The 143382-nt window shown below is 43.8% G+C and overlaps 4 protein-coding genes and 2 pseudogenes across 12 annotated transcripts; 2 read left to right on the top strand and 4 right to left on the bottom strand.

Moving 5' to 3' along the window:
* Window positions 1–5414: 5414 nt before the first annotated feature.
* Window positions 5415–15786, bottom strand: TMEM230 (transmembrane protein 230). 6 transcript variants are annotated; one of them, XM_074317424.1, is made up of 5 exons: window positions 15650–15786; window positions 13400–13517; window positions 12951–13029; window positions 11442–11564; window positions 5415–6513 (listed from the first exon to the last, which is right to left on the bottom strand). In XM_074317424.1, exons 2-5 carry the CDS (start codon window positions 13420–13422, stop codon window positions 6373–6375), a joined length of 366 nt encoding a protein of 121 aa, XP_074173525.1. In that variant the 5' UTR covers window positions 13423–13517; window positions 15650–15786; the 3' UTR covers window positions 5415–6372. The 6 variants fall into 6 exon arrangements, with proteins under 6 accessions (XP_074173525.1, XP_074173526.1, XP_074173527.1 ...); XM_074317425.1 differs by having other exon boundaries at window positions 15599–15738; XM_074317426.1 differs by lacking the exon at window positions 15650–15786 and adding an exon at window positions 15459–15577.
* A 1595-nt stretch (window positions 15787–17381) lies between these two features.
* On the bottom strand, window positions 17382–25954 carry PCNA (proliferating cell nuclear antigen). Of its 3 annotated transcripts, none has more exons than XM_019733840.2 (7): window positions 25843–25954; window positions 21974–22225; window positions 21086–21183; window positions 20863–20930; window positions 20041–20235; window positions 17941–18064; window positions 17382–17856 (listed from the first exon to the last, which is right to left on the bottom strand). In XM_019733840.2, exons 2-7 carry the CDS (start codon window positions 22192–22194, stop codon window positions 17777–17779), a joined length of 786 nt encoding a protein of 261 aa, XP_019589399.1. In that variant the 5' UTR covers window positions 22195–22225; window positions 25843–25954; the 3' UTR covers window positions 17382–17776. The 3 variants fall into 3 exon arrangements, with proteins under 3 accessions (XP_019589399.1, XP_019589398.1, XP_019589397.1); XM_019733839.2 differs by having other exon boundaries at window positions 25752–25932; XM_019733838.2 differs by lacking the exon at window positions 25843–25954 and having other exon boundaries at window positions 21974–22375.
* A 112-nt stretch (window positions 25955–26066) lies between these two features.
* Window positions 26067–75885, top strand: CDS2 (CDP-diacylglycerol synthase 2). The gene is made up of 13 exons (XM_019733760.2): window positions 26067–26410; window positions 55149–55285; window positions 56498–56594; window positions 57327–57424; window positions 58710–58849; window positions 60308–60366; window positions 61030–61112; window positions 64681–64768; window positions 65264–65332; window positions 66282–66434; window positions 68186–68305; window positions 68744–68847; window positions 69109–75885. The coding sequence occupies exons 1-13, from the start codon at window positions 26354–26356 to the stop codon at window positions 69236–69238; spliced, it is 1335 nt and encodes a 444-aa protein (XP_019589319.1). The 5' UTR covers window positions 26067–26353; the 3' UTR covers window positions 69239–75885.
* Window positions 75886–89469: 13584 nt separating this feature from the next.
* On the bottom strand, window positions 89470–93297 carry LOC141568070 (large ribosomal subunit protein eL28 pseudogene; annotated as a pseudogene).
* A 3302-nt stretch (window positions 93298–96599) lies between these two features.
* On the top strand, window positions 96600–97977 carry LOC109448429 (elongation factor 1-alpha 1; annotated as a pseudogene).
* Window positions 97978–125172: 27195 nt separating this feature from the next.
* PROKR2 (prokineticin receptor 2) lies at window positions 125173–136111 on the bottom strand. 2 transcript variants are annotated; one of them, XM_019733714.2, is made up of 3 exons: window positions 135746–136111; window positions 133076–133679; window positions 125173–128851 (listed from the first exon to the last, which is right to left on the bottom strand). In XM_019733714.2, exons 2-3 carry the CDS (start codon window positions 133531–133533, stop codon window positions 128155–128157), a joined length of 1155 nt encoding a protein of 384 aa, XP_019589273.1. In that variant the 5' UTR covers window positions 133534–133679; window positions 135746–136111; the 3' UTR covers window positions 125173–128154. The 2 variants fall into 2 exon arrangements, with proteins under 2 accessions (XP_019589273.1, XP_019589274.1); XM_019733715.2 differs by having other exon boundaries at window positions 135734–136111.
* Window positions 136112–143382: the final 7271 nt, after the last annotated feature.

Consider the following 143382-nt stretch of genomic DNA (forward strand, 5'->3'; position numbering starts at 1 on the left):
CTGAGGAAATCTTCCATAAAGATCAAAAAGACAAAATGTGGAAAATAGGAAAGAAAAGATAAGGACTAACACCTACAAAAAAGCAAGTTCAGATGCAGAAAACAGACATTTGAGTGAAGGAAATTATCAGATTAATTTCAGAAAATTCCCTAATACTAAAAGACATTTCCAGACTGAAAGGGCCCAGAACACCTGGCAAAATGGATAATGGGCACTGGATCAAAACAGACCGAGACATGTCATTGTGAAATTTCAGGACACTGGAGACAATCCTACAAACATCTGGAGAAAAATAACAGCAAAATTAAAAATCTAGACTCAGTGGCACCAGACATCTTCACAGATGTCACACGGGAAGCCTAAAAGTCACATCGTCACTGCTGAGGAACAAGGAACAGACAGAGAACAGGACAGCAGGCCCCAGAGTGTTCAAGATGAAATGGATGGACTACTGGGAGACACATACAAATGGCGGCAGCTTGAATTAGCGATAGGTACATAGAAAATCATGTCAACACACAAAAGATTGTTAACTTCAGGGAAAGCAAAGTTGTGCCAGAAGGGAGAAGTAAGTCATAATATATGTCCTGGCTTAGCTGTAAATAGGGTTTATATAAGTTCTTAGTAATGTGAACATTTAACATTGACCCAACTAAAATGACAAAATTATACCAAGAAAATGGAGGGGCTGCAAGTATGTGAGTATGATGGGGACGAGAAGGAACAGAGCGAAATCTACATCTTCCAGTGGATAAAGTCAACTGACTAGGCCTAATACTGAAAATTGTGAAGTGGTGATAGAAATACTTCATGTGGAGGTACCAAAGTCACTACAAAGATTCAGCTGGAAGAATTGGTTGTTATCTCTTGGGGAGCGAGGGCGGAGGGGTTGCAGAGAACTACTGGTTTTCATAACGAGTTTGGCAGAACTATTTGACTTTTTAGAAGTATGTGCGTTGATAATTTTGAGAAAAATACAACACAATTTTTAAAACTACTTAAGTTCCTCATTTCTTAGTTGGTGACAGCCTAGAACTGTCACCTAGGCAACCTTAATCCCCACCTGTCTCAAGGCCCAGCCCAGGGGCCCCAGACCACAGCACTCATTACCAGTTTGGGGCCAGCCCAAGTTGCCTGCCACCAGCCCTTGGTCTAGCTTGAGCCCTGTCTCAGCCAGACCTTTCCATAGCTTCTTGAGCCTCTTTTCCTCTCCAATCCACTCAGCAGAGCAGTCATTTTCTAAATTACTTATTTATTAGTATTACTTATTACATCTGTTTAACTAGTTCGGATATAGATCTTTCTCCTAAATAAGTTGCAAACTTCTGAAGTGGAAGATTCTGTTTTGATGTCTAGTGAAGTGTTAATGTCTACAGTAGTTGCCCTAAAAATGTTTCATGGATGAACTTAAAAGTAGAATGCAAGGTGAATAGGCAAATTAAGTCTGGAGAGACCAAGGTTAGATTAAAACTGAGACTGATAACAGTTAATACATGTGGAGGACCTAATTGTATCAAGATCTGCTTTTCAAAGCTCAGTGGTCGACTTTTTTGGTTAATGTTTAAGTTGACTTGCTTATTTAATAGAGATATTTTGACCCCACAGTACTCTCAAGTATCAAGTTTCAATGACCTTGTTCTTGGTCAGTAAACGTGGGTCCACCCTGCCAACACCCTACGTGACTTTACAGACTTTGTGCCTGCCTTATTTTTCTAGATTGCAAAATCCTAACCTCTGTGCCTTGACCGATTAACTTCTCTTACTGTCAGTGGATAAGACCAGAGGAGAAAGAAGACTCCCTGGTCCTTGGCAGAGGCGGGATGCGAACACCTGGGAGAGCAACACAGTGGAAGATCATCCCGAGTCAATGTTCAGAATGAGCAGGAGGCCTTCCTCTTGCGCCAGCATCATTCCATGGCTCTTTGGGTCTGTGGTTTCACTCTCCATTACAGGGGGGAAACACCTGGTATTTTTTGACATCCCAAGGGGATAGGAATTTAATGAGCAAGGTAACTAAGGTGGCTTGATTTGGTTTATGACCCTTGGGAGGTCAGCAGAAAGTCAAGGCTGTGATTGCTCCTCTACCAACTTCCCTCACCGCATCAGTAACAGGAGGTTCTTCTGTGCCAGCTAGCAGGGGCTTTGCGTGACCAAGGAGGGGATTTGCAGGTGGTTGTGAGGTGGGGCTCACTGACCTGAGCAGACGGTACCAGGCATAGACTTGACTGGGTAGCACCAATTCTGGAGTAGCTGGCCTTCCAGGCAGCTTATGGAGAATCATTTTGGAAAGTCTGAATCAAATGGTACCAGCCCATCTGTCCATAGCCCAAAGGAACAGTGTCCTGGGATGGAAATGCACTATTGGCTTTGGATCTTCATTCAATAAACCTAAGTGACCACACGCACTGTGCTAGACTTCGAGGGACCACCAGACACTCTTGGCCCTTAACGAAGAAAATAAGCAGGTAGAGTACAAAAATAACCAAGCAGTGGTGGGGACTGCAATGAACTGGAGAATTCTGCTCAGTTAAAGCTGCTTCACTATCTTGCTCCAGATGGTTGTAGCCTCTCAGTAACAAAGAAAAATCTATTCATTTTTCAAGAAAAACCAAAAATCAAGATCATGAGAACCTTTCCATTTGTAAAAACAAAATGCAGGCCAATATGTAGCCACTAGTTTGCAAACTCTGCCCCTTGCTAACCAAACCCTATCTTTTTCTGTTGTACCTTCAGCACCTGACAATTCCTGGCAAAGGAAGCAGTCAATAGGTTTCCGGCACATTAACCAGGTGAAACTCATCCAGAGGCAATGACCTGGAATCATTATCATATGCAAAACAGCTGATGCAACTGGGAGGATTTTTTAGCCTTGGAAATGACTGAGGGGCATAACAGTTGTCACAAATAAAAAACCCTTCTAAAGCTAGGACACATGGTTTGGCCAACACTTCAAGGTTGGGGAAAGAGGTGGGGAGAAGGCTGCTTTTAGGTAAAATACTGTCGTGCGGGAGACCCTGCTCGCTGCGCCATTTGTCGTGCGCGGAGGCCTGCTCGCCGCGCCATTTTTCAGGCGGGGCGGCCTGCGGGGTCTCTGCTCCCGCTCCCCACACAAGAACGCAGGATATGGTGAGGCCAAAAAGGAACACCCACGGAGCCATAGGTAGGGGTCATACCACTATGGTCTCACTGGAGGCTGGGCCCACTGGACGTGCGACCTGCTGTCCGCCTTTCTGCCAACCGACCGACAGACGACTCTCCTCCACTCTCTCGACTCTGTTCCTCTTCTCTTCGGCTCTGCTCAGCTCCTCGGCAGTCCTCAGCAGTCCTCGGCTCTCCTCCGAAGCCGCAGCAGTTATACCAGCGGCCTATCGGCTAACCGGCCACAGCTGACGGCCAATCAGCCACAGCCGAGCCAGCACCTTTCCACGTGAGGCCGAGAGCCTGTATCTCTGGGGCTCTGTCCCCACAAATACACTTTTGGCAACTGACTTTCATCCCCACTACTACTATCCATACCTCTGTCCCGTTTCCGTCAAGCACCTAAAGGCATTTGGCTTTCATACTTAGTAAGGGGAACTCAGGCTTTGCCTAATTTGAGTTGCAAATATCCAATCTATTACCTAAGAATCTTACCCAACTCGGGGTTTTCCCAAGGTTAAAATGAAATAGAATATGTAATGGAAGTGCTTAGCACAACATTGGACAAAGGGTTCAAGAAACATTCATCATTATGGTGGTTTAGACGTTTTCTAAAAAGCACCATAATATACAATTACTGTCAATGCATCATTGCAGGGAATCCAATTTTGGCTTAATAAACAATACTCCTGTAACATTCCAACTTGGAATGAGATTATGGGCCTGAATGTTCAAGTAGAACAGCAAGGGCCATTCCTCACGAGAGGCGATTCTTGCTCTAGGAATCTGACTTTTGTGGTCTCTGCTCTGAGGACCCTATGATTACACACACAGCGCGGAAAGCTACACTTATAATGTACATTAAAAAGAATGTGGGGCCGGCCCGGTGGCTCAGGCAATTAGAGGTCCATGCTCCTAACTCCAAAGGCTGCCGGTTTGATTCCCACATGGGACAGTGGGCTCTCAACCACAAGGTTGCCAGTTCAATTCCTCGAGTCCCGCAAGGGATGGTGGGTAGCGCCCCCTGCAACTAAGATTGAACACGGCACCTTGAGCTGAGCTGCCACTGAGCTCCCGGATGGCTCAGTTGGTTGGAGCGTGTCCTCCCAACCACAAGGTTGCCGGTTCGACATGGTGGGCTGCACCCCCTGCAACTAGCAAGGGCAACTGGACCTGGAGCTGAGCTGCACCCTCCACAACTGAGACTGAAAGGACAACAACATGACTTGGAAAAAAGTCCTGGAAGTACACACTGTTTCCCAATCAAGTCCTGTTCCCCTTCCCCAACAAAATCTTTAAAAAAAAGAATGTGGCTGATCTTCGTGGATATGGAATGATATACAAAATAGAGTAAGTGGGGGGAAAATTATAGAAGTATACAATGAAAGCCTAAGTTTTAAAAATATATGTGTATGTACATGTGTATATATACATATGTATGTATGTATATGTGTGTGTATATATGTGTGTATATATGTGCTTAGAACATTTCTGGACCAGTATGTAAGAAACTTAATTAGACAACCTTGGGGACTGGGCTAGGGGAGCCAAATGTTTACTCCCCCCAACCAAATGCTTACTTTTTACTTTATATCCTTGTGTTCCATTTTTTTCCTCTCCTCTTATCAGTAGCATAATCACTGTAAAAAGACCCAAGTAATTTGGTTTGCCCAAAACCTTCTCCCTGAGCTTTGCTTTGCAAACACTGCCCAGGAAAAAGCTTTATATGTGTATATTTCCTCACATCTTCGCTGCCAAGGCCCAAGAACTTTAATTAGACTGCTGGATTTCCCCAGCCCACCCTCCCATTAACAAATGTACGTAACCTTGGAGGATGCTCAGGTCACCCTTTCTTTGTCCCTCATTTCCTGAGACCCAGTGTTTTTTTTTCCATGTGCACACACTCTGTGGGTGATCTCATCCAGCCCCATGGTTCTTAGATATTATCCCAACAATGACTCCCAAATCTCTGCCTCCTGCCTAGACGCCCTTCCAACTCCAAACCTGCACACTGCAATTGCCTAGGCAACAACTCCACTGGGATGTCGAGTAACCATCTAAAACTTAACACATCGAAGTTGAACTCATCTTCTCTAGCAAACTCGTTCTACCCACAGGCCTCCAAATCTCAGCTGATAGCACTTCCAGGAAGTCACCCAAGTCCACAACTTCAGAGGAAAAGAACGGCTGGAAAGCAGTATGACCTACAATGCCAATTATCTAAAAATGAAAGTTGTCCTGGGTACTGGGATCAAAGATACCACATAATCATTAAATGTTTTTTGAGATTTGTTTAAAGTTAACTTAAGTCTAGGATTTAGATTTTGACAATTTAATTTCTTTTGAACATAAGTCACTTGCTGCAAGCTAGGAAACAGAATCAAACTAAGGCAGTCTAGTCCTGCAGGGATCCAAGCCAAATCTGCACTCTTCAGCAGAATAACACAGTACAAGGTGCTAACAACGGGGTTATTACCTCTAAATAACAACCTCTCATCTACATTTTTCCTTAGGAAACAACCAAAAGTCCAGTCCTTAAAGGCATGATGCACAGAACATCTTGACCCAAATTACATGCTGGCCAACTTATTGGTGAACCAGATCAGAGCTGGCCAAGGAGTGGTGAACAGAGAGAGTGTTTACATTTTGAAAACTTGCTCTGAGGTTTAAAAAATTCCTGGTTGCTGTTAATAAGAAAGCAAGTAAAAAATATTACAGATGCACCCACACTGATATTTGATTTTGCCAAGGTGTTCCATTAGAACACAAAGTTAGAGATGAGTATGGGGATAAGATAGATATTTTCAAAATAAATTATTTAGTAATAAGGAATTTGACATACTGCATTCTTCCATTTGCCACAAGAACTGACACTGAAGCCTATATAAAAGAAACACTCATCTCTAAAAAGGGTGGTGATAACAACCCTTCCCACTACAGAATAACCTCCCACTTTTCCATACAATTAACATTGCTATTCTTCCATGGTAGAGGTTCATGTGGAAAAACTTGTCAGGAGTTTTGCCAAGGCCAGGAGGTGAAAAATAAAACCTGCTCTAATTAGCTAATTGTAAGCTCAGTTAATAGCTGTAAGACCGGACTCATAAAACCTGGCCATTGTTTTGCTAAACATATGCAAGTTGCAGAATTCCTTAGCCCTTAACCACAGTTTCTGAGCAATGTCTTAAAGCTGGGCTTGGTTCCATCTGACTCCTCTTAGGGGTGCGGTGGGTGCTAGTCATCAAAGTCTGGAATGTCATCATAGGAGTAACCCCGGTAGCCTTTGGATGCGTAGTAGGCGATGCGCAGGTGGTAAAACCCTGGCAGGAACACCAGGATTCCAATGATCAGGACAGGAACGGCCCGGTCTGCCCCCTGGTGGCAGAAAGAGGCAAACACATTAGTACCATACAAGTTACAATTTTTAAAATAAAGCCATGGATCCAATCCATAGATCAAGTATCTTATACTTTTCAGAGTATTCTCTTTGGGTAGTACACTACCTAGGGAAAAGGCTTATATCTATTTTCCTACTGATTATCAATTGTAGAAAAACTGCAAAGTACTACAAATTATAAAGAAAGTAAATTATCCACGTTCATCCATATTTTGGCTTATCTCCTTCTGCTCCTTCAACGTTTTTAGTTGTGAACACATTCTGTGCCTTGTTTTTGTCTCTTATTATAACAAGCTATTGCCAAATTATCACTGAAAGCTTTCACTGAGGGGTAGGGGGGTGGGAGAAATGGGTGAAGGTCAAACGGTACAAAATTCCAGTTAAAAAATAAGTCCTGGGGATGTAATATGCAGTACGGTGATAGTTAATGCTGTACTGTATATTTGAAAGCTGATGAGAGATCTTAAAAGTTCTCATCACACACACAAAAAATGTCTAACTATGTGTGGTGATGGATGCTAGACTTACTGTGATCATTTTGAAATTATATACGAATATTGAATCATTATGTTGTACACCTGTATGTGAATGCCACTGTAGTGTCATGCCACTATAATGGACGTACCACAATTTTACTTAACCACCCCTTTGTCCCTGACTGTTGGATACTTTGGTTGTCTCACTTTTTTGACTGTAGAGAATACCACAATAAATTTCAATGTTTTTCTTGGCCTTTCAGATTATTTCCTTAGTGTATATTTCCATGAACACGATTCATAGGTCAAAGAGGGAGTAATGGTGTTTAGTCTCTTTATCAGTAGGGCTTTGATTTTGGGGGGAATTCCTTCAGGGCAGGGATTTTGTTCATCTATTTCCAGCTGTGCCCAACATATAACAGAGGCTTGATACAGGTGAATGAATGAATTCACCTTTACAAAATTTCTTTATCTTGGTTTTTTAGGTGCAGTTTTAAATGTTTACACAGTTAAATTTATCCTCCTTTTCTTTTGATTTTTCCCACTGTTTTTAAGCTTAGGAAGATTTCCCTCATCCAAAGATTTAAACCCAATCTAAAAATCTCCTTTTCCCTCTCATCTCTTAGAGGGGTGGAAGGGGACAGGCATGCTTCAGGGGCCTTCCCAGCACGGGAAGAGGCCCCAGACCCAGGGTGTCCCTGGTCAAGGACAGACACAAAGGTGAGGACTGTCATAACCCCCCCATATATGTCCTCTACCCTGGAGGCTGTTAGAATCTGACAGGTGTGCAGATGGTCTGCCTTTGCCCAATAAGCTTGATGAGCAGTCTTTAGTTCCTAATTCATAGGACTGAGAGGCCAACCACCTTTGTCCACCTCTGCCAGCCTATGGCTGCACGGCCAGGTCCTGCCTCATGGCACGGCTACCAGAACTTGGCCAAGGGCTCATGTCATCTTTGGCTCCTTGATGGGCTGGATGCAACTTGTGTTTTCTGGCGGCCTCTTAAGGAGCCCAGGTGTTATAAGGAATGAACTGGTCACTGCATACTGCATCCTGTATTCATTATGGTTCCAAGATATGTGTGTGTGTGTGTGTGTGTGTGTGTGTATTCATTTTAACAGGGCTAGTTATACAATGTATATTGATGGGTTGTCTCATTTTGGCTGCTTCATTCACAAACAGGAACAGAAGTATTTATCTCTTACGGTTATAATGAAAACTAAATGATGTAATACATGTAAAGCAAGTGGCTCGTGCTGGCACACAATGACTCAATGAACATGAGCTTAAACCCAAGGAAAGAGAACCTGAAGGAACTCTTTCAGGCCAAAGATGAACTATTTAACATCAAAAAAAAAATGGAGTCTCACAATCGGACATACTTGGTGCTATTTCTGTTACCTTATTTTACATTTTCTACTTCTTTTACCTTTTGCAGGATTTTGACTATACATACATAATGGGATATATCCTAAGGATTTAAAAAATTGCAAAGAAAACATCCAGTGTATCCAGCCTTCCTATACTTAGCTTCAAAATAACAGTAGTAGTATTAATGCTATTATATGTATAAAATAGAATAAGGCAAGTAAATTATACCAATATCACTAGGATAGACATACATACACAAAATCAAAGAAATTAAGTTCAAACTCTAATGTTAAATTTGCATTGGAGGGGGTGGGGGTGAGAGATGAGGGTAAGGGGGATCAAATATATGGTGATGGAAAGAGAACTGACTCTGGGTGGTGAACACACAATGGGATTTATAGATGATGTAATACAGAATTGTACACCTGAAATCTATGTAATTTTACTAACAATTGTCACCCCAATACATTTAAAAAATTAAAAAAAGAAAAAAAATTTGCATTGGAAATATCTAGAGTATATAATATCTCTTTCTATACTTATATATACAGAGGGTGCCAAAAAAATGTATACACGTTTTAAGAAAGGAAAAAAACTATTAAAATTGTAATACTCAATATATACCAATAACAAAGATGAAAACAAGTCACGTCTGACGTCTGCAATTACAAGAGGTGTTCAAAGTGGTTACCATCAGCGTCCAGACACTTCTGATTACGGCGAACTACTGCTTGAGCAACGTTGACGTAAGTGTCCACTTGTGTACATTTTTTTGGCACCCCCGGTATATAATTTTCCCTCGTTTTCTCAAAGATACCTATTTCCTGATTCTGTCACTGAAAAGACCTAGAAACGATGAAAACCAATAGCAATGAGCACCACTAATGCCCAGTTTATGGTCTCTAAGTCTACTTCCCATAAAGAAACCAGGGCTCCTTAGAGATATGGTTGTTGACAAATTGGGGGGCAGGAAATGTGTAACTAGGATAACTTGCACCAGAAAGATATCAACGGTTTCCTGGGTCAGGTTTAAAAGACACAGGAGGAAAGTCACAAAATTTGAGACAATTTAATATGTTAAAAAGCACAGACTATAACTAATTGACACACAGATATGTAAAAATTAAGAGTTTCTAATGATACTAATAATTCTCCGGTCATCTATTGAGGTTGCGAGGTGTACTTTTACACCTAATAATAAGAGAAACAATCAAATATTTTCCCTACCTTCACTATACACACTATATTTCAGGGTAACCAAATAGCAGATTTGAGAAAGTTCTTTATAGATGAATTTCAGCTAATAAATACAGAAAATGATAAAACTGGATTGCTAAGGGCAAACGGTGATGGAGAAGTTTATAATAAATGAATAAGGCTGAAGACACTTGAACCCAGTAATCAATCTTAACATCGACTAAAACTTAGGACAACTATCATATGCCTCTTACTGTAATGCGATAGCAATGTTCTCAAAATGTGGTCCTTGTGACCACCAGCACTACCTGCAAACTTGTTAGAAATGCAAATTCTCATGCCCCACCCTAGACCTAGGAATTGGAATCTCTGGGAGTGGGGCCCAGGAATCTCTGTGTTAACAAGTCTACCAGGCAATTTTGATTGACATTCAAGTTTGAGAAGCAATGTGTTATAGCAAATACGTAGCAACCTTAGGAAATATTCTTTCTAAAATAAAACTAAACTAATCCAAATCTAAGCAAGTGCCTAAATCTAACCGTTTGCAAGAAATATGTGGAATAGAACAAGGTGAGTGATACTGAGCTAGCACCCCTAGATTTATGCAAAAACTGTTAGAGATCATACTGAAGATGCACACTTAACAATTTACCAGTAAAATGTAAATCTGGTATTTGCTTTAATACACGGGAAAGCAAGTTGGGGGATATGAAACAAAATGTTTATAAATGTCGATGCTGGACACATGGGCATTCTTTAAATTATTCCATTTACTTCTGTTTTGTTTGAAATGTCTGTAATAAAAAGTGAAAAAACCCCAAACCACAAAACAAACCTACTAGTGATTTTCTTAATTAACATCTTTATCCTCATTTATAGTCTTATAAAACACACAAGGTGAAGGACATTTGTTGCATGTGGATCTCACTTCCACTCCCAATTTTCTTATCATTAACAGACTCCTTTCCATACCTCTCAGATTTATAGCGCATTCTGCAATGGAAGTTCACCGAAGGCACAGTCCTTAAGCTAGGTGTTCAGTATTAGACTGCACACCAAGTAAGCGTCCGATGGCTACGTAATAGCTTTAAATAGCTAAGGACCTAAGGTAAATTAGATACACTCCTTATAAGCTGTCTGTATGATTTTATTTGACGTGCTACTGGTACTACCGCCAATTCCAATGATAACGCCCCCAGTTTCAGTTCCTGGCTGGTCCTTCCGCAAAGCAACAGGACCATCATCCCTCGGCCTTGTGTGTGTTGAAGAATGGACATGAGTTATGGTCCATACTAGCTCAAAACAACTTAGACACTGTGTGTAAATGTCTGTATTCAGCCCAAGAACCACTAAACACCACTTTAGGTTTCTAAGGTATCTTTTTGAACCTTAGTAGGAACTGCAACCAAACCCAATATAAAAAGGATCTGATTCATGAGCCAGAAGTCCAGTCTTGGTCAGTGACTCCAAAACTTCACAAGCCTCACTGCTTCTCCCCAAACACTGACAATAACAACACTGTACTCCAGTTACAGCCTTTAGCAGTCAGCAGTCTTGGATGCCAGGCTCAGCTTTGTTGTTCCAAATGATGACAGTGGGAAAACTCTCTACCATCTCAGAGGGAAAATTTGACGCCCTGCCAGCACCCACCTCAGAGGAACTGGGAGAGAAGTTTGTTGTTGCTCAAAGGAAGAAACCATATCTTTTGATATCAAAAAACAAAATCTTAAAAAAAACTAAAAACAAACAAACCCTTTTCTCCATGTTGGAATCTGCTGTACTAGATGTGAATATAAAACAATAGAGCCCTCGCTCACATTTTAAAGACCTCATGGCACATTCCCACAGACCCTTGAGCTTACCCCTTTGCTGATATAGCCCGCCAGCAGGAGGGAGCCTATGACAATGAGAAAGGCGCCAATCAAGAACAGCACTGTAGCAAGCGTAATGGCCTTGTACGGGATCTTAGGAGGACTTTTCTTAAACTGGAAGAGAAACAAACAAAAAAAGACAAGGAAGAGCATTATGAAAATATCAGGGCTCAGACACTTTAAAGCAGGGAGGATAATAAGAACCAATCTGAATGCTTCATGTGGCTTGAACTACCATATTTTGCCGTGTATAATTCGCTCCAGTGTTTAATGCGCACTACGTTTTTGGCCCAAACTTTCAGGGGAAAAAAAATCTTTTGTTTTAATTTTCCAAGGGATTTTCCAATAATTTTTGTAAAAATATCAGATAGATTGCTAGGTCCCGCCTAATGTGTACAAAGAGAAATGTCACGCTATTCACCCTGTGGTAAGAAAGTCGGCATCGCCTGTCTTATCAAGGCAGAGTCACTTACTCTGTGGACAACAACATGTGGCATTTTGTTTTATTTAGTTGAATCATTGGCCAAAATTACTTTCATTGCAAGTCTGTCATAAGTTCAACAAAACCAATTATTGTATTCCAGGGTATTATTTTGCATACAGATATCATTGTTGATTTTTAGAGTTACACTTTTAACTCAGAAGCATAAATAAAAGAATTAAAAACATTCATATTAATACGGAATTAGTACCCATGTATAATGCACATCCTCATTTTTCCCTCACAAATTTGGGCAAAAGTGTGCATCATACATGGCAAAATATGGTAAGTCTTACAACCCAGGGCAGCCCTGGGAGAGAAAGGAAAGAGACAGGCAGGAGATGAAGCTCTAGGTATTGCTATGCCAGTCACTCAAAGGAGTCCCTGCAGAATGTTAATTCTTTCTAGTTCTAGTCTCATTCCACAGCCCATAAGAAGCTATTTTCTTAAAAGATAAAAGACACTTTATGGTCATTCATTGCTTAGATGTATACTTATTAAATGCCTGGTATATGGAAGGCTATACTAATCTACAGGGATTCAAGAGTGAACATTATGCTCTGGAGAAGTAAAGTAAGTAAGTGATTTTTGGCTTTCAAAGTTAAGTCAGCATGTAGTCAAAGATTTTGGAAACAGCTTTTTCTAAAGTATTAGTTGCCTGATCCACGGAGCAAGTAACCTCCCTTATTAAGAAGCTCAATATTCAGAGAGAAAGTTTTGTAGGTTAAGCTCAAGGTTGTACCTGACCTAACTGGCTGGAAAGTTCTCAGATGTACGTAAAAAAAAAATCTCTCTCCTTCAAGTGCAGGTCCAAAATGTACAAAGAATAATTGATTTGTTTATATTTAAAGGATGGCTTCCTGTTACATCTTTCTTGGCCCTGGTTTCACCTATTCTATTCTAAGGAAACGTGGGCAAAAGGAGATGCTACGCCATTAAGTATTTTATAAAAAATGATCAGGCTAGGATACAAACTTAATAAATATTCTGTTTTACTTACTGTTTGCCACAAAGAATACCTTTAATAAATTGGATCTCATGACATCAGGAAAGAAGGAAGATTTCCACAAGCTGCTGGCTTTAGCAGTAAGTTTCTCCCTTAAAAGATGAACTGGCTTTGACTAAAGTGTAAACAAACCGATGACACAGTCCTTAAAAAAATTCTACTTAACAAAACACAATCTGATTATTTTCCAGATAAACTAAATAAAGCTTGCAAGTACTGGGCTCTCGCATTACAACAAAAAATTCTTAGAAAAGGACAATATTTATATTGGCTAAAAACTGCTCCGCCAAGGTCCCTCCTTCTGCACGCGATGGCTGAAGGGGTCTTAGAGCTGAGTTCTTTGTTGCTGCTCCCTCTAATACCCAGGGACAGTTAGTTAGCAAAACCTCTACCTGGAAGGTCTTCCTGCTAACTCATCAGAAATAGAGCCAGACAGTCTCATCAGCTCCCTTCCGCATTTACCTGAAGGTCAATGTAGCCATCATCTGTGGAGAGCCTTGAATATTTCACTTTACTACTGGGGATTCCAGTAGCCAGGTTGGTACGAGATGGCATCATAACACACTGACACAGCTACAGTCTAAAAACAAAGAAAACTATTATTGTCTGCAAGCAACACGGTGTTTTTTAGCCAGTGAATTCAGGCCTCTCAGATGCAACGTATTAGAGTTTTGGGCTGTGATGATATGCTAGAAAATGGCAATGTATGCTCCACTGCTCTTAGAACCTGATATTCTTTTGACAACGTGAAAATATTCTCATTATATATACACTCTGGTTTGTCCTGGTAGAATGAAAGTCAAGACATGGGCCAAGAACCAGAACTCACGCTGATCTTACCAACAACGTTCCTGTTTCCTAATTTTTCCAAAGTCACACAGGGTGGGAGAATGGTGACTTAAATCCCATTCCCAGACATCAAAGTCCACATTTTCAACCATTCTGCTATATTATGTTTTGCTTCCTGTCCCTGCTTCAGGAAAAAACAAGAGGAGCATATACTCATATGATTCTCTTAGATGCCATTGCCAGGGAGGGAGAAGGTAGAGGGTGGGGAATAGGATACACTCAATCAACATTTTGGCTATTTCCCTCTGATGAACATCATTCTTTTAGTGCAAAGATTTGCAAAGCTTCTTGTAAATTCGGATAAGGTACTGGCTATCAGCACTGTACCAGTGCCTTATGATTTGCCTGCCTCTCTGCCCCACCCCAGCAGTGAAAGAAATGATTTCATTTCCACATTACTTATATAACTACATTAAAAAAAAAATCACCAGTTTACCACGTTTAAGAGAGAGTAGATAAGATTAAAAAATGATATTTAAATAAAAAAAACGTGTACTTTTCCTCCACAAAATCAGTTACATAAATAGAAGAAGTAAAATCTATTTTGATCGTGAAGATTTTTGATTTCTAAAAGTGAAACATATCTTTTAAAAGAGAAAATTAAGTATTTCAATAAGGGCAACATAAATAAAACATAAAGACTGGCCTTCCTCTGGTATGATATTTTATAAATAATCATCATTATAATAACAGCAGTTAATAATTACCTAGTGTTGGTTAGGTGCTAGGTGCTTTATATGTACTTAATCCTGAATATCAATGAGTTATTTTTAAGTGGCCTGCATTCAAACCAAAATAACTAGCGTCATAAATGAATTGGTCCTAAATGCTCATGTTCTTTTTTGGTAATTTCATACTGGTGCAGAAATCAAGTATTGAAAAAAACGCATATGCTAACTTACATGCTTTCCTAAAAAGTGTTAAAGAATAAAATTCAACCAAGTAAATCTGAAGATCTAATTGGCTTTATTATGCAATTCATGAAACAGGCCTAGGAAGCATCTCACCTAACAGCTAAAAGGCAGCTCTGTTAAGTTGTAGGAAGATTTTACAGGCAGAAAAGGGAGCAGAAACTGCAATTAGGTTAGTTATTAAGTTCTGGTTTGGAGACATGGCTTAGGAAAAGTGACTCCATTTTGGCCTGTTGTTTCTTCTTTTAACAAAGGTGAGATCAAACAGCATCAAATACTAGGTTTATAAGTGTTGCGATCACAATTACGTGATAACCTAAATTTAATTCTATGAAACTTAACTACCTATATGTGGGGGTTTTGAGGGCATTTAATTACCTCTGATTTGTATTAGTCTTTTTTAAGTTTACTGTACTCTGCCATTAATTATTCACACACCCGCATAAGATAAAAAAGGCGCAGGGTGTAAGGAAGAGGGGGAGACGAACGCTTATTGGTAGCAAAGAGTAAGAATTCCGAGAGGGAAAAGGAAAAACGTACATCCATGTTTTCAAAGTACCAGTCCAAGTTCCCAACAGGCTCTACTGCAAGCTCCCAATTCCCTCAGCATCTGAATGTTGCAAAACATTTTAAAGCATCAGCATCACTTAGCACAGTGCCTGACACTAAGCGCCTGCACACACACTACTTTCCTGCTGGTCAGACCTCACCAGGAAGAGAAATAAGAACCCACGCGAATTTAGACGGAAAAAAACCCAAACCCGTTTCTGCAAAGAGGCCAGCCATGCCGGGGCGGGCGAACGCTCCACACCGAGGACCCCGGGCTTGATTTTGGCGGGGAGCCCGCTCCCCACCACGCCGTAAGTCTGGGGCGCTTCTGCACCCGCCCCGACGTACGCACTTGTTACCGACACGCCGCGCGAGGCCGCCCGCGCACCGACGGCTCGCTCACCGTTGGCCGCAGACTCCCGAGCCTTCAAAGCACCGCGCACCCAACTGCCACCCCGCCCCGACCAGCTCAACGCCGGAAATGGCTTATCGGAGGCGGGGCACCGGAAGTGGCGTCACGGGAGCGACGTTGTCTCGTCCAGCTCTCCCGAAACTCCTTTTCTGCTCTAAGCTACTGTGGACGGCCTTCGGGAGAAATCGGAGCGGTTGGGAGGTGCCGATGGAGCGGTGACCCGTGGGGTTTCCGGAGGCGCCACGGCCGGGGCTTGCTGCCGGCACCTCCACCGGGGCGGGCGCGTCCCGAAGGTGCTGCCCGCCTAGGTCAGCCAGCCCAGGGAAAGCCGGCTGCGTTTCTTTCCGAGGTCCCTCAGGAGTGTAGGATCTCAGTGGCGCCCGCAGGCGGAAACCGAACCCGAAGCCGTTGGAGCTCCCGCATCTCAGCGGTACGCGCCCCGGTCTCTGCTGGTTATTACTCAACCGCCACTCTTCAGTAGTCCCGCATTCTTGTGATTGTTTCCCTCTCCTTGTAATTAGGCCTTGCCCAGGTAAGAGGCCCGCCCACAAAGGACATTTTGCCACACGTGCTTTTGAAAATGAGATTGAGGTAATTTACAAAGTACAATTGAGTTTTGACAAATGCATAATCTTGGAACCATCACTAATCTAGGTAAAATATTTTCATTGCCCCAAAAAGTTCTGTCAGGTCCCTTTGCTGCCAATCTCTTCCCACCCCCAGGCACACAGAAGGTAATAAATAAATACTAACGGATACAATGAGTTCTCAAGTCCAATAACTAGAACTCAGTCCAGGTACTACAACAAAGAAACCAGTTATTTAATCCACCAAACAAAATACCCTGGTAAAAGGGACTATAATAAAGCAATTCTAACTACTAGCATCCCAGTTTGTGACCTTATAGCACAATTACTGGAATCGTTTACAAGAGTTTTGTTTCACAACTGCGGGGCCTTTTCACTTTCTTGGTTGAATCCAATCCAACATCCATGGAGTTTAAGTCATCTTCAGGCTTTAAGAGAGTTAAGTCTCAAATAAGAGTACTCATACTGGAGAAATTATTTTTGCACAAACCACACGGGCTCTACCACAGATATAAAACTTCCAAGATTCTTGTGTTGACTGAATAATATCGACCAGGTATTTCATCACCAGAAAGGTTTATTCGGAGGAGAAAAGGCTGCAACTCAGTACCAGCACATGCAGACCCAGTATGTGCACATTCTGGCTAAGATGGAGGGTATTTACAACAGGGAAACAGAAGTTAACACCATAGTTTTATGAAAAGGAAGTTAGGACCATAGAGTTTGACTCGGTGTTCTCACTTGTACAAGGTTCTCTAGGCTAAAGAAACACTGCCCTTTAACAATGCTAGTCTTACAAAACCCACAAAACTTTGAGCACATTAAAAGCTTCTAAAAAAAATGTTAGTTTTTGCTAACAAAAATGACAAAAGAATGAAATACGTAGGATTTGTTCTCCCCTGTTCATTTATTGAGCTCAAGTTAGAATACCAAATTAAGTTTGGCAAATGAATCCCCCAAAGCATTTCATCACCTGTAGTATCTGTAGTTACTTTTTATGGCTGTATCTAATGTATTTATATCTGACTGCTCTAGACTAAAAAAGTAAACATTTACACGTAAAGGTAGCACTAGCTGTGAATTCCCTATAATACTTGCAACAGTCATGGTCCAAATGAAGGCACTGTCCTACAATGTTTAAAATTCAAATAACTTTTATTTAAATTGAAAACAATTCTTAAAACTGCATTAATAGTCAAAACTCTTTGTTATATAAAAATCCTAAGGAGTATTTCTATATAAGCCAGAAGTAATTCTAGGTTAACAAGACCAGATTTGACTTAGGACTTTATCCTTTTAACAAACTGTCAAGAATGGACCAAAAAAAAAGATTATTTACAGAAAACATTATCTACACATGTACTCAAAGAAGTACAGATATGGTGACAGAAGAGACTTAAGGACATAGTGGAATTATCTACATATGTACGCAGAGGTACAAATTTGGTGACAGGAGACTTAAGGACATGTTGGAATCTCTGAAGCAGTTCTCAAAGAGCTTAGTTTTATTTTCTTGGATTTTTAAGACCGCCTAAGATCCTTCTTCATCCTCGATCTTGGGAGCCAGATAGTACTTTAAATGTCCCATATCAGCAATTTTATATTCTACAACTGAAAGACAGGAACATAGTTAATTACTGATAAGTATCACATATACTACCTACAAAACAAAATGCTATGAATTTATTATCTTACCAAGGGGTACATCTGCAGACATACTGAGTGTTACTGTAGGAGAGAGTGGAGTGGCTTTTGTAAAGAAGTTCAGGTATCTCAGTGCAAAAGTTAGCTGAACTGGCTCATTCATCTCTATGGTAACCTAAGGGAGAAAACAAAAGATTCATCATATTGAAAAACATCAAGAGAATTGCAACCCATTGGTTCCTAATATAAATTTAAAAAACAAAACAAAAAATTCTTTACTTTGGAGGGTGCTATGAAACTAACTTTCTGAAGACAGGTTAGTAAAACAAAAGAATCAAGCCTTTAGCCAGCCTTTCCCTATATGAACTGAATCCCAGATAACCAAATTATATGGTAAGAGAGCTTCTCTTTATGGAAATATTTCTAATAAACCAGCTAATAAATGAAATATATTACAACTCTGCAAACCCTAATGACTTAATGAATCTAGACAATGATTACTATGGGTGCTAAAATCACAAAAAGGCATCCAGACATCTCATCACTCCTACTAGAGGTACACACCACCATCTAGTAAGTATTCTTGCTTTCCCACCCAAAAAACAAAACCCACTGAGTATCATCAAACCTCTAGAGCTGTAACTACCAGTTTATAGGAAACACAGGGTAAAGGAACATATTAATCGATGTAAGCAATACAATTTGCAAATTACAGACTCCGGGAAAGTCAATGACAAATGACCTAGTTTCTTCAACAAATTATAATGGAGGGGCAATCAAGAAACTGGAAAGAGAACCAATGGATTGAAAGAAATTTTAAGGTATATCAACCAACTGCAATGCAATGTATAGACCTTCTTAAAATTTTGATTCAAACAGTTCTGAAGTGACCAAGGAAATAGGAACACCGAAAAATTCCTTAATATTGAATAATTTTCTTTGATGTGATAAAGTTTAATGTTTATATGAATGAGGTTTTTTTTAAAAATCAAAGTTGGAAAGGGGAGTGAAATATAATTTAGGAGACAGATAAAAGTTAGAATTCGCCCCTAGGCTTTTGTTGTTAATATCATTTTTTAAGTCTTTATTTAAATGGAGTTTTACTTTCATTTAAACTGAAAGTTGACTACTCATGCAAGGGACAAGAAAATATCTACTATTTACTGTAAACTTACAATATGCCAGATACTGTGTTAGGCACTTTGAGTGTTACCATATTTAATCCTAATCACCCTGTGAGATTAGGCCCTTTAATTGTCCTTGTTTTAGTGTTCACAGGCTAGTAAGTGAAGTTTTATTTTAGTACAATTACCAAATATTAGTTTGTACTCAGGATCTAAAAAGAACACTTGATTAAGGAAAACCTTAATTTAAGGAGGGTTCTCTAGGCCCTCTTAGAGGCCTACCACACAGAAAAGTTAATATGAGGATTATATAAAAGCTCATAACAGCTGGATTTTTACCAGCTATTGAGTTGCTATCCTATGCTCAATTATTTGGTAAAAGCAAATACCTCCAGAAAGCTAAAGGTTAGCCACCTAGCTTGGGTTTGATACACAAACTTATTGTTCTGTGGTTTATAAAGGAAGCACTGAATTTGCATTCCCTTCTCACAAATTGGAAAGTAGATGGCACTTATAAATCACTTGCAGATTTCAACAGTATCTTTCACTTCTCACAAATTTCTTGGAAATGCCATTTTGTCTAGTATTCTTTAGAGTTTTCTTTAATTTTAGCAATTACCTTGCTATAGACTGCATGTTTGTGTTGTCGTGTCTCCCCCACCATTCCTGTTAAAACCAAATCCCCAATGTGATCGCATTTGGAGGTGGAGCCTTTGGGAGGTGCTTAGGGTCATGAGAATAGAGCCTTCATGAATAGGATTAGTGTCCTTATAAAGGAGACCCCAAAGAGCTCCCTTGCCCCTTCTACCAGGTGACAAGGCTGCTATCTATGAACTAAGAAGTAGGTCCTCACTAGACACAGAATCTGCCAGCTTCCCAGCCTCCAGAACTATGAAATAAATTCCCATTGCTTATAAGCCACTCGTCTAAGGCATTTTGTTATAGCAGCCCAAACAGACTAAGACAACCTAATATTAAGCAGTATTACAATTCTCTTCAAAGTATTTTCTACTTAAGAATTACTTACAGCTTCCTCTTCTTTATCGACATTACTTGTTTGTGACAACTTAATATTTCCATTTCCAAGTTCCCCACTTGCAGAAAATTTCACTCCATCCTTTGCACAGGAAATTACAATAGCATCTCCAATATGACTGAGATCTCGGCATATACGTGCAAATTCACCAGAAGGCATCTTTACTACACAGCTATATTCTTGTTCCTAGAAAACAAACAAACAAAAACACTTAAAGGTCAATTTCTGGAAATGAAAGAATTGGCAATCTCACTTTCTGAAGAATCAGCACCTAATCAAGAACTCAGAATTTAAGATTTTTTTGATTACGTTGAAATGTCACTCATTGTGTGTTTCTTAACACACTCCAACTACTCCAAGCCCCTCTGAATCACCCTCCAGGGCTAAATCAAGAGGGCATAGGAATGATGATGGTGCAAGAAGGCCCATCTGCTTTCCAAAAAAAAGAGAATATGGTACTAGGGATTATAAACATTCCAACACTTCTTTAATGTTTCTAAACCTAACCTTAATAAATGTCTGCCACCATAGTTTAAAATCTACTCTTAAATAAAAATCAAGCATTCTAGGAACAAAAAGATGCATGGAGGTGAATAAAAATACAAATATGCACTTGGCAACAATGAATTCAACCAATGATCTATTTTAGAGTACTGTAGTTTAATAAAAGACAAATATGTCAGTCTAAACACTAAAACCCCACTCTACACCATGCACCAGCAGATATATAATTGTTAGGAAGCAGGCTTTAAATTAATGATCTTAACATATGTAACTCATGTACAGTATACTCAATCAGAAACTGATACTCACTGGAATCCCAAGTTGTTCAACATCTAAATCCATTAACTTCATTTCATAGTCTGAAACCTTTTCTTGATCTACCAAAAGAAAGCCAATGTTGAAGGAAAGCATGTAAGTTTATGTCAATTTTACAAGCTCACAAACATTATCTTAAACTTCTCCCAGCTTTGAGAAATACTGACAATGCATTTTAATTTTCTTCAGCCTAACTCAGTAGGAAAATATGACCTACTTGGAGCTTCAAAAACTAGTGCCAACGTGTCTGCATTATCTTCAGCCCTTAGTGTAATGATGTCTTCGTTGCCGGCACACTTTAGTATTTTGGACATGCTATAACAGAGAAGACACAGGGTTTAAAATCGACACCATCGTTTCAAGATCGTTATATTTCTAAGCAATTAAAACAAGGAGTTGCCATTTTGACCCATTAGGTTGTCTGATGAATTGGCAAGTTAGGTAAACGTACTACAGGAGGTTGTGTAAACCGGTCCAGCCATTTTGGAATGCAATCTGCCAGTATTTATAAACTACAAAGCTACCACCAGCAATTTCACTTCCGGATAGAAATAAAAGGACAGTATTTTCTGAATTCAAATCCGTTTAGTGGGTGAATAAATCATTGGGCCTCGACGATCATTAAAAACTACCTAAAATTGAAAGCCACTGTCCTGGAGAGATTTTCCAAGTCCAAGAGGGTGCTCACTACTACTTTATAAAAGACTGGAAATAACCTATTGTCCCTAAGTAAGGGGATACAACTAGGGGGCGTTATAAATCGGTTAAAGTCAACCATAATCGGTTTCTCATTCAAGGCCGCCGGCACCTAATGACCAAAGAGCTCTGGAACAGTGTTTTCCTGGCTGGGCAGCGAAACCCGTCATTTTCCCGCCACCGCCCGCTTTGTGACTTTGGCGCGGAAAAAGCCGGTTCGCGCCGCTGTCAGCGCGGGCTTTTGGAACCGCGCGCTCCATGGGCCCCGCCTCCCGTATAGCAGGCCAATGAGAAGGCGCCGATGGCCCACTCCAGCAGCTAGAGGGCCCGGCTCAGAGGCGCTCCCGCCAAGAGCCAGAATTGGGGGTGAGGGGAAGAGTGCACCGCTCCCCACTGCCCCCAAGCTTACCTAGTGAGGTTCACACCCATGGCCAGGTTGCGGTCGCAGCGGTACGTGTCGAAGCCCTCGGAGCGCAGGGTGAGCTGCACTAAGGAGACATGGGACGAGTCCATGCTCTGCAAGTTCACGCCGCTGGAGCTGATGTCCCAGCAAGCTTCGTTGATGAGGTCCTTAAGCGCCTCCAGCACCTTCTTCAGGATGGAGCCCTGGACCAGGCGTGCCTCGAACATGGTGGCGGTGTCGCAACGACGCGGCTACAGGCTAAGGGAAAGAGGAAGGTGTAGCGGGTTTAGGCTTCACGGGATGAGAGCAAGCGGGCGAACACAGCAGCAAGAGCCGGCGACCGAGGAAGTTCACAGCAAGCTCGCTGCGCCAGCAACCGTTTTAATACCGCCGCGTCTGCTAGCGCGCGCTCTCTGTCCCTGCGCCCCGTGGAGACGTCACCACGCTGACCCGCCCGCTGCCTGGGCGGAGAGACTCTACGGCCAATCGTGTGCCTGCTCTGCGCGAAGCCCGCCCCCAAACATCCATTGGAAAATGTAGGGGCGGGGCGGGGCACGGACGCTGCACCTCCTGAGCATGTCAAGACGGAGTGGGGGTAGGACTCCCCGCCTTTTTGCCAGGCTCTAGCGGCTGAACGCTGGACATGCCCGGGCATCAGTGAGGTCCAGGCTGGGAGTCGTCGAGTCCCAGCTTTTTGGTACTTCCTTAACCTCCCGCTTTGAGGATAGAAAGTTTCCAGCCGTGGAAGTGAAACACAAGTGCAACCTATGCGGGGGACGGGGGTGGAAAAACCGCCTGTAGCCTGAAGAGAACTGCTGCTTTAAATGTGCACTTCATTTTTGCTGTTATAGAAGTGACGCGCTCCTAAAAGTCCAAAGATGAAGGGTTGTATAGTTACAAAAAATTATCTCAGCTTCCCACCACCAGCTATTAAGACCCACTCCCACACACGCAAGGCTCACATCACTCAATAGTTTCCTCTACACAGCTTTCTAGCACAAATACACAGTTTGAAAAAAACAAAAACAGGTTCATACCGTTAACACTTTTGCAATATACTTAAAGTACCTGTATATATAATTTCGTGTCACATAAATGTTTTCTAGATAAGTACCTTTCAAAAAGGCATAATATAGGCATACCTCGGACATATTGCAGGTTTTGTTCCAGACCACAGCGATAGAGCGAGTATAGCAGTAGAGAATCATGGTATTTTTCCCGGTGGAGGGTTTTGCCTTTAATTTGTAACACTTGTGAAGCACAATAAAGCCACAAGCAATAAAACGAGGTATGCCTGTATTTTACGTTTGTAACCTAATTTACCAATTTCTTGTATGTGTTTACAAACACCTTTGGGCACTTAGGTGATTTTGTGAGATCAACACCTTGAAGTATTATTTGCATACACATTAAGTATTTGATTAATGTTACTAAATTGACCTCTAAAGGATTGCAATTTATATTCTAGCCAAGACTATGAGTATGTTCATTTCCCTCAATTTTCCTAACGATAGATATTAGCAATCTTGACTTTAATCTGTGCTCATTTATGTGAAAATTCACTTTGCATATTGAGTATTACAGATTGAACATCTTTCATATATTTCTTGACCATTGCATTGTTTGTATATTTTTTATTAAACTGTCTTTTTCTTATTGATTAAAATAAGCACTTTATATGTTACAGTAATCATTTCCCTATTACATGTATTCTCTTCCTGCTTTATTTTTCTTTCACTTTGATTACAGCATTTCCCTTTAGTTGCATTTGATATCTTATTATGGTTTGTAGAATTCTTTAGTTTTTCTACCACGTATTTGGGTGTGGATTTAGTTTTATTTATTGTGTTCAGGGAATTTTGTGTTCTTTAATCAGAAGGTTCATGTATTTCATCAAGTCTAGAATATTCTCAACCATTATGTCTTCAAATATCGCCTTTCCCTGGCATTTCTCTATGTCATTGGCATTTATCTATGTCATTGAATTTAAGATACCGTCAATTGTAAGATACGACATTACTTTATGTAGCACAAGAAAGAAAACATTGTCAGACTATCACACAGTGTTTATCATTTAGAATTTCTATTTTGTAATTATTGAAATAACAGATTTTTAAAAATATTTGCATCACATATTACTCTTGTGCATACGTTAAAAAAATATATAAAAACAAAATTAACTGGCTAAGGCATTCTTAATATTTCTCCACACTAAGTTTCCCACTTAGTTGCTGGTACTGTTGTTTTTCCATATAATATTATACTCTATTGTATAGGGTGATGATGAGTGCTACTTTACTGTCTCTGGAATTTCTTCCAAGTCTCTGCCACCCATTTGTAAACATTTTTATTAAAAATGCTATATTCAATTTATTTAAATTAAAAAAATAAAAAACAAAACAGTACACCTACTTCAGGAATATATTTGGTCTGAGTTTAGTTAGGCTGGCAGGGCCGAATGTAATGGATGAGAAGTTTGTTGAGGCCAAACTGTAGTGGGTTATCTACCCTAGTAAGCATACTGTGCATTCTGAAACTGATCTACATGCACTGGTTTTCCAACCTCTTTTATATTAGGCTGGATTTGAAAGAAACAGCTGAGTGTTTGGAAGGATTGATGTGATGCTTCCTCAGATGTGAACTTCCACAGTTATGTACCCTACAGGTGAGGATCTGAATACTAACACCTCCACCTGTCTCAGAGGATGGCCTTGTGGCTCTCTCTGTGTTGATGTCCTTCTAGGTCCTTTAGATCATAAACTTTGCTTAATTTACCCAAGATGTGTCTGGTCTTTAGATCAAGAAGTGACCACTGACAGTCAAGATGGTTATCACAACAGTCCTTAACAGACTAAAAGAGTTTTTAAATTACCATCAGCATGTTACTTACTTTTATAAATAACATTAAAACAAAACACAAAAGCAAAGTTTTCTTTAAATAAATTATGGCCTGAAGGGAGTGGTCTGTTTCTCAAAACAAAACAAAAATACAAGTATTTGCGCAATGTTAATAGGAAACAAAGCATACTGAGTTGTGTTCCTCCACATCTATTTTACTGTCACTTTGAAGCACTATTACTGTAACTTGGGAATACACTCTTATAGAAATCAAGAATTCTCACTAGTTTCCCGAAAACCCACAGTTCAGTTCAAAATTGATTATACGAAACTGCAACTCATTATGTGTGCAAGTTTTTCTCCTTGTTAAATTAGAATATGCTTAAGGGAAGGGACCTCATTTCATACTTGTTTTACACCACTTACAAGGCAGCGAATAGGAACAGCTGATGGCAATGCTTGAGAAACAGGTTAGCGTGGAATTTGGTAAGAAACAGATCAGTGTTCCGATTCTTAGTGGGCTTTTTCTAGCTGTGAGGCCGCGGTTAAATCATTTTCCTTTACGAGAAGATTTAAATCCATTCAAGTACTTAGGATGTGTCTGATACATAGGGGAATCTGGCTGTGAACAAAGTAGCTGCATTCCTGTCCAAAAACAAGGTCTTTCAACAGTCCAGAAGGAAGAACAGAAATGTGAAAAACCGCGGAAGATCTTATCTATAAAATGAAAATCATATTCACTGCCAAACGTTGTGCAGACTGAATGGCATAAATTAAAGCGATTACTTGGTTCAGTACCTAACACATAATTTACGCTCAGTAAGTACTAGAGACAACTTGGCAAAGCAACGCAGGCTGAAGTTTGGGTTTCACATCCCTTACCACGTGACGACACAGTTGGGATCCCCAGGCCTTTCCACTCAGGGCCTAACGAGCGTCTACTTACATGCGTGAGGGAAGAGGCCTGGCTATCCACGACACAAAGCACAGACCAGGAAGCCAACCACTAACCCAGCCTCCGGGTTGCCTCCTCTCACCTCCAGCAACCCGTTAATTCTAGGATCTAGGTACCAGCGCCGGCCATCCGCGGTCGCCGGAGCTCCTATTGGCTAGTATCCCTCGGAAGCGCACGCCTTTTCCCGCCCCGTCACGTTTCTGTCCAATGAAGGCCTAGCCACTCCGCTCCGCCCTGCCCCCACTGCCCCGCCTCCCTGGCGGATTCGCGCCATTGGTGGATCTCCGGGGCCGTGATGGTGACGGTGCGCGTGCGCGTTCGCTCTGGGGCCATCCGGAGAGAAGGAGCTAGCGGGCTGGGGCTGGAGAGGCAGTTGTGCTCCGCCCTAGTGAAAGGGCGGCGACGGTGCTGGGTCGGGCCGAGGTCCAGGGCTGGCCGCCGGGCTGCGGTGGGGCCCGTGAGCCGCTGCGGAGCTGTGAGCTGCTCAGGCGGGGCGGGGCCGGCCGAGTAGAGTCCGCGCGCGCCCGCGCTGAGCTGCCCGCTCCGGCGGCTGCGCTGCTCGCCCGCGGGGACATCGCGCCAGAGTCTCCAGCATGAACGAGCTGAGGCTTAGGGCGGTCCGCGAACCGGACGCACCTCCTGAGTACAAGGTAGCGGCGGCATCGGGGTGGGCGCGGTCAGGGCAGCGGCGCCCCCCGGAGATTCGCGGGGTCACACGCAGAGGGGTCGTCTGGCTCTTTGACCCTTTGTCGCGGCCGACGGCGGCACCGGGCCTGGACAGCTTGGAGGGTCCTCGGGTGCAGGGCCCCCGCGGAGGGCGCGTCAGGGGTCAGCAAGAGGGAACCCCGGGGACACGGCTCTGGGGTCCGGGTGGAGGTGGTATCTCCGCGGCGCAGAAAGGAGCGCGCGGGGGGTTACGTACGCTGCCTGCCTCGCAGTGCTAGTCGGGGGTCCCCCTCCGGTCCCTCACCTCCCGAGGGAGGCCTTCCTGGGTGTGAAGACGTCGAGACCTGAAAGCCTTCTCTGGCCGGTGACTCCTCTGAGCCGGACGTAGACTCTCCGCACACCACTAAAATGTTGTTGTTGTTGTTGTTGTTTTTTCGGGGGCGGGGAGGTTATCTAGACAAGGCCCTGGGATTTGCCTCCTAGGACATTTAAATCCCTTCTGGAAAATGAAATCCGTTGGCTTTAAGCAGAGACGTCTCTAGGCTCACGCAGTCAGCAAGTGTTGGAAGGTATACTCCCAGTGGATGGGCTTGTTTCTTGCTTCAAGTGTGGGCATTGATGGGGTAAAAACAGAGGCCATCTTGGCGGGGATGCGGCTGGTTGGAGGGTGAGGGATGAGGGGCAGTAGACTCCTTTCGTTGAAGTGAAAGGCTTGTGTGGGAAAGTTGAGGAAGATGGAGAGTGGTTGTGATACTGTGGACTTTGAACGACAGCATAGTTATTTGTGTGTGTGTGTGTACTTTTGTTTTTACCAATAAGTACGTCTAGTCATTACAAATAGTTTGCTTTTCAAAAATACAGCTGACTAGCTATCATGCCCTTTTTCTCCCTCTTCTCAAACCTTTTAGGCCCACAAAGTTTCATTAACATCAAGTCTGACCTGTCACCTTAAACAGGACTACGTAGCCTCTAGACCTTTGAATACGCACCGACTAGTGTATATAAGGCGGGGACAGTTCTTTCAGGCCCAACCAGGGTATTTAATGGGAAGATGAGAGATTTCAAAAATACCTTGCCTCTGCAGGCAACTCCTAAACTTGAGCTAAATCCCTAAATTTTCTCCAAAATTTATTCTAAAAATCAATATGGAGAGTTCTACTTGAATGATCCACTGTCAATAGCAACACCAAAAGCGTTGTTCAAAACCCCATTATCAATCACCCAAAACATTCCTCCTAGTGTAACAAAGTTGCTCCCCTACCCACCCACTTCTTGGATCCATCTCCCAGAGAAAAAAATGCCAGCTGACTCTTAAATACTTTCTCATCCTGTTTTAGGTAGGGAGGACGTGAGGAGCTGTCCAGCTGAAGATGCCTTAATTTTTTATTACAACTGCGCTTAAACCACTTATACAATGACAATGCCTGGGGTGTGAGGTTCACTAAGTGCATGTCACTCCCTGAATCACAGCAGCTACTGTATTCTGTTAAAAGCCCGATGTAGTCCATTAGCCTAGAACAAGGCAATCAGCTCCCTCACTCTGTATTTCTGAATTACCATGTATGGGACTTTTACTAATAAAGATATATTTTAAGAACTGTGGAAGTGCTTTATTTGCCTTTGGTGAATGTATATATAGTAGAGTTTTTAAAAATCTTGATTCTATGCCATACTTTGAAAAACCTACTTCTGTGATTCTGGCTTTGCCAAATATTCTTGTTAGAACTTAAGAAAATCAGGAACAATAAAACAAGGATATCTTTTTAGGGAAATGAATTGTGAAATGGGAATTTTCTTCTTTCATAGTAGAAGAATTCAGAAAACAATATCAGATCAATTCATTAAAAGCACGAATGAATTTGAAAGAGTCTTTAAAATGTTACAGTTGCTTAACTGCTGTGGCAAAATTGTCTTGTAAATAAGCAGACAATCATTAGTTTCAAGATAATCTGGAGAATGTGTTTATTATAAAAGTCAGAAGGTATTTTGTTATATTTAGCATCCTAGAATGGAATTTTCAAAGCCAGTTTCTAATAAAGGAAATGTTTTCCTCTGCGAGCCGTGCTTATAATTTTAAAGTCCCCAAAGCATAGTATTGTTGCCAAACTAAAACACTTGGAATTTAAGCTTTGGGAATGATCCTCTTCCTGCCCAACCATGTTTTTACAATGTAGTTTAGGAAAAAGAAGATGAAGCATGGGCCAAAAGATTGGCATCTTAAAATTTATGATTGGGTTGGCTGAATCAGGGGGCTCTGTTTTGGAGGTTAGAGTGAAGGATCTTGGGTTTTCTGCTGTACTTAGATGCTGGAGTGCTATTTAAATTAGAGTTTTACTCCTTCCAAGACTTCCTTTCTAGATTGATGAAAGCAGTATTGAGAGGAAATTGTGACATTTAGAAAGGGGAGTTTAAATTTTAACCAAAGACAATGGTTACCAGCACAGGTTTAAGAGTCAGCTGGATTCATCTTGAGCCTGGGCTCTGTCTCTTGAGTTGTGTAACTGAGCAAATCACAACTTGTATAAAAGCTTCAGTTTGTCCATCTCTAAAATTGGGGTGGTAAAATAGTATATGCATCAGAGTATATTCATGTGGATTAAATGAGTATGCATGTTACACAAGTAGTGCAGATGTTGTAACAATGTGTTATTGTTTCTGGTTGAAATATAATGTTACAGGAAAAAAAATTTAATATTCACCTTCCGCTCTTGGAAGATGATTAAATCTTCAAGTTATAAGTGTTTGGAGTACTCTTTTCCTATTTTAAAGAAAGTATATGGACAGGGCTTGGCCTTCTGTGATCTATCTTTTCAGTTCATTTTCTTGCTGAACTTTTCAGAGCTCAGAATCACAGTGAAGCTTTCACCATAGAAGAAGCATCGCTGTATACACGAGTATCTTCCCTTCCTGGCACTAGCTAGCTGGAATATATTTCAGGACAGTGGTGAATAATTAAAAACTGGTTTTTCTGATAGAATTTTAAGAGTGAACTACTGAAACAAAATCTTATTTTAAGATCTCTAAGTACTTCAGATGTAGAAGAAATGCTTTATGCCTGTCAAAAACAGTTTTTTACATTGAGAAGTACTTTGGATATTGAAAAATTAGTGAGCCTGAACTATGGTTCTTAGACTTAGAGAGAGAATGTGAAAGATTGATTTGTCATACGATAACCCACCATTTTAAGTTTCTTATTTATGTTGATCAAACAAGTAAACTTTTATTTTAAAAACTCAGTTACTCCCCAATTTATGAGTAAAGTTAATCCCCCCACCTTCTTCTGCCTCCTCCTCCCATCTCTGGTTCAGGCCGTTGTTTCTCAGTCTAGTTGTGTAGGACACAGCTCCCTGGCCCATGCTGGTATTAGGAGCCTTGCGCTCCCCCCGGCTGAGGCAGTCGGTTGCCAGTTGTTAGTCAGCTGCTCACAGCAGCTCTCGCCAGCTGCCGGCCACTCACGCTGCCCACCGGCCACTCATGGCAGCACACAGCAGCCCACAGCAGCACTCAGCAGCCCCTGGCAGCCCACGGCTCCAGGGACAGCCGTTGTTCACAATCTTAGCTGTAGAGGCGCAGCTCACTGGCCCATGTGGGAATCGACAGCACTCCAACCACCTGGGCGATCAGGCAGTCCCAAAGTTAATTTTTTAAAAAAGCAAATTTTGTTTAGAATGTTTGGTGTTTGCACAAATTTGTGATTTTTAATTAGAAGAATTTGTGTGTGTATATATATATATATAATATATATATATTATATATATATGTTTTCCTTTTTAATTAAAGTTTATTGGGTGACGATCGTTAGTAGTTACATAGGTTTCAGGTGTACAATTCTGTAATACATCGTTTATCTATCACATTGTGTGTTCACCACCCAGAGTCAGTTCTCGTTTATCACCATATACAGGATAATTTATATTTTTTAAAAATGTTAAATAGCTCTCATCAGATGTTAGAGGAGGGATCCTAGAGGTCATTATTTTATAGAAGTGGATACCATAGCCCAGAGAGTTTACTTGCTTAAGGTCACACAGCTGGTTAGATGCAGAATGGTTAATAGTATGAAGCTTTTCTAATTCTTGTTTTTTTCTCATGTTACATAATGCTGCCTTCAATATACGGAATTAATTTACAGACTTTAAAAGCTTCTGCATTGATTGACTTTGGTAGAAAAATGCCCAAATATCACCTATTTTTCTTATGTGGCTACAAAAATAAATCTTTCAAAATGCCAAATATATAAATAAAAGTAAATTCTTAGGTAGTAAATATGGAGATTCTGAGCCAATTTTTTTTTGGTAGAAAAAGTTGATTAGGTCCAGTTTTCCTGGTTATTGGATGACTGGTGATTATATAGTTTGAAGCCCAGCCCTGGGCGCAGCCACTAGGGAAAGGAACTCCCTGTGCGGTGCAGGCTCCTTGCTCCGAGCTGTTGTGTGAGGCTGCTCAGAATATACTATGCTTTCTGGTTGATGACTCTTCGAATCAGAACTGTTTGTTTTAGCAATACCATGTTTCCCCGAAAATAAGATCGGGTCTTGTATTAATTATTGCTCCAAAAGATACATTAGGGCTTCTGAATAGGGGATGTCCTCCTGAAAAATCATGCTGGGGCTTATTTTCTGGTAGGGTCTTATTTTCGGGGAAACAAACGGTAGTCAGTCATTCAGTGTTACACACCTTCTCCTTAGGACATTCACGGAATCCAGGGTCTGTCGTATACAATCTCTGTTAGTTCTGAGGAAGGAGGGCTGGTGTCTTCTCATTCATGAGGAAAATATCCAGGATTTTATGCCAATTTTGGCTCCAAATCTATTCTTCACTGTTTTGAAGAAATCTTATAGCTGATTGCATCTGGGAACTTACGAAATGACTCGTAACTAATTTCACAGTGCAAATAATTGTCCCTTAAACCATTTGAAAATATGTGTCAATATTTCAGATCTGCACACTCTTCTGCCTTTTCTAGGATCCACACAGGGGGAGTGTATTGAACTTGTTAGCGTTCCAGTCGGTAGGCTTGCAGAGTGACTTGCCTGCACACAGCTTAACCCGTTCCCTGTGCTGTGACAGCCTGCCCGGCCTCCCTCACTGGCACGGGAGGCTGCTGGGGGTGAGAGCACAGCCTTTCGTGTGTCATACTGCCTCTGGTATGGAAAAGGGACAGAGACACCCTGACTCTTGATTATTAATTTTGCCAGGGTCTGTTTGGAAGAATACTAATTCGTTCCTGGCATTGGGCAGAATTCTTGCCTTCCAAACCTTGTCACATGATGGTTGCCTGGTTAGGGTGGTGGTGCGGTGCCTGCGAGGGCAGACCTGGTCCCCATTAGGCAGCTTACCCTGCCAGTCCCTGATCTTTGTTCTTATGCTGTTTCCCCCAACACTGGGGATGGCATAGGGCCCACTAAGTTGAGTGACCTTTTAAAGAAAGTTAAACTTTATTATGTTATTTTGACTAGGTAATGCATGGTTCAGAATCTGACAGGTGCAAAGGGTACCCTGTGAGCGCCTCCTTCCCTCCTATCCAGTTCTCCGGCCCAGACGCAGCCCCTGGTCCAGGTCGTCGTGCTCATGAGCGCTGCTGTCCATGCATAAGGACCTGACTGTTCCTTCCAAATTCAGATGTCCTTTTGATTTGTTGCCCTTTGTATTAGAGTCACCACAGGGCCAGCTGGAGCTTCGCTGAAGATCTGGCTGTTTTTTGGACGAGCCCTTGAGACCTGAGATTTACTGGCAACACTCTGCTCCTGGGTCTCTGATGTTATGAGGACATCTGTCATTGACCCTGGATCCCTCAGTGAGTGACTGTCAGGGCCTCCTCCCCACAGTCTGTGTCCTGCTAGTCCTGTGGCTTCAGGGTCTGCAGGACATTTCTAGGTGCATGTCCCTCAGTCAGCGCACACTTACTTTGTCTCAAGTCTGACTTCTGTCTTTTTAGATATTGACCCTCCCTTCTCCTGTCTCCTCTGCAAGTAGAATCAGATCTCTGAGTTGCTGCTGCAGCTTGAAATCCATTAGTCCCTGTGTCTCTCTGCTCTCACCCAGTCTTGGTCACAGGTTCTAACCAGGTGTTACCTGGATTCTTTACCTTTTGCCTTGTGTATTTTCCATCGTTCAGGAATTGACACCTGCACTGCTGTAAACCCTTCTACTAGAACGCTCTCCCTCCAGGATTTGTTCTCCCGTCCTTCCAGTCCATCTCTCCTTTGTATGTTCTAGCAGCTCTGAAACCACCCTGTGAAGTACGGGTGTGTGTGTGGGGGGAAGCATTCTGACCCTTCCTCAGATCTCTTAAACTTGATTATTTCTAGCCTTCTCAAGCAGCTCCTTCCTCCTGCTTGGGTTTCCCTGTGACATGGATCTCGGCCCTTGCTGGGCCCCAAATGTTCTCTTTCTTTGTCACTCCTCTCCCAGCTCTACCTACTTAAGTCTTATTTTCTCTAAGTCCATTTTAAACCTTCCCCATCTCAACACTTCATCAGGCTAGTATTTATTGTAGAAATCACAGAAATGTGTACATATGAGAATGAAATCCATTTACAGTCCCATCATTCAAAGGAACAACCATTGTTCAAATAGGTATCTCTCCCATGCATATTGCTATATGTGGCTTAATAGTGGCTACCATGAATGATCTGGTAGTTTGATTGGGCAAACGCCTTTTCATGCTGTCAGAAGCATTTCTCCAAACTGTTAAGGTTCATTAAGTTCTTTATAAACATTATTTCAAACTGTTTTTAATTATAAAAGAAACAGATGAAAATAAAAGATACTCATTGTAGAAGCACCAAAAAGGAAAGAAATCACCTTAATCCTGCCACTCAGAGATAACCACTATTAGTGTTTGGTGTGTATTCTTTCTTTTTATACATACTGCACATTCCTGTACTATGTGTACTACTGTTTTAAAACTTTTTTTTTTTTAACTTATGGATATGCCCTAAACATTAAGTAAGATCTTTAAAAATTTTAACCCAGCATCATTTTTAATGGCTGTATGTCATTTTGTTGTGTGGCTGTATCTTATTGAAGTATTTAAGTTTTTTGCTATTGTAAGCAGAGTGCAGGAAATACCCTTGTAAAAAAAAAAAAGGAAAAACTTTCTGTACGAGCATGCTATCCTTAGATAAGTTCTGTGTTTAGAACTGCGGTCTGTAAAAGGGATATACATTTTTCAACTTTTGATACAAATAATATATTTCCTTTCCTCAGTAACTTTGTAGCCACCATAACTGTAAGAGGGTCTATCTGTGTGGTCTCTTCTCCCCCACAAATACTCACTAGTTTCTTGATCTTAGGAGAGGTATTATGGCCTAGTACAGACTTAGAGTTGGACTGCTTGGTTTATAACCTTGCTAATTTGCCTCAGGTTTTTCATTTGAAAAATGGGACTTAGAAGAGGGTTGTCCTGAGGCATTATCATGCCTTTCCTGTACAAACTGTACCTTAGCATTCCCAAATAGTTGATTAGGAGAAGTTTCTCTTTATAGAATAAATGAAAAAGGAGTGATAAAATTATTAATAGAATATTAGTATTTTCAGCCTCCATTGAATTAATAGAACGAGGCAGTAGCCATCAGCGCTGCTGCCGTTACAGAGACAGCCAGATACTGTGTATCTCTTGATGGACATGTGCGATACTACTGAATCTTGTCCAAAAATCATATCTGAGCCTGATCAAGACTAGTCCTAAATACTAGTTTTCAGAAAATTCAAGGAACAGAAGAACACATTGAAAACCACCACTGGACAAATAACCTGGTTGCTTTAGAAAATAAATGGCAAGGAAATACCAGTCTCCCCGACTTAAAAAAAAAAGATTGTGTGTGTGTGTGTGTGTGTGTGTGTGTGTGTGTGTGTGTGAAGGGGATGAGAGGGGAGTGGAGGGGATGACATGGAGGATAAAACCTATACAGATTAAAAGACTTAAGGCATATTAATGATTTCTGGGCTTTATTTGGATCCCGATTCAATCAAATTTAGAAAGAAAATTATTGGGTAAATTTGAATACTTAATATAAAAGCATTGTTAACTTTTAAGGTGTGATAATGGTATAGTGATGTTTAGAAGTTCCTATTTTAAAAAGCAGTAACTATAAAGGAAACAATTGATAAACTGAGCTACATTAAAATTAAGACCTTTTATTTCTTAAGCTATTAAGAGCGTGAAAAGGAAGGCCACAGGCAGTGAGAAGATATTGATAAAAAATATATCTGACACAGGACTCATATCCAGAATCTATAAAGAATTCCTACAGAATGAATTTATAAAAAAGACAGCTTTATAGAAAAATAGGTACTTCAGATGGTCAATAAATACGTGAAAATGTGCCCAACAACATTAGTCATCAGGGAAATGCAAATTAAAACCCACAATAAGATATCACTACATACCCACCAGAATGACTAAAATTAAAAAGACTGAAAATACTAAGGGTTGACAAATACGTGGAGCAAATGTAGCTTTCACTTACTGCTTGTGGGAGTATAAATTTGGTACAGCACTCTGGAAAACTGCTTGGCAATATTTACTAAAGCTAAAAATACACAAACCTTAGGATCTAATAGTTCCATTCGTAGGTGATTACCCAGTAGTAATCTGTACATGTGTTCACTAAAACACAAGTTCTAGAATATTGAAAACTGTTTTTTGTAGTAGCCCCAAACTGCAAACAACCCAAAGTGTGAATAATGCTGCTATGAACATGGGTGTACAAATATCTGTTGGAATTTCCGTTTTCAATTATTTGGGGCTTATACCCTGAAGTGGAATTGCTGGATCACATGGTAATTCCATGTTTATTTTTTTTTGAGGAACTACTATACTTGTGTATTCTTGTATTTTAGAGATTTCTCAAGTTTTATTTTCTAATAATGGCAAGTATCGATAAATAGAACTTTCGTAAATAAGAATTGAGGTCCTCAGTAAATTAAGAGTGTAAAACGGCCCTGAGATAAAAATTCAAGAACTGCTGCCATAATGAACTGTATTACGCACTAAGGAAGAGAAGGGTTGAAGCAGTCATTGGTAATGGGTGTGGACTCGATGGATGATGAGTAGGGTGACATTTTTGCTCTTTAGTGTCCCAGTTTGGAGGTTACATTATGCAGTCACCCTAATGATGGCGTCCATATCAGGGGGATTGTCAGACTCGGTAACTGAGTCACCTTTGTTTGGGTGGTGATGTAGAGCTTCCTGAGCGGGCAAGGTTTCCTCTGCCTCAGGACCATGGAGGACCATGTTTTAGAATGAAAGAAAACCACTTCATTCTGAATGTAACCAAATGGTTACCTTAAAAAGTTCTTTGTGTGGTGGTATAAGACATCAGGCCATTTTTTTTGTTTAAAGAAAGCTTCTTATATCGTCACAAACTGGATGTTGCCAACATGACTCAAAATACCATCCCTTTGGAGACCATACATCCCTTTGGAAATTTGACCAATGATTTGAAATTTGTTTAATGATTTTGACCTTCTCCCAGTGTTACTTGAAGTGTAACTCAAAAATTTTCCCATGAATTGTTTTAATAAAAATGTGGGATTTTTGAGACGTAAATACACATTTTTTCCTATGTAAACATTGAAAACATGTTGAGGACCCTGTGCACTCTGTGAAGTTCGTGTGTTAACAATCATGTATATGTTCCCAGGGAAACCTTAGCCCAGGAGGGTGTGCAGGGTGTGCTTGCTTAATCCAGTTTCCTCCTCGTCCAGCCGGCAGGATGCATCACGTGCTGCAAGGCAGGCTGCACAAAAGCCCGCCTCGGCCATCACACTGCCTGCAGCTCAGAGTTCCACCTCCCAGTTTGAGGTCCAGGAGTCGCCTCACTGGGTCTGGTGACCTGTCTTCCCTCTCCCCTTCAAGTACAATGGTGGAAGACGGACACAACGAAGGGGGTGGGGGTGGGGGCAAGGTGATCCAAATACACTTTCCCCTTCAGACAGGAAAGAATGGGGGAGACACGCAGCAGTGTCTTGGCTCACCTCTCTCCTGAATGTGCCTACCGTAAACAAAACGTCGACTAGGTATTTCATCAGCAAAAATGATTTTTTTCAGGAAAATTAAAAGGATTGCGATCTGGTACCTGCAGCCATGGTGAGTCATATGCAAGTTCCTCAGACCAAGAGGACGGAAGTTCTTTACAGAGGGAAGAGGAAGTTAAGGGGAGGGGCTGTTATAACCCTAGAGCTGTTAGACCCATAGAGTTCTGTCTATAGGGCTTTCTTGACCAACATAGGGTGTGAGAGCGCCTCCTACCCGTCCTTCCGATTCCTGTCTTGTTCAGGTATCATGCATTTTGACACTGGGGATTAGACTGAGACTTCTGTGTGCTTAGATGAGGTTTGCCTGATAGGTTTGCTCTGTTCCCTGACTGGTTTCATTTTACGTTGAGGTGGGGAGCAGAACCCCTTACATCTCATCTACCATCACATATGTCAGATCTCAGTCCACAGCTTCTCCAGGGTTTCAGAGAGCCGAGGGCTCCTACTTTCCCTGGAGCCTTCCTGAAGTATATACTCTTGGCTGCATTCTCTGTTTTATTTCATCCTTCTTAGTTCAGAACTTTGTCATCCAGGGATTTGTTGAACTCGCCTATCTGCTGATGGTTCCTGCCCCCTACGATTTCTGTCTAAGGCCATGGTTTCGTTCCTTACTGTACTCATTGACATTCATTTCAGTGGGATATTGAGGTCAAAAGGCATGAGCTCTGTCTGCCATCGTCAACAGGAAGTTTTGAGTTTTGAGAGACGGATCTGGTCTTACAACATTAGAAGCAGGTAGTTGCTACACTTTTGTTGTTTTGTGTGTGTGTGTGGGGCAGATGAAAATGGTTCCTCTTGATTGATAACGTGAATTCTGGGCTTCTGCTCTTGCTGTTAAGAAGGATGAGTTGACGTCAGATCCTGGAAAGTGACTGTGTTTGGTTTGAGTTGGCTGGTGGAGGAGAGGAGAGGGTAGGAGACCAGTGAAAGAGTCAGGAGAGTGAGGTGTGCTATCTAAGCCTGAAAGAACATGTTTTTGAGAAGAAAGAAAAGGTCAGTGTCAAATACCACAGAGATGTCAAGTAGAATGAGGAGTAGATGTGGTTTTATCTTGTCCACAAAAACTATTTCATGGAAGGTGATATCTCAGAAGGTGATGAGAACCTAAACTTTTTTTTTTAACAGTAAACTTTTATACATAGATCTGCAATTTTGTGGATTTTGCTAAGCTCTCACTTGTGATATTTTTTAGCCTCTATTACCTCACAGAATAACTAGTGCTGTGTATTTATAATCTATTTCTTTAAATATTGCAGCAAAGTCTCAGGCTACTATACTAAAAAGTAGTCCCCACCCCTTTTAACTGGAAGTGACTGAAATGATAGTTGACTTAAACAAGATGGAAGTATATCTCCCTCACATAAAAGAAGTCTGGAGGTCAGCATTCCAGCAACTTCACAGTGTCACGGCTTTAGGTCCCTTCTATTTTGCCGTTCTGCCACCATCCAGACGTCATCAGACGTCAACTTATCCTTCTTAATGAGTTGAAAGAAGCTACCCTGAGTATGTGATTTCTACCACCAGCACAGGATGGCTGCTGGAATTCCACCCATCATATCCATATTTCAGAAAGCAAGCAGAAGGCAAGGGGAAAGAAGAGGCCTGCTCATTTCCTGTAAAGACACTTCCTAAAAAATGCACTCACCATTTCTGCCTCCATCCCATTGGCCAGAACTCTGCCACATGTCCTCACCTGGCTGCAAGGGATGCTAGGAAATGCCCCTTTTAGATGGCCATGTGCTTGGCTAAGCATTGGGGTTACAATGGAGGAAAAGAAGAATGGATGTTGGGGTAACCAGGGGTTTCTGAGCACTTCCAAAAGCCTGAAGAAGCCTATTAGAAATTAGCAGCAGATCTACAAAACAGGAAAAGCTAGATAGAAGAAGATGAAGGCAGAGAATAAAGGAGACCAGTTGTGGTGGTCAAGGGTCTCCTCCAGTGGTGGCAGGTGGCTGATTCACTGCGAGCAAGGCAAAAGGAAAAGGGGGACCCTTCTGCACGATTGGGGATGGGGATTGAACACAAGCAGCTGCCTCCTCAGTCGGAGAACCCTGAAGGACAGGCTTTGAGGATCTTTTGGTGTGTGGTACATAAGTGTTCGGCAAACAAAGAAATAAAATGTAGGAAACTCCCTGCAACCCTGTAGCTATGACTATGTCCAGCGCCACTTTCATAAAAGTAGAGGAAAAACGAGGCCCTCAGCACCATGTCCGTCTTCATCAAATTCATATCTTTTGCTCTCAGTAGGACAGAACAGTAATTGTTACCTAAAATGAGAATCTTGAATTCTTACAAAATCGTGCGGAAATTACGTGTTGAAGATAACCAGAAATGATGCTGCTTTTAATAGGATGACTGGATAAATGCGTTCATTGCACATGTGTCTTCTTCCCACCGATGCAGCAGAAATGTATGTTACCCAGCCGTCGGAGCGGTAACCAGCTGGAGGTGTGGCACAGACACTGGCATGGAACCAGGGGTCCTGCTGCCTGAAGGGCCGGATGAGGATGCCAGGGTTAGGCTCTGACTAGTGCAGCGGGGCAGTTCTCTCTGGAGAAACAAATCAGTTATTAATAAATGCAGTCTTCAAAATAATAGTAGTCTTCAAAACAAGAGGTACTTGATGGGAAAGTAACTATAGGATAAGGTTGGGAAATGGCCCCATTATGCAGCATGTGAGAAGAGGCTCAGGGAGGCAGGCTGGCCAGCCGGAGTTCTGATTGCCCTGGGCCAGTATTTTCCACGGGCTCAACTCCCACGGCATAAATGTTCTCTATTCCCTCCACTGTAGGTTTATAATGTCCCACTCCGCTTTGAGTGTGAGCGTGCTCCCAGGGAGTCCCTTCATTGCTAATCTTTGGCTACTTTTAATAGAATCTCCCACTACAATTGTTGTGTACTGTTTGGACTGATGTTTGTTCCCTCCTATAGTTTCGGGAGACCAAGGGCCACGTGAGCTTTGTGTTCTCACAGGAATGTCAGCCAAACTCCCAGTTTTCTCTTGAACAGTTGCCATTGCTATCTCCTCTCTGTTCCACAGAATTCTCTGTACAGAGACTTTTCAATTTGCACGTAGTGGTCTGTTGAAAGGTACCACTGGGGAGTAGCTATTTTGAGAACTTTTAAGCGAGAATCATTTCTTCCGAAGATATCAGCCTCTCCTAGGGACTTATCACCAGACACGTGACATCATTGCGGAGGGTCCCACTTGGGTCCCGGTAGCTGTGGTAGACATCTTATTTCCTAGGTCTCAGGAAGAATTGTCTCGTTATTGGGTTTGGTGTTCTAAAACAGGACGCACCTTTCTCCTTGGTCAGAAAATATCCAAAACACTAGAATGAGCCACCATTTGAAGTTGAGAAAACAAAGACTTTTAGTGTCCAGGGGGGTCGAAAAGCGATGGAAAACTAGGATGATTTGAGATTTTACACAATCCTTTCTTTTCAGGGAAATTTGGCCCAGGATTTCCAGCCTTCATTGACCAATAATCTTAGTTTCAGTGAGTTCAGTACAGGCATATCTTGAAGATATTGTGGGGTCGATGCCAGATCACCACAGTAAAGCGAGTATCCTAGTAAAGTGAGTAGCTATCTTTTTGCTGGTGGAGTGGGTCTTGCCTTCAGTTCGTAAAAAACACAACACCTGTGAAGTGCAATAAAGCGAGGTGCAGTAAAATAAGCCAGTACGTATGGGTAATGTGGTTGTGGAAGCTGAACTTGGGGGCTGGTTCTGCTGGCTGCTTTGAAGGATGTAATATTGTCTCATGTATTCATCTGCGTGACTCCAGGGCTCGCTCCTTAGTCCGAGGTATTTAGCACTGCCTGGGCAGGGATGGAGGAAGGGTCTTAGTGGGGGTGGACATTTGAGCTGGAGGAGCAGGAATGTGCCTGGAAAGCTGAATAGAGAATGAGTCAGCAGTGGTCCCAAACTGCAATGGGAAGGCATTGAGGGCAGTGCCAGAGAGCTTCGGGGGAAGCCAGTAAAGGTGTCTGTTTTGTTCTGGGAGGCAGCAAAAGTTATGCTCAGAGACTGAGTTGTCTTTGCTATGTAGCAATTTATTTAACATGGGTTCCCTGTGGCAATTACAACAATTTCACAAGCCAGCAGCATACAGGTTATCTCTTAATAAGCAAAATAAAGAAATAACATACTTCAAACAAATGACAGAATAATCACACTGTTGTTCCAGGCAAGGGGAGGTGAGAGGAATAAAGTCCAAATTTAATGTGAGGTGTACCTTTTTATATGAGTTAAAATCTGTAGGAGAGTTGGGGTCCAACCTAGAGCTGATTTTGAACACTTTGCTAGGGAACAAAGATGCCAGTGCTGTTAGGCAGGCTGACCGCTGTCACAGCGCCAGCTGTGGGCTTATCACCGCTGTCTCCTGGGAACCCCTCGCCAAGACCAGTGCCAACACCCCAAGGGTCTTTGGAGAGTTTTTAGGTTAGGGAGAGTCACCTAAAAGCTCAGTGGTGCTCACAAACTCTGAGTATTTACAGTCTAAATATCCCCCTGCCATAGTTGCTTCTCCACACATTCTTATGGATAAGCACGCTCTGGGCTGCTGGGCTGCTGACTGCTTCTCAATGACAATAGATATAGAATGATGACATCCTGACATTCTTATATCAAAACAATTTTACTTCTAAAACAACTTTTCTTTTTATCTTTGTCATTGTCATAAATAAGTGGATTAAAACAACTTCACTTAAGTCATAAACCAGTGTATTTGAAATCATATGAAACCTACCATGTTTCCCCGAAAATAAGACCTAACCAGAAAATAAGCCCTCGATGATTTTTCAGGATGACATCCCCTGAACAGAAGCCATAATGTGTCTTTTGGAACAAAAATTAATATAAGACCCGGTCTTATTTTCGGGGATACATGGAATATACAACAGGATTGGCACAGAGGAGTGAGGGGCTTAGATATATTCATTTTGTACTTTCTTCAATTATGGAAGCAATACTTGTTTTGTGGAAAATGTGGAGGTGACATGAAAGTATAAAAAATTTATCTTAATTTCACTACCCGGAATATAACTGTTGTTAACATTGTCATCATATTCCACTAAATCTTATTCCCAAAGTTTTAAAATGCATTTTGGTATTCCTCCCTATCTTTGTTAAATAGATCATGGCAGAATCTTTTTTTGTTGGACATATAGTTTGTTTCTTCTTATAAATAATGCTAATGAACATCCTCACATAATGTGTTTCTCTACATATTTACTTAGAGCATTTTCTCAACATGGAATGACTAGATCAGAGAAGATGTGAACCATCTTCTTAATGTGTATTTCCAAATGGCCTTTCAGAAAGGTGGTACTAATTTACGTTTCCATGAGTACCCTCCAAGTGTACTGGTGTTCTCCAGGCCCAGTCCACAGTGAATATGCTTTTCATCTACTCATTCAGTCTGATGTGAGAAAAATGGTTTCTCATGACCGTTTTATTTTTTATGTCATTGATTATTAGTGAGGTTAAATAAGTACACAGGTTATCTGTATTTGGCAAATTGTCTTTCTCTTTTGCTAGTCTATTGGCATGTTCACAATTTTCTTACTGAGTTTTAAGAGGCTTTTGTTGTTTTTTAATGGTTAAAGAAGTTGAGAGGTCTAAACTATGGTATTGTTCTGAAAGGATTTTTTTAAATGATTATTCATTTTTCACAGACACGTCACTGTGATAGCCTAGAGGGGACTTGGGGCCTGGGGGCTGCTCAGCAGGGCTGTGATGTTATTACAGGGCCTGTCCATGCAGTGACCAGCTGGCCACTCGCGTACATTTCTAGAAGAGGGCTGGCTGGGTTATCAGAAGTATTGGCTCCTATTTATAGGGATGAGGGAAAGGACCTGAAATTCAAGTTAGAATTTGAACTCAGCTGCGCTGATTCTGTGTTCGTGCTCTTTGCCATAGCCATTCCGCCTTCCTGGCCTCCTGGTCTCCCAGTCATTTCTTCTGTGGTTTGGCCAAAGAGCCCTTAACACAGAAGGAACTGTGAGCATCTCGGGGTTAGCCAGCAGGGCCCCGGGGGGTGGGAGAGCCCTTGCCTCATTCTGCACCCGTTCTGGAGACAAGAGGTGGTGACAGGGGCCTCTGAGTTCCTTGGGGCTGCAAGCTGGCAGAAGGGACATCTCAGCGCAGGCCCTGCAGTCTGCCGCGGTGTGAGGCCTGCGAGGCCCAGCTCAGCCCCAGCTCCTCTGTGGAACCCTCTCGACTCCTGCCGCCCGCCACACATTCTTCATCTCCCTCCCTTCTCCAGGTTCTGGGGAAATCGACTGTCCAAATCCTGGTTAGGTCCTGTCTCTTGCTGTTTCCTCAGCAGGTGCAGTCTCTGGAGTCAGGCTCCTTATCTTGGATTTCTGTAGCTTCTGTGTAATTCCGTACAGGCGTGTTGATCCATCCTGGGGGTTCCTGGCAGAGTGGCAAAACTGACTGTCCCAGGGGCACACAGTAGGCAGATCTCACAGGCACAGCTCTCTTGCTTACTTGGCCGGAGACTCCTGGCCTCTTTCAGTCTTGGCTGTTCCCAGCACGTGAGGTTGTCAGGAGATTGAGTGGTGCTAAGTCATCTGTGAAGATTGGCAACTGGGGGAGCATGAGAACCAGGCCTCTCTGGTTTCAGGAAGAATTTGTTGAGCAGAGTTGTGACCAGAGTTGAGGAGCAAAGAGAAAATATTGGCATGTCAGTGTTTATTTTTAGTATTGAAGTACCATGCTACATTAACATATGATGTGCTTAGACTCAGTCCCAATATTTTGTTTAAAAGTGTTTAGACTGTATGAAATTAACGACAGTAAAACTAAGTGAATCAGATGCACAAATTTTGGACACACTACAGAATGTCAAGTAGAAACTTAAATTCATAAAAATTTAAATGCTAAACATAAAAATTACTATTCCTATGTAGATTTGTAGATAAGTAAAATTTAAATTTTATTCAAAATTAAAACTTACTGAAATGTCCTAAATAAATTACATTTACTGAATTCAAAATTAAAACTTACTGAAATTTAAAATGTAAATATACATCAATAGTGACCTTGATTTCAGCACATTTTTGTTTAACTTACTCCCTGTGCTAAAAATTAACTCCGGGAGTAGGGGAGTGACAAGACCACTGAACTGCAACTCTTTCCTTTCAGTCTTTCATCTCCAAATCCCACCTGTTTGATAACTTTGAGGGAAAACATTTTTTTTGTGTGTGGTGGGGAGCACAGACTATAGTAGCTTTATAATTGCTCATGTGCTGTGGTTTTGGGTTTAAAGACAGCGTTTCTGGTTTGTGTTAGTGTTCTTTAGTTACATCACTAGGTTTGAAATCAGTTTCATCATTTAGTTTCATCATTAGTTTCTTTGGACTGGAGTAAGAATTAGTTTTCAGGCAGAAGTTTTGCTTTATTGGTTGATTTTTTTTTTCCCTCCTCCTGAGGATTATGGAATGAAAAAAGGCTTCTAAATGAGGAAACTAGGTGTGGGTAAGTCTCAAATATAAATAGAATAATGGGAGAAGCACGTCATTTCGAATGCCTTTTGTGCCACACAGGCGCTATGTTTTTATGTTCTAGTTTTTCGTCTGTAAACGGTCAATAATGCCATGTCTCCGCCTTATTCCTGCCGTCTCCCCCCCACCCAACATTTGTATGGTGACTTAGTTTACAACATATTTCTCTGCATTGCCTCAGGCCTTTCAGGCTTTTTTGGTGCACAGGAATAAATGCATTTTACACTGTGTCCCAATACAAGGTTGTATGTATAAATTACTTTGAAACAAAAGTTTCATGAAGCAGTACTTTTACTATCTATGATACATTCAAAAGTTTTCTGTTTTGATTCTTATTCTACCTATTATGTAAACTTTTATTGAAGTGTTACACTTTTATTGAAGTATAACAGAAATGTGTCTATGTCATAATTATACAGTGGGATGTTTCATAAAGTAAGCACATCTCTGCAGCCTGCCCCCAGATTAGACAAAGCATTACCAGTACCTGGGAAGGCTCCCCTGTCATCTCTTCTAATCACTTCCTTCTCTCAGAGGTATCCCCTAACCTGACTTCTGGCACCATGTTTTATTTTAGTTTTTGCCGGTTGTGATCCACTGAAGTGATTTCAAGACCCAGTAGGTCTCGACCCACAGCTTGAACAACAGCCTTACTTTATCTCCCCAATACCCTTGAGATGGGAATTGTTTCTGTTTTATAGATGGAAAAGCCAAGGTCCAGAGGTGACATGGTTTCTTAAACGATCACACAGCTAGTAATGGTTTCCCCTTTCCCCATGCTTTTGGGACACTGTTCTCCCAGAGATAAAGTGACTTGCTTTTTTGGAAAGTCAGTGGCAGCCTTTTTGGTTTTATGTCTAGTTTTTTACTCCCTCTTGTGTTGACAGGATTGATACTCATTATTAAAGTAGCTTTAGCGAATTTCAATAAGACCATTCTTAAGTACCGAGAATATTTTTTGTTTGTGTTTTGTGAACATGAGTTGTGTACATCTGCTCATTGCTCTGGAGGTTGTATGGTTTGGAGGCTTTCATGGCATTCATCCTCTTCACCCCCTGCCCCCACCCCCAATTAAACTGCAGTGGCATAGATGGCAGGCAGGCATGACAGGTGGCCTGGACTGGGTGTGCACAGCTCCCCTCCCTCGTTGTGCAGCACGGTGCTGTGCTACTTGCATCTTCTTCCCAACCTGTAGAAGCCTCTGGATAGATTTCTCCCCCCCCACGTCCCCCTCAGGCTCCAGAACACCCGCCTGCAGGGCGTAAGTGCTCAGCTGGCTCACCGTCCTCAAGCCTTTCTGGTTGTGAGGTCATTGCTCCCAGCCAGAATGCTCAGGGTAAATGCTGTGAGAACCACTGGGGCTGACGTCCCATGGTCTCTGCCCAGGGTCCCTGATTGGGCACTGGGCCCGAGGACAGTCTCAGGCTGTGAACTTATGGCCCGTTCTGGCTCTGTCCATTCTTAGCTGAGGCCTCGTTCTAAGAGCCTCGGCCTGCTGAGCTCTTCCTTGACAGGGTTCTCTGGGAGAGAGACAGATGGGAAACGCTCTCACGGCAGGTATGCCAGTGTCTTGATAGTAAAGGAGGATAAACTCCAAGATTCCAACCTGAGCACTAACGCACAGGGTCTGTATTACTGGGCCAGACAGCCTCCTTAGTCATTAGCTCCTGCACAGGATGAAAAGCAGTGGAGATTCAAGATGTTAACAAGACAACAGGTACAAAATGCATCACTTATACTAAGGCCCACATCACCAAACTGAGACTTGACTTAGAATTTGTGCTCTCCCAGAAGCAAAGTCTTAAGTCAGTCAGGAATCACTTGATCAGCAATACTGTGTTTCCCCGAAAATAAGACCTAGCCGGACCATCAGTTCTAATGCGTCTTTTGGAGCAAAAATTAATGTAAGATCTGGTCTTATGTTATACTGTATTATATTATATTATACCGGGTCTTATATTAAAATAATACCGGGTCTTATATTAATTTTTGCTCCAAAAGACACATTAGAGCTGATGGTCCGGCTAGGTCTTATTTTCGGGGAAACACGGTAATTAGGTGGTTTGCCCGATAGATCCCGCCATCCCCTAAGGGAAAGTGACCTTGTGATAACCAGAGTAACTTAGTGATTCTTTTTTTTGCCTGATATTAATATAACATATTTGTACCCCTCTGTTCTACCGATTAAAGTCTTTCATTTTGTACAGCTCCTCGGTGCTTCTTTCTGTCTGCTAGATTAGATGCTGCCTGATTCATAAATCATTTCGTAAAGCCAATAAGATCTTTAAAATGTACTCATCTGAATTTTGTTTGTTTGTTTTCTCCCTCCTTCTTCCACCTCCCCCCACACTCCAGTTCAAGCCATTGTTTCTCAGTCTAGTTGTGTAGGACACAGCTCCCTGGCCCGTGGTGGTATTAGGAGCCTTGCGCTTCCCCTGGCTGAGGCAGTTGGTGGCCGGTTGGTTCACGGCAGCTCTCACCGGCTGCCGGCTGCTCATGGCAGCACACGGTAGCCCACAGCAGCACACACAGCAGCCCACGGCCACTCACGCTGGCTGCTGGTCACTCACGCCGGCACACGGCAGCTGGGGTCAGCTCACATCAGCTCACGCCAACCTCCAGCTGCTCACAGCAGCCCAGCTCCAGGGAGAGCTGTTGTTCACAATCTAGCTGTAGGGGGCACAGCTAACGGGCCTATGTGGGAATCGCACCAGCGACCTTGGAGATAGGAGCAGGCATTAGTAGAACGGCGCTCCAACCACCTGAGCCACTGGTTGTCCCCCTGAATTTTGTTTTTTTAACAAAGGAAATGTAGGACAGTATCCTGTTAAAGTGTCCTTGTTGCAGAGCTGCACAATAATCTTTGGATAGAAGATTTGCTACCCCAGACATTTAAAAGAAGGCTATTTTTCATTGATGAAGCAGCTGAGTTCGGCTTTGTAGAAATTTTACTATGAATTAGCAGATTTTTCTTTATTACCCCACAACTGAGTTGTTATAGTTTATTCCGTTCATTGACCTCAATCCTCCACTGAGATGGAGTTGGGTAGAGCCTGTTCACAGTGTGAAGTTTGAGTGGCTGTTACTGTTGCATTTGTTACTAAGTAAGTGAGTAATTTCTCTTTTGGTCTGTGCATCTGGCTGTTTTTGCTTGGATAGAAACCACCTTGGCAGGGAACTCAGCTTGTAGGAGCCCAAGCTGCAGGAGGCAATGCATAGGCACACCTTGCTTTATTGTGGTACTATATTGCGGTGGTTTGGGCCCAAATCTGCACTGTCTCTGAGGTATGCCTGTATTTCCTTTTTGCAAGAACGCTGGGGGTGAGGGGGTGACGGGGAAAGCAGTCAGCAGCTCTTGAGATATTGGAGATCTTCTTTCCATTCTTTTACCCACCTCTATTCTGCATGTTTGATGGCTCATCCTTACGGCTTTCTTAAGACTTTCACATTCCTTCCACTTACGGAACCTACAAATCTGTGTAAACATGGTAAGGTGGATATTTTGTGCAAAGTGGCTGGCTATTGTGTGATAGTTATGCCTACAATTTTAATCTAAGTGGAGGCTCCAAAGTGGAGCATTCCTTAGTTATTCCTTAACCTGGCATCTTCTCTCCCTTTCCTCCCTTTGTGAAGAAACATTTATTGAGGACCTCCTATGTGCCAGGCAGTGGTGTAGGCCATGGGGACATAGCAGTGAAAAGTAAAAGTCCCTCCCTCTTGGAGTTTATGTTCCAGTGGGGGAGACGGACAAACGCGTCGTGTAATAATTTTAGGTAATAGTGATGGTAGGAAGAAGAACACAGGTGTTTCTTAGTATGAGTGCAGCGTGAAGTGTTAGCGTGAAGGGGCCTTGCTGTGTGCAGTCTGATCGGCTCCAAGGACAGAGGTGTTCTGACTGCCTGGAGCATCTCCCATTATTCAAGGGAAAAGAGTGGCAATGTGCACAGACCTATGCATTTTGTAGGGTAGGACTGAACCATTTAGGGCTCTAAAAGGTTTCACTATGCCTCCTTCCTCATTATTCCTGGCAACACATTAGTTGCTGTCTGGAAATGCGGCTCATCACCACCTTGGGTTTTATGGGTGCCCCCTGGGGGCTGCCCTCCCCTCAATCATTTTTACCTTTGGGAAGGGCTGAAATCAGAGGCTTTTAGTCATTAGTCGCATTTGTGTAACTGTAGCTCAGGGGTTGTCTTCCGCTGGCTAATTCTGGCACTCATTGTTCCAGGCCTCGTAGATAAAGTTAATGAATTTCATTAAAACTCAGTGAGTTTGGTAGAACACTCAGCTTTTTTACCAGATTCAAGGCAAGGATTCAAGGTAAACAAAGATGAATAAGGCAGTCCTTACATTTAATGAGTTTGAAGCCTAAATTAGATTATGGAAAGTGCCTTATTGTCTGGAAGTGAAATGGTTCATAGCCAGAGTTAGGTTTTAAAAAGCCAGATCTGCCACACACGTCATTTCCTGTCCTTTTTCTGGAGCTTTTTGATGTAGAGTGCAGTTATCTGTGGAGGTACTTGAAGTGCAGCAGTCCATCTGGGGTAGCTGAGCGCATTTTCTGTAGATCACATTATTGGTATGAGCCTGTTGGAGGACCATCACCTGGGGATGAGTCTAAATAGGAGCAGATTCGGGCTCCTCCTATTTGATGCTTTGTTCTGACAATGGAGCTTGTCAAGTGGAGCTAGCATTAGAAAAAGCTAGAAATAGTTTCTTTGCTCTTCCTAACACCACACACACACACACACACACACACACACACACACACACACTCTCATATACCTATACGTACTTGGCTTTTTCAGTGAGAGGGACACATAGGTCCCTGACACTCTTACTAAGGATGAACCTGCCTCTGGTAATTTCTCTCCCTGGGACATGCCTGTAAGTGGGCGTGAATTGCCCTGGCAGCTGCCACAAGGCTTAAGATGCAAGCAGATATTTAGCAGAAAGGTTAGGCTCTGCCTGATGACTTTCCTCCAGGAAGAGGTTTGTAATTTGCATTTAAAGCAATGCAACCACCCCACCCCCCAAACAGTTTGTATAAGTTACAGCCACTCAGTAAATGAAACTTACAAATTTGAATGCCATGCCTGTGCAACGGACAGAGTTGTTGGCAGCATCAGCAGCCCGGGCATTGGGTAGAGCCAGTCCTCGGGTAGCGTTGTTTTGTTCAGCCTGGTTTCCTCATGACGGTAATGAGATGCTGTAGGAACTTCACTCTTGTTTATATCAAGTAGCCTGTGGTAACATTGGTTTCGTTATGTGTCACTTCACTGCAGTTCCAAGAACCTATCGATGACGTTAAATGAGGACTTACTGTACTACCTTTTAATGAAGTTGCCTTGAAAAAGAAGAAAAAGCCTAGTGGGTGATACCACTTATTTTCTTTCCCTACTTTTTAGCTCCCTTTAGGCAAACAGGAGCAGACTATCAATATGTTTTCCTTATCAAGGTAGACTACTGAGTTGGCAACTGGTAAAGAAACGGGGTATGGAGTGGGGTCAGTCCCATCTGCCTGCAGCCGCTTGACACAATGCCCAGGGCTCCTGTCCAGCCCGGCCACAGCCACGCTTTTTTGGTCAAGCTCTGACCATGGCCACTTGTGGGTGTCACTGTGGAGTCTTGAGAAATATTGAGGTTGGAGTGTGGGCCCCTGAGACCAACTGGTGACGAAAAGGGAGCCTGAAAGGGACACTGCCCAGCAAGCTTTTGTGAGCCCAAGGCCTTCAGCAGAGCCTGAGAATTGGGAGGGCTGGGAAGAGGTAGGGTTTCCACCTCGAGAATGACAGTAAAAATGAGTTCTCCAAACGCTTGCTTTTCCGGACTGAGCCAGGCCGCTCCCCAGGCCAGGAAAAGCCAGACCTTGACCCCAAGGAACTTCCCCTCCCTCCCCCTGTTGCCTCTGGCCCTCCCTGGCTGCCTTCTCTTGCCTCTGTTGAAGGAAGGCTTCTGTGCTGTTGTAAAAGCCAGGTCGGTGCTGGTGTTGGCTTCTGGGCAGCCGTGGCGGGGCGAGGGGTCCTGGAAGGTGGTGGTGGGGCCTTTGGAGCATGAGTTTCTCCTGAGCCTTGGTACCCCGGAGATTCCGTGTCACCCTCAGTCCTTCTGCCTTTTCTCTGAAGGGTCTAAGTGAGCCAAAAGGAAGGAGGCCTCTGAGAAAGCTTTTTTCCTTCCATTTAAACCACTACTTTTGCTTCCTGTTTACACCAACACCACAACCCCCTTGGGAAATGGCTAAAGGAGTGAAGGAGGATGGGTGATGATTGAGACAGAATCTGAGAGACAGGGTCTACTCCACTTGGCTTCTGATCTGGGCCCTTGGGTTGAAAAGGAGGGAAGAAGGGAGGGGATGCCTGGGAGCTGTGCTGAGACAACTTGATGCAGCCGCTCCCTGCTGTCCTGTGCTGGTCCCAGGGCGACTGAGCTGGGTCCTCAGACCCACTGCACAGCGGGGAGCGGGGCGGGAATGGGTACTGGCCTGGTCCTGCTGCGAGGGCCACCGTGGAGGCTGCTGCATGGGTCCTGGCATGGGAGCTGTAAATCAGAGTGGGTGCCGTCATACTCAGTGCAGTCTGGACACTCTGGTCCATGGTAGGTCAAGTAGGATTTCTTGTCTCAGTAGTTCAACAAATCTTTGGGTACCTGCTATGTTCCAGATGCTGCTCAGTGCAATGGGAAACAAGGCACCTATGGCTGCTGACACACCACCGTGTCTGACATTATGTGATGTTTTTACCCTGTGCCCCAGATTGCACAAATTTCCTAAGTTATATACATGTACCGATCGGCCCATTATAAAGCACACACAGGAAAGAAAATACAAACGAGATAAACAGAAATAAGTTCTAACGTTTCTTTCTACACTTCAGTGGTTTGCGTTGCGCATGTCCCCCTTCAGAGAGCAGTAATCCGTGCTGCCGCTTTTGCGCTTCAGGCCTCCGCCACTATGGTAGCTCTGGGAAGCAGATCAGTTTTGAGTTGGGGCTGCCAGTTGGATGAATGGAAGGTGTGAAAGAGGAGGCAAGGCCGGCAGATGGTGGAGCTCACATAATTGGTTAGCACATGGGCCCCAGCAAGGTCTGATGGCTGCCAGGCTTTCCTTGCTCCTTCGGGGGTGCCCGGGGTGCCTGGGTGAGTGTTGAAGGTTCTTGTGCTCTTGTCCCGTGCTCCGTGCTGGCGCTGCAGCCGCTGAGGGATGGGGGGGTGTCTCTTCAGTCCCTGTATAGTGTCCATAGACTTTCATGGATGTTGCATTTGATCATCCCCACAACTGTCTGAGAGGAGGGCTCCTTTCTCCACCGGGAAGACCGGAGAATGGAGGCCTGTGCTGGGTGCAGTGAGCATTAGAGCGGGCCCTGGGCCCTGCTCTCCCTGATTGGCTGCTGCCTCCTGCAGACAGCCTTCCTTCCCACCTGCCTGTCTTGCCTTCCCCCTGGAGGAGCAAACCAGGGAACATGCTCAGCTCCTCTGACGCTTGGTCCAGCCTGTGACAGATTTTTTCTGGGCAGGGACTTGGGCCCCAGGTCCCTGGAGCCTCCCGGGCCCACTCTGGAAGCTGCACCAGCACTCGGAGTCCTTTGCTCAGGCATAAGCGGCCCATGTGCAAGGCCCAAGTGCAAGGCCTAAGTGCAAGGCCTGTGCCCATGAGGTCGGGAGGAGCTGGAACCCTGTAGGCCTCCAGGTTCTCTTAAGTTTTTGTTTCCTTGGCCTGCTGTGCTGTGACACCTGGTGGTGGTGGTTGGGGGCAGGGTCAGGAGCCTATAGTGCAGTCTGATTTGCTTCCTCCCTGTCCATGAGTTCCTGGGCTGTGCCCTTCCCTTGAGCAGGGATTTGCGCTTCCATCAGCGGGAGAATGGTTGTCTGTGTAGGTGTTGGTCTCCTGCTCAGAGGGAGTTTCCATCTAAGGGCTGTGGGGACGCTTTTTCAGTGATCTGGGGTGAGGCCCACGACCCTGCTTGTAGGCAGATAAAACCTAGGAAGTTAATCTCCTTCAGGCTTGTGCCTTCAGGGCATTTACTTAATTTCCTAGTAGTTGTTCATCCCAGGCCCCCTGACCTCTTGGAAATAACAGCAGTCACAGTAGCTTTGTATCAGTTCTCTGTCTCCTGCTGCTTTCTGCCTCAGGAGACCTGTCTGCATTTCACCCATCCTGGCTCAGAAGGAGAGGAGTCACAAATGGCGGTGCTGCAGGAAACAGTGCTGGGCTAATGTGCATAAAAAGGGCCTGGAAGGTCCAGGGTGCTCAGCACAGAGCCAGAGCTCCCTGCCCCTCCCATGCAGGGGCTTTGCCTCGCTCCTTCCTGCCCTCCCTCGCCTTGGGAACCGGCAGCCTTTGTGAGTCTCCTTGACAACAGGATGGATAAGTTAAAAATAACCTTCTGTGTGTGTGTGTTTGTGCACGCATGCACACAGGCACGTGGCCTCGCCTGCTGTGTTCAAGCTCAGTCCCTGTGGCGTCTAGATACTCCCGAGAGCATCTGCCGGGAGGCCTCTGTGGTGCCAGGTCCTTGTGTGTCGAAGGCCCTTGGTTTAGGGGTCAGATCTAGATAATCACGCAGCAGCATCCTTACCTCCCAGTCCAGATGGTTGCCGGTGGGTGTGGGTGTTAGTGTTAACAACGTGAAGGCTGGAAAGCTGTTCGGAATGCCTCAGTCGTCCTGCAGGCTCACCGGAGAGGGATGGTTCTGGAGGCCTTGCTGGGTTTCAGAACTTTTCGGGGTGGTAGAATGGGACACCGCCCTGGGTGGGAGTTTGGTTGTATCTCTTCAGTGACCCCCCACAGGTAAGGAGGGCCCTTTCTGGGCCCCTTTTATAAGGTGAGGACACTGATGTCACTTACGTGACTTGTCTAGAGCCACCTGGTTCAGTTGTGGCAAAGAGCAGCAACTCCATCATCAGAAGCTGTAGCTCTTTCCCTCAGGTCCTATAGGTCCTTTACCAAAGCCAGCTAGCTGTCCCTTTTGTATCAGCAGTTTCGTGCTACTTAGGCCTTCTGTTTTGCGGTGTCATCACTGTTGTAATTTAATTTAGAAATAGCTGTTTCCACAAGGGCAGGAGCTTGATATCTCTTTACCATCCCTGGAATTAACTCCTGGCTCCCTCCCGCCATTCTTCCATCCATTAGTATTTTGCCGTGTGCCAGGCTTTGGGATGTCATGAGAACAAGGTGTCTTGGGTCCCGTCTTTAGGGAGCAATAGACAATTACAAACATCTCCCTCTAAGTCCCCATTGTGGCCAGTGCCCAGAGAGAGGAGTCTGAGTGTTAGAGGGAACGAATGACTCGGATGGGAGTGGGGTTAGAGGTGGCTGGGAGGACATATCAGTGACACAAAGTGCTTAAATCTGGAATGTATAAAAAAAAAATCTTACAAATCAATAAAAAGGAAGGCAGAAAACTCAGTAGAAAACTGGCAGTGACTTGACAGACATTTCACAAAAGGTAACCAAAGGGCCAATAAACATGAAATGGTGCTCAACTTCATATAAGGGAAATTCAAATTGTTAGTTCAACTTAAAAAAACATGTAATTGTTTCTGTGTTTGCACATGTACCTAACAAAATCTTTGAAGATGCGGTGAAACATCCTTTTGCCATTTCTAGTTTACTTTGTTTTGAATTTTTTTTTTTTAAGAATTTTTTATTGGGGAAGGGGAACAGGACTTTATTGGGGAACAGTGTGTATTTCCAGGACTTTTTCCAAGTCAAGTTGTTGCCCTTTCAAGCTTAGCTGTGGAGGGCGCAGCTCAGCTCTAGGTCCAGTTGCTGTTGTTAGTTGCCGTTGTTAGTCCAACCCACAACCTTGTGGTTGAGAGCCCACTGGCCCATGTGGGAATCGAACCGGCAGCCTTTGGAGTTAGGAGCATGGAGCTCTAATCGCCTGAGCCACTGGGCCGGCCCCGTTTTGAATTTCTTACTGAACAATAAAATGCATTCCAAGATGCTTAAATAAAAGAAGACCTACATTCATAGGAGATTTGGGGCCAGCCATTGAGCTTCTCAGAGCCCCTGTTTCTTCATTTGTAAATATGGATCTTCCTCTGTTCCTTCCCTTCCTCCCAGAACTGCTCTGAGGTTCACAGATAGGAGAAATGCTCTAAAAACTGTCAAGGTGATACGGTAGATGACAGAAAGGAGGGAGGGAGGGAGGGAAGAAAGAAAGAAAGAATGAAAGAAAGAAAGGAGAAGTTTAGTCCTGGTTTAGAAAGCCCTTTGCTGCAGTTCCTACCTGGGTCGAGACCCCTGGCAGCCGCCCAGCAGGACTCCAGGGTCACACATACCTGTAAATCAAAGAGATACGTTGTTAGAGGAAGGGGGGCACGTCCTGTTTGTCAGGATCACCAGTACTTTACTAGCCCAACAGGATTCCAGGTTTACACATACCTCTAAATCACAGAGAGCCAGAGAAGACTAGGCACCTCGCGGGAGAAAGAGATAAGGGAAGGGAGAGGGGGAGGCGATCCTACTCATAGGAATAAAAGCCTTTATATGATATAAGGCAAAGCTGCTTCCTTCCTTTGGGTCAGCCCACGCCATGTTATTCCATTTTACTAATAAATTTCTGGGCTGTTTTATTCTGCACAAAATTCTGTCTCTTAATTGAATTCTTTCCTTCAACAAGAGAAGAGCCGAGGTTCAATGTCATTTCCCAGTAATACAATAAAGGGCTATACAAATACTAATTAGTATTGTTACTGTCTAATTCTAAGTGATTTCATTTCTCCTCAACCTCTTCACGCAGCCACTACCCTAAATTCCCCTAAGAAATAAAAGCTCTTGAGTAGTAGGATCAGGAATGAGGCCTGGATGAAGTCCAGTCACAGTCCCCTTTTGCATTCTGTGGATACAAAAAGAGGCGCTTTGTCCCTCTGTGGACTGTCCCTTCCACCACTCCCCTCTAAGGCAGGGGGCTTGAGCAGACCTGGCTGTTTCTAATCCTTCCTCCCACAGGTGCCTGCCTCTCCTGCAGCAGAGAGCCGGCCACCTTGGCACATGTCAGAACAGTGTCGGGACGCTGTGAGTCCCATCTGTTGTGTCACCTGACTCTGCCAGGTCCTCAGGCCGTGTTCCAGTCTTTTCCCACAGATCTCCTGTGACAGGTGTGTACTTCTCAGTATCCTACTCAGCATTTTTCACCTTTTCCTCTTCTGTTTTTCTGCCGTGTAGGAGTCAGAGCCAGATACAAAGGTAGATGGAGAGACTGCATCGGACAGTGAGAGCCGAGCAGAAGCTGCTCCTCTCGTAACCTCTGCAGACGATACCCCGGAGGTCCTCAACAGGGCCCTTTCCAACTTGTCTTCAAGGTAACTGGGCTTACTGGTGCAGGTGCTTTTGGGGGCCTTGCTCTGTGTCCAAGCGCCCTGGGAGACCCAGGGCCCTCAGAGAGCCCTGGCAAGGTGTGTGGGGCAGGCCCACTGGCATTGGCGACCGTCCCCCTTGCCTCCGCCCAGGGCTCCACTGAGTGTCATCTAGGCTTAATAGCCACTGCGAAAACAGCCTGGAAGGGTCTGGCCCTTGAAGGGTGCTCTGGGCTGGGCTGGGCGAGGCCATCCAAGGAGGAGGAAAGCGTGGACAGAGGTGGTGGTGGGCAAGACTGACAGCACGTGACGACAAATGGTCCTTAGGGTTTGTGACTGGTGGGTGGGCTGCTTTTCACAGAGGAGCCCAAGCTTCCAGTTCAACATTTAGTTTTCTCTCGCTCACACACCTCCGTTGTGGACATTTTAAAATTATCCCAGAAGAATCGAGAAATATTTCTACTTGGGTGAATCCAGGGTTAAAATTCTGTTCGTGAGACTCTGTTCGCTGTACACCAGCTATGTGGGTAGATTAAAAATACAAACTGTAAGACCCCAAAACATTTTCTAAAAGCGTTCCTATGTGTGGTGGCTCCCACACACGTGTCCCTTTGAAAGGTTGTGTTGTGTAGGAAGGGCTTGGGTTCTGGAGCCAGACTCCCAGGACCCGCATCCCAGCTTCCACTTCACAGCTGTACGGCCTGTCCATTTCCTCATCTGGAAAAGCTGGTAACTAGTATTGAGAGTTGAATGAATTAATGTAAATACGTAAAGTCCTTATAAAAGTGTCAGGTGCATATTTGTGATAGGTATTATTATCATTCTGTCATATTATCACCATAACGATGCAGGGGCAGGGCAATTAGGATTCCACTGCCTGGAAAATGTTTATAGTTTTTTCTTCAGATAGAGACAGCCATAGAAGCCATCCAAGCAGATACAGAAGTAGAGGGCACTACATTTCCAGTGGGATTTTTGCCCGATTCCTTCGTTAAGATACAAGCTGGGTGTATTTTGCTGTAGGCCTTGGAACACCCTCTGAGTTTGGTGTGGCTGAGGCCATGGCTCTCATGGCTCTACTCCTGCCAGCGTGTGGCTATTGCATCTGTCAGGGTGAAGGAGGCGCTTCTGGAAAGCACTGACCTCCGGCCCTGTCCTCCAAGGAAGAGCCACTCTGGGCTTTTAACGTGTTTTCTCCTTCCCTCCTCTCTAACTTAGATGGAAGAACTGGTGGGTGAGAGGCATCCTGACTTTGGCCATGATTGCATTTTTCTTCGTCATCATTTACCTGGGACCAATGGTTTTAATGATAATTGTAAGTGCCATTTGCGTGCTATTTGCTGCCTTCAGTTTTTCCTGCAGGGTCACTCGTCTGAAGTGCTACGTGTTGGGTTGGTTCTGGGTATCATTTGGGGTCCAGGCTCTTCAGAACATGCCTGTTTTAGAATATCTGTGACTTCTCACCTTTCACAGCCAACTGGAGGGATGTTAGCATGGGCCATTTGTATGTGGTTAAAGATCTCTTCATTTTGTGATTTCCACTGATTATGCTGTGACCCCAGCTGTGACTGTGATTCTTGGTTTTGTTTCTTGTTTTCCTGGGTCCTCACTCATAGGCTTCGGCCTTTCATTAAGAAATCATAAACCACAGTGCTTCTCTCTTAGTCTTCTCACTGTCATGGACAGGGTCAGATGACTGACAGCTGACTCTGAGTACAGTAGTTGGGGCTTTTCAAGTATGTCTATTTAAAGGCAAAAGGGGAAGAAATTGATTGAGTCCTGGGAGGTTCTAGAATAAAAAAGTTAACTGAAATTTTAGGAACGTGTATTTATTGTGAGAAATTGGATCTACTCCATGTGACTTAAAGGGCTCCATTCCATGTGGGATGGTATGAGAGAGAAAAGAGGAGGCGAGCCCAATCACTTTTGGACATTTTTCTTAAATACAGTGGTTTTTCTTGAAGTCCCATGACCTGTTAGCTTCTGTTTCCAAAGATTGTAACAACTGGGGAGTTAGCAAGTGTTCTAATTCTTCTGTGTCCTGCAGGTGATGTGTGTTCAGATAAAGTGTTTCCACGAGATTATCACTATTGGCTACAATGTCTACCACTCCTATGACCTGCCCTGGTTCAGGACCCTCAGCTGGTAAGCTCTCAGGCCCAATAGGGACTCTTAACACATTTGGATGATAAAGTGTTTTGTGGTGGATACTTACAGTGGCAGTAGGTGGGAGGGCAGTGATGGCCATGCACTTGGTCATGCAGGGACTCTGGTCCTGCTCCCTGCACAAGAATGCAGGATATGGTGATGCCAAAAACTAACACCCACAGAGCCATAGATAGGGGAGTCACCACTATAGTCTTGCTGACGGCTGGGTTGGGGACACAGGAAGCAGGAGCCACACGATCCGCAATCTGCTGTCCGCTTCTCTGCCAACCAACCAACCAACCAACCAACCAACCAACCCCTTGCTAACTGCAATCTGCGCTTGCTAGCTCAGTCACAGCAGTTATATCAGTGGCCAATGGCTAACTGGTTATAGTTGATGGCCATCTACTACCCAAGCCAGCACCTTCCCACGTGAGGCCGAGAGCTTAGAAACTGCTCTCTGGGACTCTGTCGCCACACACTTGCATAGTGCCTTTAAGACCCGAGTATTTCGTAGGCCAGACTGTGTGGCTGGCCTTTGAGGACTCTTTAGTAGTTGCCAGGAATCTGGAATCTTCCTTAGAAGAAAGCAGACTGGGGAGGCAGATAACAGGTTGGGCAAGGTTTTATGAAGGAAATGGTATTTGAGGGGCAGCTGGATGGCTCAGTTGGTTAGAACACGGTGCTCTTAACAACAAGGTTGCCGGTTCCAACCCCACATAGGCCACTGTGAGTTGTGCCCTCCACAACTAGATTGAAACAACTACTTGACTTGAAGCTGATGGTCCTGGAAAAACACACTTAAAAAAAAGAAAAGAAAAGAAAAGAAAATGGTATTTGAGCAGCGAGTGAAGAAGATGAGTGAAGAGGATGCTCCAGGCAGGGAAAAGACAGGAGCAAAGTGGACGGGTGGCAAAGCGCAGTGAACCATCTTGATGGACACGCAGAGTTTCTGTTGGGAGAGTGGAGATAAGACTGGGAGGCAGGATGAGGCGTGTTTTGGAGCATTGTTTTACGATTTGAGTGGCTTAGGTTAGGTGTGGACTCACTACAAAAGGGCAAAAACTAAATCCCAAGTTTGTGATAAATGGAAGGTGGATGAAAGCTGCCACAAGTTTCTAGATAAACTTCTCACCTATAGTGTCACTAGAGAACAGCGTACCAGTGTACTCAGGATTGGGGGCCTGCTATTTTGGTCTTCTCCTCGGGGTGTTCTGATAGCCTTGCTGTAAAGGACAAGGCCCCTGTGCTCCCTTTGGCAATGACCCGTCTTTATTTACAGGTACTTTCTGCTGTGTGTAAACTACTTCTTCTATGGTGAAACAGTGACGGATTACTTCTTCACGCTGGTCCAGAGAGAGGAGCCTTTGCGGATTCTCAGCAAATACCACCGATTCATTTCCTTTACTCTCTACCTAATAGGTATGCATAGGGGAGCTCATCAGTTCTTGTCTGCTGAGTAGGAATTGGGGAATTTTTTGGTTAATGTAAAGTTTTGATGATGGTTACTCTGCCTGTGCAGAGGTCAGAACTGACGGCTCCGCCTGACAGGAGCTGTAGCAACTCTTGACTAAGAGAAGTGAGACAGAGGGGCTTTGTGGGTGTGGGGGCTGCAGTCTGTGCCATGTGCTGTGTGTCCCAGCCTCTGTTGGAGGACAGCAGAGCACGATCCTGTCATGATTTGCCAGTTGGCAGAGATCCTGCGGTGTGACTGAAAGAAAACCACCCAGGAACTTACGTATAAAAACAAGTGTCCGTCTCTAGGAGAGACTTCTTAGGAGACTAAGGTTGCAGTGTGGTGGGAACTTTACTGATTTAGGTTTGAAGAGACTGTGACTTCAGAGGGGCTGGGAGCTTAAACTGTGGAGTTACTATGAGGATTAAATCAGACACATTAAAACTTGACACACAATACAGAGTTAGGTCGATCTAAACTCAATTCAGACTGTACACTAGTTCTAAGCAGGCTCGTGTTTTTCCTTGTTGCTTCAAAGCTAGTTTGAGGCGCGTGAGAAATCTGTTCTGACCCAAATCTGTTCAACCTGTGTTTGATCAGCTCTGTGAATGACACCTGGCTATTAACATACACAGTCCATTGCCAGGGGGCCTACTGACATTGAGGCCATTCAGAGGGCATGACTCAGACCCTGAAAGCAGCCCCCACGGGGAGCTCAGGGGTGTGTGGGACAGCAGCATGCTGTCTTCTGGGCAGGGCTGCTTTTGAGGGGCCCAGCATACTTCTGGGTAAAAGTCCCCTTCCTTCCTGGAGAAGGGGGCGAGGCTGCAGATGCTTGTTGCCACATATGGGTCAGTGTGTGAGACAGGTCAGGGTGGCCTTGAACCCATACCTGGTGGGTCCGCCCTCCACCTGACCTCTTGGGACAAGGGTCAGCAAACTTTTTCTTAAAGGTCCAGATAATATTTTAGGCTTTGGGGACCCGGGTCTCTGTTGCAACTTCCCAGTTCTGACGTTGTAGCACAAAAGCAACTACAGACAAAATGTAAACAAGTGGGCATAGCTGTGTTCCAGTGCCATTTTATTTATAAAAACAAGCAGCTGGCCTGACTTGTTTGCTGGCCCCTGCTCTAGAGCCGGAACATTCTTATCTGGTGAACAGTGGCCTAACTTGAGTGTAGTCTGCCAGATTTAAAGATAGGCCTTCCTTTGATTGTCTTGAAGGAGTAATTTTGTCCTTCTGACTGCTGTCTGAAGAACTCGTTCCCCCCTCCACCCCCTCCCTGGCTTTGGGATTCTGCACTGGTTACCTGCTACCAGGAAATGAGCCAAAGGACCATGTAACACAGATAAAGGAAATCACTAGGACAAAGATAAATGCAGAATGTGATCGTTTTGCCCTTTCTCCTCCCTCCTCAAACCAGGATTCTGCATGTTTGTGCTGAGTCTGGTCAAGAAGCATTATCGCCTGCAGTTCTACATGGTAAGGGAAGTTTTGTGTGTGTGTGTGTGTGTGTGTGTGTCAGAGAGAGAGACAGAGAGAGAGAGAATTCTTGGCTTAAATGAAGTTTTGCAGAAACTCAACAAGCCTCTCATCCTTTCTGTAGTAAATCAAAACTCCGGAGTGCAGTCTGTTCTGTGTGTATCTAGAACCCAGGGCATGAAGGAAGAGGGCCCGTTTAAATTTGGCAGCTCTTAGACATCCAGCTAGGCCCAATCACTGTTACCCTAAGTGATCTCTCCACAGGACCTGAAGGTGGGCTCCAGGTAGGGCTCAAGGTGAAGCTTTAGGCATCGTCCACAGATACCCTACCAGCTATATCATTCCTTCAACTTGAACACATCCTCTTTCTGAGTGCCCCAAGCACTCAACGAATACTAAGAAAATGAGAAGTACCCAGGTTTGCGGAGCACAGAAGGACTCAGGACCATGTGATCCCAACTTTTGATGGGGACTCTAGCTGGGGGACAAAGTTTCTTCCAGAGGCCTGTTGCATACCTTTTCACTTCTAATAAGACAAGTGCAGAAGCAGATTATAGTTCCTACCTACGCCTCAGCAATTTTCTGTTTTGGTATTTACTGTTATTTGAAGTTCCTTTCAAGGTAAACTGATAGGTAAAGTTGATTCTTTTTCTTCTTTTGCAGTTTGGCTGGACCCATGTAACATTACTGATTGTTGTAACCCAGTCACATCTCATTATCCACAACCTGTTTGAAGGAATGATCTGGTAAGTGAGGGCAGGGTTTCCCCTTTTATTTTGTGAATGTTTCTCATGTAAAAGTGCCTTACCTTCTAAGCCAATGGTTCTCACCTTGAGCTACATCAGAATCCCTTGCCGAGCTCGTTCAACACAGATTGCTGGGCCCCACCCCTGAATTTCTGCTTCAGTGGATCTCGGGGTGGGGGGTGGGGCTGAGAATTTGAATTTCTAGTACATTCCCAGGTGATGCTGATGTTTCTGGTCGGGACCTACACTTTGAGAACCACAGTTCTAAACTAATAGGTATGGGGCTATTTAAAAGAATCAAAGACAATGCAACTGAATGGCCACAAGTCTGAAACCCTAGAGGAAATTTTTATGATTTCCTGGCAAAATGTAAACCACTAAAAGTCATGAAGAACAAAACTTGAATAGATAACAATTATAGAACAGTTTTGAAAATTGCATAAAAATCCACACCTGGATAAAGGATCCGTGATAACAGCTGAGTTTTATCTAACCCTTACTAAAGCTGATAAGCATAGGGAAGGAGAAACAAGAATGATATGCTGATTTATTTTATGATTATAGATAAACCATTTTAAATAAACTTAGCAAATGACATCTGGCAATGTATCCGAAGAATGTATATAGTCATGTACCACTTAATGTTTCGGTCCATGACAGACCACGTATACTATTGTCATGCGGTGTCTCTGGTCCCTCTCCCAGCATAAGAACGTAGGACATGGTGAGACCAAAAGGAACACCCATGGAGCCATAAATAGGGGAGTCATACCACTATATTCTAGCTGCGGCTGGGTTGCAGACACAGGAAGCAGGAGCCACATTATCCGCAATCTGCCGTCCACTTCTCTGTGAACTAACCAACCTCCTTGCTAACAGCAATCCGCTCTTGCTAGCTCAGCCACGGCAGTTACATCAGTGGCCAATGGCTAACTGGTCGCAGCTGATGGCCACCTACTACCCGAACCAGCACCTTTCCATGTGAGGGCGAGAGCCTGGAAACTGCTCCCTGGGACTCTGTCCCCACAACTATGGTCGTCACAATGGAACAGAAAATTCCTATCGCCTGGTGAAGTGGTAGCATGATGCATTACACAGATACTTAGCATTGTGCTGCAATTGCCTACAGTATTTAGTGAAGTAGCATGCTGTACAGATTTGTAGCCTAGGAGCTTTAAGGGAACAGAATTTGTCACCCCCAAATAGCTGTATTTGACATAAGGATTATTTTAGGCTGGTTAATTTTAAGAAACAGCAGACATGGGAGAAGCTCTGAAAACCAAGTAGAAGTTACCCTTTGTAAAAGACATTTACGTTTGTAAGGGTGTCTCCCTGCTATACCTGGAAAGAGAGGCATGATCTTATCTCTACAAACTCCTGTAAATGCAGAAGAGAATGGACTTAAATCTCATAACAATCTTACCCTTATTTACTTTGCTTGTCCTGACAGCCTTCCCTAACTGACTCCTTCTACCCCCAACATCTTTTGTCTTCAGCTGAAGATGGTAGTTAAAGTGGTGGCTTTAGCCATTTTGGCCAGTTACTCAGTTTTCTTGGTATACATGTTATTAAACTTTTGTTTGATTTTCTCCTGTTATCTGTTTTTTATTACAGGGATGTCTTGGCCAAAAACCCAGAAGGGTAGAGGGAAAATTATCTTTCCTCCCCCACAGAGCAATAGGCTATTCCATACAGCCTAGATTGTACCATATAGGTTCGTGCAAGTGCCCTCTGTGATGTTCGCACAAGGACGCAACTGCCTAAGAATGTGTTTCTCAGAATGTATCCCTGTAGTTAAGTGGTGCACGACTGTACTGTTACTTAGTAGATTTTATTCCAGAAATGCAATGGTTTCAACAGGAAATCTATTAGCATTGATAGAAATCAGCAATTGGATAGTCTTAGTAAAGAAATGAAGGTGTATCTTAGTGTATATAAGAGAAATATTAAAGTATTGTGGATAGGACCCCAGACTGCACCTCTGTTTCCAGATCTCAGAATGAGGGTACAGTACTGCCCACCTCCTAAGGAATAAATTAGTAAATACATGTAAAGTGCTTAGAACAGAGACTAGCTCATGTAAATGTTAGACTTATGTATTATTGAAATTAAAGAAATTACAATGCAGTGGGGGGCATAGAGTTTCTTCCCTTCTTTCTGAGTTTTTGTTAGATGTTTCTTTTTTTTTTTTTAATTAAATTTATTGGGGTGACAATTGTTAGTAAAATTACATAGATTTCAGGTGTACAATTCTGTATTACATCATTTATAAATCCCATTGTGTGTTCATCACCCAGAGTCAGTTCTCCTTCCATCACCATATATTTGATCCCCCTTACCTTCATCTCCCACCCCCCACCCAGATGTTTCTTAACAGTAGCACATGCTACGTCCTCATCTTTAGGGCCAGATATGCCACTTGTGTATACAGTGAGTAATATTAAAATCTCTAGTTACTGGTTTTCAGACTCAACTTACAAGACTTAAAATTATAGTTGTAGAATAGAGAGTATGTCCTAGAAGCCTTGACAAAGTAAATGTTATGTGTGGCTGGTGGGGGGGTAGTGGGAGGATACAGAGGCTGTGAATCCCTCCCTTAACCAGAAGTCAGAAAATTTTGCCTATAGTTGATAGGCCAGGAAATCGAGATTTATGTCTAGTGTGTTACACTGTAATAGAGGAAATAAAAAATAAAAAGTGATTGTCAGAGAGTAGAGAGTGAGGAGAGGCAGGTGATGGTACAAGTATGGAAACTGCCCCCTTTTTCATGGTAGGGATGACTAGACCAGCGGGGGAGGTAGAGAGGAAATCGCTGTGTATAGATGGTGATTTTGCCCTCATGGTAGTCCCAGGGAGAGGTAGGGCTCACCTAGAGCTAGTAATAAACAGTTAAAAAAAAGAAAAAGGTAAGTTATGAACTAGACATAAAATACAGAGGGTGCTAAAAATATGTATACACATTTTAAGAGAGGAAAACTGTTTTAAAATTGTAATAATATATACTTATAACAAAAGATGAATACAAGTCACGCTTGACTTCTGCAATTACAAGAGGTGCTCAAAGTGGTTACCATCAGCGTCCAGACACTTCTGATTACAGCGAACTACTGCTTGAGCAACATTGACCAAAGTGTCCACTTGCATACATCTTTTTTGGCACCCCTGGTATATTAGAATTATGGAAGCAACTATTAAAAGAAGGAAAATCAGAAATGATTAAAAATGGCTATTTTGGGGAATGGATAGGGGTAGGAAAACTTTAATCTTTTTCTTTGCTTTACTGTTTATATTATCATGTACATAGATTACTTTATAATCAAAAAAGAACAAGTGACGTTTTATAGTCTGCCACCTTTATTTGTTCAGTAGTCATTCAGTCAATATTTGAATTCCTGCTACGTGCCAGGTATTAAGTGCAGCTTATTTAGTATTTCTTTTTTTAAAGTTTATTTCTTAATGGGTAACAAGTACTTTATAGGTTATTTTGGTACTGGAATTTATGAATGGTATGGACTTTTGAGGTATTATCATCATCTTGGTAGAGTTGATCCTTTGGGTTATTTCCTAGGTTCATTGTCCCCATTTCTTGTGTGATCTGTAATGACATCATGGCCTATATGTTTGGATTCTTCTTTGGTCGGACCCCACTCATCAAGGTAAACGGACTGCTCGCACATAAAATATCACCATAAGGGAAGGGTGGTGCTTTCAATACGAGTAGATCCGCTTGGGAGACAGAGGAGATCTAGCTGGTGTGTATGTCTTCAATGTCATCCTGGAGAAAGGCTGGCACTAAATTAGTTTTAAGAGAAAAGCCAAAGGAAAACATTGACAACTACCCACAGGAAGAAAATAGCTAATAAAGAAAATACTTTTATAGATTGTATAGACACATTTTGGGGTTTTTAATTTGAATCTGAGTGTTGCCATTAATTAGCATACTGTTTATAATATAAATACATGATTTGAATGACCAATTAAAACAGAAGGGAAACTGAGGTGAATCAGGCAGAGAACAAGGAAACCAACCAAGCATAGGGGTATTTGGAAGGGAAGGTGGTTAACAGTGAGGTTTTCAAGCAAGTATTCATTGTTCCCAAAGCCAGAGTTATCAAAATGCCCTTTGCTAAGAACTTGCTCTCTGTCCACAGCTGTCCCCAAAGAAGACCTGGGAAGGCTTCATCGGGGGCTTCTTTGCTACCGTGCTGTTTGGCCTTCTGGTAGGTGGTGGCTGCTGGCCGGGCCAGGGAGTGGACAGAGGCCTCACGCCCAGCTTCAAAGCCTGTCCAGGGCTAGAGAGCATGTCTTCAAAGGCCAAGGACTCTGTCCTACTGAATGGGGACCTTGCCCTGAAGAGGGGCACCAGCGTGCCACACTCCGTAACTCGCACAAGCAGTACCAGCTGTCCCTCATCCACCAGTTTTCAACTGGGGTCTTGGCAGTCGAGGAGCAGGGGCTGTACGCACCTTGTGCTTCTCTCATGCTGAGGGGTGGCACCACTCAGCGGGTGGCGTTCTTGTCCAGGCATTTCATTTTTCAAGGTCAGGGTGATTCACCCCGGAGAGGAAGGGGTAAGGTGAGATATGCCAAGTGAGGAGACATATGCCACTCCCGCCCAGATTTTCTCCTGTGTGTGCCCTGCCCGTAGGTGGACCATCCTCCAGCCCTTTCAAGAGCATCACTCCCTGCTCTGACCCTAGGCCATCTCCCCTTCACAGTGTTGTCCAGCTGTCCTTCACGGCTGACTTCCCTGCCGTATTGCTCTTCCGCCTTCTTTCTCCTGGCTGCCTGCTTCTCACTGTACCATTCCCCTACTGCCTGCCTCCAGTTAGCGCAGTTTAGAGATCCTGAGAAAAACGGACTGTGGCTCCCCCCAAGTGGGGAGAAACTTCTTAGAGTTCTTTGCCCACGTTCCTCAGGTCTTTCCTGGATTCCTGTAGGACCTGGGTGTTTGGGCAAGTATATGTGAGACCTCTGGGCTGTGAGTCCCGTCCCCCTCCCTCCCCAGTTCAGGGAAAGCACATGTGGTGAAACCTAAACCTGGTTGAGTGTATGGCTTACAGTTAGAGGGAGCTAGGCACTGTGAGGGACATGGCCAAACCAGGTGCCTGCTGCCCAGGAAGCATGGCGGAACCTGTCTCCTTTCCTGCCTCTGTTCTTCGTCCTCAGCTGTCCTATGTGATGTCTGGGTACAGATGCTTTGTCTGCCCTGTGGAGTATAACAATGACACCAACAGCTTCACCGTGGACTGTGAGCCTTCGCACCTGTTTCGCCTGCATGAGTACAACCTTCCTGAGGTCATCCAGTCGGCCATTGGCTGGGTATGTGCCACTCCCACGGGGGGAACTAACTTCAGTGGGGTAGTGACTGCAAAGAGAGAGGCCCCTCTCCACCACTGCTTTCCATCCAAAACACTACCTTCCTCTCTCCCCAAAGCTGTAAGCCCCGGGATGAGGGAGAATTGTTCAAGTGAGTGCAGGGGCGGGGCAGGAGGCGACCTTTCCTCCCACTTCAAATCATTAGGACCAGCGCCTCTCAAAGTGTGCTTTGGAGATCCTTTCAGGGGGTCAATGAGGTCACAACTGTTTTCATAATAATACATTATTTGCCTTTTTCATTGTGTTGACATTTGCTGTGATGGTGCAGAAGCAGTGATGGGTAAACCTGCTGGCACCTTAGCTTGAGTGAGGGCAGTGGCACCAAACTAGACTAAGTCATAGGATTTCTCACACAACACCCTCAGGAAAGATTAGCCAGTTCCTTTAAGAGTGGCTTTGGTGAAATAGTAACATTATTAATTTTAGTAAATCTCGACCCTTGGATATACACCTTTCCTAATACTCTTAGTACCAAAATGGAAAGTCTGCATAAAACACTTCTGCTAAATACTGAAGTACTTGCTTACCTAAGGGAAAAGCATGTGGGTACTTGTTTGACTTATGAACTGAACTAGCTGCTTTTTCATAAAAACATAATTTTTACCTGAAAAGAACTGACAAACTATAGTGTCTTAGACTTGGATATTTGACAGATATCTTTCTTGAAAATGGATAAAGCGAGCCTGTTACTTTAACGGAAGCCACTGACTGTAATTGTAACCAATGATACAATATGACTTTCAAGTGAAAAGTAGAATTTTGTAAAGTTTGTGCCTGCTGTTATGAGCTTCGCAGCTTCCTAATACTTAAAGGATTTGCTGATGAGATCTGTGGTGATTTTAATGTATAATGTTTTGACATTGTATAGCGAAATGTGTCTACATTTGGAAGAGTGATGTTACTCAGGGAACCAGTATTTTCTAAATGGCCAGTGCGTGGTATTACTCAGTCACACATGGGTAAAAGATCCACTCAAAGTGCAAGATAGAACAATGGATTTTAAGAGTGCAAAAATTTCATTGGTGGGATTTCAGATTCTATATTGTACCACATTTTTAAGGAACTACCGCTTATCAAGTTCTGGTATAGTGTCAAAGAATGCCTATAATTATCTGAAAAGATAGTACTAAAATACTCTTCCTTTTTTCAGCTACATGTCTGTGTAAGGCTGGATTTTCTTCATGTACTTCAACCAAAACAACATACCATGCTTCCCCAAAAAATAAGACCTAGCTGGACCATCAGCTCTAGTGTGTCTTTTGGAGCAAAAATTAATATAAGACTTGGTCTTATTTTAATATGATGTAAGACTGGGTAATATAATATAATATATAATATAATACCAGGTCTTATATAATATAATATAGTATAATATAAGACTAGGTCTTATATAGTATAGTATAATGTAAGACCGGGTCTTATATTAATTTTTGCTTCAAAAGACGCATTAGAGCTGATGATCTGGCTAGTAGATCTTAGTTTGGGGAAAGCATGGTATCACAAAAAATGGAATGTAGAATATCTTAATGTCTTCTATTAAGCCAGACATTAGTGATTTAAAAAAAAATCATTCTTCTTACTAATTATGTTTTTTTGGGGAAATATAGTCAGTTGCATAAAGAGTTGTTTATGTCAACATGTAGGGAGGCCAGGCCTGCACGCACCTTGACTTTTACTCCATTTATTCTTCTCAGAAAATCGTCCGGATGTACCCCTTCCAGATTCACAGCATTGCCCTGTCCACCTTTGCCTCGCTCATCGGTCCCTTTGGAGGATTCTTTGCAAGTGGATTCAAACGAGCCTTTAAAATCAAAGTAGGAAAACCCTCTTCTCTGTTCCTCTCATTGTCTCCCAGCCAGGACCCTCTTCACCCACCTTCTGCCTTCCTCCCTCTGCCCCACCCCATCAACCACCACCCCCTGCAAAATACCAGGCTTTTAATGTGTGCTCTTCTTCACCCATGCTCAGAATTTTGGTAGGTTAAGTAAAAAGACAGTGTTTCCAGAACAGTCCAGTAGTTGGATTTTCAGTTTATTTGTTAATCATATCTTACATCTTCCTTCAAAAGCAACATTCTGTAATTTCCTAAGATTGTGTCCTATTACAGCCTCCGCATTCGAGTCAATGCCCACTTCTCACTTTCCCTTTCCCTCAGCTGCTCAGGACAGTAGCTGGACGTTGAGGTGGGACCGTAGGTCAGGGTTAGATCTTGGCGGAGCCAGGCTCACCAGTCCTTCTCGTGTCTCCAACAGGACTTTGCCAATACCATTCCTGGCCACGGAGGCATCATGGATCGCTTTGACTGCCAGTATCTGATGGCCACCTTTGTCAATGTGTACATCGCCAGTTTTATCAGGTACAGTGCCTTTCTATCTGAACTAAGTTGGTGGATTTTTAAATATGGTGCAATTCTAGAATTTTAGCTCTGTCTCAGTTTCAGTGAAAAGCAATTATGAATGCAGCTTTCCGTTGCTGCTATTTATGGATTCCCTGAGGCCCCTCTGTCCTCCACTAGTGAAGTTAGTAGGGAATCCAGAAGTGGGGGCAGCCACTTGGATAGTCAGGCCCTAGAAGTTGCTGGGTCCCCATCAGTGCTGTTTCTTCCCATTGCCTCCAGGGGCCCGAACCCGAGCAAGCTGATTCAGCAGTTCATGACCTTGCGGCCGGATCAGCAGCTGCACATCTTCAACACGCTCAAGTCTCACCTGACCGACAAGGGGATGCTGACAGGTGCCCCGGAGGACTAGCGGGGCCACGCAGGGCTGGGAGAGCCGGAGCAGGACTGCGTGAGGGGGCAGAGCTCCACGGCAAGCCCAGCTGCTGTGGCTTAGGCAATGGCAAGGCTTCAACTCACTGTCTTTTTGTTTTTTGTAGAGTGTTTTATATCTGTGGGTTTTTAAAAAAGTTGTACATACAGTCTATGTGCTTATGTTTTAGGTTGTGAGTGAACTACAGCTTTGAGTTGGAATGAAGTCATGGGGTAAAAATCTGGGTTTTTTAAATGTTTTAAAAACCTGGAAGCCAGTGTTGCCCAGCTCAGGTGTGGCTGCGTGGCGCTTCTAGCTCCCATCAGCTGAAGGTTTCTGGGCTCCATCAGAGAGAGTGGCTGTTCATCTGTGTCCAACCAGTTCAGGGCCCCCCATATTTGTCTTTGTTTTCCTTCCCCGCCAGCAGGGAAGAGGTGCACGGCTTGGATGCCTTTGCTACTGGAGAGCTTTCACCCAAGCTGCTCTGGAACCCCTGCCTTCGCGCTCCAGGGGGGTTGCCTTCTCTAGGCTGGAGGGACAAAGGCTAACCGATCAGATAAGCATTCTATCCACATGAAATCCTGTGGCACATGAGCTCTGCTTTATGATATGGGTTCACCTTATTTCATCACAGACGGAAAGAAGTTTTCAGTTTTTATTTGCTTCAGTAAGCACGAAAAATTATTTATAATAGTCTGGAAGATGAAACACACTGTAATATTTCAAGTGTATGCAGTAGAATGTACTGTAACTGAGCCCCTTCCCACATGTTTAGGCTCAAGTGGCTCCCGTGGGGCAGCCCAGCTACTGTGTCTTTTCAGGGATGATGGTGTTCATGTTTGTGCTGCAGGCAGGTTGCCGCCGAATGCTTTCTGGGGCCTTCCCATTAGGCAGGGGGCAGCAGGCTTCTCGCTCGTGCACCCTTTGCCTGACCGACCACCCATGTAGCTGCTGTGTTGTATATATAGTACTCTTAAGGCAAGTGTGTATTGTGTATGTGTTTTAAAAATCACTTTTCTTATAGTGATTTCAATTGTACCATGACTTCTTCACTGAAACCACAAGGTCCTGCTTAAAACTCGGGAAAAGCCAACCCAGTTAGAGGTTTGACCGTTCTGAAGATTAAATGCACACTTTTTCTATAATGTGACCAGTTAAATGTAGTTTGTGTTTTACTGGGGGACCTTTTTTATTTTCCCAAAAAAAACCCAAAAACCAAAACTGTGATTCCCCTCACCCCACCCCCTTCCTAATTAAAGGAGTGAGGTTGACTTTGGGAAGAGGGTACAGGAGAGACAACTCGGTGCCCACATGTGTTCAGTTATTCTGTGCCGCATTGGTTCTCATTGCCAAAGGAGGTGTAATGGCTTGCTTCAGCACCTTGGTCTGGTGCTGGTTTGTTTTGTTTCTCTTTAAAACAGCCTTCCTGCCTCCCTGAAAGCTCACACTGTCCGGATCACGGAAGCGCCCAGCACAGGGCTGACCCCTCTCGACGTTTCAGCTCACAGTGCCTGCATGACCTTCCCCCATGCAGGCAGCACTGAAGCTTCTTTCTTTTGAACTTTTACTTCCGTTTTAGCCCACGGCTTTTCTTTTTCAGGTTCAAGTCCCCCTTAAAAACAAAATGTGGTCTTTTTGCGTGGGGTTTCAGTCTTGGCTGTGTGACCCTAGGCAGGACGCATCACCCTCTGGGTGCTTGTTTTCCGAGCTGCCGTCTAATTCTAGAATTCCACGGTTCTGGCTGAGCAAGTGCATGTCATCAGAGGCTGCCGTGGGTATGGAGTCATGTCCTGGGCACCCAAAAGCAAGTGCTTTCGGGCCTTTTCTAAATGCTTGTCCTTAGGATGAGGCAGTATATCAGCAACAAGTTAAACAGTGGAGGTGATTAATAATGAGTCCAGTTTTCTCACTGATGAATGAACTTGGTTTCCCAAACCAGAGACAGAGGGCACCTCATTTGTCTCATGCTGCCCCATTGTGGGCATATGGTGGGTCCTTGGTTGCAGGGAGTCTCAGCTGGGACCCAATAGCAGAGAGCCACTCTTTACGGCTGCCTTTGGGGTCAGGGTGCCTGGCACATTCCTTTGTGGAAGTGGTCACTGATGGGGCACCCAGGGGTCCTGGGGTCCTGGGAAGCTGAAGCTCGATGCTCACCAGAGCTGCCAGCAGGAAGGCCAGAGGGGCAGCTTGGGTTTTGCTTTCTTCGATCTCCCCACACTCTTTCTGGTGAACAACGGAATTTCCTAGTGGGGGAGTCAGGAGAGCAATGCCACCTTGTGTCTATATAGCACAATTTTTTCTTCCATTTATTGAAGGTATTTCACTTTTCAGGTGAAATTCAAGAGAGTATTTTAACATCTACCTGTGCAGCTCTTAATGGTGTAACTTGCTTCAGATCCATTTTGTGTGTGTGTGAGAAATAAAATGTGACTGAAACTGTGTGCCCACTCTTGTGAATTCAGTGTCTCACTTGCACGCAAGGCTTTATGTTTCCCACTTGTTTTGTATTCATAAATATCGTGCAGGCCTGACTTAGAGATTTTTGTTTTGTTTTCCCGTTTGAATCCTATACATTCTCACAACAGCCTTCCAAGGCTCCTCGGGTGAGAGTCGTGGGCACCTTGCTGGTGAGGAAGTTGAGGGCCAGACAGGGGGAGCTCGCTTCCCCAGGGTCATGGGGTGAAGTCGAGACGCCATCTTGCTGTCCGCCCACCAGGGCAAGGACTAGATCAGCACTGCCTCCCTGAAGCATAGGAGGCCTGAGCTTTGCAGCAGGTGAGAGCTTTAGTTGCTGTTAGCTCGTAACTAGGGACATAAAGGAAGTGATGAACAGGGCGTTACAGAAACCAGGGAGTGTCTGCAGAGGGCTGGGCCTGGGCGTCCTCCCTGGTGAGTTCTACTTGTCCCTGCTCACAGGACACCTGAATCTTTTCCCTTTGTGTGCGCATGCCACCCCCTTAACCGCTCTCAGCATCATGGAAGTTCAGACTTAGTTTTACTCCTGGGAGTGAAACCCTCTGAGGCAGCCTGGACCTTATTTATGTTTATGTTTATTAGTTTTTGCCTGTTTGATATTCTGAGCATTTTAGTAGCCATAGTTTAACTATATATTTTTTTAAAAAATTACTCTTAGTGTTGTACAATTCTGTAATATATGTTTGAAACTAGTGTATCAGAAGGGGGTGAAATGTAACTTTTAACCTTAACACAGGTGGACTTTTTAAATGGTATTTGTCTTTTCCCACTGGGCTTCTTATCTTATAAGTTGACTTAATTTCTGCAAGAATATTCCAAAAATATATTTTAAGGGACATGAAGCAGACCCTGTGATTTGAGTCTAAGCTAGTTGCTGAGTTGGCTAGAGGCTAATTTGAGTGGATCCTTGAGTTCGGATATTCAGACTGCCAGTGAGTTCCCAGCACGCTCAGGATTTTCCCAGATGTTGCCAGGGATGGGAGCGGGGAGGATATGAATGACTCAGGGCCAAGAGTATCACTGCTTAGAAAACTACAGCAGTGGCCTGTTCCTTAAGCCCACCCAAGGTCACTTTCCAAGGGAGTCGCTTTTCATTACCAAATGTGATACGTCACTGCTGAAACTTCTTCCTGTGTCACTGATATATTAGGTACCGTTGCCTTTGCTTTTTTGGAGTAACTCACATCTGTGCCACCCTTGGATTATGTGCGGAGAAAAGGGTGGAGTGGGGAAGGGAATTTCACTTAGACTCAGGGCTCCTGTTCTTCCAAAGTCAGGGTGGGGAGGAAGAGCTGAGAGGAGGATGTCCCGGTGACTGCTGTGGACACATCACGAGACAGTAAACCATGGAAAGACTCTCACCATGCTGTCTGCGCAGGGGCTCTGAAAGAGCAGTTCCCTCAAGGAAGGGGCTGATTCTTGGCAGGGCTTCATATTCTGTCCTTGTCTTAGGGAAAACAAACTTGCTTTTCCCTTGATCACCCTCCACGCAGTTGCCCAGCTTCCAATTTTTAAAGAGATGGAACAGCTCCCACTTTTGAGTTGGTTTCCTTTGTTGGGTGGGGGCCTCGTGGCATGACCTACCGCATGGCATGACCTACCGCATGGCATGACCGTGGCATTTGGACCAAGTGGTGATGAAAGCCTAATTTAAAGACCTCTTCTAGGCTCATTTCCTCTTGGTCCTGGGCTCTGCTCACCTACGTCTTCTACAGAAGGTGGGTCCCATTCTTGGTGAGTAGCAGGGTCCCAGCTGCTGACTGCCTGTATCGTTTGAAAGTCGCCCCATCTTTCTGTCCCCACCCCTGCCTCAGGTTGACCAGAAGTGACTTTCCTCACCTGGGCTCAGGCGGGGTAGAGGCTGTTGATCTTACCTGAGGCTGACTCTTATCTGAGAGTCACCTGTTTGTATGTGGACCATGTTTTCAAAAGCAAAGAAATCTTAGCTGTGAGGGCAGTTTGGGTGGTATTCTTTGGATGCTAGAGTGTTGGTGGTTTTGGAACATGTGGATGAATTATGAGAATAGAGGGCAGAATATGTGATGTCTAAGATTTTTTGGCCAGTGGGTTTCGAGTCCACTGGCTATTTGAAAATCCTGTCCCCTCTCCGACCGTCCTCCACTAAATGCCTATCTACTGAGGCTCCTTTTTTTTTTTCTTGAGCTAGTAAGTTATCAGCAGTGTGTTTATTAATAATAGTTGCAGTAATAGTAATAGTGCTTAATACGTGCCAGGCACAGTGCTAAGGGTTTACCTATATTATCCCTTTTAATCCAGAAATCAACCTTTGATAAGGTATTATTTCCATTTTATAGATGAGGGCACTGAGGCACCATGGCAGGCTGAGTGCTGTGGTTAAGAAGGCAGATGTCGGGCTCAAACAGCCCTAGGTCTAGGCAGGTTACTATGTGCAACTCGGGCCCAACTGGGTGTGATAACAGCACCTCCCTTGTGGGAGAGTTGTGAGGATTTTATGAGATAACGCACGTGAGCATTTAGCACAGTGCCTGGCACATAGTAAGTCTCAGTAAATGGTAGTTATTTTTGCTGTACTCAGCTGGTTATTTGAACCCAAGTTGGTGTGATGCCAGAGACTGGGTTCTCAGCCACAACACTGCCACCTGCCCTGCATGCAGCCTGGGTGTGCAAGGTCTGGGCAGCCATTACACTGCCCTTCTGCGAGACGCGGTCCAACTGTCACACCCACCTGCAGCGTCTGGGTGCTGCACACTTCATTTAGAAGGCCAGCTTGACCAAAGGAAAGAGGACGTGAGGATATTCTGAAGTTCTCCATACTTAGAAGAGTTTGCCTGAGCTCTTGCCCACTTCCTGCTGCCCCTAATCTGGACCTTCCACATGGAAGGAGATGCCACCAGTGGTGCCTCAGCTCTTTGGGCAGTGGGGGTCTATCTGTGACTGCCTCCAGACCCCATTTCCCCCTCTGGCCAAGAGCTGTGTTCTGTGCACACAGCTCAGGAACCTGCAGCAGTGCCCTATACAAGTGGACATCTTGGGCCCAGAAGAGTGGGGAAAAGAGAAACCATCTCTGGAGCAGATTTTAATACAGACAAAGACTAAAAGCCCTGCCAACACCCTTACAACGTAACCTGCCAGGGCCTGTGTTTCATGGTTTCTTCAAAGTATTCATGGGATAGAAGCAGGTGACCACTGAGGTTGGATGATATGGGGTATTTCTGTTGGGTTCTCGGTAAGCAAGGGATCATACATGAATGAACAAAGAGCAGGCAGGCACTGAATTGACTGAAAAATATTTGTTTTTTAGATAGAAATGGAGTTGAGAGAGAGAGAGAGATTGTGTTTGTGTTTGTGTGCGTGGTAGACAGTTCTTTACTTTGACAGAGGACCTGTGAAATTCTCAAGGCGATGGAATAATAAGAACTTAGAACTACCGGCTTGCCTTTGGACAGTTTCCTGGGTGTTAGTGGGGAGTGAAGACCAGACCCAAAGGCCCATCATGTTCACCGATCTCCTTTTCAGTTAATGAAGTTATGATTACGGCCGGAATCTGGAGAACCTGCTTGTAGAGGTGTTTAGTAAACGGCTGTTGTGACGGACTCTTCCTGGACTTGTCCTCTCGTCCTTCTGGACTCATGTTTGCCTGGCCTGACACTTCCTCCCTCATTGCTACATCTAATTGACCCAGGCAGCTTTTTATCTGTAGAGAAAAAGGCTCCGCTCGGGGCGGGGGTCCCCTGGACATCAGTGCCCCTGCATTGGGGGGGCCCTAGCTCTTTGCAGCTTCCTGAGGCTTTTCCTGTACGTAGCACTCAGAGGGTTTAGCCATCTGGTGAGTCTGTCCCAAGTGAAACTTTGCTAATGGCTTCCACATCTGTCTCTGCCCTTTACTACCGAAACACCTTTCTCACCTCTCTTAGGTTCAAGTCCCGGTTTTGCTGGCTCTGTGCCAAGGAACGCCCGATTAGAAAGATTTTCTAGCTGCTGCGCCTTTCACCCGATGGGCGGTCACCGGATCCATGTGTTCGTGCCACTGCTGAGCTTCCTGTGTGCACTGTGTGATCAGTGTTAGACAATACATGTAGATGTATTTTCGCTGCAGTGTCAGAACATGATGTACTGTACATTGGAAAGTATTTACCTTATTTATGTACCTGAATGTTCCTATTACGCAAATAAACATCTATTAAATTCTAGATCCCGTGTGCTTCCTGATGGGGGACTGCTCGCTGGTGTGAGCTGGGGGCGTGATTGTGTGGAACCAGCGTCACTTCCCAGGTGCTGCCGCCCATCAGAGACTCCCTCTGCCCTTGGCCTTTGCAGCCTCTTCTCCTTGCTTTCCTCTTGCCTCCTGGGTTGCTCCCTCAGCCGCCTTTCTGGGCATCTTCTCTCCCGCCCGGCCGGCCCCTAGATGGTGACATTCTGCTCGAGGCTCTCCCACCACGGAACCCCCTCATGGGTGTTCTCACCCACTCTCACAGCTCCGATTCCCACACTCAGCTGCACGATTCCAGGTCCATGTCCCCAAACTGGATGGCTCTGCGAGGCCTCTTCGAGGGGCGGACCAAACCCAAACCCGGCCCTTTTCCTACACCTGCCCCAATCGGTGTTCTTAACCCCACCCCCACCCCCACCCCCACCCCCGCATTGTTACAGAAGCCCATCACTAGGCGCGAGCTCATCAGTAACCAAGGCCTGACCCCGTCCACCTTCATCCTGACTGCAGCCTGGCTCCCAATGCTAATCCACTCCTTACACTGTACAGGTGGGAGAGCTTTCTCTGCTCCATGCCTTCCTATGGCCTTAGGTCGAATTTCAGCCTTGTTAATGAGGTTCCCCAGGCCCGCCCATCTGACCCCGCACTTAGGGTCTGTCCTCTTTCAGCCACTCTGGTCCCTGCCCCTTTGTGCCAGGTGCTCTGGTCTCCTGGCCTTCCCACATGCAGCTGCTTCTGCCGGATTTCCTTCTCCCCCGGCTTCCCCGGCTCCCCTCAGCCTGCCTCACTCCTGCTCAGCTTATGGTCCCCCCAGCAGCAGCACCTGCTCTGGAGGCCCCCACCCCAGGACTCTGCTTTACTGGTCAGAGTGGGCCCTGGTGGGAGGGGAGAGGAGAGGGTGCCCCGAATCTGAAGTCTTCAGAGAGAGCCCTCCAACCCCTCCCCCCTCACACCATCCCACATGTTGTGGGCCAGTGGGACCTCCAGATTGTTTGTCTTTTGGACAGGGGCCTCTGCCTTTCTCACCGGTGGGACTTCTGGAACGAATTGCTTCCCAACACTCAAGGTGCAAAAAACACTGCATTTACTTACTTTCCTAAGTCCAACAAAATCTGACTCCAAGCCATGGGTTTCCAAGGTTGAGAAAACCAACGTTAGTTATTTTCCCTGGCTGCCTTGCGCTCGTGTGTTGCACCAGGAGCCAAGGGCTTGTGTGGGGATGGAGAAGTGGTGAGGGCCCCAGTCTCCAGTCCGTCTGCTGGTTCTTGTTCAAGCCTGAGAGGCCCAGCTGCTCTCTCTGAAGAGGCCCCAGTCAGTGGCATCATGACCCCCCTCCCCTGGTCACCTGTGCAGCCATGTGTGTCTGGCTACCTTCCACCCCAGTCCTCGGTGATCTCCGTGCATTCAACAAACCCTTATGGGATTTCTGCTCTCCGCTTGGCCTTGTCTGGAAACTAGAAATGAAGCAACAAAGCCAGCACAGTCCCTGTCATCGTGGAGCTCATTTTAGGAGAGGGTGGCAAACATGTGAAAATGGTGTTAGATGGACAAAGTGTAGGCAGGCGAGGGGAGCAGGGAGTGCTGCTGGGGAGAGGCGACAATTTTAAATAGGGCGATCAGGGAAGGCCTTGCTGCCAAGGTGATGTTTGGGCAAAGGGACACGACCTGCAGGATGTGGGGAAGGGCATTCCAGGCGACCCAGAGCGTGTGTGAAGACACCTGTGTCCGAGGAAGTGCTACGGTGGATGAAGCAGGGTGAGGACCGGGCAGTGAAAAGAGGTCCTGGAGAGAGTGGCTAATTATGCAGGGCTGAGGCCACTGGCTTTTACTCTGAGCAAGATGGGAAGCTATTGGAGAGTTTAGAGCTGATGTTTGTCTTCAAAGACTCACTCTGCTGTGCTAAGAACAGATATTAGAGGGGCCAGGGTAGAAGCAGGGAGACGGGGGGCCGGGGGTGGATCAGCTCGGGTCATGCGGTGAGAAACAGATCGTATAATTTGCCGAAGGATTCCATATGATGTGGGAGAGAAGAGACTCAAGGATGGCCAACATGTTGCTGTCCTGGGCAACCGGAAGAAGGACGTCGCCATTTTTCAGAGCAGAAAAGGGCTGTGGGAGGACAGATGTGGGGTGGGAGGTGGAACAGAGAGGGAAGATCAGGAGTTTGGTTTTACACACAGTAGGTCTGACATGCCTGTGAATATCCACGTGGGGATGTCCAGCCCAGGGGTGGTCAGGGTGTGGATATTATTCTGCACCAAGAGCCAGGAGACTGGATGAGATCAGAGATGGAGAAGAGTTGAGGTTCACAGCCAAGCGCTTTCCTCTACGAGGAAGGATACCATTACCTTTTTGGTCTCCTGGAGGTAGGTTGGGGAGGGAAAGAAAGCAAGAGTGACTTCCATATTTGGTTATTCAGAGGATAGATAGGCAGTTGGGATGGAAAGCCCCAGAGAATGGACCGATGGCCTGGCCACGATATCCTAAATAAAAAACCATCATCTCCCCATATTTACCAAATGACATTGCCAGTTCCCAAATCAACCAAAAACCGGAGAACTCTCAAATAGAATAAAACCAGGTGGCCACTTTCCTTGCCGTCTTCTCAGTTTGAACAAGAAACCTCCATCCGATGGAGACTACATTCAGGATAAATTCTAGTCTGCATTTGACCAAGGCCCATCGTGCAGCAAAGATGGGCCCTCTGAGCTTGTTCACAGGGTCCCGATTTCTCTGAGATTCAAAGCTCATTCAAAGGAATGCATTCCAAGCCAGTGATTCTCACCCTTGGGTGCACTTTAGAATCACCTGAGGAACTTAAAAAAATCTCAGTGCCCAGGTAGCACCCGAGACCAATCACATCAGAATCTCTGGGGAAGGAACTCAGGCATCAATGTGTTAAAAAAATTCCCCAGTAATTCCAATGGGCAGCCAAGGTTGAGAATCAGGGGTGGAAACTCCCTCTAGTGAATCCATCCCCTGTCTGATCCCCTCCCCCCACAAGTGGTCCTTGCCGTCTGTGGGAGCGTCCCCAGGCAAAACCTCAGGGGGTCCTGAGTGAGCTTCTGGTACAATCATTGGAATGGTCCACCCCAGGAACCGGTGCAGAACGACGTGTGCTTCCCAGCATCCCACCCAGTGCTCATCTGTCTTCCTGCATCTCACAGACGGTGTCTGTTCTTCTTTGCCCGACAAACAGAATGTTTTTCATGTGCCCCCAGCTAGCTCCTCCCCTCGCCTCCCAGCCTTCTCTTTCCAAGCTCCCCATCTTACTCTCTACACTCTTCCTCACAAGGAATGCTTTCCAGCTCCATCAGTATGCTGGCCAGTGTGTGGACAGACACAACTTTATCCTTTTGGGGGTCCCCTGTCATTGCCCGTTGTTGTGAATATGTGTGTGCTTTGATGGGGGTACACATGGGGTCCAATGGGTACTGCCCAAGAGGTAGCTTCTTCCTTCTGTTGTGTCAAGCGTTTCGCTACTCCCTGTCTACCCTGACTGTCATGATTTCATCAAGAAGAGGAGACCAGGAGGGGGCCCTGTGGGTAATCAATTTGCAGTCTCCTATGGACTCCATCAGTTACTAGAGAAAGTTCCAGGAGAGCTGTGGTGGGTGGCTTCCTGAAGGTGCAATTTACTTTTTTACTTGGAATAGTTTCAGACTTGTAGAAAAGTTTTAACACAGTATAAAGAATTCCCTACATCACCAAAATTCCCCAAATGTTAACATGTTACATTTGCTTATTATCTCTCTTTCTACACACACACACACACACACACACACACACACACACACACACACGCACTTTTTCTGAATTGTTTGAAAGTTGTAGAAAATAACGCCCTTTTACTGTTTTGTAACATTATTTAAATTTCACCAGTTATCCCAATGGTGTTCTTCATAGCAAAATAATATATATGGTTTTGGCTGGTGCAATTTGAGGGGCTCTTCAGTGGCTTTGAGATGAGAACTCCCCCAACTGCCTCCCTCCTCCCACCCCAAGCCCTCACTCAGCAAGGCATGAGCTGGAGACCTAGGTGAAAACATGCTCAGCACAGCGGGGCAGTGCTGCCACATGCCCAGCAGAGGGCAGCAGTGGGTCACAAGCGAGGTGCAGGTCTTTGGATTGAGACATCTGGGTGAAACCCTGGCCCAGCACTCAACTGGCCTTGTGATCTTAAACAAAGCACTCAACCGCTCAGCCTCCTCTTCTGTGAAATGGAGATAACTGGGAAAATATGCAAAGCACTGGTCCAGCCCCTAACACCTACTAATCACTTGGTCTGAGAAGTGAACTTCTGGGGGATGCAAGGGAACGAATTGTGAAGGGGGTGCAAGTGAAGGCAGGGCCAGGGCTGGACACAGAAGCTGGGGAACTGAGAAGGAAGCACCCTTGCGAAGGAAGGAAGGGGAACTGCAGTTATAACTGCAGTTGAGTTTACTTACCATGGGCAGCCCAAGGCCAGCTGGAACTAACATTCACACTGGAATACTGGCTGAGCGTTTGATGGCATTGCCTGGATTCCCACCTGGTGCTGTAACCCCGCTCCACAGCCATCCTTGACAAATCCAAGAAGGAGGGATGGTTTGTCTTCTTTTCCATTTTGGTTGGGAGAGTACCTGAGTTCAACTCCTGACTCTATCGTTTACTGGCTGTGTAACCTGTGGCTTTGGGCAAGTGGTTTAACTTCTCTGGGTTTCAGTGTGCTCATCTGTGAAGTGGGCATAAAATAGTGCCCAACTTGTGGAACTGTTTGAGGATTAAATGAGTTAGTCCTTATAAAGACCTTCGGTTTGCTTCTGGCACACAGTACATTTTCATAAATACTAGCTATTATTATTTCAGGTGTTCCCCCCTTTTTTAGTTCCTGATCTGTGTATACTTGGCCTTTTCATATCACCCCCAAGATGGCCCTGTTGGGGTGGGGAGTTCATTTTGGCTCTGGTGCTGTCTGCTTTGGACATATCCATGTGCATAAGTGTCTGCTCAAGCTGAACTCTCATGGTCACAGTTAATTGTGGAATTTTCATCTGCCAGACAGTTCTCTACCTGTCCGTTGTCTATTGCTGCAAACATACCAGAGAGCAAGGGAGCTTTAAAAAACAGTCACATCAAAATACCTCAGAGCCAGGAAGAGGCTCCCCAAGATGGGATATTTTACACATATCAGTATGGATAATAACTACAGTTGTTTGCAACATATCAATTATATTTAAATATATGAATTTATAACGATACTTTAAAAACTCAACTGCTCACCTTTGGAGGATGCTAGTGAACCAAATTTATTTCTTAACCTAGTAGACAAAGAGAAAGAATCAAGCATTTATCCTGCCTTTTCTAAATAAACTGCACTATTAGTATTAAACACCGGCTGCATAAAGATGAACCAACTAGCAACCCAGGAAGTAATTTTAAAACTGGTAAATAAAGTGAAAGCATTAAGAGTGGGGAAACACACCTGCCATATATGGTCACTTTGATTTACGACAAAGGTAACAGTGCAGTGGGGAAAAGGTGGTCTTTTCAATACATGTGCTGCGTTCCTTGGATATCCATGTGAAAAACCTACCTCACATGGTACCCCAAAGATCAATGCCAGATGGATTGTAGGTCTGAATGTGAAGGGTAAAACAATAAAACTTTTGAAGAAAACATAGGAGACCACCTTCATGACCTGGAGGAGGCAAAGATTTCTTGAACAGGACACAAAAGGGTGAAACGAAAATGTTGACAAATTAAACTAAAAGGCTATTGTGTTAGGTACCTTGAGGGTTACAATGATAGCCAAGCCTGGTTCTGGTCCTAATAAAGTTTATAATTAAGCCTGTCTTCTACTGTTTGCTCTCTCTCTCTCTCTCTCTCTCTCTCTCTCTCTCTCTCTCCTTTCTTTCTTCTCCCCCTCTGCCTCCCCGTTCTTCTTTTTTTTGAAGAAGAGCTTTCATAGCCGGCTGGCATAGCCGGCTGGCAGGCTCTCCCTCGGTGGTGAGCCTGCTGTGATCTTGCCGAGTGTCCCCAGAGAGCTTGTTTCCCTGCTGAATAACTGATATTTCTCCTTTGCTTTGCCAAGTCAGCCTCTATTTGAAGAGGTGGTTTATTGGTTGAGGAATAAGAATGGGATGGGAGAGGGAAAACCAGGTCTCCTTTGCATCACTGACGGCTGATTTCTGTTGTTAACGTGCTGAGACTGTGAAATTGCCAGTTGGTGATGATTAAGATTCTTTTGGGACCCTGTGGGGACGAGAGGGGTGGTGGCACTTGAGAACATAACCTGAGGCACTTAGAGAAATTGAAAAGTTGCTGTGCAGAGCTTCAGTCTAATCATTCACTGGGCTCAGTGGTATTTCCTTGTTTCTCTTTGCCTTCTTTCCTCCCTTCCTCCTTCCTTTCCCCTTTTTTTATACTATGGGCCTGGGTCTTAAGAATTCAAGGGACGTAGAAAAAACTCAGTAGCCTGGGATTATTCTTTCATTTATTCACCAAAAAATATGCAAAGACAAATAAATCACCCCCTGCCCTTGTTAATAAGAGAGTTAACCATTTAAAGTGAACCATTACAACACTAGGAAGCATTGTCAGTAGCTAATTATCAGTGACATTTATGAAAGCTTTCCATGGACCAAGTATTGTGCCTGACCCATCCCGATGAGCTAAGTATCATTCGAATTATTTCATAGATTCTGAAATTGAGGCTCATAAGGGTTTAGTAATTTGGTCACATGTATTGTCAAGGATCCTAAGACAATCCTCTATACAGGGTCTGGCCCCTCAGCTGAGTGCTGCTTGGCAATAACTCTTTCCTGCTTTGGTATCAAACTGTCTCCCAAATTATTTGAAACTTGAGGCCTTAATAAAAAATCTGCTGATGCCGCTTAGAAGGTGGCAGAATGCTGATGCCATGTTTCTAAGTCAGAGTGTGATTCATTTTTCAGCTATATATTTAAAAAAGATTGATGGTGGCCCCCTATGCCTCAGGGCAGTACCTCCTCGATGCCCAGCTCCAAAGGGGTTAGGGCTATAGCTGGCTGGCCCTGAATAGAGAAAACTCAATGATTATTTTTCTGCAGTGGCCTGAAGCCCAGGATACATGTTCATGCTACAACCATTGCACCTGCTGAGACACACCAGTGGAAGTCCAGTCTTCTCATGACAAGAGATAAAAGGGCCCAGTTGCTTCACAAATGTTCAGGCTGTCAGAACAACTCTGCCTCCTTTCTCTGTGCTCAACATGTACTGTGTCCCGCCTGGAGTGGGGAATAAAAGTCCTAACTTTCTTCTTTACCTCCTCCTTTTTTCCCATTAGTTCGCAGGAGGGTGACAGGTGGCATTAATCTTGCTCAAGCTTAACCTTTCATCTTAGAGTGAGTCTCCCTTAGGTTCTAAGGGAATTTCAGTGTGTGCAGCTTATTGGGAAATGGTCCTTGACAGTTAGAAGGGGATGAGGAAGTTTGAGACAGAGAAGAAACCGAATACAAGGTGTGCTAAACAGTGAGCAAGTTAAGATGTTTATTGTAAATCCTAGAGCAACTGCTAAGAAAATAACTGAAAAATACAATGAAAAAAATTATTAAAGGAATTATGATGTTACTTTAGAAAATACTTACGTAATGTAAAAGAAAGCAGTAAAGGAGCAACAGAGGACAAAAAAGACATGAAACATAGGAAACAAGAAGTAAAATGACACATGTAAGTCCGTCTCTGTTAATGATAACATTAAATGTGGAAGGGCTAGAAAATTGAATTAAAAAGGCAGCAATTGTCACACTGGATAAAGAAGTATGGTCCAATGATATGCTGTCTGTAGGAGACAAACTTGAGATTCGAAGATACAAATAGGTTGAAAGTAAAAAAAGGCAAGATATTCAGGTATACCTTGGAGATATTGCAGTTTTGGTCCCAGACCACTGCAATAAAGGAAGTATTGCAACAAAGTGAGTCATAATCTTTTTGCTAGTAGAAACTCTTGCCTTGAATTTGTAAAAAACCGCAACATCTGTGAAACACAATAAAATGAGGAACAATAAAATGATGTATGTCTGTATCATGCAAAAACAACCATAAGAAAATTGGAGTGGTGATAATACCACTCAAAATTGATTAAAAAAAATTAGATATAGGGGACCATTTTATAATGATAAAAGAGTTAATGCAGGGGCCGGCCTGGTGGCTCAGGCAGTTGGAGCTCCGTGCTCCTAACTACGAAGGCTGCCGGTTCGATTCCCACATGGGCCAGTGGGCTCTCAACCACAAGGTTGCTGGTTCAACTCCTCGAGTCCCGCAAGGGATGGTGGGCTCTGCCCCCTGCAACTAAGATTGAATAAGGCACCTTGAGCTGACCTGCCACTGAGCTCCCGGATGGCTCAGTTGGTTGGAGCACTCAACCATAAAGTTGCCAGTTTGACTCCCGCAAGGGATGGTGGGCTGTGCCCCTTGCAACTAGAAAATGGCAACTGGACCAGGAGCTGAGCCCTCCACAACTAAGACTGAAAGGACAACTTGGAGCTGAATGGCACCCTCCACAACTAAGATTGAAAGGACAACAACTTGACTTGGAAAAAAGTCCTGGAAGTACACACTGTTCCCCAATAAAGTCCTGTTCCCCTTCCCCAATAAAATCTTTTAAAAAAAGGAATTAATGTATCCGGAAAGTATAACGATTATAATATATATTCACCTAACAACAGAGCCCCAAAATACATGAAGCAAAAACTGACAGAAGGGAGAAATATATAATTAAACAATAATAGTTGGAGACTTTAATATTCTACTTTTACTAATGGATATAACAACTAGGCAGAAGATCAATAAGACAATAGAATACTTGAACAACTCTTAAACCAACAAGACCTAACAGACATCTGTATTCCACCCAGTGATAGCAGAATGCACATTCTTTTCAAGCACACATTGAACATGCTCCAGGACAGACCACAGACTAGGAATAAAACAAACCTCAATAAATTTAAAAGGATTGAAATCATACAAAGTATGTTTTCCAACCACAATATAACAGAAACAAATTTGGGAAGTTCACAAATATGTGTAAATCAAACAACATACTCCTAGGTAACCAATGGATCAGAAAAGAAATCACAGGGAAAATTAGAAAATACTTGGAGGTGAATGAAAATGAAAACATGACATATCAAAATATATGGGATGAAACTAAAGCAGTGCTTAGAGGAACAATTTATAGCTGTAAATTCCTACATTAAAAAAGAATTCCACCTTAAGATACTAAAAAAAACACAAAACAAAACAGCAAACGAAAGCTAAAACAAATAGAAGGAAGGAAATAATAAAGATTAGAGAGGGAATTAATGAAATAGAGACTAGAGGAACAATGGAGAAAACCAACAACCCAAAAGTTTGGTGCTGTGAAAAGATCAACAAAATTGACAAACCTTTAGTTTGACTGACCAAGAAAAAGGAGAGAAGACTTGAATTACTAAAATCAGTAATAAAAGAAGGGACATCACTACCAACCTTACAGAAATAAAAAGGATTGTAAGAGAAAATTATAAATAACTGTATGCTAGCAAATTAAATGAATGAAATGGACAAATTCCTAGAAAGACACAAACTACTGAAACTGACCCCAGAAGCAGACATGGCCAGGTAAGGGGCTGCTGCAGTAATCCGGTGGAGGTGCTGATGGCAGCTTGGGCCAGGGTGGCTGGGCTGGAAAAAGAGGCATGGGGCCCTTGGGATATATTTAATAGGTGGGACCAATGGAGCTCGCTGATATGAATTGGATACAGGATGATGAGAGAAAGAGGAACCAAGAACAAGTCTTAGATGTGAGCCTTGCCCACTAGGTGGATAGGGTGCCATTGTTTCCTTATAAGAATCTCACTACTTAGCATAGGACACAGGCTGTTATGGAAATGTGGAGAGATTTGAGGGAGTGGGAACAAAATTGGGTATTTCAGAGGGAAAACATCTGAAACATCTCTCCCTTTCCCTCTCCTCATTTTGGAAATCGAAACTTCTCATAGTAAAAATCTTATTCATCTGGGAGTTGATAATGCTGGCCGGGGCTGGTTGTTTTGCTGCATTTGTTTCTGTTATCTTTGTTTTGACAGTTTCTCTTTTTCTCGCATTTGGTGGGCGTCAGTATAATTAGGTTTGCAGAAATAACAGTAGTTCTTGGTCTGCCCACTGCGTGGGATTGATTTGAATGTTATTTGCATATGTTAAATTGCTCTGTGAAAATTACTTTCAGTCTACACTGGAGTCTGAAGAATTAGACTTGACTTAAAGAAAGAATCCACTTAACCAGTCCTTTAAGCAGCTGCTTTAGGCTTGTCCAGAATCAAACCCTGAGATGAGCTTATTTGGAAGTGAGTTCAGAACAAACTTGCAGTGGTGTGGAGAGATGAAACAGAGAAATGTGTATTAATGTGCAGGTTGCTACTAGGAGCAACTGGGGCTTTATACCCTTGAAGAAACTTGGGAAACTATGAAAAGCACATTCCTCAGATTTGTCACCACCATTTGGAGGAGGTAAAGAAGCTCCTCCAACCTGCTTTGTCACCGGTTAAGGAGAGCTTCTGGGGGCATCAAATCCTCCAGCACATCTTACCCACTGCCCCGGTGGGCTGAGAACATTTCTGCAGCCAGAGGAAGCTGTCAGGTAATGAGTGGCAAGGTATAGGAAGCCAAACCTTGCATGCAGGGGGGCCCAAGGGTATATGGGTGGGGCACTCACATCATCTGCTGCAGCCGCTTTTCGGGAAGACAGGGGCTGCTGGATCTGAGGCAATGACTGGGAGGGCAGGCAGACGGTCTTTCCAAGCACAACACAAAGGAGGCCATTGTTGCCTGTGGCAATTTCATGGTTTGAGATCCTCTGAACAACTTATGAATAGCCGCGATAAGAATTTCCACGATAATTCCATCTCCAAACTATTTCACTAATTCCTGATATTTTATTCAACTGTTTTTTTGTTTTGTTTTGTTTTTTTAAATAGCCAGCTTGTATCTAGCCCATGCAACTCCTGCAGAAAATATGTGCTGGGGACGCAGATCTTTTCCAGGAGATCATACATAAGGTATGGAGATAATAGCCTGACTTTAATTTATTAATAGCTAGGTCATGTGGGCTCAGCTTGCCGGATACTATGGTGCAACTGCATGTTACACAGGATGCTGTGTGATGGGAGCCAAAATGCAAAACAGCTCCACTCACCTAGTCCTACATCTAGCAAAGAGTGGTACTCAGTCTGGATACATCCAGACACAGCGAGTCTACATCCAGCCTAGACAATGCATCTTTTCCTAATTTGCCCTAAGTTGCCATATAAGTTAATGGAAGCACTACGTAGGAAATATGAGTTTAGAAAAAAATTATTAAAAAAAAAATTATTTATATCTGCAGTATGTTGTTATGTCCCATCTATGAAACCTTTCTTCCTTTCACTATTGCTAGGATCCCCTTTAGTCCCACTTCCTCTTCCATAATCTCCACTGTTTTTTTGTCAGCAGCCAACTCCCAAATTATTATGCAGAGTGCTTTAACTGTTCTTTATCCTCACCTCTCTCACCTAAATTATGCCCAGGGAGAGCTTTACCTTCTCTACCAACCACATCTATCAAAGCACTTGGCTACACAAAACAATAGGTCTCACCCTGCACGTTGTACTCACTTCTCTGAGTATGAGCTGTTGCTCAAAGTCCAAGCAGTTTAAAAGTGTATTTTCTTCAGGACATCTGACACTATGGGAAAAAGTGGGTTTGAGGTACATTACTAAGGCTTACAGCCACAGCTGGAAAGTGTTGTTCGTTCATAGAGCATTTGGGGTTAGATGCTCTGTTGGCCACAATAATGACGACAAGCAGAGGTACAAACAAATTGTACTAGAAAATAATGTCCTTTATTCCTGGAATTTCTCTAAAAGAGAAAAGATGAGGATTCCAGGTCTTATTTTAAAAAATGGTAGATAGCCTCAAATTGGCAATCAGCCTCAAGTATACACTTGAAGATACCATTTTTCTTGACTATCTAGCATACAAATGTGAGCTCCATGTCCTTAACTAGCCTAGCAGCATGGACAGATTGTGGAACCACTGAAGCAAGGTGGATTTGAAAATAAACAAGGCATTCCAAAGTCTCACTCAACATCACGCTCGCGGGGTCCTTGAGAGATGCAATGTGCTGCCTTCATGCCGTGCTCCCCCCAGCGTTTCTAATTAACTCAAGGACGGTGGGACCCTTGCAGGGCTGAGGGAAAAGAAGGCATGGGGAGGGAGCAGAAACTAGAGAGGTTTGGCCTTCCTTCTTAGTCTGCAGCTCCATTTAGCCACCCCAGACCAACTCTTTGCCTCAAAGAGAGGGGAGAAAAACCCCAAAACTTAACTAATTGCAAGTCTGTTCACTTAAACATCCAACCAACCCTGGGACCCAGCGAAATGATCAAGGTGTGACAATATGATGGATTATATCACAGCACTTACAGTCAGGTTCTAAGAATATTGACTTACAGAGGTGAATGCTCACAACAGATTGCAGACGGCAAAGCAGAATGTATAGGAAGTCCTCATTTTCATAATTATATAGGCAGACATAAATTATAAATATATTTGTAAATTACTCCCATACACACAACACATGCTTGTGTTACACATACATGTGAATTACTTACATATAAAAATTATGTGTACAAAGCACAGGGAGTGTAGATATGACCATATTCATAATGGGTACAATGGAAGGGAGGGTGATTTGGAATTTTGGGAAGAACACTATTTGCGTTTTTTCACAGTGTTTTACATTGATCATACGTTTCTTGTAAACAGAAAAATATATTAAGAAAAACAATCTTGTCTTTCCTCCTGTTTCCACGAGTATTGACATGGATAGTTAGAGCAAAACAACTCCTTCCAGCTGCCTCTCCTTCAACCTCAGATATGGCTCTATCATTCACACTAAGGCACTTCACCCAAGCTGGGGTGCTGGTCAAAGGCTGGGGTGCTGTTATAAGGTCAGCAGACCTGAGGCTCGGCTCCTCACCCCGAGCCTCCATCTCCATGAAGGCACAGCCCTGTAAGCCCTGTCAGATCACATCACTGGCCGTGGTTGCGGTGGACCTTGCTTCACCACATGTCCTGTGTATCAGCTTTGGCGGTGGGGGAAGTTGCTTTCAGTTCAGAGATGGCCTCAGCTAACTACTTTTGCTTGTCCTATTTGTCCTGCTCTCCCACAGAGATGGGAACACTTAATGGTCCAAAAAGAGCTCGGCCACATTTTACAACAACCCTGTTACATTCAAAGGTTACTTGGAATCAGAAAAAAATCTGTTTAAGTCCCAGGTTAGAGTCTCAGCCCTGTGTGCTGTGTGACTTTGAGCAAGTTACTTAACCTCTCTGAGCCTCACTTTACCCGTCTGTAAAATAGGATCCATGAGAAGGTTGTTGTGAGGATTAAGAAAGTCCATAGCCCAGTGCCTGACATCTGGTTGTCACTCGACACATGATGATCATTATTAACGTCTACTTCTGTCACTTACTATCTTTTTTTTTTTTTTTTTTTTTTTTTTTTTTTTTTTTAACGCTTTATGCTTTATTGCTTTGGGAGGGAGGTGCTCAGGAGTCTTGGTAGGGGGAACCCTCTTCTCTTCAGTGTCATGGGCTTCTGGCTGCGCAGGATGTCGCTGGCTCTGTGGATGGTGGCCATGCGCATGTCCGGACATCACTTGTTCTTGCGGATCCTGTGCCGGACGTTACTGAGGGTGACCCGGGCGTTCTTGTTGATGGTGGTCCACAAGTAGGAAGCGGCCGGCGGTCGCGGGCCCATCTCCGCTTCATGACGACCTCCACACCTTTGCCGTCTGCCGCTGGCTCCCCGCGCACCGTCTTGCGGTGAATCAGCCCCTGGAGAGGAAGGAGTTGCGGGGCCTTCAGCTTACGGGGCCCCCTGCTGTGTGTCTGCTTGTTCCTTTGGAGCAGGAAGCCCAAGCAGCTGAGCACCACCATCCATTGCAGATGCGCCGAAGCAACAGCTCCGCTCGTTGTGGCCACAGACGGAAAGCGCTCACCTACCAGCTTTTAACCTGAGGCTACAACTCTATTTTGCTGCGCCTCAAGCATTGCATTTATAAAGTAAAACCACAACAACAAAAACCAAACTTGCCTGCTTGACCCACCTGGGCTCGGGGTGAAGTTTAAGGAAGGTGAATGGGAGAAACGGTTATAAACCAAACCAATGGGAAGAACCCAGTACGTGCTTGGTCTTGGAGAGGAACCAGGAAGAAGATGAATGAGTCCTTTTCTGCGGATTGATTGCAAGAATGGCTCCGATTCTTCCTCTCCTTGCATACACGCCCCTCGGCAATGGGATTCTGTAGCTCCTCCCATGAAGAGGTGGAGTTTATTTCTCACACCTTGATTCTGTGACTTGCCTGTGCGTTGCAAACGGAGCCTTGAAAAATTCCCAAAGGATGAAGCTTTGCCCTTTCATGGTGCTCTGGGAATCCTCTGACCAGCACCGCGTGAATGAACCTCCTGAAGGATGAACAACACATGCTCTGAACTGTATTGTCGCTGCCAACAGCCATCCATCCGGCAGACATGTGAGGGGGTCGTGGAGCCTGAGCTGACTGCAGTGCAGGAGGCCGCCCGGGGAACACCGTACGGAGCAGCCGTCCCCTAGCCCAACGCTTTTACTCATAGACACACAACATTCTTCCACAGCTGCAAGGAAAATCACTCTTTGAGTTATTGTTCTCATTACTTACCAATCTGCAGTTTAAAACTATCATTCGTGTTCCATGTGCGTTTGAAAGCAACTGTTATAGTCCCAAGCACAGTGAAGGTGCTTGGTGAGTATTTATAGAGTATTAGGGACAGACGCACAGATGGATATTGTAGATCAAGACAGGATAAAAGGCGGGAGCAGGGAGTTCTCATGAAGAATACTTAGAACAGTGTTTCTCAACCTCAGCACTACTGACATTTTGGTCCAGATACTTCTTTGCTATGTGTGTGTGTGGGGGGGCACTGCCTGTGCTTTGCAGGATTTTTAGCAGCACCCCTGCCCTCTATACACTGGATACTAGTAGTAAATTAAACCTCCCCACAGTGCTGACAACCAGTAATGGCTCTATGCACTGTCAGATATCCCCTGGGAGCAAAAATGTTCCCCAAATTTCCACTGAATTAAGGGAGAAGTTTCCAAGCAGTTGTAGGGAAATGCACACAGCTTCTCAGGCAGAGGGCTTCATCCAAGGACCCATGAACAGGACTGAGAGGTCAGGAAGCTCTTCAGCTTATGCTTCTGTGGCCTGAATGCCAGAGTCATTGAGCCACTGGCCCCTGTCAAGTGTGAATCTCAGGCTTAAGGTGAAATGAGAACTGAACAATCTAGTTTGTGGTACACATTTCTCCTTTCTCTCCTGTCTCCTCCGGAGCCTGCCACCTCACCTTGTTCTTGGTATTTCTACCAGTCATTGGACAGAGGACATAAAAACCAAAGAAACTCTGGGGAGCCAACATTTCTATTTGCCTTACGGGTCTGGGGAAGGGAGAGGAAAGGAATCAAAATGGTCTTCGTGGGGCTTTCAGTCTCCTCAGTCCTTTGTCCCATTATAAAAAAGGTAATTAAGAATTAGCTTTATTTCCATGAACTGTGACATGTACCCAAATTACAGCAGGTCCTTACCACAAAGCAACTTGTTGCCAATTGTTTAGAAGAAGATGGTAAAATCAGAGCGATACATGATTTCCCTCACACAACATAGCAGAAATCAGTAGCTATTTGAGTACTTCTCCATCTCATAATCCAACCATCAATAAATCTCTGAATAAGACTGTGTTGTTACAAAGCCTTTCTCCATCAATGACATTTTAATATCCCCCGACACCATTACAGAGTGAAGATATTCCATAAACAAAAGACAATAAGCGCGCCTTGTCTAATAGCTTTTCTCTCCCACCATCCTAATGCAGGAGCTCTCACATTTATAATTCTTAGCAAAACAAAGTCTGCTTCCTGACTGTATAAACCACCCCCATATGGGTGTGGGAAATACACTAATGAGATGCCTGAATGTAAGCACGTTTCCAAAGATGTGGAGCACTAGATTCGTTTGTTTTTGTTGATGACCTCTGGACATTGGGGATAATGAAACACTATGGTCAGGGTTTTCTAGCAGGATGTGATTTCCAGGCTAACCATACATCCTGGCCTATGGAGCGATAATGAATATAGGTGACTGTATTAGTTTGCCACATTAGGCTATTAGTTCGCCATAACAAAGTACTCTAGACTGGGTGGCTTAAACAACAGAAATTTATTTTCTCACAGTTCCAGAGGCTTAGAAGGCCAAGATCAAAGTGTCAGCAGGGTTGGTTTCTTCTGAGGCCTCTCTCCTTGGCTTGCAGATGGCCGTCTTCACATGGCCTTCCCTCTGTGTGTCTGTGTCCTAATATCCTCTTATATGGGAACCAATTGTATTGCATTAAGCCCCACTCAATGACCTCATTTAACCTTAATGATTTCTTTAAGACTCTGTGAAATACAGTCACATTCTGAGAGACTGGGGTTTAGGACTTCAACACAGGGATTTGGGGTGGGTGGAGGTGGGTGGGTGGAAACACATTTCGGTCCACAGCAGTGAGTGTATAGCACACATCCTTTCTCTTCCATACGCACTTCCCCATCTGTGCAGAATGCCAGCTCCCCTTTGAGCATCAGCAAGTGTACCCATCTCTCAACTGCTGTGAGCATTGGCAGCTAATGGCTCAGAGTTGCTCCCTTCTGTGCAGAATTTTCCTTGTCCACGAGCTTCCTTGCTGGAGAAGTTGTGCCCCTCTCCTCTGACAGCTAATGACGGACTGATATGGGGGTACAAAGGGCTAGCCCCTTGCCTTAAGTTGGGACCGAGTCTGTGTTGCAGTTCACGCTTCAGAGCTCCCTGCTAACCAGGCGGACGCTAGACTCCAGCTGAGACCATATCCTTGCTCAGCTCCTTCCCCTGCCTTCTCCTGCTTCTCTCACTCCTCTTCGCCTGACAGTCACCCTCAATAAACCATGTGTACCCAAATCCTGTCTCAGCCTCTGCCTCTGCTTTTAAGGGACTTATCCTGAGAGTGTGAGTTTCAAAGAAATCACTCAAATGCACTTAATAGGAACACTCTCCAGAAGGTAATTTAGTTGTTCGTTGATGATTCAGAAGATACTCCATGACTGTGCAGTGTCTCTGAGCTCTTATTATAAACATCAATTATCTCTACAGGTGGGAAGAAATATCCTCGAACAGAGCACTCCTGTGGTGACAGGATGCAATTACCATTTTGATTTAACAGTAGCCGGAACCCAGTCTGTTTGGATCCAAATGAAGCCAAATCTGATGACACAGCCAGAGGTCAGAATGATACCTCCAGCTGCCATCGTGCACACCGATGGTCACAAGCCAAAGTCACTGTGTTCTTCCATGTGTAGCTTCTTGCTTTGATAGCATTTCACATAGTTCATCTCATTTATAGACAAATAGGATGTCGGTGCCGGAAGGGTCTGTAGTCATTCCTCTAACAGATGCTTAGAGCTCTGTGATAGGTTGAATTGTGTCCCCCAAAAGATACGTTGAAGTTCTAACCCTTGGAACCTAGGAGATGGCTTTGCTTGGAAACAGGGTTGTTGTAGATGTAATTATGATGAGGTCATACTGGAGTGGGTGGGCCCTGATCCAAAATGTTATACTTTTTAATTGTTTTGTTTTTGAAGTCATGGGACACCTGATTCTAGAACTTGACCAAATTTCATTCAAATTGATGATAAATACTTAGAAAGCCTCTTTTGATATTTCCTATTTCAGGGTAAAGAAGAAAAGCTACATGACATTGTGTAAAACGTTGTCTCATTCTATTGAAATAAGAACGACTAAAAGAACATATGGAAAAAAATATGGTAGCAAAATTAAAATGCAGCCCTTGGTCAGAAAATATGTGAAAGATACCTAGAAAATATTTCTTGAGGCTTAGAAGATATTAACATAAATTACACAGGTGGGAAATTTGCAATAGTTTGATAAAAGTTCAGATGTTACTAATGTGTCCCAGCTTACAGTGCTTATTAGGCTCTGTCAGAAATAAAACGTGGGGCTGCCCAGGTGGCTCAGGCAGTTAGAGCTCCATGCTCCTAACTCCGAAGGCTGCCGGTTTGATTCCCACATGGGCCAGTGGGCTCTCAACCACAAGGTTGCTGGTTCAACTCCTCGAGTCCCGCAAGGGATGGTGGGCTCTGCCCCCTGCAACTAAGGTTGAACTCGGCACCTTGAGCTGAGCTGCCTCCCGGATGGCTCAGTTGGTTGGAGTGCATCCTCTCAACCACAAGGTTGCCGGTTCGACTCCCGCAAGGGATGGTGGGCTGTGCCCCCTGCAACTAGTAATGGCAACTAGACCTGGAGCTGAGCTGTGCCCTCCACAACTAAGACTGAAAGAACAACAACTTGAAGCTGAACAGCACCCTCCACAACTGAGATTGAAAGGACAACAACTTGACTTGGACTTGGAAAAAAAGGCCTGGAAGTACACAGTGTTCCCCAATAAAGTTCTGTTCTCCTTCCCCAATAAAATCTTTAAAAATAAATAAATAAATAAATAAATAAAATGCAAGAGCTATTTTTTAATGAGCCATGGAAGGAAAGATGAACTTGATAAGATAATAGTCTCAACAGTAATGAGTTTTTGAATAAAACCAGTGTTTGATGAAAACAAAAATCAAAAAACCTGTTAGCCATCAAGCATCATCTATTTTGATTTGAGAGGGGAGCAGAAAGGATTTTGGGGTGAAAATATTGAGCATCCCCCAAAAAATGCATGCACCATTGTTTCAGAAGCTAGGTGTTGCAGAAAAAGGTGAAAACCAGAAATGCTCCATTGATGTAGTTCATTGAATAAGGACATTTAAAAGGATGAGCAGGAAAATCATTTGACTACACAGAAGTTCACTGATTGTCTAGTGGCAAAGTTCGTATAAGAGCTTCTAAGTTAAAGATAAATTACACAGTTTACAAGACAAATGTTTCAAATTTGGGAGCCTCTTCTGGAAAGATAAGTGACTATCAGTAGAATTAACAAACAACAGAGGAAGGCTCAGGCTGGCAGAAAGGCAAGAAACAAACATGGATGGGTAAACCAACAAGGTTCACTTATGCATGGGGAGAAAATTTGGCATAGTCAATTCACTGCAAAAAGATTAGAGACATTAATTGAGCCACAAAGAGCTGTAAACTTGTGCACCAAATCTTCTCCCAGAGCTACACAGTGTCAGATGACAACAACTGATTGAGTGAGGATTCTCAGAACTTCTAGAAGCCTAACTGTCTCTCTGGCTCCAGATGTACATAGTAAGTTCTGCATTAGAACCAGAAATACCTCATCAGTCTCAGCTAATTAATGATATGTGCTATTATTACAGGTCTTTGTACTTTCAGCCATGAACACAGCTTTCTGTGTCCCTCCCCTCTGCCTCTCCAGGCTAACACAGCCTTGTCCAGACACATCCCTGAATGTAGCGCTGTCCATCTGCCTTTGGATTAAGAGGGAGTTGAGAGAGCTAATAACCAAATGCAATCAATGTGTTATCCTCGTGTGGATCTTAGCTCATACAGACCAACTGCAAAGGACATTGGTAACAACTGGGCAAATCTGAATATGGATTGGGTACTAGGTGACATAAAGGAGTTATAGTTCATTTTGTTAGGTATAATAATAGTATAATGGTTATGGAGGAGGGTACCTTATTATTAGAGATGCATATGAAAATATATGAGGTAAAATGTCATTGTCTATAATTTATTGTGAATACTTTGGCAAAAAGTTACATGAAGCAAATCTGACAAAATGTTAAGAATGGTTAAGTCTAGGTAATGGGTATGTGGCAGATCATTATATCATTTTTTCCTACTTTTTTGTATGTTTGAAAATGTTCATAAAATTTTTTATAATAAATAAAAAATTACACTAACACAATATGTACCATCAAAGTGAAAATGATGTTTGAGCATTGAGGAAGAAAGCAAATATTTTTTGGAATAAAATATATGCAGAGAATATTTTTAAAGTTTCCATTGTTATATTACTTTACTGATAAAAGAAATACAGTTGGGTCATCTACCAACTTTCTCCCTGCCTTACTTAAAATGAAGATTTGGGAAAACAATGTACTATAAAAATAATACTACGAAAATTTGGGAAAAACAATGAACAATCCAAAAAGGAAATAAAGAAAACATTTTCATTTACAATAGCATTAAAAAGAATGAAATACTTAGGGATAAATCTAACAAAGGAGGTGAAAGACTTGAATGCTAAAAATAACAAAACATTATTGAGAGAAATTAAAGTACACAGAAATAAATGAAGAGATCTTGTATTCATAGATTGGAAAACTTAATATTTTAATATGTTAATACTATCTAAAGCAATCTACAGATTCAGTGCAATGCCGAAAAAGAATCCCAATGGCATTTTTCATAACAATAGAAAAATTTATCTTAAATTCATATAAACTCTCAAAGGACCTCAAATCGCCAAAACAATTTTTAAGTAGAACAAAGTTGGAAGACTCACACTTCTTGATTTCAAAACATTACAAAGCTACAGTAATCACAACAGTGTGGTCTTTTTTTCACAACAAGTTTGCCACCTGAACATAGGTGTAGTGAAAACCACTGCTGACTCGAACCCAAAATGGGAAAGGAAAAGACACACATCGACATCGTTGTCATTGGACACGTAGATTCCGGCAAGTCTACCACTACTGGGCATCTGATCTACAAATGTGGTGGGATCGACTAAAGAACCATCGGAAAATTTGAGAAGGAGGCCGCTGAGATGAGAAAGGGCTCCTTCAAGTCTGCCTGGGTCTTGGATAAAGTGAAAGCTGAACGCGAGCATGGTGTTACCATTGGTATCTTCCTGTGGAAATTTGAGACCATCAAGTATCATGTGACCATCGCTGATGCCCCAGGACACAGAGACTTTATAAAAAACATGATTCCAGGCACATCTCAGGCCAACCACGCTGTCCTGATTGTTGCTGCTGGTGCAGGAATGTGAAGCAGGTCTCTCCAAGAATGGGCAAACCCGTGAGCATGCCCTTCTGGCTTACACACTGGGTGTGAAACAACTAATTGCGGGTGTTAACAAAATGGATTCCACTGAGCCGCCTTACAGCCAGAAGAGATACGAGGACATTGTTAAGGAAGTCAGCACCTACATTAAGAAAATTGGCTCCAACCCTGACACAGTCGCATTTGTGCCAATTTCTGGTTGGAATGGTGACAACATGCTGGAGCCAAGTGCTAACATGCCTTGGTTCAAGGGATGGAAAGTCACCCGTAAAGATGGCAATGCCAGTGGAACCACACTGCTTGAAGCTCTGGATTCCATCCTGCCACCAACTCGTCCAACTGATAAGCCTTTGCATCTGCCCCTTCAGAATGTCTACAAAATTGGTGGTATTGGTACTGTCCCTGTGGGCCGAGTGGAGACTGGTGTTCTCAAACCCGGCATGGTGGTCACCTTTGCTCCAGTCAGTGTTACAGCTGAAGTCAAGTCTGGTGAAATGCACCATGAAGCTTTGAGTGATGCTCTTCCAGGGGGCAATGTGGGCTTCAATGTCAGGAATGTGTCTGTCAAAGATGTTCGTCGTGGCAATGTGGCTGGTGACAGGAAACATGACCCACCAATGGAGACAGCTGGCTTCACTGCTCAGGTGCTTATCCTGAACCATCCAGGCCAAATCAGAGCTGGAGAAGCACCTGTGCTAGATTGTCACACAACTCACATTGCTTACAAATTTGCTGAGCTGAAGAAGATTGATCGTTCAGGGAAAAACCTAGAAGATGGTCGAACTTTCCGAAATCTGGTAATGCTGCCATTGTTGACATGGTTCCTGGCAAGCCCACGTGTTGAGAGCTTCTCTGACTACACCCCTCTGAGCCGTTTTGCTGTTCGTGACATGAGACAGACAGTTGCTGTGGGCATCATCAAAGCAGCGGACAAGAAAGCAGCTGGAGCTGGCAAGGTCACCAAGTCTGCCCAGAAAGCTCAGAAGGCTAAATGACTATTATCCCCAATACCTGCCACCCAGTCTTAATCAGTAGTGGAGGAATGGTCTCAGAATTGTTGGTCTCAATTGGCCATTTAAGTGTAATAGTAAAATACTGGTTAATGATTACAATGCATCGTAAAACCTTCAGAAAGAAAGGAGACTGTTTTGTGGACCATTTGTTTTTTTGTGTGGCGGTTTTTAAGTTATTAGTTTTTAAAATCAGTACTTTTTAATGGAAACAACTTGACCAAAAATCTGTCACAGAATTTTGAGACCCATTGAAAACAAAGTTTAATGAGAAAGCAAACAAACAAACAAACAAACAAAAGCAGAAAACCCAGTGTGATACTGGCATAAAGACAGACAAATAGACGATGGAATAAAACAGAGAGCCTAGAAATAAACCCTTGTGTATACGATCAAGTGTTGTTTGACAAGGAGGTCAAGACCACTCAATGGGGAAAGAATAATCTCTTCAACAAATGACTTTGGGAAAACTGGGTACCCATATACAAAAGAATGAAGTTGGACCCTTATCTTACACCATATACAAAAATCAACTCAAAACCAATCAAAGATCTAAACTTAAGGCCTAAAAAATAATATTCTTAGAAGAAAATATAATGGAAAATCTCATGACGTTGGACTTGGCAATGATTTCTTGCATATGACACCAAAAGCACAAGCAACAAAAGCAAAAATAGACAATTGAAACTACACCACATTAAAAAATTTTGTTCTGCAAAGGACACTCAAAAGAGTAAAAAGGCAATCTATGGAATAAGAGAAAATATCTGAAAATCATACATCTGATAAGGAGTTAATAATATCCAGAATATATAAAGAATTCTTACAACAACAAAAATTCAAATAACCCAATTAAAAAATGGGCAAAGGACTTGAACAAGTATTTTTCTAAAAATTATATAGAAATGGCCAACAAGCATATTAAAAGATGCTCAACATCACTAACCATCAGAGAAATTTAAATCAAAACCACGAGATAACACCTTACACTCATTAGGATGGCTACTATTAAAAAAAATAACAAGAAAATAAGTATTGATGAGGATGTGGAAAAATTAGAACCCCAAAGCACTGTTGGTAGGCTTACAAACTGATGCAACTGCTATGGGAAACAATCCAAAGATTCCTCAAAAAATTAAAAGTAGACTTACTGTATTGTCCAGCAATCACACTTTTGAGTATTTATCCAAAAGAATTGAAATCAGAATCTCAAAGAGATATTTGCACACTCATGTTTGTAGTGGCACTATTCACAATAACTAAGAGAGAGAAGCAACCCAAACATTCAACAATTGAATGCATAAACAAAATGTGGTATGTACATACAATAGAATATTATTCAGCCTTAAAAAGGAAGGATATCCTATCACACGCTACAACATGGATGAAACTTGAAGACCTTATGCTAAATGAATAAGCAAGTCACAAAAAGACAAATAAGATTTGTAATATTCTATTTATATGAAGTATCTAAAGTACAGTTGTCCCTCCTTATCCGCAGGTTTCGCATCCATGAATTCAAAAATATTTTCGCTCTGTGGTTGGGAATTCGTAGATGTGGATGACGGACTGTATGCCTTGTTCTATGCCATTTTCTATAAGGGACTTGAGCATCTGTGGATTTGGGTATCTGTGGGGTGTCCTAGAACTAATCCCCCATGGATACTGAGGGACGACTGTAGTCAAATTCATGGAGACAGAAAGTAGAAAGGTAGTTACCACTGGCAGTGGGGAGGGGGAGAAGAGGATTGTTTGACAGGTATCCATTTTCATATTTTCAAGATGAAAATATTCTGGAGGTCTGTTTACAGCAATGTGAATATAGTTAACATTACTGAACTATACTCTTAAAATTGGTTAAGGTGACAAATTTTATGTTATGCTTGTTTTTACCACAATAAAAAAATGAGGGGGAAAAAACTTGGGAACAGAACTGTCAAACTGCTTAAATCTTCCAAATGAAGTATTTCAGTAGGTTTTGAACTGAAACACTTTGTTAAATATATAAGAACACAACACCCTCTGCTTAGTCTGCAAGAACATCAGGGAACATACTGTGTTTCCCTGAAAATAAGACCGCGTCTTATAATATGGTTTGCTCCAAAAGACATATTAGAGCTTATGTTCAGGAGATGTCATCCTGAAAAATCATGCTAGGGCTTATTTTCTGGTTAGGGCTTATTTTCAGGGAAACACGGTAGTGATTTACTTGCCAAGTGTCAACACGAATTTTTGCATAATTGTGGTAGAAGAGATGGAAAAATGAATATCATGATTTAGGAGAACACCTCCAGTGATGTCCTTACTGCATTTACTTTCTGTGACAAGTCTTTTTCAGTGATGACATTAATCAAAACCAAGTGTTGAAAGAAACAGATCTTCAAATTATATTATCACACAATGTTAAGTCAATTAAAAAAATTGAATTATGTTTAATTCAAAATACTACTAATAAACATATTTTAATGCTATCTTAATGAGAACTATTCATTACAACAAACTATTGACCTGTTAATACAATTATAAAAATATCTATTAAATATTTGCTATTTAATAGATAAATAGCATTCATTCTTTTAAAATGTCTTTGATTGGGCCGGCCCGGTGGCTCAGGCAGTTAGAGCTCCGTGCTCCTAACTCCGAAGGCTGCCGGTTCGATTCCCACATGGGCCAGTGGGCTGAACCACAAGGTTGCCAGTTCAATTCCTCGAGTCCCGCAAGGGATGGTGGGCTCTGCCCCCTGCAACTAAGATTGAACACGGCACCTAGAGCTGAGCTGCCGCTGAGCTCCCGGATGGCTCAGTTGGTTGGAGCATGGGCTCTCAACCACAAGGTTGCCAGTTCAATTCCTCGAGTCCCGCAAGGGATGGTGGGCTGTGCTCCCTGCAACTAGCAACGGCAACTGGACCTGGAGCTGAGCTGCGCCCTCCACAACTAAGACTGAAAGGACAACAACTTGACTTGGAAAAAAGGCCTGGAAGTACACACTGTTCCCCAATAAAGTCCTGTTCCCCTTCCCCAATAAAATCTTTTTAAAAAAATAAATAAAATAAAATAAAATGTCTTTGATTGCAGCTCAAGTCTTTTGACTGATGGGCTGCTCGTATGGAACAACTTTGGGGGTCATTGCTGTAACGTTCAGGAGCCTCTTCACACTTAGCAGCCCTGGAGAACCCTGTCTAATCCTTCCAGGAATTCTGGACCAGATGTATGAAAAGGCTGTGACAGAAAGGGAAGAAAGGAAAGGGGAGTACTGGAGTTAGGAAGGAAAGAAGAAAGACCTTTCTTCTAATTTGATTTTCAAATTTTCCCCATTATCAAGAACACTGTACAGTAGAGCTTTCTGTGATGAAGGAAATGGCCTTAATCTGTGCTGTTGGATGTAGTAGCTACTAGCCACTGAACACTTGATATGTGCCTACAGTGGCTGAGGAACTGAATTTTAAATTTTGTTTAATTTAAATTAATTAAAATTTAAATAGGTACATATGACTGATGGCTACTGGCTTGGACAGTGCAGTGCTAGAAAGAAACCACAGCCAAACATGCCTAAAATGTCTAGTGACTGAAGGAAAATATGAAACGTGTGAACATAGTCGTGGAGAACAGCACATGTGTTAAATGAAGAAGTAAATTGGTGCAGGGATGTAGAGATGGCATAATCTGAACGATGTAGGAGTCTGAATTATCCCAAAGTGGTCTTACATTTTCTTTCTTACCTTGATGGAAGATTTATAGTTTCTATTTTGTTGCAGAATGGCAATGCAACTTACGTTTCCCAGTTTACCTGCCTAAAAAAGCTGTATGCAATATTCTTTTTGCCAGTTTAATTATACTTCATAGTTTCAAATTATTTTTCCTTTGGGAAGTTGCAGGCAGGGAGCTATGCACCCCTCTTCCTTTATCCTGTACCCTAGGCTTATTCTTTCATCAGTGCAAATGCAGCAACTTCAGTCTTTCTCTCTCCACGGATGTAGACGGCCACTAGATTTCAACTTCTCTTTTCCCCTTTGTTAAGCCTCCTCCTCCAAAAAGTATCTCCTCAAATGCTGACATAAAATTTATTTAAAAGCAAGCAATGTGTTTTGTTCTCCAGTTGTAGATAAAGGCTTGTGAGAGAAATACTACCTAACATAACACAAGAAACTCACATATGTTAGGGAAAGAAATCAATTAGTGAACTGGGGAGGCCCTCGGCTCCTTCCCTATGAGGGAGAGGATGATTGAAGAAGGGAAACCACTGGTTCCATTGAAAAAGGGGTGCAGATGGCAAATGTTTTTTGAAAGCATATTGTGGGAATAAAGAAGAACCACATTTTCAGTCATCATCACTCTGCCTTGGGCCAAATGGCAAGAACAAACTGAAATCAGTGGTTGGGATGCTTGAAGCGCTGGGCTGTGGAGTTTAAAATGACTCAGCGATGACTTGGCTGTATAGGGACATTGTAAATTCTAGGAGGACAGGGACCAACTACAATATATTTCCCATCTGTTGCTGGTAGTCTCTAGCACGCTGCCAAGCACATGGAGTTTAAGTGTCTGTTGGAAAAGTGAAAGACTATAACTCTTGAAAACCTATTTAAATCTTGGAGCACTGCCTAAGCAGTGAGCATTTTCTTTTCCTCTTGAACAAGTGGTTGAGAAAATTAACTAATTAAAAACTTCCTGGGATGATATTGCCCTCCAGCCTTTGCTCCTCACTGATGAGACCTTAGATTGAAGAGCTCTTCTTCAAGTCTTATGGCAACAGGCAATTGCTAATGAAAATCAGTGTTAACTACAGGAGCACTTTGGAAATTAACATAAGAAGGCTTTCCATGTAAACTCAGAATTTTCACTTGTCAGAGCAAGACATTATGAAGAAAAATGATAACATTTTATTGAAAGATATTAATGAATAGCTAAATAAATACAGAGAAGTGCCATGTTTGTGACTGGGGAGATGCAAGGCCATCAAGGTGTCAATTTTCCCAGAATCAAGCTATAAATACAATGTAATTCCAGAAAAAAATTCCAATAAAATTATCCTGAAACCCAACAAGCTGATTTGGACATTTATATGGAAGAGTAAAGAGCCAAGAGTAGCCAAGACACTCTTGACAGAAAAGAACCAGATCATGGTGATATTGCAGTTTGATACTGCCATGAGGAGATAAAACTAGACTGACAAACATAAGAGAAGTCCAGAAACAGAAGCACAGGTCCATGGAAATGTAAGATGTGTTTGGGGGTCATTGCATGAGGAGGGAGTGATGGACTGGTCGATAAATGGATTCGTGGCCCCATGATAGACTTTATGCTCTATGCTTTCACCTCCACTCACCCATCACTCTGGATGATCATTGCTTTGTTCTCTTTCTGTCTCTTCCACAAACTTGTCAGCATTGAGGGTGTCTTATTCCCCCTCTTTGCATCACCTCACACAACGTCCAGTACATAGTAAGGGCCTCAACAAAACTCAGTTCCATCTTTTATGAAAATTTGGCATCTACTCCACGGGGCCACTGTAAGAAATAAGAGACAGAATTTAAGTAGATCTGTTAGAGCTGTGCTTTGCGTAGATTGAGCACCCCCAAATGGTCATCATAACAGTTAGTTTATTGAGTCCTATTATGTGTCAGGCACTGCACTAAACTCTTCATAAGAATTATCTCAATTTAATCCCTGTAGCAATGCCATGAGCCATTGAGAGACTCTAGAGACTTTGTCCAAGGCCATATGCTAGTAGGTGGGAATTGAGGCTTCAAACCTAAACTGTATGGTTTCCATCGGCATTCCAATGTAATCATAACCCTCATAGTACACTATGTTTCATACCAGTGCCTTAGTTTTGTGTAGAAGACCACAACAAGTATTTGTGGCATGGATAAGCTCATGAGTGACCCTGAGTCCTCTCAAAACGTCTTTGAGATTTCTGTCTTATTGCATCTTGAAGGAGCTCTGGTTAGCTGGAGGGGTAACAAGTGTGATCCATCTTATCTCCAAGTATGTAAGAGAAACAAGGTGTTAAGGAAGGAGAGCACCCCTCAGTCACCAGGAGAGATAAGACAGGCACCTGCAATTCCTGGCCACTGCGCTGTACGTGTATCCCTGGCCTGGCTGGGGGCGTCTGAGTGCTGGGCTGACAGGGGAGGCTGGCTGGAGCATCAGCTGCCTGAGCCCATGACCGCTTGGGATTCCTACTCCCAAACTGTGCCTAAACCACAATGAGCTATCACCCTACTCCTACAGCTATCAGCATGCTTACAGTAAGTCGTGACAACACCAAATACTGGTGAGGATTCAGAAAAACAAGATCACTCAGACATTGCTGTCAAGAATGTACAGTGGCACAGCTGCTCTGGAAAACAGTTTGGCAGTTTCTTAAAATATAAACAGGCACCTATCATATGACCCAGCAATTGCACTCTTGGGCATTTATCTCCCGAGAAATGAAAACTTGTTCACACAAGAACTTGTACACAGTTCTATTTGTAATAATGCCCTTCAGTGGGTGAATGGGTAGACAGGTCCTGGTGCATCCATACCATGGAATACTATGCAGCACTAAAGAGGGATGGCAGTCCATACACTCAACGACCTGCATGAATCTCCAGACCTTTATGCCAAGTGATAAAAACCGCTCCTACAAACTTACATGTTATACAGTTCTATCTACAAATATCCTTGGCAGGACAAAATTACAGAAGTGGAGAATAGATTAATGGTTGCCAGGTGCTCAGAGGGGGGTAAAGATGGGAGGGAGGTGGTGTGGCTGCAGAAGGGAAGCAAGAGGGGTCCCTGTCGTGATGGAACTGCTCTCTATCTTGACTATGTCAGTACCCTGGTGTGATATTGTACCATAGTTATTATTGGGGAAACAGAATGAAGGGCATATCAAACTTCTCTGTATTATTTCCTGCATCTGCATGTGAATCTAGAATGATCTCGGTATAAAAAGATTTAATTAAAAAAGAAAAGCAGTCCCATGATTTCTTTTTAAAATGTTTTTACTTTTGTACTTCTTTAAACCTACATATAATTTTACATAAATGCATAGTGTTTACTTCAAATGCAGTCTTTTTTGTCTTTTCCTTTCTTGCCCCTTCCCTTCTTCCTTCTAAAATCTTTACCCACATCACCCCCCACCTTTAACTGCTGTTAACTGCCTTCTATGGAACAAAGGACCCACAGGTGATGTTAGTAGTTAGACTGGGGAAAATATCAATAATGCAGATGACAGAGTTAATATCGTTAATATTCAAAGAGGTCTTACAAATTCACAAGGAAAAGATCAACCACCCAATGGAAAATAATGGGCAAAGATTTGAAGAGATGGTTCAGGGAAGGGCAAATTCAGAGTCAAGCTATAAGTGACAAGAGGCTGAAACTCACCAGCAACCAGGGCAATGCAAATTCAAGTAACAATGAATATCACTGTATACCCATTAAATTGGGGGGAAAAAATCACTGCCAGAGATGTTAGGCCCAAAGCACTTTCACTTGTTGCTGTGGAAATGTGAATTATAAACAGCAATCTGGTACATCTATCATAATTTAAAAAACATATGTATTCTTTAAAAATTCTTTGAGCCATGCACTTAAGAATTATGTACTTGACTGTATGTAAGTTATGCCTGAGTAAAAAGGAAATTTGTAAAATACATCTACCTATGTCTTAGTAACACTCTTCTGGAAATCTATCCCATGAACTAAAATCACCAGTCTGTACAAGACCACATTGGTCCTGAGATGTTTATTACACCATTGTTTGTTGTGCCAAAAAAAACCTAGGAATAGAATAAGAAATGCCACATGTGGAGGCATGTTTGAACATGGCATAATCACGCTGTAGAGTATTGTGCAGTCATTAAAGGGAGTATGTCCGAGTTGTGCAGATGACTTGGTGATATTTTCTCAAGTATTGTTGAGTAAGAAAAGCTAGATATAAAAAAGCATGTAAAACGTGACCCTCTTTTTATAAAGTAATTGTCAAGGAACCTTGCATATGTGTCTGTATATACCCATCCATGTATATATCCTTGAGTTGCTTTTTTCCCACTGATTTTTTTAAAATAAATTTTATTGGAGAATAGAGTGTTTCTCCAGGGCCCATAAGTTCCAATTAGTTGTCCTTCAGTCTAGTTGTGGAGGGTGCAGCTCAGCTCCAAGTCCAGTCACCGTTTTCAATCTTTAGTTGCAGGGGGCACAGCCCACCATCTCATGTGGGAATTGAACCAGCAACCTTGCTGCTGAGAGCTTGCGCTCCAACCAGCATGAGCCATCGGGCCGCCCCTCTGGAAACTCAGCAGCAGCTTGTTGTCTTCAATCTAGTTGTGGGGGAGGGGGGGTGCAGCTCACTGGCCCATGTGGGAATCGAACCGGCAACCCTGTTGTTCAGAGCTCGGGCTCTAACCAGCTGAGCCATCTGGCCGCCCGCACACTAATTATTTTAAATGTTGAGGAGCTTATCAAGTTGAAGGTAATCTGAACCTTCTCCCATTTTCCATACTGTGCATAAACACATCTAACTCCATTTGGGGAGCTGGTAAATTAACCCCACTGACCCCTCACCAACTCTCCAGGTTTTGGGGATTCACAAGCTAGGAAAATTTCCTTGGCAGCACACGAATATCTGTGTTAACCCTGCCCACTTCCTAGTGGATCAAATGCAGCAGTTTTAGTGACTTAATGTCACCCACAAACAGCAGAGCCTTCTGGAATGGAATCCTGTTGCTAAATTGTCTACCCTGCACTCTCTCCCCATGGCATCTGTTTGCACTGTCTCCTTATGGAGCCATCCCATTTCCCAACGCCACTTAAAATACATTCTATTTAAAGGTGTTTTCAAACATTTAGGAGTGATCTGGGGGTAATAACGTAATCATGATACCTAACGTCTGTTGAGCCTGGCACATGGTAAGGGTTCCATAAACGTCAGCCTCTGAGTGGCAGTTGGAGGAGGGAAGGATAACGGAGAGGAAGAAGGGGAATGAGGCCAAAGGTGGAGCCAGCAGCTGTGGAAAGAGGGGATGCTTCCAGCCCCTTCCCACAGACCCCTCAGGTTTAAGGTGCCCTTCTTGCATTTAATCTTATGAAGAGGTCTCAGAATAGAGGCCAACTTTCTCCTTGCCTTAGGGAGAAGATATTTAACCTCAAGAAACATTTTTTAATTAATTTTTTAAATTATTATAAAATTAATCAAAATGCTACTACACACCTATTAGAATGGCCAAAATCTGGAACACTAACACCAAGTGCTGGTGGGGATGTAGAGCAACAGGAACTCTCATTCATTGCTGGTGGGAATGCAAAATGGTGCAGCCACTTTGGAAGACAGTTTGGGGGTTTCTTACAAAACTAAATAGACTTTTACCATATGATCCAGCAATTGTGTTCCTTGGTATTTACCCAAAGGTGTTGAAAACTTATGTCCACAGAAAAATCTGCCCATGGATGTTTATAACAGTTCTATGATTATCAAAATTTGAAAACAACCAAGATCTCTTTCAGTAGGTTAATGGATAAATAAATTGTGATACTACCTCCAGGCAATGGAATATTATTCAGCCCTAAAAGGAAATGAGCTATCAAGTCATGAAAAACATGGAGAAAGCTTAAACGCATGTTACTACTAAGTGAAAGAAGGCAATCTGAATAGCTACATACTGTATAGTTTCAGATGCATGACATTTTGGAAAAGACAAAACTATGGAGACAATAAAAGGGTCAGTGGTTGCCAGGGGTTGGGGAGAGAGAGAGATGAATAGGCAGAGCACAGAGGATTTTTAGGGCAGTGAAACTATTCTGTATGGTACTGTAGTGGTGGACACATGTCATTATACATTTGTTCAAACCCATAGAATATACAACACCGAATGTAAGCTATGGACTTTGGGTAATAATGATGTATCAATATGGGTTCATCAGTTGTAACAAATGCACCACTCTGGTGAAGGATGTTAATAATGGCAGAGGCTGTGCATGTGTGGGAGCAGGGGGTATATGGAAACTCTACATTTTCTGCTTGATTTTGCTGTGACCCTAAAACCATATTTCAAAGCCACAGAACGCAGGAGTGCAAAATTGAAATTTCCTTTGTTTTCTAAAAAGAAACAGTCATCTTGAACCTCAGTAGCAGACACTGTTGATGGCCCTGCATAGTCCCTCAGCATTCATTGTTCCAGTAGAGGGTAACCCTATAGCTTCTGATTGTACCTCTTTCCCTAGGGGCTTTCTCTGGCCACTCCTGATGGATAGGGCAGGCTGGAAAGACCAGGGAACCAACTTAACCAATGACTGATCCAGCTTCCTTGTTCTCATTGATGGTGGGTGAGGGCTCCAAAGGTGTTTTGCGCAGGCTCCCAGACGTTTCTGTTTGAGCTCCCATTGTCCACATCAGTAATCTGCTCATCAACACAGTCTTAATGGGCTGCCTTCCTTTTGCATCTCTTTCCCCAACTCCCTTACCAGTCTTTTCAGTGACCACCTCCCAAATAAGCCACTTGCACTTAAATCTTTCCTCAGGGTCTGCCTTTGGGGTAGCCTAAATCAAGAAAGCCCCCTTTCTACCTAAATACATAAAACTTAATACAGTCATGTGCAGGCCATTTCAAATTTAAATTCAGTCCATTTAAGATTCCCTGCCCTACCCCCCAACCCCACCCACTCCATGTTTCTGCAAATGTGTGTCTCTAGGTTCTTAGGGTTGAAGGGGGTGGGAATGAGGGAGTGTTTGGCGGTGCCACGGTGCTGTCTGGGGCAGTGAGTGTGGGAGGCCTCCCAGCTGGGCACAGGTCACAGGTACAGTAGGAGAAGCAGGAAAGGGGAGGTTTTGTTTACATCTTGCAATTACTGTCCCACCATACACCATCACAAGGAGTGGGTGTCTTTTATGTAACTAAAGGCTGCACAGAATGAGGCCATGAAAGCATTGTGAACGACCTGGAACAAACAAACATCCTAGGAGTGGAATTTTGGATTAAACCTTTGGAAACAGAGCTGAATTCTATCATGTAAAGTTTCCAGCTGCTCTTTAAACAAGCTGGTTTTAAGTGCTCCCCTCTCTAGCCCTTCCCTGCCTCCCCCACCAATATAACCCCTTTTGTGGTTGAATGGGCTGAGCACCCCAATGCTGGTGAGAGGTTTCCCAAAGCCACTTCAGATAGAAACATGAAATGCAAAGACAGACCTTGAAAAGTTCAGGTCACTTCAATATGACCTTGAGGTACAGGTCACTAAGATGAATACGAAGCTCTGCACTTGGGTGACACGTGTTGACCCTTGGGTCTCACCACAGAGTGACTTGGCTGGGCCATTATGTTATGGAAACTCCATGCCAGTATCTTTAGGTCTTTTCTCTTTGGATTGGGTTGATTTCTAGAGGGGGAAAAAACAAGCTTGTCTAGCCCCAAGGAGATGACCCTGGCTACCAAAATTCAGGGGACAAGAGGAGGACGAGGGTTGGCGTGTCAACATTCAGTACGTGGACAGATTTTTGCTTATTTTTCAGTCTTCAATATGGTACCTCTTTTTCTCAGCGGTGTCTGGTGTCTCCACTTTGTTCTCTCTGGGGGAAAATCCTTCAGTCTTTGGATGGATAATCTGGGTGTCTATTTGCTTGGGACCAGACTTTCAATTGCATTCTGTTGTCAGCCTCACCCTCGTCCTGCCCCCACTAATGCCTGAAACTTTTGGGAGTTCTGCTGAGCAAAGGAAGTTGTTTCTTGGATTTCTCCACTGCTGACTTTAGATTCCACTTTCCTGTGTTTCCTAGTTCAGGTACTTATCCTAGGGCTACCCAGCTTCCAAAATATGGCTGCCATTTCCTCTCCTGCTATCTTCATTCTAATGGTTTACGTGTTTTACAAAGCCTTTTGTTATTGTTTCTCAGGTAGGTTTAGGAGATAATTTGTGTGTTCAGTCCATTATTTTGAGTTAGGAAAATCTCAATTTACTTCTTCTTACTAAATATTTCTTAAAATAGTCCAGTCTTGGAGTTGTCATTGGCCATAGTATACTTCTCTAGCCCCATGGGGCACTGATTATCAGTCCTGCCTGGCCCTTCAGAATCACCGGTGGAGCTTATTGAAACATATAGGCACCCAGGCCCCACCCCCGAGGTAACTGATTTTCAGACCTAGAGTGGGGTTTAGGAATCTGCATTTTAAAATGTGCTTTAGAGGCTGTTTGAGAACCATTGCAGTGGAGAAACTCCCTGTACAACCCCTGACAGATGGTTAACCAGATCTTAGTTCACACCTTCATTGGCAGGATGTGCAAATTATTAGATGGTTCTGAATATTAAGAAGTGATTTAATATGCACAACCCAAATCTGTATTCTGGGGAGCTTTCCATCATTGTAGTTGCGTTTCTTGATTATACCTCACGTGCACGGTCACTATTCATATGACTAGCCTTCAAATATTGAAGGCAGTTACTGTTTTCGCATCTCCCTTTGGCCTCCTCTTTGTTTTTTAAATTTTTTATTGGGGAATGTTGGGGAACAGTGTGTTTTTCTAGGGCCCATCAGCTCCAAGTCAAGTCATTGTCCTTCATTGGAATTCAGTCTAGTTGTGGAGGACGCAGCTCAGCTCTAAGTCCAGTTCCAATTTTCCATCTTTAGTTGCAGGGAGCACAGCCCACCATCCCATGTGGGATTTGAGCTCATGTTAGAGCTCGCACTCTAACCAACTGAGCCATCGGCTGCCCGCAAGGCCTCATCTTTTCTTGGGTGAACTCTTCTCCTTCCTAGAGCATGGTTTCCATACACGTCACCATCCTGTGCAGCTGTTTCTGGCAACCAACTCCAGTTTATCAACATCCTTCATGGAAATGTGATGTTCCAAATAGAACCCAATGCTCTCAGTGTGTGAGCTCCAGAGTGCAAGGTGGATGTTTTGTCCCTAGAGTCAGATTTTACATATATTAATGTGGCCATTGATCATGCTGTTTCATTTTTGTTTTTAAAGCCCATTATTACTGATGGTTCAGTTTGGTCTTGGAACCAGATGTCCTCTCCTAGTGAGATCTTCCCTCTAGATTCCTTAAGTTAGGTCTCCCACTGCTACACTCAATAATGGACTCTAACGATATGTTGAATGAATAAATAGATAAATGAGTGAATGAGTGGACTTTAACAGGAAGTTGAAGGGTTTTTCCCTGATGTCACGGAATTTTGGTGGAGCCCTAAAAATGAGGATAGTAGGCGAAAGTTACCCTCATTTCAAAGAGAAGTGCTATACATACCTATACCAGAATTACTAGAAAATATTAGAATAAGTTCAATGGTCATCATTGAAGTCCAGTCTTTATGAGACCATCTATTTGAAATGATTATTGGCGAGTCATTGGGAAAGGAGAGCTCAGTCTTGTGGGAGCTGCTGTGGTATTTCCTCTCCTCTGTCCATGGTTCTTCCACACTCCCCCCACCTGGCCTCTTACACCTGGCTGGTGGCTTGCTGAGATGCAGAATCCTGTAGTCCCATTTTGGTGTAGCCACAGGGAAGGAAGGAGATCCTGGACCTGGGAGATTTAAGTGAAACAGGAACTAGAGCCTACGTCTTATCAGGTCATGCTAAAGATGGAATAAGAGTTGGCACTGACCATGATGGCAGAGCAAGGAGCACTCCCAGCATTTGGGGAAGCGAGGATGAGTGAGTGGATACCATGGAAGGTCACCAGGTTTAAGCAGCTTTGATGGGAGCTTGCCCAAGAGGTGAAGAGACTCCAGCAGGAAGAAGGTTTGGGATGAACTGATGGGGTCAGAATCAGAAAGGAGGAGGCATGTAGTTTCTGCAGAGAATACCTTAATTCAGAGAACTAAACAGGATGGAGGCTTGTGTAGAGATACTTCCACATGACCCCCCCCCCGCCCAAATGCACCTGACCAGGGACAAGATTGAGAGCCTGCCATGTACAGAAGAGACATGTAGAGACAGCCAAGAAAGAACCACAAACAGCACTAGCTAAGTTCATTGATGCTCTGCTGTTTTCTCTAATCCTTCCTTCCTTCTCTTGCTTTGCCCCATAGGAAGGAAGACACGAAAGAAGGGGAGAACAGCTCACAGCCCCCTTCCTCAGTGCAAGTCTTCAAGTTACAGTTCATGTAGGAGCTGAAAGGAGAATTGATGCTTGGAATTGCATGAAATTGGAATTTCGACTTGGACTAGACTGGATTTGACTTTATGATAGCTAAACAATGAGTCAGATCAAAGTGAGATTGTTCTTATTATTGAAAGTGGTTGATTAGTCTGAGATGTTTTCTGGGGGTGGGGACCAAGCAGTTTTGAAAGAAAATGGGTAAATGAAGCTCTTTCCTGTTTGGACCTCAACAAGCTCAGCATATTTAATATTGAATAAATGAATGGACTCAGGATTGGTGATAGTGGAATCCTATAATTGTGCACTCCAAATCCCAGAGAGCTGCTAATTTCTGGGACTCCTGAGAGCAGCTCCCTGTGGGCAGATCCATCATTCATTCATTCATTCATCCATTCATTTAACTTTTAACTGTCTTCTTATTTTCTGCCTAACACTGAGCTAGGCCCTAGGGGTCCTAAATGAGTGAACCAGATCCCTGACTCCAGGAGCTTGCCTTGCTCTTAGAAGAGGCAGGGATTCCACTGAGATCAGGCCTGGGAGACAAGAGGGAGTGTCATTCAAGATGGGGGCACTGTCTCTTAGAGGTTGGGTTTCCTGACACCCCACTCTAGCCTCTTACTTCCTGGCTGGTGGCCTGCTGAGATGCAGACTCCTGTAGTCCCATCTGGCCCTGGCTTGCACATTCATTCATTCTTCATTCATTCATGTGCGGCGCATCTACCTACTTTTAGGGTAATCTTCTTGGCATCTTTCTGAGAGGGGAATCCCTGATGGCTGTAGATCTTCCAGTATGATAAGTCTGTTTCTCACTTTCTGAGGAATTCGGACAGCAAAAGGTGGTGTGGTTTTAATGTTTTGGAATCTGTCTTTTCTGATTAATAACTCTCTGACTTTTCCAGTCACTCCCTAGTGCTCTCTTGACTTCAGACTGAATCTAGAAAATAGGATAGATCCATTTTCCAGGAGTCAGAGCACCTGAGAGCCTGAATGCCCCCAGGGAAAGGAGGAAGGATCCCTGGCAGTATGGCATCCCCGCCCCCCATCCAAACCTTGGGAATAGATAGAGTTGCAATATTTGGAATATACTTATTCCAAATTATGTATCTGAAAGTCAAATTTAAGTGGGCATCCTGTATTTTAATTTGTAAATCTGGCAGGACTACCAGGGCAGGGCTCTCCCTGGTCTGAGAAAGACCAGGAGACTCATATTTCAGGTTTTTAGGAGCCTCTTCCCCTACAAGTCTTCTCCTCACTCCTGCAGGCTGGGGCTCGTGGGACCCTACTATTGAATCTCCACCACTATCCCTCACTCTTTCCAGCCCTGGTGTGAGCTTTGTCCAGCCCTTCTCAGTTAGTTATCTCTCTGTCCTGCCAAATGTCCATGATCCTAGAGTGGGGGACAAAGCAGAATTTAATGGGTGCAATGTTCTCTCCTCTTGCAGTCATTTTTGCAGTCATTTTTTTCTAGCTTCCATGCAGATTCTGTGTAGACTTGCCCCTTCTCTTTGCCTTATGTTTCAGAAAGACTGACTGAACGAATAGCCAAGACTGTAGAAAGAGGCCTCCCAGATGGGGTGACCTGAGCCCCAGGCAGGTCCAGGGGGTAACTGGAGTGATGGAGTGTGGGTAGTCCAATGTGAGGACCTTAGATGGAACCAGGAGCACTGGGTTCTAGACCACTGTCTGCCATCAACAGATTCAGTGACCTGGCACAGGGCACTTTGCCTCTGTGGGCCTGATTTCCTTATTTAGGAAATTTCTTAGTTAAGACCCCCTGGGCCTAGCTTAATGTTAGGCACAAAGTGAGAAGCCAATTAAAAGTTGAATGAATAAATGAATGAATGAATGAATGAATGAATGGTAGATCTGACCACAGGGACTCAGGGGTCCAAGAAATGAGCAGCTCTTGGGGATTTGGAGGGCACAATGATAAGAGCATATGGACCATTCAAGCATCACATACGGACTTAGCTGCAGAGTGCAACTGAGGCAGGAGCATTTGGTCCATTTATCTACTCTGTACCCAGTCAGTGTGTGTGTGTGTGTGTGTGTGTGTGTGTGTGTGTGTGTGTTGAGGGATAGATGGCGATCCTAAGCTGCCCTAGATATTGCCAGAAATGGCTTGGGAAGTGCTAACTGCCACGATGTTTTGATTTTGTGGTATGGAAACAACTCCTGTTCTGACAGAGATGGGGGTGGATGAGGAGCAGTCAGAGGCCCTGACCCATTTCTGTCTCAGTTTACCCCTCTCAGAATGACCCCATCCTTACCCCTCCTCTCTCCCTGGAGAAAATAAAAGTTCTTTCTTCTGTTCCTGGCATACAACAGGCTGACAAAAGGGAACAAAGACACGATGGTACACTGTTGAGTTGAGCTTGAAAAGAACCAGTCACGGGAACCCAGTTACTCCCTGAAGCTGCCTGGGGCTCAGGTTGCCCCATCTGGGAGCCCCCCCTCTACATCCCTGGTGATTCATTCATTCAGTTTTGTTCGGAAACATAAGGCAAAGAGAAGGGGCAGGGTCTCTGTACAGAGTTTACAGAGAAGCCAGAAAAATGACTGCAATAAGAGGAGAGAACAGTATATCCATTAAATTCTGCTTTTGTCCCTCACTGTAGGATCACAGACATTTAGCAGGACCAACAGAAAACTGAGAGGCGGTGCACAAAACTCGTGCCAAGGCTGGAAAACAAAGAAGTGCATCCTCAGAGCTGTCTGGAAGTCAGGGTAACAGCCTCAGGAGGGTCGCGTTATCTGTCGCCCTGAAGTAGAACACGATTGGCTCTTGCTTTTAGGAGGGGAGCTGCTGTGTGTTGTGGACACGGTTGTTCCACCCAGCTCTCTGGAGGTCCCTCTGCTCAGCTCTGCGCGTGCATCCCCAGCTGCTGTGTACTTTGCTATGAATGCTGGCATCTGTACTTTCTGGAAGGTTGTCTTTGGTGGTGAAGCCGTCTTGCCCCCAAAAGAGCTAGAGGGGCCTGGGAGTCCCAAGCTGCTCCCTTCTTAGCCAAGGACAGACATGGGAGGACAGATGCTGGGCTCCCCAAGGGAGTTTGAGGTGTAATATATGCCCCAATGCTCCCCATGGAATCAGGCTGAGCCTGGGGCCCCACCTGAAATGCTTGGCTTCTTCCCCTTCCGTATCCTGCTTCCCCCACTCTCATACTGGCTTCTCCTTGACTAATTAATTATCTGATTCATTAAAGAACTTATTATTTCTTAATCGACCACTTAAACACCTGAACTCTGGTCGGAGGGTCAGATTCTGATTTGATTACAATAGTGGGCAACCCAGCGTTTGAACCCAGAAGCACATTCTTATTAACACTCCAGGTTCTCAGGAAGGAAGAGACTCAAGGGAGCTTCAGCTGCAGCCAGCCATGGCCCAGAAGCAGAATTATCATTAGAGAAGGCCCAGACCTCTCCTGGAGGCAGGGGGTAGATGCCAGGAGCAGGGGCATCACAATCTCCCATGTTTGTGTCTTCAGCTGAGGATCTTCAAAGTGATTTACGCAGGAGACTCTTGATTTACTGGGTAAGAGCATGTGTTTCAGACCCAGACAGCTCTGAGTTTATTTATGTCATCCTATCACTTTTTGTTGTCGCTTAGTCCCAATTTCTTGTTCTTTCCCAACTTTTAGTGACTATTAAAAATATGGTTGCCATAACAACTCTTGTAAAAAATCACAGGCTGACTGCATTATTTAGCAGTTGGCATGTCCCACCTTGAAACAACATCCTGGTAAAACAGAGGGTGTAGGCTTCTATTTTATGTTAACACTAAGTCTCAGGGACCAGAACCAACGCACTCCCCACCAGCAGGCAGGTACATGCATTAGCTCACTTAACCCTTCATTAAAGTCTTCTCTTTTGAACCAGCTGAATTGAATTCATTTCCTACTCAGACCTTGACTGGCACATGGAGAAACAGTAAAGGAACCAAGGATCCTAATGTGGGTGGGACTGGTTTTCTGAGGCAGCAAGGATGCAGGTTGGAGAGGGAAGGAGATATGGGGGCAGGACCCAGGGATCAAGCTCAATAGTACAGCTGGGTCACATGAGTCTAAATTATAGGTCATTGTAACTGGTCTGCACTGGTGCTGAAATCTGGGAGCCATCCTTCTGGTGAGGGGAGGAGGCAGGGGACTTTGGGTAGTGGACATACTCACACTGGAGGCAAAGTTACATCTTCACTCTGGGGAATCCTTCTGTATCTAGTAGGGCTCAGTCCCAATGGGGTGGGGACCCCAGAGCTGGGCATGAGATCACAGCCAGCCAACAGGCTGAGAGTCATGAAAGAGCCAGTTACCACCAGAGGAACTGGAGTAGGTAATAAGAATGAAGGCAGAAAAGTTCAAGTTTCCTCTCATGGTCTTAGAGGAGCCTGAGTAAGGACGAGACCAGGAGCAGGCAGGAATGGACACAAGTCAGCCAGCGATAAATGTACGGTGGCAGAATCAGAGCACAATCAGGCAGAATCACAAGTTATGCAGTTTGGCTTACTTGTTAGTACTGGTAGGCGATGGAAAGGATTATTATGATCAAGACAGGTGAAAGCAGTATCTCTGGCACGGGAAGGGCCATTGAAGAATATGTTTAGAAAGTGAGTGGCGCCATGTTATCCATAGTAGAGGAATTCTGTTGTAATACATAATAGTTGGTTGGACTTGGGTAGAGTCATTCGAGGGCCAGCCTCCCAGCCTTGTGTCAGGAGAGTCGCTTGAGTCCTTCCTGAGGTATCCACCGGGCAGCAGCCTTGGCTCCCAGGTCTCCTCTGTCCCCTTCACTACAGGTAACGCAGGAATGCCTGCACACTGCACTCTCCCCATGACCTGGATGGTGCCGCCTCTCTCCAGGCTCAAAAGGGGGGACACATTTCCCTTTTCTGTCCTGTCCCCTATCCCTTTAAGCACCTCCACAATAGAGTATAAGGGGAGATAGGAGGTGGAAATTTTTAATAAAAAAAGTCAAATGTGAAAATCTCACTTTATTTCTCTGTAACTGAGATTAAACTAGCTCTTGAGCCTTAATTTCCACATTTTGGAGAAAACTTGAATTTGCCAATTTCCATATGTACATGTGTCTGTATCTGGGGCTTTATATTCTATTTCATTGGCCTATTGGTCTATCCTGTCCCTGAATTCCTCACTCTTTTAATTACTATAGCTTTATAATATTGTTCTCTGGTAGAATAAGTAAGTGGGTCTTCGAAAAGGTGCCTGGCTTGAATTTTGGGATAAGCTTGTCAAGTTTGCTATTGATTTTTGTTTCTGGATCTTGTAGCCAACTTGCTGTACTCTCATTAATTCTATTAGTTTTTACTAGATTCTTTTGGATTTTCTGTGTAGGGAATCATATTGTCTGCAGATGACGGCAATTGCATTCTTCTTTTCTAATTCTTATTATTTTTTTCCTTGTCTTATGCTGACTTCTAGTACAGGTTGAATAGAAGGGCTAAGAGAAGATATTCGTATCTTATGCTTGCCTTAAAAGGGAGCACCAGTTTCTCTTTAATTCTCATTGTAGGACTCACACTCACATTTTTAGAAACTCTATTGTTTACCCAGGCGATTCACCTCAACCAGGATTTGCCCTTGGTGCTGAGGAACTCCATCTATGAGAGTGACCTTTGGGCTCCGGGCTCCAGAAGGGCTGTGAGGGCTGGCTTTTGACATTCTAGTTCCCATTGCACAGGCCAGGATGAGCTCTTCCTTCCAGTTCTTCTCCCCATCTGCGTATTTTGCAGGCAGACCTCGTCATCCTTCACGTTTTCTAGTGAGTGGCTGTTGAATCAGGTGGAAAGGCATATAACGAACCTTGTGTTTCCTCTCTCTCTCTCTCTCTCTCTCTCTCTCTCTCTCTCTCTCTCTCTCTCTCTCTCTCTCTCTCTCTTCTGTCTCCAAGGACAAATGATAATTGTCAGAGACAGTGAAAACCCACAAGGAGACAGAACAACACTTTCCTTCACACCCCATAATTTTAAAAACCACGTTTCCTCAGTGGAGTTCAACTTCTCGTTTTTTATGTGGAAGGATCACTGGCTCCTTTTCTTTTGTTTCAACCCCCCCCTGCAGGCTGTTCACCTGGGTCCCACGGGAGTAAGAAATAGCACTACCTCTTAGTAACTGTTTCCTCCGCGTGGCAGACCCATTTTGAAAAGCTCTGAAATTGCTACATTGAAGCTCAATTAAAGTCTTCGCCAAAGGCTATCCTCCTTTCCACTCTGGGATGGGGAGACTGTGGTTTTCTTCTTCCTGTTCCATAATAAGGCCATAGAACAGATGAGCTGTAGCTTTCAAATTCAGTTCTTTTTTTTTTTTTTTAAATGAGAAGGAAAAAAAGTTATTCTCCTAGACATGTGGTCTCTAGAAAGTGTGGGCTGCGGTTTGGTTAAATGTGTGTGTGCCCATCCAAGACCTTCCTTTCCAAGGGGTTTCAATTTGTATCAAAGTGGCAGAATTTTGTGGGGGTGGGGGGCGGGGGGCGGCAGGAATGCTGCCAGATGTGGCCATTTGACAAATTCAAACCCTGGACTCCATGGTTTTATTCAACTAGAACTTCAAGTTATGTCTTGTGACAAACGAGGTTTGAACTCAGGAGATGACAGTCAGTTCTCATTATTCACAGTAGTTGGTTTTATAAAGTCACTGCAAACACTGAATTATTGAATACGGAATAATTGCTCCTTGAGGAATTACAGGGTTAGTTTTCTGTGAGCCTCTGGTCACAACAGTTTTGCCAACCACTCAGTACTTACCATTGTTTTATGTGTGTTTCTGTTTAAAGACACCTTATTTATTGTATATTGTTGATTCATCAACACTGAACTCATGGCCAACAGCTTTATAACTCATGCCTGAAGGAAGCTTATCTAAAACATGTATTTTCTCTTTCTTTTTTCATTTAGGAGCAGTTTGTTGTCTGACAGCCTGAACTCTGTTTGTTCCTCTTGCTTTTATTGCTCTCCCTAAACTTGACCCTTAGCCTGCCTTGACCAGCAGTATTGCCTGTCCCTTTCTGGACCGCCTTCCAAATCAGCCTCATCCTATGGCTGTCCTCACTGATGTTAAGGCAGGAGGGTAAACATTCAGCCAGAGGCATATAGTTTGGGGAGGACCAAAGTGCTTCCTGATTGTTCACCCTCAAAGATAGCAATGGAATTGGTGCCTGTTTGTATTCGTTTCCTATTGCTTCTGTAACAAATCAACACGAACTTAGTGGCTTTAAATAATATAAATTTATTCTCTTTCAGTTTTGGAGGTCAGAAATCCAAAATGACACGGTTGTGTTCCTTCTGAAGACTCCAGGGGATAATTTCTTTTGTTGCCCTTTTTAGCTTTTAGAAGGTGTCTTATTTCCTTGGCTGTGGTTCCTTCCTCCATCTTCACAGCACATCATTCCAACCTCTGCTTTTGTCATGACATCTCCTTTTCCTGACTTTTTTCTTCTTGCCTGTGTCTTATAAGGATACTTGTGATGACACTGGGCTCACCCCAGATAATGCAGAATTATCTCCTGATGTCAAGATGCTTAACTTAACACAAGCAAATCCCTTTTGTTACAAGATGACATATTGACAGGCGGTGTGGACATACTTGGAGGGTCATTGTTCAGCCCATCACACTGGGGAGTAGAGGCTCATTCAGAACCACCTCAGTGGGTTTGTAAACCCAACATTAAGCGATGTTTTTACATAAAATCGTGCTTAGAGCAAAGAAGTCAGGCTCAGGTGGAGTAATCTGAGAACCAGAAACCTCAGCACCATGTGGTTTTGTGATGCTATATAGCAGATCCTTGAATAACATTTCATTATAACGTTATAAGATGCTGTAGGAACTTACCTCTTCTTTATATCAATTAGCCTGTGGTAAAGTTGATTTCATTATACATAGTTACACTTAAAGTCACAGAACCTATTGATGACATTAACTGAGGACTTACTGTAATAAGAATAACCTTGGAGAAAAAGCTGGGGTTGCCCCTGCAATAAATGATGCGCAAAGATCTGAAAAGCAGTGGCCTAATTACAAAACAAACAAACAAAAAAACTGTTGTGAAAACAGTGTGGCAGTGGATGGTGATGCTTTCCTGGGTCAGCTATGGACCTCCCAATTTTCTGCTTCCTTCCCTTGATGTTCCCACAACTCTCTGCAAACGGTAGGTGGTGATGATTATAATGAGGAGGAGAAGAACTAATTTCCAGAGTTCATCTACAGCTGCCTCTACATGATACAATGTAACAAATAAAATAAAATAAAACAAAATTTTATTGTGCTGCAATAAAATGAAAACTCGGGACTCCAGGTGTACTGTCTGGGTTTGAGTGAGCCAAACCATGCTTGAAGGTGACGCAGTTCAAACAACTTGAATGATGAGAAACTAATTCATCCACGTGTTTGCCATCCACTTCATATCCCTTTCGGGGGGGCCAGACCTTTAATAATCTTGCCTTCTTTAGTCAAGTAACGGATAAAATCTTCAGATTAACACAGATTCTTGGATCAATATTCTTTCTGCCAGCTATGAATCTATCTAATCGACGTATCACCTCATCTATATTTCTCAATAGTCCCACAAGACTCCCTTGAGAGAAGGTGTTAAAAGTTTAACTGAAATCTAGGAAAGACAGAGGCTTGACACTCATGAATAAATCATCCTAGAATGCACACTTTTGGGAGTCCCAACTATATGTTCAGTCTATGGCATCTAATTTCTTCCATAATATGTAATTTTTTTACAGGCTGGAACATTTGCTGAAAATTTTATGAATCACTTCTTGTTTCAGTATAAAGCTTATATCCAGTTTATGCCATGGATTGGAATAAGCAAAAATGTCATTGTATTCTTTAAATTTATCTGAACTTCTATTCTCTAGCTAATAACTATCATTTTTGAGAGAATCTTTAATTTCTCATCTTAATTTCTTTCTTCTCTTTCAATACTAGCACCAGTTCTCATTGTCAGAAAGCCATTGGCTTTCTTTTGGGGGACTTTTTTTTTTTAAAGGAATATGATCTTTTATCATTTCGTGAGAGCAACTGGATATACAATGTTGAGTAAAGAACAAGAAAACCACATTAAAATTGGGCTGCCATGGTTGGCAAGGCCTAGTCATTGCTGTGCAAAATGGAACTCTCTACCTTCCAAAATGCCAAATGATTGCATCATGAATCTGTGATTGCTCATGAACAAAGTCACAAATATCAAAGCTGTCAATATCAAGGGCTACCATCAACTGTATCAAATATATTTTACTATATGCTATATCAACTATATGCTATAACAGCTATATTTTCCTGCACCATCCATGTTGAAGACATGCTAGCTTCTCCTTATTGTTTTGAATGCTATTCTAGAAGGTCTGGATCTGGATCCTGTGCGATAATTTTCATTCCTATCATGTGTTTCCAGTGTGACAACTTCTCTTTCTCTTTTCTCCCCAGTCTTTTGCTGCCTCTTTATCATTGTTATATATGAAATGCTGGCTGACACTACACTTGGATGTATAAGGAAAACATAGCTTCTTGACTTTTCTGTCTTCAGTCGAAGCTTCATGAGCCCCCATCTCACTGGGAGGTGGAGAAGCAAACTTAAACTTAGCTATTAATGACAGATAGTTTTTTTGAACTTAAGTAGATTCCCTTCAACTTAAATCACACACTTTCAGACAAATGAAACCTTTTGGATTTCAGGCTCTGCCCCCTACTCCTTTCCCAACCTGGTGGGGCTTCCTGTGACCTTATGTTGGAGGAAGGGGAGAGGAATTCTCAGAATCATGTGCAGTTTTGTGGGTCCTAGACCCTTGCTGGCTCTGCTGCAGGATGGATTGCTGAGGAATACTGGGTCCCATCTAGTCTTTTGTAGCCTATAGTCCTGGATACTTGTTCTTGATGGCAAAGGCCCAACATCTAATGGCCTCTTTGACCCAACCCCAGGCTTCTGTCTACCCATTGTGGCCCCTAACTGGGGCACATGAAAATTTATGGATCCTTGCTGGCTGTGGGATATTAAGGCACTGTCTCAGACTCCTCTCTCTTGATTCTGTCTCCTCCACTGCTGTTTCGCCATGTCTCTGGGCCATATGCAGGCTCCTCTTAGAGGCTTGCGTCCTCCCCCAGATAACCCCGGGGAAGGATTCCATTGGTGCCTCCCTGCCCCATGTTCTTAGGCTTCTCTATGCCTTCGATACTTCTATTGTATTCCCACCTTCACCACCTAGATTTAGCCCCTGAAGAAAACAAGGCCAAATGCAGCTGGTATTCAAGTAACTTCTGTTTCTTTCTTTCCCACTATCATTGGGACTGGAAGAGGTGGGATCTGGTTTCTTCGTCCTCTATGGAAGGGACTTTCTCTCCATCATAGTTTCCTTCTTGAGGGTCATGAAAACTCCTGACTCAGCCTTGATGGTGGAAGGGCATTCTCTCTATAGTATGGAAGGAATCCTGTGATTTGAGCTGGTCAGATACAGTTAGGAGTACAAGATACGAGGGACTTGGGATCATAGAAAATAAAAATACTCTAGTTTCATAATCCCAAAATATTATATCCATTATATGTGATATACAATATTTTGGATTCATCCAGGAGAAATTCTGTTCCGAGAATTAATCATTCTAAAAGTAACAATTACTACCTGTTGATTGCTTATGATGTAGTAAGCATTTTTCTAAGATATATATTTAATGCACATATAATCCTATTATGTAAGTACTATTATTATTCCCATTTTACTCATGAGGAACTAAGGCCTGGGTAAGATATATTTCCAAATTCATATGGTTAAGTAATACTTACTATTTGAACCCAATTCTGTCTGATTATGAATCCCAGGTTTTTTGAATCCACCCCTATGCCTGGCCTCTTTCTTTATCCTGCTCTTCAGTCTGCTGCTTGAGTCTATTCTTCCTCTAAACACTCTGTATTCTGTGTGCCTTTCAGACCAAGCGATTTGCTGTTCCATTTATATTCCATCTCATTGCTCCTCTTCTATGTCTTTGCTCATTCTATTCCCTTGACCTAGATACTTTCTCCCCACCATTCCCTATCTTCCAGGGCTCAGCCTAACTACCCCACCACAAACCTTTTCTGATCCTCAGGGCTGGAAGGAACCTGTATTTTGAATTTCCTCCACTTTTGTTCTTACGGTATCTCAACTTTGACATAGAATCAATCATATATTATTTCAAGAGTCACATTGAGATTCAGGCCTGCATCGCCATCATTTTTGTTCCTCCACACCAGCCAGCACAGCGACTGGATGAGTAGATGGGATACCCTTTTCTACACACACTGGATCATCACTGCAGCAGAGTTCAGTCAAAGGATTATGCCCGGATCTTGCCTAGGAGCTGGATCCAGAGCTGGAAACCCATGGTCAGCATTAAACGAGATTTTGGCAACAACCTCTTTCATTTTAGCCTGTGACTCATATGTCACAAAGTGATATCAACAAAGGCATACAAGGACCTTGTGTCTACATGACCTTCTGTTCCAGGAGATGACCTCCCGGCTTCTTGGAGGCAAACCCCCTGCCTACTTCTCTGTTCAGTGATTACTTATTCTTTCCAAGTTCCAATGAATCCCTTGCCTCCCACCAATTTGTTATATCTGAAAAAAATGCCACATTTTTTTTTACACCAGTTTATCTCTTGGAAAAACTGTACTGTATTTGGAGCTCTTTGAACATCTGTAAAGGAGTAAGTGGTTCAAACAGCCCCAGGAGGTGATGTGTGCCTGGTTGGAAGACGTCAGGAGAGTCTAACCTGCTGGCCAAAAGGCATTTGGTTCCCGGGATGCATGAAGAATGTCCACTGCTTGGGGTCAGCAGTCGTAATATGTGTGAAGATTGCACCCTCTGTCTTGGGTGGCCCCAGTCTTGCTTTGTCTTTGAATGTCAGCAAGCCGCTCTCCCACTACCTGCTTTTCCTGGGGCCAGGGTCACCTCCCATCACAATATACCTTCCCACATGGCTCTAGCATCACTTATTAATAGCTTCTGGTGTATTCAAGTCAAACGTCTTTAGACATCCCCCAGTGCGGGCATCTCTCTCATTAGGGGAAAAGAAAGGCAGAAACACTGGAGTGTCCTGGTGTAATTCTCCCCGGTTTCTTTTGAATCCTGGAGTCTGCATTATGAAATCCCTTGGATGGGATGTACTTTTTGCTTGCCAGATGGAGGGAAGGCATCTTTTGTGCAGTTTTTCTCCCATGAGGGGCAGCCGGTTGGTTCAGTGGTTAGAGCATAGTGCTCATAACACAAGGGCTGCCAGTTCAATTCCCACATGGGCCAGTGAGCTGCGCCCTCCACAACTAGATTGAAAACAACTTGACTTGGAGTGGATGGGTCCTGGAAAAACACACTCTTCCCCAATTAAAAAAAAATTTAAAGATTCTCCCATGAGGTCAGAAACTAACTTAAATGGCCCTTTAAGCATTCTTAGAAATGGTCCTTTGGACTCTGGAGGGCAGTTACTGAGTGCAGTTTACTGGACCACAGTGAGACCTTGGGGCAATATTTTGGCTGCAGCAAGTGTTAGCTGGGCAACATTGAGTCATTTCCTCATTTGAAATGCAGACCTTCTCATCTAAGAAAGGAGTGCGTTGAGTTATATGCCCTTAAAAGGTCTTTTCCTGTTCTGGTATCCTATTGGGGTGTGTGTGTGTGTGTGTGTGTGTGTGTGTGTGTGTGTGTGTGTGTTCTTGAGCCCAAGGGAGAGATAATGGTTAAATTGCGGAGATAAATTTCAAAGCCATCATTTCTCCCTAGAAATAGAACTCACTTTAAGTTTTCTAATCACCTCCCACATGTCACATTCTCCCTCATAAGTCTGGAATTGGTTTTTATGCCTGAAGGGCTTAAAGCCATCTTTTGATTTCTTCAGTCAGAGCATCAACTTATTTTAGATGTTGGATGCTGAAAGAAAAATCTCTAATAGCTTCATCACAAAGCCATCTTTTCTCTTATTTTGGCTGAGAAAATGGATCCATTTTGCCAAATGAGATTAAAATTTCAATATATAATAGTATATGTAAGTGTTTATATATCTTAGCACATTAAAAGTATTTTTAAGCTTACCATTAGTGTTGAGAAGAAAAAGTTAAACACAATGCAATTAATTTATTACTTTAACACTAGTTAGATGAATGAACAGTTTCCACGCAAACAGCAGTTTTCATTAAACAAACAAGATGATTTTAAAATGAAGGAGTAACGTGGGCCCAAGTAGTGGTTCTCTGTGAATTTGCATGCATGAATGCACTTCTGGGCTGTCAGCTTAAGGGATGTGACCAAGATGAGGCTGGTTGCTGGTATGAGTTGCTGCTGTTCTGAAAATGCCTTCAACAAATTCCTTTTCTGTTTTAAGGTTGAACTGTTTAGATGGCTATTACTTCATTTATGAGGTTGGACAATTAAGATCATGAACTCACCCTAGAAAAAGTGCTACATAACCTCACTGCTGAATATCACTACAGTTACCTTCGAAGTGCTCCCTTTGGGAAACTACACACCAATGGCAGTGCTTAGTTCACCCTTTAAAGCAATTTTGGAACTCTTCCTGGAATGGCCATCAGAGCTGTCATTGTATTACCCTTGATATCCTGAATGTCATAAAAATGTCTTCCTTTCAATATTTCCTTTATCTTTGGGTAATGAAAGAAGTCATTGGGGGCCAGACCAGGTGAGTAAGGAGGGTGTTCCAATACATTTATTTGTTTACTGGCTAAAAACTCCCTCACAGATAGTGCTGTGTGAGCTGGTGCATAGTCGTGATGCAAGAATCATGAATTGTTGGCGAAAAGTTCAGGTCATCTAACTTTTTCACGCAGCCTTTTCAGCACTTCCAAATAGTAAACTTGGTTAACTGTTTATCCAGTTGGTATAAATTCATAACGAATAATCCCTCTGATATCAAAAAAGGTTAGCAACATTGTTGCAACAAGTTCGCGAACTTAATTGTCACATCTCGCATATCTAAATATACTAACATATATAAAAGATTGGTGGGGAAAATGCTCTAACACTCTGGTAAGATTCCTTATTTTAATATTTCATTTAATAACAACCAAGCACTGGAAAATAATAAATACACACTCATATTTACAAACATGATTTCAGGTTACATTTAAGTGAAGAGAGGACAGTACATTTCAGGATCAAAAGGAAAAAGGAGATGAGTTCTTTTGATAGACACAACTGGTACACGGTCTACTCTTAAAGAATGTTATTAGGAGAAGAGTCAAGAAGATGGTAATAAATAAAAATAGTTATTATAATCATAAAAATGCAGATAACCCCCAATACTTACTTGCTTGGTTTTAGAATGCATTGTGTAATTTTGTAAAATCAGAATTTACAAACCATTTGGCTTAGGCTAACATTTTCTGAGAGTACAGTGACTGGGCTTCAAAGTGTCTGCCGGGTGGTGATGGAAGAAAATGTTGATTGAAACTTCACTGTTGAGTAAACAACCCAAAAGTTAATTTAAAAACAAACAAACCACAAGCAAAGAGGTAAATAACGCTTTCTCTTAAAAAAAAAAAAAAAAAAGTCCAAATGTGGATGGCTGAATTCCAAACCAGGTACCATTTATATAGTCTTTGCTTCAAAATGAATCAGGAAGAAATTAGGACAAATACAATCACCACAGATGTACAATAATATAAACAGATTATGAGGCCCTGGGGTCTGCAACATGCAGGGAACACTTGTAGGACAACAGGGATGCTGAAAGCATGGGGGCCACTGACACTCTGAGGTTGAATCTTATAACCCAGGACAGGGATTCCTTTTTTGCCCCAATGTATATGGGCTACACTATAAGAATTCAGGGGTCTCTGGTCCAAATAGAGATGAAAATGTGGGAATGTTTCTCCACTATAAGCCACAGTGGAGGAAGTTTCCCTTGTCGAAACAAACTTTAAGTATCACTTATCCATTCTTATCACTCATATAGTTGAAACACACTGTCACAAAGTATGACCTCAGTGGGCTCTCCCAACAGTCCTAAAACGTAGACAGTACAAGTATGTTCATCATCCTTATTGCATTGAAGCAAAACTGAGACTCAGAGAGAGTCAACATCCAGGTTATATGAGTGTTTGAGTTAGGACTTGAATCCAGGCCTTTGGATTCCAAGTAGAGTTCATTTTGTAAAAGAGGATTTGTTCTAGAAAAGTGGTCCAGACCTTAACAAACAGCCACATAGTTTATGTTCATTGCCAGGAGCAAGCGCCACCTCTTTCTCTGTCCCCTTCCTCCCTGACACTAGGATCCCTTTAATACTTTAAACTAAGGTGTCAGGAACTGGCTGTGTTCTTCATTTCAGGATTATTTGTCTTCACCCCAAAGAACAATGAGCTTTCAAGCATCACTGGAAAAGATTTTTTGGTTCTTTACTTTGAAATTATACCACTGTAGATCACCAATAGCCTGGCTGTGAGAAAATTCTTTTCCGGCTGCCAGAATCCTAGAGAATGTGCTAGGGAAGTAGTAGGGCCCGAGTGGGAAAACTCCATGTGATGGCATGAACTCCCTTCTCATGAGGCTGTAAACCCCATACGCTGACAAACTTATTTTTACATTTCCATCATGTCTGAGTGCCTTATTTTTTACTGCCTTTTGACATTCCCGCAGTGCTGAGATACAGAATAAGGGACGATGGAAAGTCGGTTCAGATGACCATTTGAAGCCTCTGTCTGGCCATTCTGCCATTTAGTTTTGTTATTTAAATACTTTTGCACACAGTCAGTAATTAACAAATGTCAGCTCCTGTGGCCCTTGTCTAATCTCACTGGTGTGGCTGGCACACAGCACATGTTCACGTCAGTTGCCATTACTGTGTAGTCTCACGGGTGCGGTTGTGCATCCAGTAGGTGCTGAGCAGATCTCAGTAAAGGTCAGCGGCTGTGGTTTTGCATATGGTCTCACTGCTTGTTATGACTGAGAAGCATCCAGAAACTCGAGGGTGGTGAGGAATGCACACAGTTGCCCTTTCCCCAGGCAGCCTGTGAACGTGGTTATGGGTACATTTTCCTCTCAGTGCTGCCTTTCGGATTTTCAATTATGAAACACCAGAGGGTCACTTCAGCCTGATACAGTCCACCTCTTCTGTGGCCGGCATGCCGCTGGTTTTGAGGTCGAGTTCGGCGCTGGACTTGCTCCCATGGTGAGAGGGACGCCAGTGGAGCAGCATCATCTTCTTGAAGTACTTCATGGTGTTGTTCTTGACGGTCACGAAGCACACGGTGTTGATCATGCTGTTGCTCATGGCGATGCACTCGACGACGTAGAAAGCCGTGAGGTAGTGCTTCTCCTTGACGAACACGGTGGGAAAGAAGTCGCGCACGATGGTGAAGCCGTAGAAGGGCGCCCAGCACAGCACGTAGGCGGTGAGGATACACATGAGCACCAGGACCGTCTTCCGGCGGCAGCGCAGCCGCTTCCGGATCTGCTCCGTCTGGAAACCAGGGACGGCCTTGAACCAGAGTTCCCGGGAGATCCTGGCGTAGCACAGGGTCATGGTGACCACAGGGCCCACGAACTCGATGCCGAAGATGAAGAGGAAGTAGGACTTGTAGTAGAGCTCCTGGTCCACTGGCCAGATCTGGCCACAAAAGATCTTTTGCTGGTTTTTGACGATAAAGAGGACCGTTTCTGTTGCGAAGTAGGCGGATGGGATGGCGATGAGAATGGACACCATCCAGACCAAAGCGATCAGGATGGAGGCCGTTTGATAATTCATCCGTGGTTTCAAGGGGTGAACGATAGCGAGATATCTGGTGGGGAAGGGAAGCCATCAATAATGATGAAAGTGTGCTTGGGAACTTCTAACTAACTCCAAACTATTATTAGTTTATAACTAACCCCAAACACACACAAAAGCAGACAAAATGGCATGAGTCCCCATGTAGCTATTAAATCCAGCTTCAACAAGCGTTGTCGTATTTTACCAAGATCATTTGGCATTTGGAGAAGTGGGGTGGATTAGAGGAAACAGCACAGGCCTTGGGTCAAACAGGTGGAATAAATCCCGGCTTTTCCCCTGATTGGCTTTGGAGTCTGGAGTGAATCACTTAAGTCTTTCTATGTTTCATCAACTGCGATATGGGATAAAATGACACCTATCTTGCAGGGATGCTGTGACTATTAAATATGATAATGTTTGTAAAATGCTAGGCTTGTAGTAGGTGTTCAATAAATACATGTGGCTTATTATTATTATGAGTCCTATTGATACTACCTTGGCTTTCAGTCTTGCCATTCTGTCCAAGAACATAATACTTTCAAAACTCCTTATTCTAAATATCCCGTGGCTTAGAGGAGAAAGAAGGGCTGTGGACCTCAGAGAGAGGCAGGGGCGTTTTTTAGGGCAGTAAACTAGGACTTTCTCGCTCCTTCCCCCAGGTGTCATCCTGCATCACAGAGCAGGGGAATCAGAGTGGACTTGGGGTGGAATCTAAGGAATCTAATAAGTAAGTGACTGGCCCAAGCTTACTTGGTGCAGGGACCAGAATCCTGGCTCATGATACAAAGCTTTTACACCCACTTCCCTGGGCTATCTCAAGCTTAGATGAGGTGTGTGAAGTTGCCTTGACACCATAGAGCAAGGTGGTTGTTGCCATCTATCTGCTTAGATGTGTTTCCTGAGGTCAACACTCTCCTTCTAGGGTCTCTGTGACTTGAAATAGCATCCCAAAGGCCTAGGCACAAGTTTCCTGTTCTCCCCAGATGCACCCTCCTACACAGCAGTAAAGGCTACCTGTTCTGCTAGTTCCTCTATCAGCTGGACCAGCTGCACCCCCAATCCTCAACCTAATGGGGTTTACCTCTCTGCTAGTTGGCAAAATTATTCAAATAAGCCAATCACATTCTCCCATGGGAACCAAGGGTCACCCCATCCAATTGTCACTCTAAAGCCTGCTGCCCACAGCCCCAGCTGGTTCATTCTGTTCCTGAGTGCAACTGCTACACGGCCCTGCATGGTGTGCGGTATCCTCCTCCCACGGGCTGTGAGTATATGGGACAAATTAACTGCCATTGGTTGCATCTGTCCAGTGTCAGGTATTGTGTGTTCAGTCACCTTGTGCTATTTAGGGCAGGAGAATCCTGCCTTCATCAATGGGGTGAGTAGAAGGTGGTGAGCATAGCACACTTGAATTTCAACATCTTCTCCATGAATCATTACCAGACTACATCACTAACATAATGATCACATCTTCCTCCAAGTTACTCTTACCTGCCACTTGATAATTCTAGCGTCTGTGGGAAGAAAAGCTCCCTGAGCTCAAGGACTGTGTATTCTACTACTTTATGTTTCCACACCCATAGGCTGGGCACACACAGCAGGGCAAGCAACCTGTTGTGGATTTACCAGGTTGCAGCAGATGCTGTCGGGGTTCCTCTCATATCCTTTGGCTCTTATCGCTTCAATGCACACCTGTCCACTCCCATCTGCTAGCACCTGCATTTCATTATCTGCAGGCCTCCTCTGGCTTCCAGAGTCCTCTAGGCTACCTGCACAGCATTTCCAGAGCAGCTCTCACCAATGACTTCTGAGTTGGTGTATAAATACCCCAGCACCTTTCCACTTCCCACTCCTAAGAGAACTCTGAGGTGTGATCTGTACCAGCCCAAGAGGAATAAGCATCAGTTGCCTCCAGTGGAAACTTGCTCAGTAACACAGTCTATACTGACTGCCTTCCCTTGCCTGCCTCACTTTCTATCTCCCTATAGGCGCGTCCTGGGTGCTACCTGCGACACGAATCCTTAGTTTGGGAGTAAGCCAAACTAAGACACAGATATAAGGCTCTGTGCTAGGCACTGTGGAGACAGAAAGATATAAAATATGGTTATTGCGTTTAAAATACAATGTTCTTTGGAAAAGACTATCTGTATCTCCTCCATACACAGCATGAGATTGGGAAGACAAGGGGACATCAGATTATAAAGGCTCAGGAATGCTAGACTCAGGATTTAGCATGTATTCTGTTAGGTACTGAAACTTTTGGATGTTTGTAAGCAATAAAATATTTTAGGAAAACTCATCAATGATGATATTCTGATGCTTAATATGAATGAGTATGTATTTCAGAGGACAGTGAGGAGCCCCTGAGGGGGGTGAAGAGACAGGTTAGAGGAGCATTATGATGGTCCAGCTATGGCCGACCAAGAGATGAGGTTGGGGGACAATTAGTTGCCAAGATTTGGTGCAGGGCTGAACACAAAAGGTGGGTGGTTGGGTGGGGGTCAGACAGGAAGAAAGGCAATGAATGATGCTGATTTTTTCTGTTTGGGTGATTGGGAACCTGGTGGAACTGCTGATGGAGCTGGAAATCTGACTGGGGCAGAGCTGATCTGTGGTGAAAAAAGAACTACTTTTTGTGTTGTAACAGGATGGTTGCTTCTTAAGAAACTTCTCTTACCAAAAGAAAACCAGAAAAACAAAGAAACAAAAAAACCCAAAGTACATTATAAAGACAAAATTTCAATGGGACAGAGGGGCTGAGAGTGATAACTCTCACTTGAGCAAACAATAGAATCACTCAGAGAACTGGATAAAAATGCAGATTCCTGGACCCTGGCCCAGGAATTCTTTTGTTTAGCAGGGCTGGGGTGGGGCCCAGGAATCTGATTTTACATCACTGTATCAAAGAATACCTTGTATCATTTCCCTGGGGGAATTTTGTGCAGTTGGTTGATGGTTACATTTCATAAACACTGGTTTCAGGGCTGGAGAGCCTCACAGGTGTAATAACAAAATTGTTTTTCCTGCCAGAATTATGTTATAGAAAAGAAGATGCCTTTTACGTATGTGTATTTAATGATCATAAATGAAAAATAATCAACTGGTTGATTTAAAAGGACAACAAACCTAAATAGCACTGAGAACAAGGGAAAAACAAAAGGGTTAAAAGAGGACAAAAGTGGGGGAAAAATGATTAAACATGGAGGAAAAACAGAGGGTTGCTAGAGGGGCGGGGGGGGGATAGGGGAAGGTGAGAGGTTTTGGGAACGTACAGAGGGATAGTGGATAGTGGATGGGGGTTCACACAGTGTGAGGGATATAAATGATAAACGTCTAAGTTTTGCTTTGTCTTGTGCACCTGAAACTAATTTAAAAAAAAAAAAGATTAAAAAACATCAAAATGAGTTTCAGCATAGCTTACAATGGTGGACCAACTGGATGTGACACCAATTGCTCCCCTCAAACAGCCATTGCTGGCCTATAACTGTTTACATAAATAAAACATGTGTCAGATTTGTCATAAGCTGCTATTAGAAATTTTATTTTATAAATCTGTAACAGAGCAAGGACTTCCAGAACATCTCATGCAAATGTATGCAAATGAGCAATGGATGTATGCAAAAAAGCAAAGGAAGCATGTCCTTTCCTCTTTTCTGTAAACAAGCCCTATTATATGATTTTAAAATCAGCTGTGCAACAAACTCACTAGAAACAAGAGTACATCCTGTATGATTCCATTTTTATGAAGGTAAAGAACAGCCAACACTAAACTGTGATGATGGAAATCAGATCAGGGTTGTGTGTGGTGGGAAGTTGCCTGGTAAGCGACATCAGGAAGTTTCCTAGGGGATGAAAATGTCCTGTATCTTGAACTGGGTAGTGGTTACAGAAAAACTTGGTACATGCTATCGTGCCTGGAAACCGGTTAACTCTTCTATGGATTCTAAGTAGTAAGCTGCCTAAACTTTCTGCTTTTGCTTTTGTGTTTGATGTCACTCATGGTCATGTGACATGCCTGTTATTCGAAACAGATGTGGCATTTGGGGGGCATGGCCCAGAACTGGGGGGCTCAGAAGCCTCACTCTTGCTCACATATGGGAGAACACGAGCCACAACTGGAGAAACCAGGTCACTTCTTGCCCCATGATAGGTCAGTGAGCATTCATATCGGAAGCAATGCCAACTGTCAGAGCTGAAGTGAGGGAAGGGGCAGCCTGGCCCAGCCCCCATCTTTGTCCCAGCCCAACATCCTCACCTGTCAATAGCGATGGCCAGCAGGGCGTTGGTGGAGACGTAGAGGGACACAGTACGCAGGTAATTGACAGAGGCACAGAGCACGTGGCCATGCTCCCAGGACAGCTGGCGTACCACGTAGTAGTCCATCTCGAAAGGGCAGCAGACGATGGCCACCAGAAAGTCAGAGATGGCCAGGTTAGCGATGAGCAGGTTGGTGAGGTTGCGCAGCTTCTTATAGCGGACAAGGGCAGCAATAAAGACAAAGTTGCCAATGCCGCAAACCAGCATGATACCTGCCAGTGCCACACCGATGACGATCTTGGCTGCGAAGAAGGTCCGAGTCTTGGTCATGTCCTCGTCCTCGTCCAGAGGGAGGTCGTAATCACCATAACTGAAGTTGAAGGGGAGGGAGGAAGCATGGTCTTGGGATGAATTGAAGTTGGGTGCAAAACCGGTGTTTCCATTCTGGGTGGCCATGGTGAAGCTGGCAGGTAGGGTGGTGGATGGGAGTCTCTGGGTCTGAGCACTCTGAGCTCCGGGTGCAGACCTTCTGCTTTCACGAGGTCAGTGAGCTGAGCACCCTGCTCACATCCTTGGAGAGAGTCAACACGTCATCCTGGATCCTGGAAGGAGACACAACTAGTGGACAACATGCAGGAGAACACCTGGTAGCATTGCCCCAGAGTCCCCCAGGTATAGGCCAACCAGATCCTGTGCTTACCCACAGACAGAACCGCCTGGGGTATAGGGGAAAGGTGACACAAGATCTGGAAATTAGAAAATCCTCCACCGGCTGTCAGGCTGTCAGACAGACTAGGCATAGGATGGACTGGACTCTCCAGGCACATTCAAGAAGAATGTCCGTCTTTGCCTTTTCCCCAGGAGCCAAGACCACTGACTGCCCAGTGACACCCCCCCCCCCATTAGCCCTCACAGCGATCTTCTGGAAGTTTTCCAAGGCTCTTTCAGGGAGCCAGGCTTCTATGGCAGTCACAATGTTAGCTAGGGACTAGGATACAGCAGGGTCTTTTCTCCAAAGCAGGGCACTGCTCCCTCTGTCCTGGCCAAACCATGCACTTGGAAATAACCAAATCCATTTTAACATGGACAGGCTGAGTCATCTTGGGGCAGTGGATTTATGCTCTCTGTGTCCCAATCTTCCTGTAAACCAAACTCCTGCTGCCCAGCCCAGGGCCTGGCACACAGCGGGGGCTGGAAAAGAGGAATCTGTTGAATGGATGAATGAGGATTCCAGCCAGGATTCTGCAGGTGGAAGGGGTGTGGGTGGGAGGGAATTCTGCTGCTTCCCTGAATTCTGAGAAGGAGCTCTAGAAAGAAATCCTTTGTCTACTTCCCCTTCCTCCCTTGTTTCCTTCACCAGGCTCCCAATTCCCCTTCCAGAATCAGCAAGGTCTATCACCAAGGTCTGCGTCCTCTGAAAGTGGTAGGTGTTCCAAGACCTGGCCTGTTCCAAGCCCCCCAAGGAGCAGGAGAGTGTCAGCAAGGACCTAGGAGGGCCTGAGGACAAACCTGTCCCTAAGTCCTTTATATCCTCAAGATGCCCTCAAGAGAGGAAATAAGGGATCTGAAGTATTGAGCCCTCAGGCGACAGGGTACCACTGGGTTCAAGCTGTCAGAAGGAAAAAGACCCGGACACCAGTGCCCGCAGTGGGGGCTCCAGTCGTCCAGTTGTGAACCATCTGCGCACCGCCCCCTTAGCACACCTGGAAACGACTTCAAATGTGGGGGCCACGCAATGCTGGTAGCAACAAGTGGACCAAACTGGACAGGAGGTCGGGCCCTGTCCTGTGAGAGGAGAGGGAGAGCCAAGGAAAGAAACTGCCCCGAAAGGCAGGGACAGCAGTTGCAGGGTGGCAGGGACACTCCAACCTGAGGTAAAGAGAGGTTCAAGTCCAGAGGTTTTTGCAGCCGGGGGTGTCCTCCCTCCCGGTCACCTCTCGGTCTCACGCGAGGCACAATGCCCGCAGACAGAATTCAGCCCGAAACCGAGAAGCGGGAGTGGGGCTCTCTCGGCTTCTACGCTCCACGGTTCTCCAGGTCCTAGGACCCCAGAGGAGGGGGCATGCGCCCGGATTGGGCAGATCCCAGCCCCATTTCCGCGGGATGCAGTACCTGCCCTTTACCAACTCCCTCCCGGAGCCTCCTGCCCTCCTTTCCGTGATTAACCACCCGGCGCGGCCTCGCGGTCCCCACTGGCGCCGCCCTGGCAGAGGCGGGAATCAAGTCAGAAATTCGGGCTTGAAAAGCAAAGTGGGTCTGGCCTCCGGGCGGGAAGAAAACTGGGGGTGGAGGTGGAAACAGTGAGCACGAATTTTCCCAGAGACGCTTCCCTTTTTCTGCTCTCTTTTCAAGAAGGTGCACCCCTGCCCATGCCCTTCCCTGCAATTTGGCGCTCACCCATCAGCCCACCATCCGTTGACTCCCTCTGCCCGCGCCCGCACTCCCCAGTCTCAGTTTACCATCCCCTTCTCGTTCTCAGCGGGTCCGTGGGATGGGGGGCTCTCACCGCACCAACTCCTCTTCTGCGAGCCATCCCGCGGGTATCCCCAGAGAGGCGGGAGGCAAAGCAGCCCCAAACCCGCAGAGAAGTGGGCGTCGGCGCACCCAGCCCGGGCGACGCCTCCATGGCACCAATGGAGCCCCGGGCTGTGCTGACCTCAGCATTTACCTGCCTCGGCGCCTTCTTCCTCCGCGCCCCGGGAACCCAGGCTTGTACTTGAGGAGGCGCTGCGTTGGGGGTGTCTGTGTTTCTTACTCGCCCGGGGTGCTTTCCCGGAGCGTCGCGGTCTCTGTCTTCCCGCTGGAGTTGGCGCTCCGCCTCCACCTCTCTTCTTCGCGCCTCGGACCCAGCCGGAGGCGCCCCGCCCCGCGCTCGACTCCGCCCCAGGGTCCCCCGCCCGCTTCCTAGCCAAGGCCGAAGACGGGCGCTGGGCTCCCGCACCCGGTGCGCCCAGGGCGCAGGGCGCACGGAGCTCCGGGGCCGTTGGCGGGGATCCCCAGTCCGCCGGGTTGACCCTTCGCAGGGTTTTTTGCGCCTTCGCACTCCGGTGTCATTGCGACCGATTTAGATGATGCTATTTGAAGCAACCTGCAATGCTCTCTGTGTCCCACGGTGGCTGGCGCCGCATGGGAGGTGGACTACCAGCGCAGAGTGGGCTTTGGGTGGTGGGTGGTGGTGGAGGAAGCCCCCCCCCCGCGAGGAAGCTGGGGTTGGGGGCAGCTTGCCTTGCTCAAGGCTCTGACCCTCTCCAAAGTCCTCACCAAAACCCACCGATGCCCACCACTGCCAGATTCCTTGGTCGTTCAAACACCATCCCATCTGGGTCTCCACCTGTCTGTGGGAGACTCTAGAGCCCTCCACTTTGCTTCCAACGGGCTTTGATTTTAGGCAATTTTCATGACCTCTCCGATCTTTGGTTTCCTGATAACACTGAGCGAGGGGATTGAACTCTAAGAAGCTGCTAATTCTAATGACTGGTAGCTGGAAAACACAGAGAGAAGCTCTGCGTTTTTAGAATTGGAACTGGGAGCTGTGGCAGGAGACTGAGTACCCCACTGTGAAATCCCAGCCAATCGCTGCCAGCTTGGAATATGGACTCTGCTTTGTTAGATCTTCCCATTTTTTCAAAGAGTCTGGAATTTCAAGACTTTATAAATATTGTTGGGTTAGTTAAAACAAAATAAAACAAAAAAACCTGTGTTGGCCAAAGACAGCAGATCTCAGAATGAATATAGTCCACTGGGATGCCAGCTCAAAATTCCTGAAACCCTTTGGGTGGTGACATTCTGTGATTTTGCATTTCCCACCTAATGTGGAACTAATCCCACCCTCCTCCCTTTAAAACAATTTTAAATAGTTTTTACAGCTTTGTTGGGATATAACTAGCACATAATATTGTATAAGTTTAAGATATACAACTTGATGACTTGATACATGTATACATTGTGAAATGATTACCACAATTAGGTTAGTTAACACGTCCATCACCAAATGAAATTATAGTGTGTGTGTGTGTGTGTGTGTGTGTGTGTTGAGAACTTTTAAGATCTGGTCTCTAGGCAACTTTCAAGTACCTCTTAACTTTCAGTATTGTTAACTATAGTCATGCTGTTCATTAGATCCCCTGAACTTATTCATCTTGTATCTGGAAATTTGTACCCTTGACCAACATCTACCCATTTCCTCACCCCCACCCCCTGGCAACCACCATTCTACTCTGTGATTCTGAGTTTGGCTTTTTTTAGACTCCACATATAAGTGAGATCATACAGTATTTGTCTTTTTCTGTCTGACTTATTTCACTCATCGAATGCCTTTAAGTTCCATCCATGTTGTCCCAAATGGTAGTATATCTTTCTATTTATGGTTGAATAATATTCCACTGTGTGTTTGTATGGCATTTTATGGCTTTTTTACTGGACACTCACACACACGCACACACACACACACACAAACACACACACTCCATATATACCATCCATTCCTCTGTCGCTTGACACTTAGGTTATTTCCATGTCTTGGCTATTCTGAATAATGCTGCAATGAACATGGGGTGCAGATACCTTTTTAAGATAATGATTTCATTTTCTTCAGATATATACTCAGATGTGGGACAGCTGGATTATACGGTGGTTCTACTTTTAATTTTTTGAGGAAACTCTGTATTGTTTCTATAGTGGCTGCACCAATTTGCAATACCACGCACTCGAGTTCTCTTTTCTCCACATCCTTGCCAACACTTGTTTTTGCTTGTCTTTAAGATGACAGCCATTCCAGTAGGTTGAGGTGACATTGTGGTTTTGATTTGCATTTCCCTGATGGTTAGTGATGTTGAGCATCTTTTCATGTCCCTTTTGGCCATTTGTATGTCTTCTTTGAAAAAAATGTTTATTCAGGTCCTTTTTCTACATGAAAGAAGCCAATCTGTAAAGGCTACATACTGATTATCCCAACTACCGGTACATGACATTCTAGAAAAGGCAAAACTATGGAGATAGTGGAAAGATCAGCGGTTGCCAGAGGTTAGGGGGTAGAATGAATAGGTGGAAGGAACAGAGGATTTTTAGGGCAGTGAAACTACTCTTTATGATATTATAATAGGACATAAATGTCATTCATTATACGCTTGTCCAAACCCACAGAATGTACAAGACCAAGAGTGAACCCGGATGTACACTATGGACTTTGGGTGATGATGATGTGTCATTATAGGTTCACTAATTGTAACAAATGTGCCACTTTGGTGAGGGATGTTGAAAATGGGAGGAAGCTATGCATGTGTGGGGCAGGGAACATATTAGAAATCTCTGTACCCTCCACTCAATTTTGCTGTGAACCTAAAACTAGTATTTCTTTTGCAAATGCAGTGATATATCTCATTTATTCCCTTTTAAGAAGTTCCCATATCAAAATATGGAGCACTTCTTCAGTCTTTCTTTTGTAATTGTAGAATGGTCCATTGTGTGAATATACTACAATTTTTTTATAGTTCTCAATTGCTAGACACATGGGTTTAATATTTTCAAAAGATGACTGTTAAATTACAAATTGGATTATTTCCCAATCTTTAGCAAATAGAGTGCTATACATGGTGCTATAATATAAAATTAATAGTACTTCAATGAATAACTTTGTACATAACATCTTTTTGTATATGAGCAAATATATTTGAATGACAAATTCCTAGAAGTGGTATTGCTCAAGGCATAAAAGCATTTGTAATTTTTGTAGATATTGCCACCTCAAACTACATAAGGGTCTAACTATTTTTCACTTTTGTGGTAAGCAGTGTTTAATAGAGGTGACTCCCAGGGTCTGAATCAACAATCAATTGTCTGTTGAGACCAAAGAAGGCAATATTCAAAAGCATGATTTCTCAGGAATGCCGTTCTCTCACACCTGTCCTCAGTTCTGAATGTAGGGTGTCTTCTCAGTCATTCAAACTATGGTATGGAGGGGCACTGGGAAAATTCCTGAGAAAACTACCTCAAGTTATTTTTCTGTGGGTCTGTGTGTCTCTCCTAGAGTAATTAATAATCAAATTAAAAATGTGCCTTTGTTATCGACTGCAGGCACATAGTTAGGTAAACTCTTTAATTACTTTGAAAGGAAATGTAATTAAGCTCTATGAATCATGGTTAGGAAATATGGAGCATAATTAATGGCTCAAGGTGCATTGGCTCTGGCTCCCACCTTTCACTCAATCCACTTGGCTGTCACAACCTTCTGGAAAGGGTGGCTCTGTAAGACACACTGGCTGGCTCTCCTGACCCAGGCAGAGTATTTTTCCCTCTCTGGTTTCCACGTGCCTCCAGGGCAGTGCCAAGAAGATGATAGTCGGGGGTGAGACAAGGCATCAGGGTCTCTGCCCGCCAGCCATACTCCCTGTCTATGGAGGAAGACACAAGAATGTGGTAGCTTACACAAAAGCTAGATTTTTGGTCAGAAACCTGTGATTGCTTTTCATACTGTTTCAGAAAGTTTTCAGAATTCTCAGGAGGAGGCAGTGGTAGGGCGAGGGTGGGTTGAGTGAGCAAAGTCCTTGCAAGAAGCAGGTTATCAATGGACTAAAAATTGGACTTGATAGTATGAAATCTGGTTAATGAAATCCCCTTGGTGGTAATGACATTGTTCTCTGGAAGGACAGGTGAATGAGAGGACTATGTTGTAGCTAATAAAAAAGATTGAAGGCTTTCGAGTCAAGAGCTATGTTTGGTTGGGTTTGGAAAGCGTTTAGTTTTATAGGGAAGTACTTGTGTGTCAATTTATGTAAACCTTCAGCTTCTCTGGTGCTTCCTGCTCCAGGTAAAGGCCCTATATCCAAGTGCTCACATGTTGTCTCTACTTGAGCTCAGGAAAGGTCACACAACTCCTCCCTCTGGTATGTCATCTGAGGTGGGGTTTGGGTGTAAACGTGCAGAACAAAATCACATAATATAGAAAGTCCAAAGTTAAATTCCTCCTCTGCCTCCCCGCCACAATCCAGGCCCTTACAGGTGACGCCTTTTTACTGGACTTCATTATACACATGCAGATGCAAACCAGACTGGCTTTGGGGGTGCTTGAGCTCACTATGGAAAGAGGAAGGGGAAGGAAGAAAACCATTTTCACTATGGGTGACCTAGGGCTCTGAGTCATTTAATTAGAATACCATGTTTCCCTGAAAATAAAACCTAGCTCGACCATCAGCTCTAATGCGTCTTTTGGAGCAAAAATTAATATAAGACCGGGTATACAATATAATATAATACAATATAATATAATATAATATAATATAATATAATATAATATAATACTGGGTCTTATGTTAATTTTTGCTCCAAAAGACACATTAGAGTTGATTGTCTGGCTAGGTCTTATTTTCAGGGGAACAAGGTATTAAAAAGAATGTGACCTCGGGTTTGTGCTCCAAGGTGAAATAAGCTGTCTTTGTTCGGGTTCCTATAAAAGTACATCTTGAGACAAAAATTTGAGAGCACCAAGTTTACTGGAGGTGATCATATTAGGGGAGTAGAAAAATGAGACTGGAAAGGGTGTGGAATCATGCAATTTACCACTGTGGGCAAATGGAACTTCATTCCACTGGGGAACTCTGGGAGGTAGTGTGGAACAAACACCCCCCCAACACACACACCGGAATTCTACCAGCAGAGGGGGTGAGGAAGCTCACACTCATCTGCTGAGAACTGTTCCCGAAGGGTGTTAATTCCCAATCTGTCTACTCTGCTCCGCCCATGGGCAGAACAGAATCTTGTGATCAAAGTATCTGATCTTGTCCTCAGGCAGAGATGCCTGTTCTGTCAGTTAGAAGATATGCACTGAAATAGTGAGTGTGTGCATGTGTATATGTGTGTGTGTGGGGGGGGGGGGTACCCAGCACCTTTGCCACGTGGGTATCACTGTGGTTCTCGGTTGGCCCTGTTCTTCATGTCTCTCATCCTCCAGCAGGTTCATATGAACATACCCTTGGCATGGTGTGGCAGAGGTACAAGAGCAAGCAAGTACTAATGTATAAAACCATTCCAAGCCTCTCCTTGCATCACATCTGCTAACATCCCATTGATAAATCACATGAGTCCAGAGTCATAGGTTGGAGCAGGTCACCTTACCCATTATGGGAAAGTTACATACATAGCAAAAGGGCATGGAGCAAAAGGGCCAAATAGTACAATCAACCACAATCATCTCCTGTGCCTTGGGTCCCAGAGCAGCCTGCCCTGTCTTTTCAGCTGCTGTTCTGAATCTGTGAGTCACCTCACCACCTCAATAACTTCCCTTTTTGGCCCAATTTACCCAGAGTCTGTTGTTTGCTATCAAGGAACCCTAAAAGATCCAGGCATTTTCATTCAAGAGAGAATAGGCTCAGTGAGATTCCAAAGGTCCATAGATCACATAGCTAGTGGTTGGCAAAACTGGGATTCAAACCAGGTTGCAAATTCCAGACTTTTTTTCCCATTACCCTAACTTGAGAATTGTGGTTTCTCTAGTGCAAGGGTGAGACAGGCTGGGGTCAGGATTTAACGCATGTTCTCTTGCTCTCATGAACTCTGCCTGTGTCTGAGGGAGTGTGGTATTGAAGCAAGAACTGGACCAAACAGGAGAAGAATGAACAAGATGCCCAGAACCAGGGCTTGACTCTGGGGACTATAAGCATTGTAGTCCAGATGGTGTGGTATTAGATTAGCCATGATGGCAGTTCTCAAATTGGAGTGTGTATTAAAACCTTTTTCAAAATACACATGTCTTGGCCCCTGGTTGGTAGATTCTTATTCCACATATCAATAAAAATTTCCTGGCTTCTTCAAGTATTCATGTTCCCAGAAAATAAAACAACACAAAAACTAAAAATACCCTGACGGAAATCATTGACTGTAAGAAATGGACCTTATGCCCTCTGCTGCAAAACAGCACAGCAGCTCCCTAGCAGAATGGCATTTTGTTTTCCAACTTTGCTAGGCAATGTAAGGCTTTGAAAATGCAGTTCGGAGTGTAGCTTAGATGGGCAAAGATGGGGAAGGTGAGAGGTATTAGCTTCTCCAAAGGCACAGCTTCTTCAGGGAACTGGCAGTAGATCTTGAGAAAATGTATCCAGCAAGTCCTCACTTAAGGTAGTTGATACGTTCTGCTAGTTTAAGCGAAATGACATATAATTAGACCATAGGCTGATTGATATAAACAAGAGTTAGATTCCTATGGTATCTCATCAACGTTATAATGAAATGACGTTGAAAGACGGATGATGTTGAACGAAATGTTACCTGCTGTACCCAGTTAGTGGCCTGAATCATACACGCACATTTCTTTTCAACAGAAGGCATCTAACATTTAAGTCCAGAAACGCTCTCATAGGGATGTCAGCTGTGAGGTCCTGAAGTGGCTTCCGAGCTCAGACGTCCTTATAGTCCAGCTGGTGGCACATTTGTGATGTTTGTATCACTTTGGACATGAACTGGGAATAAAGAAACCAGAAACTCCCAAAGCTTGCTGCTCCAATAGCAAATATTCTCAACAAGAGAACTAAAAAATGTCCTTAAACAAAGGCATATGAGAGCACGGAACGTTCGTGCTGTTGGCCGTGACTTTGAAGGAATGGTGAGCGACAGTAGAGGGAGGCCATGCTAGTCAAAATCGCTCATCTGTTTCAAGCCCCGTGTCAGGATACGTGCACTCTCTTCACCACACAACACTGTCCCTGCCCCATTAGGGACCCTTTGTAGGGAATGATGAGAATCGGGGTGTGGGCAGGACCAGCAAGGGCTATTGGGCTTCCCCATGGCAAAAGCAGGGGCTGGCGGAAGCCCCATGCAGACGTGCAGTCTGTATTTGCTGAGTCCCAGCCTCCCAATGGAGAGATCCCCTACTGGAGAAGAAGTTAGAAAGAAAAAAAGAGGAAGAGGTAGAAAGAGATAACCGAGATGGGACATTATAAATGTTGGTGTTTATACTGCCCTTGAAAGGTGAGAAGTGAAGGAGTGAGCCCACACTGACATTGTCCATGTCTGAAGGCCCAGCAGGTGCCGTGCTCTTTCTCCTAGCTGCAGCCCCTCTTTCTTTTTAATGACAAAGGCCTTCCTTAATTCTCATGGCTTGATTCCCCTGGTGTGTCTGTTCCCATAGAACCCCCTTTGCTTTGTAACCTGCAAAGCTGAAGTTCATGCTACAGCTTTCCTGTTACTTAAGGCCAGCTAATTCAATCTGTGTCACTAGATATTGAATTGTAGGGTGTTCTGAAGTCAACATCTCCTCATTTACTTCTACTGATCTTCCAAAGCTGGTTAACACCGTGACCTTCCTGAGGCTCATCT

Source organism: Rhinolophus sinicus, linkage group LG13 (genome assembly GCF_036562045.2).
Source record: "Rhinolophus sinicus isolate RSC01 linkage group LG13, ASM3656204v1, whole genome shotgun sequence".
NCBI classification, from domain to species: Eukaryota; Metazoa; Chordata; class Mammalia; order Chiroptera; family Rhinolophidae; genus Rhinolophus; species Rhinolophus sinicus.

Coding starts and splice junctions, on each gene's coding strand:
- PROKR2 (XM_019733714.2), bottom strand. CDS start 133,533: ATGGCCACCCAGAATGGAAACACCGGTTTTGCACCCAACTTCAATTCA. Junction 128,852..133,075: donor CTGGCCATCGCTATTGACAG/GTGAGGATGTTG, acceptor CTTCCCCACCAG/ATATCTCGCTATCGTTCACC.
- TMEM230 (XM_074317424.1), bottom strand. CDS start 13,422: ATGATGGCTACATTGACCTTCAG. Junction 11,565..12,950: donor TGAGATCCAATTTATTAAAG/GTATTCTTTGTG, acceptor TTTCTCTTCCAG/TTTAAGAAAAGTCCTCCTAA. Junction 6,514..11,441: donor CGGGCTATATCAGCAAAGGG/GTAAGCTCAAGG, acceptor TTCTGCCACCAG/GGGGCAGACCGGGCCGTTCC.
- PCNA (XM_019733840.2), bottom strand. CDS start 22,194: ATGTTCGAGGCACGCCTGGTCCAGGGCTCCATCCTGAAGAAGGTGCTG. Junction 21,184..21,973: donor ATGGGTGTGAACCTCACTAG/GTAAGCTTGGGG, acceptor TCTCTGTTATAG/CATGTCCAAAATACTAAAGT. Junction 20,931..21,085: donor ACTAGTTTTTGAAGCTCCAA/GTAGGTCATATT, acceptor TTCTTTTGGTAG/ATCAAGAAAAGGTTTCAGAC.
- CDS2 (XM_019733760.2), top strand. CDS start 26,354: ATGAACGAGCTGAGGCTTAGGGCGGTCCGCGAACCGGACGCACCTCCT. Junction 55,286..56,497: donor CTTTCCAACTTGTCTTCAAG/GTAACTGGGCTT, acceptor TCTCTAACTTAG/ATGGAAGAACTGGTGGGTGA. Junction 60,367..61,029: donor ATCGCCTGCAGTTCTACATG/GTAAGGGAAGTT, acceptor CTTCTTTTGCAG/TTTGGCTGGACCCATGTAAC.